Here is a 136515-nt window from a genome sequence, read left to right as displayed (position 1 = left end):
TAGTATCGGAAGCACCACAATGGTTTAAAAAAAAACAATTGAAAAAAATGGTGATATTAATAAAAAAAAATAAGCATTATAAATCAATAAAACATGGAAAAGGAATGAAAAAACAAATATTAAAGGAGAAAAATATATGGTGGTTGGTTTATTTTGGTTAACAGCGTAGTTATGGCACTGTACCATTGCTGTTTATTTGTTTGTTCATAATTGCTGCTTCCCTTGGGAAACAAGTTTGGGTGTTCTTAGCCAGTGCACAGACCCTCAACACTGTGGCCTGTGCTATAACTGTTGGGCCCTCCTGTGAGTGAACACAATTGCGTACAGCTGATATGCAAACATTTGGGATTAGCTTATATCTTAGCCTGCACTTGGTCAAAGTCCCTCTAAGGACTGTGACTTGGTGTAGCCTGAAACCAGACTACTGTGGATCAGCGATGTTTTGTAATGGATTACCTCCCTGATGAGTACATTTAAATAACAATGGAAACTAGCATATCACTGGCAACACATACAAGGATTTTGGCAAATTTTCACTGTTTTTTATAAAGCTATTTTCACAACAACATTAATGTTTCACAATAAATTATACCAAACATATGTATAATTTAGTAGCAGTAAAACTTTTTAAGTTTTTTTTTAATTAAGAATGCACCAATCACACTAGGAATCTATTCAAATCTAACCCTTAGTGTGCTATTAATAATGGCTCATCAAAGGTATTGAATTACTGAACTGAAACACACATCTTTGTATAGTTTCAAAACTAAAATATTATTTCATGCTCTGCCCCCTCTCATGTAACAGTTTGTTAAGAATACGTAGATTATTTAAAATCATTTTAAAAATGCGACTGGAATGTCCAGGCCCAAACTTCTGCTGCTGCAACATCCGTCTATTCCTGCATGTACATGCAATTGTTTCTCTGAGATTCTGCATGCAGCCAGTTTATTTTTTGAGCTGAATAACACATTTCTAGAAGTTTACTTTTACATTTCCAGATAACACTATATATAATTTAACAATTTCAGGAATAGATTAGATTGCTTGCTATTCCATTAGAACCTCTTACTTCCAAGTGTGATTTTTAACAAGCATTTATGTTTAGCTAACCAAAGGGAAACAAAAGCATAGTGACAGGAAGTCACCACAGCCGAAAGTATGACAAAGGCTTACGCTTCAAAAAATGACTGGAAAGTAAATAATTTATAACCAAAGACCGTCTATGCATAAACAACTAAAGATCTGGGAGGTACAGCTTTGCAAAGTAAAAAAGTCATATGGGGGAGGGAGGGGGTTAAAACATTGCTTCAAAACATCATCTTAATTATTCAGCTCAGTGTACAAACACATGAAGTACAGAAATTGAATAATTAATGAAAACATTAAACAAAACAAGTATATGTAAGCAATACTAAAAGTATGCCATGTTTTATTTTTGATGTAGTGCACAGCCATAGAGACTGTTTTAGTGGATAATAGTATTTTAGGTTTGCAATGTCATACTCCTTCAGATATTTATCAAGTTTTATTGAGAGGCGATTAGCTTAAGGAGGGGGCTGTGCAAAATGGTTTTTCTCCTCTTTGTTTTTGTGCTATTCTTTTTCTAGTGTAAAATATTTTTTTACCAAGATGTAGGAATGTCAATTTTTTTCCGATTATTGATCTCTGCAGGATTTTTTCAATATTATGGAAAGCAATGTACAGTGACTGTACACACTTGGAACTTTCAAAATCTGTGTGCAAGCATAAAACTGATAAACATGTAAATGCTAAACCATTGCATCCATCAATACTGGTTAAACTTTTTTCTTCCCTTAACGTCCATAAATCCTGGTTCTTCAACTTCATATGTCCCATATATATAGTTTTTTCCTTTTTATAAATTGTCATTATCTGCAAAAAATAATTCAGTTTGCTATTAGCTTACAATGACCAGTTTTTAATTAATACACTTTGTAACCAATTTTGGAAACAAATGTTTGTGGTGTCTGTGTATGCTGGCATATTTCTGTCCTCACAAATAGCAATGTCGATAAAATGACATCTTGTGATATGTTAATTTCTCCCCTATGCAACTCAGATATACTTCCAAAAAATGATACCCGGTACCTTCTGATTGAAAAAATATAAATATCAAAAAATGCATCTAGACAACAGAATAAAATAAAATCAAATTGTTTCCTAACCGAATATATTAAGGGGTTGTGCCATATATACACACAGTTTGTCTTTTGAGAGACTAGAACAGTACATTGCTGTACTTGGGAACCTAATTTCTGAGAACAATGGGGGGGATTTAACTTCCTACAAGACGAGAGACAAAAGAATGTTATGTAACAATGCAGCTGCATGACTTTGTCTCTCAAAATAGGAAGCTGTGTACATACAAAATTATTGAGTCCCTCCACAATGGGAATGCCACCATGAATGTACAACTTCATCGATCCCCTGGTACTTTCACAAAATAAATAATTGTATTATAATTATGATCCAATACAATACCATATTAGCTCTAAAATTACACTTGTGGATACTAAATCATGAAAATATTACTTATTTCGACCATTGAAGATCCCTGTAATTTACCTAAGCGCATGTGCTGCTAATAGAGTAATTATAGTAAGTGTAATATTGTTTCTATATTTTTTTTAAAAATCAAAATGATATTAAAAATATAAAAAACAGTTTAATTTGAAAAATGATATAATGGTATTCAGATGGTTATGATTTAAGCATAGACCTTAGAAAACAGGGACATACAACTTCTGTCTGATACAAAAGAAAATCCAAGTTTCCTATGTACAATGTGGGTTATAACCTCCCTAGAAGATTTATACATCTTAAACAGTTTTTACTATTATTCCCATTGGTCAGTGTATAATGAGTGCACTATGCTATATATCTGTTCTAAATATGATGAAAAATCCACTTGTTATAATGACACAAATTTTCACAGGTCATTGTTTACTTTTAGCATGGAACTATAAACCACAGGAAGAACAACGAAACTAAGAGGATTAAAAAAACCTTTGTCTTAGTTTATCTTACAGTGCTTTCGCTTTTGTTTCCACGACATTAGTCATACTCCATGTTAGTTGCCGCCGATACGCCCGTATCAATCGCTTTGCTGGAAACGGAAAACTTGAAAAAAATATTTCATATCTGCGCAGTAAAATATTTCGTTAACTACGCATGCGCAAACAAGTCGGTCTGCAGGGTGACCTTCAGTGTACCGGAAATCATGCAACGGGTCGGAGTTTTAGCGAGATTTCATAATTTTCAATGTCGTTTTTAGATTATTTCATGTTTTTTTTCAACCCTCGAAAAAATAAGGTTGCGAAAGTTTGCGAAACATGGGGTTTGGTATGCTGTTTGTTGTCGAGATATCCCGACTTATTCCGTGTTTCCCTTCGATCGCCAGAAGTGGCAATGTGTTTTTTTTCCCGTTGAATGTCGCTCATTTATCAGTGTTTTTGTCTTGGCGTCATTGTTTTTTTATGCTATAACCGGAACAACTCGATTACGTGATCCCCGAAGTCGCCTGATTGACTCCGAAAATGACCGATAGTCGGAGATAAACGTTCATTTGCGTAAATCGGCTTATTTTTTAATGCGACGAAATAAACAGTCAAAATAAACATTCGTCATCGCGGCAACTATCATAGTTCAAAGGAAACGAAGTGGTTGTTCTTCCTGGGGTTTATAGTTCCATGCTTTTAGCCAGTTTTGTTTCCTTGCAGAGAAACTTACCATTTTTGTTTTCCTTTCCTGATTTCATAGTGGAATAAAAACTTAATTTTTAATTTCACTCGCATCAATAGAATGGACTTGGCTATTTTGATCAAATTTAATTTTTCTGATTATATTCCAACCACAAAATTGTCTCATTTTTGTGTAGCTACACCCTGGCAGCCATGTTTGGCTTATGAAACAGGAGAGGATGTAACAGTGGTGTTGACATAGATTTATTATCAGTTTCTTTAAGGTGTTAATTTGGTAGAGGATTATAACTAAGGTTACTTGAAAGGGATACCCATGGTAGCATGCCCCTGTTCCCGTTATATAGACTAAATATTTTTTTGTCCAAGTTGAGCCAGAGTACCCATGATCAATTTGGCTGACCCAGAAACGCCCAGGACTTTTACTGACTGCATATTACACCTTCATTATAATTTGTTTAATTTTCACCCATTTGCCCCCTGGATCTTCAATAGTAGTGTTCATGCTACACAATGTACGGGCTAAGATTTAAGCTAATCTCGTATGTTTGAGTTCATGCACAGAAGGAAACGATGGTTAGCACGGGGTAAGGAACGCCCAAACTTATTAAGAATAGGCAAAAGCTGCAGGAATTTTAACTATGAGTGCTCAGTAAGAGTAACTAGGAAGGTTAGTTCTACAGTTATAAAACAATACCAAAGCAAATTCAGAAAGTGCAAATTGCAGAATAACAGGAAGTAGCACAGAGTCTCATCATCAGTTCATTTTTTTCTTGAGTAAATTTCTCTATAAGTGTTAATGTTGATTGTCATGCAGGAAATGGCACACCGAAATAAAAAGTTATGAATATAGTAGTAAATCTCTTAAATGAACATTGAATACAATGGTTTTTTTAGCCGAGCTAAGCGCTCATGCATGTTTTGTTTTGTCTGTGCTAAGGCTCTGGACTGACCAGATTTCTTAGCCTGTGTTCATGCAATTTTTTTCTAGCACAGGCTAAGATATTGGACCTCTTAGCCTTTGCTGAAGAGCTCTGTGTGAATACTACTAATAAGTGTCTTCTGTTTATTCCTTCCTTAGGCGCATACATTTAGGTTCACTTCCCTTTTATATTGATCTCTACAACTCATTCAAATCAAATTAGGCTCAAAGATGGGCAAAATATATTAGATTTAATTGAAATTTAGTTTAAATCCATGCTAAATTAAAAGTTATTTTGAGTATGGGAGTTTTTTTTGTGCGCAAAGAAAATGAACTGTTGCACACTGTGGGCATATATCATCTTATACTAGTTTACAGGAAAAAGGGATTCTGTATGGTATTTGACGTTATGGGCATAATATATATAGTTCATACATGGTTACTAAATTAGATTTCTCAATGTACAGTACACTATTGTTGGTATTGTCTGAAGAGAAAAAAAACAACAATACATAATCTTTGAAAATTAAAAAAAAAAAACATTTTGCAGTCAGTTAAATTATATTAATAATTTGAAAACATTGCCATGAATGGAAACAAATTTACGTTGATGTTTTTTTGCAGATTTCAGGAGTTGGAAATAACCTTTGTTTATACTTTTCTTGTATTAACAAACATAGGAGCTAATCCTCATTAACACCTAGGTACTTGAGCTTGTTGTTTGACAATTATGAATGATAATGAAACAGTACTTACACAGTGAGCCATGACTGAACAAAAAATTGCGCATTTATTTTTTTCCAAAAAATAGGTATGATAGTACATAAAGCAAATGCCACAGTGTTTTTTAATTTATATAATTTTTGAAAAACAAAAACTAAAGCCCCAAAACACTATCCTGCTACATAAACAGCAACAAAAGTATCTAATATTGTATTGAAGTCATTGTAAAATAATTACAAATTCATACCTTAATGTGCCAGTTGCAGTACTGCAATCGTCCTATGATTCAACACCATCTAAATACTCTGCAGGTTATGTAGTCCACCAGCAGTGACTGGCATCAGCGTTACTATAACATTTCACTGGGGATCGAGGTATTATTCGCGAAATTTCATTTAAGTGTACTTGCAAGCGCCAGTAAAACTTGGGAAAAATAAATTCCCACACGTATATCGACTCACACGAGGTAGAAGGTTTTTTTCTGGGCCATTATATTAGTGACATGAACAAAAATACTGGTCATGTTATGTATGTAATGAAAAATAAAATGACCATTATACTGCCCATCAAAAAAAAAATGTCATCAACTCCATCATTTAAAAAGCAATTGTAATTATTCTGACCAGTATAAAAAACATGGGTCATTAAAACCACCATTTTAAAAACACTGGTAAATATTTTGGCCACTTAAAAAAATCTGGTCAATATTCTGGCCATTAAGATAATAGTGGCCATTATAATGGCCAGAAGTGACTTTTTAAAGGGGTCTGAGGGGTGTAAAAAACAGAGTTAAAGTGAAATGAAAAATTATTATAACCTCCTCACTAACCTAAAAGCACAAATAAATATTCAAAAGTTTTGAAAATTAAAACTTTCCGAAACGCGACGGAATTTCCGAAAGTAATCCGGACGCTGTTTTATTTAAAATAATCCAAATGGGATACAACAATTCTACAAAGAAAGTTGAAGCTTTTAAATAAAATAAGATCCTAGTTTGGGCTTTTTTTTTTTTTTTTTTTTTGGTAAGCCCACTTTCGCGATTACCAAAACTTAAAAAAATACCAGCAAACAAATTTAAAAAAAAAATAATAGAATATATGAAAAAAATATGAATGATATTATTTTCACCAAAAAAAAAAAAGCCCAAACCAGGATCTTATTTTAATCAGATTGCCATTACAGCACCAGGAAATAGTTTCGAACAGATCTTGAATTCAGAGGGAACGATGCAGATACATGAATTGTTCGTTGGTTCATCAAAATGTTATCATATGGTATGATTACAGTTTATTTCACTGACAGATTGACACTTATTTTATGGAACTTTATATGGTTACAGTGTAGACTTCAGTGGCGCTGTTTCTGAAATTGTACATCAAAGAAAGTGTACCTGCATTGTGTTTGTACAATTGGTGTCTTTAGAAAAATTCTAAAAGAAGGGTAAGAACATTTAGAATCTCAAAACATCAGCAAGTTTATCAATTAAATATTGCACATTATTCTGTACAAGTGATTTATAAAGTATTTCAAGGAAGACAGACCTGAATCTTTTCCATACAGCTATAAATGCGTGTACAAAAAGAAGATTTGCATTATTCCTTAGTATTAAATTAAGCCACACAGTTTTAAACTATTGTTCATTTAGGCCAGACTTTTATTGACTCCCATGTGCGAAGCACAAAAAGGGAGTCTTTGCAGTTAGTGTGTGTGTGTGTGTGTGTCTGTCTGTCTGTCTGTCTGTCTGTCTGTCTGTCTGTCTGTCTGTCTGTCTGTCTGTTCCACTGATATCTCAAGAACCATACATTGATTTTTGATGAAACTTAGTGCATAGATGCTCTTGGCCAATGAGCAGATTTGATTAGGTTTTGGTAAAAATCCATGCATATTAATTACCTAATTTGCATGATAATTAGCTGATTTTTAGCTGTTCCATGACTGTTCCACTGATATCTGAAAAATCACTCATTGGATGTTGATAAAACTTTGCACATAGATGCTCCAGACTAATGCACAGATTTGATTAGTTTTGGGTAAAAATTTGTGCAATATTAATTACCTACTTTGCATAATGATTAATAAATTTTCGGCTTTTCCACTGATATCTCAAGTACTAATCACCACATTTCAATGAAATTTGGTACATAGATGTCATAGGACACTGCAGATACCTGATAGTTTTTAGGGTACATATTAATTACCTAATTTGCATAATTAATTTTCAGCTTTTGATATTTCAAATAGTAATCATCACATTTCAATGACACTTGGTACATAGTTACTTAAGGACTGTGCAGACCCCTGATTAGTTTTTGGGTAAATATTTGTGCATATTAATTACCTTATTAGCATAATTAGTTAATTTTCAGCTTTTTGCCTGATATCTCAAGTACTAATCATCATATTTCAATGAGACTTGCTACATAGATCTTCTAGGACTATGCAGAGACCTGATTAGTTTTAATTGAATATTAATTACCTAATTTGCATAATGTTCCACTGATGTATAATGAACCACGAATTGGATTTTAATGAAACTTTTAAAGTGAACTATGCAGAGAGCCAATTAGTTTTTTGGTATATATTTATGCTTATTAATCATCTAATTAACATAATTAATTAACACTGATATCTCAATTACTGATCATCACATTTTAATAAAGTTTGGTACATAAATGCTCTAGGACAATAGACAGGCCTGATTAATTTTTGGTTAAAATTTGTTCATATTAATTCTCTAATTAGCATAATATTTCATAATTTTTTGGTTCTGTTCTGTTCATAATAGTTACCTGATTTACATAATTAGTTTTCAGCTTTTCCATCAACATCTCATGTACAAGTAATTTTGAATTAATTTTTAATGTGTCTTCAATACTCTCAGCACACAGGAGTTCTTTCTTTGATTATCCCTTGTTTGGTGAACCCACCGAATGAACAGGAGCCGAAAAGGAAATAAAAATAACATTTTATTTCAGCGTAATTTCTCGCGACCGCTGACTTGTAAGTGCAAACAATTGCTAAAAAAAAACTTATTTTTATCTTCATTTTGTTTTCTGCTTGCTGCATACAAACCCAAGTTGCATTTGCGTGGGAGTATCATGATCAAAGTATCGATGTCTCGCGCAGATGAGAAACAAGGTTCTACATGGAATAAAATTTTATTTCATTTCTTCGCTCCGATCAATGATCTCACTTACAATTCTTTGAGAATCACACAAATCTAATGGAAAAAAAGAAATAATTTTATTTTTTTTCCCGCCCTCAAAAAAATTGCCTTATAAAAACTTGAGAAACAAGGAATAAAAAAAGTCTGGCCTTAATGTCACTGGCTAGACATCTCTGCAGTGCTGTATACAAAATGAATGATGTTTACTAGAGCAAGTAATTACTTATTATGATATAGCCATGGATGTAGTGCATTAGAAGAATATGGATGTGCAGGCATGAGTCTCAGAAAACAACTTACTGTAACTCATTGTAACCCAAATACCAATTTTAAATATGTCACACGCTTTCTGTTTCTGCTGTTATGAAAGGCAAAAAAACAAGTTGTGAAAGTTAACAAACAGAAGTATGAGGTTGTCAGTTTGTGATGACAGAAAACACATCGAGATGGTGGTAAAATTGAGAAAGTTGTGCAAGGGAAGAGGGTGTAGTTTCATGTGATATTTATTTTGTTTCCCAGTCTCAATTACTGATATCGTACGCTAGATCTACAATAACGCACTAATATCAGTGGTGTCATGTATAATCTGGCAGTCAAATGGTAAGATTGTGGGCAAAAAAATGTTCTTGCAACATGGCAAAATTATTGGATAAACATGGCAATTGCAAAAAAAAGGCAAATTTCATATCAATTTGTTCAGTGCTTTTGGGCAAGAAAATATTCAAGTTAGTTTTTGCATACATAGCCCTAGTTGTCAGTCTCCAATGTGCTCAAGAAGTTTAAGTTTGCTCAGTGAATTGTAAAAGCATGAAAATTGGCTTACTTTTCAAACCTATGTACACCTCAAATCATTTTGATATACATTATAATATTACTTAGATGTGTGGAAAAGGTTTGAAATCACTTTTTGTGATGTTAAATGTTGCACACACAGAACATCATGTAGAGAAATCAGTGATGGAAGTGCATAAGCTTATTGACTTAACTTTGCTATTATTGTGCTCATCATTTCTCTGACTTAACGTGTATTTATTCATAAATTACCATCTATAGCCAATGTTTTTTTTAAGCTATTTTGGATGTTTGAAATTATAATGGAAATCAAACATGTAGACATATCCTTCAAATAAGTCAAAATATAGGTGGCCTTGTACTTGAATTGAAGAAGCCAATTATTAGTCCCCGTCGGACTTGGTCCCAAACAGAGACTTGTGTTTTGGATGACGTGTGTCATCATTTTTCAGCCGCCTGGACAGATTTTCTTCAAATCTAGTACAAAGACACAAGTCATAATGGGAGACGTGTGCAGATCGACTTATTTTTGATTTAGTTGATCTCTGACTGACTGGCAGCTGTTTTGGTCCCAAAAAACACCAAAAATCAACATTTGAACATGTAATCAACCGTTTCTCGGACATGTCTTGACTGATTTCATTCAAACTTGGCATTGACACCAGTCATGATGGGTTACTGATGCACATCATTTTTTTTTTGTGATTTGATTCTAAATGGCGGACTGGTGGCAATTCAGAGATGATTGTATAGATTTTAGTTGAATTTTGTCAGGATATAATGGATTAAATGTTGTGTTCAGTTATTTTTTGTTTTCATTAAAATTTAGCCGAATGGCGGCCATTTTCGTCAAAAACAAATAAAATCGCATAGTTGATCTTTGACTGACTGGCGGCCGTTTTGCTCCCAAAAGACACCAAAAATCAACATTTGGACATGTCATCAACCGTTTCTTGGACATGCCATGACCATTTTTATTTAATCTTGGCATTGACATTGGCTTATAGATGTCCGTCATTGTTTACAGCGAAGGTTGTCAGTATACTCAGAGTAGTGTACTTCATTACCTATAGACTCGTCCTCACAAAGACCAAAAGCTAAATCAATAGGAAGGTTAACACTGTCGAACACGAGCACCTGCGGACCTTAACCAAGTTTCCCCAAAGTCGCATTAGTTAGTGAATGAATCTCAGCCAGTGGAATTGGCCTTCCCATTGAGTCTGTGGGACACTCACCCAGGGTAGGGACTACCCTTTTTGGTGTTGAGCCCGGGATTCGAGGATTTGAACTTCTGTTTCAGCAAGTTTAGTCTCCCTGTGCTTGTGCAATCTCTCACATCAACTGGGTCTTCTGTTTTCTTGCTTGTATGCAAGCACTCTTTCAATGACAGGATCTTGTCTTTGAAGTAGGCTCAATTCTTCAGTGGACTTGCCTGGCAATGACTGACTACCACTCTCAGGGTTGACACCGATGTCAGGCAGAGGATTTGGCTCTGAGCAATTGTTCACTCTTCGCTGAATTACTGTGCTAACTGCTCTCAGGGTCTCTTCAAAGTCTTCTCTTGGCATTCTTGATAAACCATTAGCATTGCTTTTGTCCGAGTCGTATACAATATCAAAGTCAAAGTCAAACTTAGATATCCATCGCTGGCCAGTACCATCTAATCTAGCTGTGGTCTTTGCATATACCAAAGGATTGTTGTCAGTCTGAACTGTGAATCTGTTCCCATAGAGATAATCTATTAGTTTATTGGTCACCGCCCACTTCAAACACAAGAACTCAAGCTTATGAACTGGACACCCTGTCTCCAAGGGGGTTGATTTGTGGCTTGCATAAGCTGTAACTCATTTTGTTCCATATTGTACCAAAACTGCACCAAGACCATCTATAGAGGCAGCCGTGAGCAGTATAAATGAAAGGGAGAAGTCAGGATAACCAAGAACTGGCGCAGTTGTTAGCTTTTTTTCAGTAACAGGAAAGCTGACTTGCATTCGCATGTTCACTCAAACAGAGGCTGACTTTTGCTTGGTCCCATCTTACCTTTTTTCTTGCGTGCATCTCCAGATGTCAATCTATTCAACAGTGCTACTAACTTGGAGTAACCTTTCACATACTTCCTATAATAGCTTGTGAATCATAAGAACTAGACTAATTCTTTCATATTAGGTCTTTTTTAGTTTCTCACTTTCTCTATGCAGAATCTGTGTGAACATCGTCAACTGATACTATGTGACTAAGTTATGATGCCTCCTGACGCAGAAAATTACATTTCTTTGGCTTCAACTTCAAGCCATACCTTGACCGTTCAAAAACTGTAGCCTAGTTAAATGTTCATCAAAAATTTCTGAGAAAACAATTATGTCATCATGATATATGAGAATTTAAAGTTATGATCACCCAAACAACACATCATTAGATGGGAAAAGTCCAAATGGCTTATGATTTGCCCTTAACCAGGCCCATTTGAGTAGTGAATGCAGTCTTATGCCAATCCTTCTCTGCTACTTTAACCTACCAATAACCAGGCATCAGATCCAGTGATGAAAAAAAAACTTGGATTTGCCCAATGCCTCCAGTGCTTCCTCCATCCTGGGTAGGGGGTAGTCAATGCATATACATAAGCTGCCATCCTTCTTGCAGACGATATCAATGGGAGACGCATACAGTGTGTTACTAGGTTAAATGGCACCAGCTGCTTCCATGTCCTGGATGTTTTTCCCGAACATAATCATATATTGAAGAGTCTCTCTTCCACCAAAGGTATCTCGTGCTGCACTGTTGATGTACATCCCAAATCAAAAGAATGTTGAGAAAACACATCAAAGTTGTTATCATTCAATTCTTTTAGTTTTCAGCAGCTTCACTCAAATCTAACCCTGGCACACCCTGTTGTAATGTACTATGGAATGATACAGGTCTGTGGGTTCCTGGGGCCTCTTGCAATGCCACTTGTGAGTACCATGATTTGTACTGTTGCGCTGCTTGTACCTGCTCCTCCCGTGTACCAAATTAGACACTGGAATCTTAGTAGGTTCAACTAGGTCTTCTACCTGATCATGTTTCACATGTACACCAATCTACGAATCAGCCAGAGTTGTGTTGCGATGAATCTTCACAGGCTTTGTGGACAAATTACACACCTGAACCATGACTTAAGCATCCTTAACTGTGCTCATGCTTCGTCCAGTAACTAAATCATTTAAATGGCTGATGGCCACCTTTTCATGAAAAAGAATATGTGCTAAAGATCCAGGTTGAATAATATAGGGGTGACGCCCAATATACTTGGCAGGCCCAATTCGACCATCTCTACCACCAAGTTCAGCAGATCCTGCCTCTTTATATGCACTATACCAGACTCCTTCCCTTTAGTCAAGTAACACCTACCCAAACAATTTCTGAAATGTGTGCAACTTGACCTAATTACGTTTGTACCTACTAGCAGAGGAACATTTTTCCTGTAATCAGTGTCCAGTGTCCTTTAAAACAAAAGCAGGCACCCTACTGAAAGACTGACCAAGAAATTCAAGACTGAAAGAAATAAGTATAGGACTACCTCAGCTGACGCTCCTTCAATAACAACACTACTGGGTTTCAATGTTTGATGACAAAGTTTTGGATGCTGACAGACGAAGGACTCGGCTATTGCAGTGATTGGGACCCAGTGTCTATCAGGGTACAACAAGAAACACCATCAACCACAACAATGGTGGCCCAATTAACTGTGAGTCAGCTTTCTTCGAAAATCAGTCGCAGATGACTCGCTTTCCGGTTCATGCTGCAAGTTAGACTGGTGCACACAGGAATTCACTGCAGTTTTCTTAGCAGGGCTACCTTTAATATGGCCACCCGTGACATGCCCTCCAGCCACAGGTTCTCGCTGTTTAAAGGATTTTGTCGTTCAGCACCATCTTCTATGTCAGCAAAGCACCCAGTAATGATGTGGCATTTTTCCCATATTTGAAACAAACAAATGGACGATTATTTTGACGACGTTGGCGGTTACCATAAAAATGTTGATGGTTATTACCAGGACGTGGTTCAGCCTGGATGTCATTGCATCAATTCTCTGCTCCATACTTTGCATCTTGTTGGCTTGCTTGACCACTTGCAATCTGCTTCACTAACTCAGCAATTTCAGATTTTGAACCATCTTTCTTACTCTAGTCAGTTTTCACAGTAGTATAACCAGTGCTGGGAATAACTGCTTGATGACTTTGTGATTTGCCTTGTTTAGGTTGAACAACTGTTATTTTCTCATGGGCTAGGCATATTTGCTGCTCTTGCACATCCATGCAACTCATACACCATGATTGCATTGGGTATAACTTGTTATATCTCTTATCATCATGCAAACCTCTCATTAGCTGGTGGGTAAGACGGTAGTCACGGTCATGCATTGGATGGCCACCATTCTGTCTCTCCTTGTTTGAACGCAGCACTGCTTCTAAAGCTATGGCATGTTTCCTTGCCCTTGCCTTCCTTCAAGTAAATTAGTGGTAATAGTTATGATCATCTCCCCAAAACTGTGTGAAAGCATCTACTGCTTCTGAATTAGGACACCAATACTGTGATTTCAAACGCTCACATTTGACATAAGAATTCACAAATCTATCAACCGAATATGGTCCAATCCAAAGTGCATGTTAAGATAGTGATAAATCTCTTGGCTAATTCCCCAATCATCAGTATCAACAATTTTACTTATTAATAATCAGCTTTCTTATCTCCTGAAAGAAATTGCGTTATGTACACATAAGCTAGAAATTGTCAGTGTTATTTCCAGATGATGTGCCTTCCTACTGCCTTTAGAAATGACACTCCACATTTTGATTGTCAGAGAACTATTTTACTGTATTTCCTTGCAGAGCATCTGAATAAATTACTCTAGTTACCTTGTCGGTGAACCACGTAGATACACCATTTAATTCTACTATATTTTGATGCCAGAACTGTAACTCCTGCATTGCAGCTGGACCAAGCAGCACCTCACTTCCCCGGAAAACATGCATGTTCAATGCAAAGTATAAATGCCTGGTCATCAGAAAAACCATGTTACGAATACCAATCGATAACGTTAGCTAGTTTACGTTCACTTACGAAAGAAAAAGCACGAAAAAACGTACCTCATTTCCCCCATTGCATTTCCTAGAAAAGCCCAGAAAGCCCTACGTTACTCCGGGAAAACTTCAACGTGATGGTAACCCGATTTTAGATCAAATTTAAACATAAAATCCCCTGGCCTTAGCATCTTTTTGGCCACACCCAAATCTTCGCAATGAAAACGTTGTTTAAAAAGATGTAAATTTACTTTACGAAGGTCTAATATTAACCCCTTTTCCCTTGTGATTAATTGCAACAGAAATTGCAAAATTGCTGCACGATTATTGCACGCGGAGGGGGGGGGGACAAAAATAGTGGTATTTTGTAACCAAATCTAATGACATCAAGAATGGATCTTAGCGCTCCAATTTTTGACTCCCGTGTGCGAAGCACAAAAAGGGAGTCTTTGCAGTTAGTATGTCTGTCTGTCTGTCTGTTCCATTCGGATTTCAATGAAACTTGGTATATAGCTTGTCTGGGGCATTGTGCAGATTTGATTAGTTATTGGTTGACAGCCATGCATATTAATGAGCTCATCTGCATAATAATGTGTGAATTTTAAGCTATTTCAGTTATATCTCAAGAAGCATTAAAACGATTTTTATGTAACTTGGTAAGAATGTTACTAATGATTGGCTGCTGCAATTCATTGTTGTATTTTACATTTTAATTAAAATTTAGCATTTTTTATGTATTTTTTTATTATTTTTTTTAAAATTTGTGTTTGCCCAATTGCATGAATACTACTAATAGGAATCGGTGAGTGGACTGATATGCATAATGATACGCATGCGTATTCTATTTTTTATAACCAACAATTTATGATGGTGTCAGCCATTTTGTTATTTCCAGTGTGTTGTACAAAAACGAAGCAAGCGCTCGGGAGATGAAATGTATCAGTTTACATTATGAAAAAATCTAAGAAATTACATGTATGATTTTTTATTATCGTATAAGTAAATAAATAAGTAATTGAACAAATGTATAACCTAAATGACTGTGAAACGAATTACTGTGCAAGCTAGTTTACATTCACGTGTGGTGTACAATTCAAGCCATTGAACCCTGTGTGAGAAAATAGTTGGTAGGTTCGATTTCATGGTAAAATGTTGTGTAAATTCGTTGTACTTGTGAATCCTGATTTATCACCGTATTATTGAACGCGAGAACAAATATGGTGACCTCCAGCATCAATGTAGTTGTATCAAGTTGCTGCCATAAGGAGATATTTCCTTTGTATCGCTTACCAACTTTGTATTGTACTTCTTTCCTTTATTTTCCTTTACACATTTGAAAACTTGCATGGTGCACTTTCACCTCCACCTTCCCCAAATTACAAAGCTATCAAGTCGATTAGTAGGTATAGGATGTCTGTGTGTTGATGACTACTGCGTTGTGTAAGGGCTTCTCGTATGTAAAATGGGGCACATTCCCAGTAAAAATATCTATTTACACAGAGCTGACGAAATTCGCCTACATGTGTAAATATATGTTGGGATTTGGAGAAAAAAAACTTGTAAAACATACCGAATTCACCGTGACAATTTTGGTGCCGATTGTTGGTGGGCTGATCAACATGTCGGATTATTTCTGAGAACGTTCTTCTTGTGGGAAATCACAAAATCATTAGCACTAAGTAAGCTGGTTTACCTTAGTTTTGTGTCAGAGTACCCTGTACAAATGACATGAATCGAAATGCGATGATTACCAAAACAATTTGACAATCGGTGTCTCATTAGTTCACAGCCCCCTCAACACTGTGGTTTGTTATGACGATGATTTGCTATGAGGGGTATTTTTTCCCGGCCCTTTTCGTCGGAAATTACGAATTCATTGGCTCTAATATATCCTAGTTTACTTTAGTTGTTTCATCCGATTATTCTGTACATTGATTTTACCTAGCAAAGGAAACAATTGGTGTCTGGCTTTGTTATATTTACTCTATTGCAACATCTTATGTGATAAGCATGTGCACTGGTCGTTACAAAAACATTCACTACTCTTGTGTATTTGTGGTTTTGATTTTTTAATTTTAAATTAACTAATATCTCAGCTGTATTTCGGATAAATGTTATTCTCTAATAAATCGTAGTTCAGTTTGGTCTATAGTATGAAGCTGTGTTCGTGCAAATTGTATCTTTAAGGTTACCGATTCGTGCGAGCAGAATTCATTTCACTGCATTTCACCAACTCAATTTCCTGTTGTATTTTTCGAAATTTAATTTGTATCATTATTTCTTCAATATAATAAACAAGGCATATGTATGAGCAGACGATAGTACACAATTTCACCAACAGTCTTTCAAAGCTCTAATATTCTCGTACATCACAAAATAACAGTAGACACGTATTCCCAATTTGTCGACACGATGGTAACATTATCAACTTCCTTTGACCTGGGCCAATTTGAAGCTGATTGTCTGGCAAAACAAATCAAATAAACAAATCAATTATGCAGTTGTTAAAGTTTTAGTCATTCACAATACAGGCACCTTAGGCTTCGGACGAGCCCCCAATTTTGGCCCCAACCGGCCTTTAACACTGCGCTATGTACACAGGTACGCTATGGCAAATGATGGTCACCACACTTGTTATCATTCACAAAAACTTACTAACACAAAATTACATTAATATGTACACCAAAATAACCCTAAATAAAGAAGCTCTGATGTTCAGAGAGCATACAATTTAGTTAATTTAGTCATGCATACTGACATACTCAGGCCGAAATTAACAGACTAGACTATGTTGTGGTGACACCGGACATTCAGAGAAAAGCACCTAGGACAAATATTAGCTTTGGATATAGAAGTGACCATTCTCTGGTGTTATTGACTGTGTGCTTTTTAATAGAGATAGAGGTTTTTAACAACTAAATACATCTTTTATTGAGGAGGATTATTATGTAGACATAATTAATAAATGTATTTTCAGCATTGTAAAGCAGTATGCTAATCTAGATCATATATTGTTTGACAGAGATATACATATCGAGGACTTAGATTTTGGTAAATTTACCTTCCAAATTGAGTAGGATGTATTAAGTGATTAAGATGGCGACCCGTTCTAAATTTATTTCGTATGCAGCTTTTAAAAAGAGGGAAAGGGGTTGCAGGGAGAGGGCTGGGGTAGAAATAAACACATTATCCAATCATATGAATACATTTTTTTATTTTGTAGTGCAGCAACAAAGGATCTCTACTCCTGTTTTCTGGACACCTCTGCAGGTCAAGTTCATCACTTCCATGTTGTCTACCATCCGACGATAGCTAGTTTTGGGTAGCCCACTCGTTTTCCATTTGGTGTCCAGTGTATGGGTACTATTGGGATGCTGTTTGGTCCCTCGTCACACGCCCAATCCAGTTCCAGCGCCGCCTCGCTATGATGTTGTCCATGCTTTCTTGCTGGTATTTATTAGTAGGTCATGGATATTGTGTTGGGCCAAAAATATGTTCCATGTGCTGTCTCAATGGAGGCTGTCAAATGCCTTCTCAAAATCAACAAAGTTGATGTAGATCTCTCTCTGCCATTCTGGTCGATGCATTCCTCCCTCTACGGAATCCTGCCTGTTCATTTCTAATTTGTTCATCTGACACATCTGAGATTCGTTGAACGATAAGCTTTGCCATGATCTTACTTGGTACTGATAGGAGAGTGATCCCACGCCAGTTGTTACAATCTTTTAGGTTGTCCTTGGTATCCTAATGATGACTCTTTCGAACCAGTCATCAGGTATTTCCTTCTTCTAACAGATGGCTGTGAATAGTGGCCAAAGAACATTAGCATAGAGTTCCGGGTCTGCCTTGAGCAACTCTGCATTTAGAATATCTTGGCCAGAGGCTTTACCATTTTTGAGAGACTTAATAGTTGTAATGATTTCCTCTTTAATTGGTGGTTCAATGCTAATGTCCATATTATTGTTTGCATGTTGAATATTAGCTTCTGTTGTGGGAAGTGGTCTATTCAATACTTCTTTGAAGTGTTCCCTCCAGCAAACTTATTGTTCTGGTATTAGTCGACCCTGTTTGGATACAATATCTGGTTTTTATCTCTTCCATTTGGAGAGTACCAGGTCAGCCTGTGGATGGTTTGTGTTGAAAGAGGGTTCCCCAATCACTAGGTCATAAGCTATGCAAAGTTCTTCCAGCCTCTCTCCATTCTCATTCATAGTACACAGCCCTCTTTACTCATTGACCAGTGTTGTCATTTCCATCCGTGGAATTCAGGTCCCCCATCACAATATCCATGTCCTGTCTAGATGTAACTTCCAATGTTGCCTGCAGTTGTTCATATAATTTGTCCTTAACAGTATCATCATTATCATTCGCTGGAGCATAACACAGGATTGTAGTTGCGTTGATTTGTTTCCCTCTCAGTCTGATCTTCTGTAGCACTTTCTTAATAATGATGGCTACTCCTTTCCTGTGGTGTTCGTTACCCCTCCCCGAGTACATTACCGTTTCCCCCCTGCAAGTCACATACCTCCCTGATCCTGTCCATCTGCTTTGACTTACTCAAAGTACATCTAGGTTGTATAGTCTCATCTCTGCTGATACTTGTGATAGCTTCCTTTATCATACATTGTTTTTACATTCAACAATCCTATCCTGGTCTTACATTCGGCATTCAGAACTCCCACCTTCCTTGCCATTGTTTTTCTTTGGCTTTCACCATTGGCATTCATCAAAAAATCTGTCGATAGCTCTGGAAATCCATCACACTCAGTAGTATTGATTCCTTATTGATTCATTGATTATTGATTATTTACTAGTAATGAAATAAATGCAGAGAGGGATATTTTAGTGGGGGGGGGGTGGAGAATATTAGAGCACATAAAATTAATTGGACTTTATATTGTAGCTTAGATGGTTCCAGTTTAGATCGTTATTTTGCGTGGTTATTCCGGAAATGGCATTTTTTTCCTACCAGTACGACCATTAACTACCATTGTTCAATCGAACACCGGTACCAAGCTAATAATGATTAATAATTGCTCCTGACAACTGAATAACATGTGCACTAGTTTGGTGCCTAGACTATATCTAGTATTTGCACTCATCACCATCAGTAAATTAGGCAATATTACTACTATTGCCATGATAAATGTTGTTTTAATTATTCTATAATTAACATGTCAAGTATGAATGTAGAATTACATTCAATAAGTATGCCAATAAAACAGTCAATAGTTTTACGGTAGAATAATTATTTTAAGTAAATAAAATACTCATTACAAAAAACACTAAATATGGAATAAACAATATGTTTATTTTATTATTGTACCATAATTCATCCATCATGGTAATCGTTATGATTTTACAACTCACTCATCCATTTTAATATGTTTCGTCCTGTATGAATTACGTTTATTTACACTGCTCAGCTGTTCTAGATCTGTTTTCATGAGAATCGTAAAAGTGTTGCCGACCACAGATAGAAAATATAAAATAACACCAATGACTGATATTTTTATTTGGCAGACTGCATTAACCTATCTTTAGTATTTTCACTTCTATAACAATACAAAAAAACGGATAACACATTTACATGTATAATAAATTATATTCACTTGGAATGTACATCTTCAAAATGGCTGCCATACACACTAGTCAGGTATTCGCAGCTATCACACACGTATATAAACTCAACTCACAGAGGTCAATAACCATACACGGATAATGTATTGCATGAATATAAACTATTACTATTTTTGTTCGAATCCTATATCGACTATTAACAGCTTCCTCGAACTGAAAAATACATGCTACTGTTTTAGCATCAATCCTATATTGAATAATTACAGCACCCTCGAAATAAAAACACATTCTAATATTTTTGTATCAATCCAATGTCGAATATTAACAGCTGGCCGATCTAAATGATATATGCTACCATTTTGGTAAAAAAATAATATACTGATTATTAATAGTTCACGAACTAAATAATACATGATACTAATTTGGTATCAATTCTATATTGAATAATAACAGCTCTGTCAAACTAAATAATACATGCTACTATTTTGGTACCAAGCTAATAATGATTAATAATTGCTCCCGACAAGTGAATTACATGTGCACTATTTTGGTGCCTAGACTATATCGAGTATTTGCACTCATCACCATCAGTAAATTAAGCAATACTAGTATTACTACTATTCTCTTGATAAATGCTGTTATAATTATTATATAATTAACATGTCAATTATGATTATGTAATTACATTCAATAATTATGCCAAAAAAACAGTCAATAGTTTGTGTCTAATTTTACGGTAGAATAATTATTTTAAGTAAATATAATACTCATTACAAAAAACACTAAATATGGAATAAACAATATGTTTATTTTATTATTGTACCATCATTCATCCATCATGGTAATCGTTATGATTTTACAACTCACTCATCCATTTTAATATGTTTCGTCCTGTATGAATTACGTTTATTTACACTGCTCAGCTGTTCTAGATCTGTTTTCATGAGAATCGTAAAAGTAGTGCCGGTCACAGTGTGAAAATACAAAATAACACCAATCTTGTGACTGTTATTTTCATTTGACTGCAATAACCTATCTATAGTATTTTCACTTTTATAACAATACAAAATAACGGATAACACATTTACATGTATAATAAATTATATTCACTTGGAATTTATATCTTCAAGATGGTTGTACTCGCACAGAAGGCAATACATGTAACGATATACGAAAAATGTATTGCATGAATATAAACTAATAATATTTTGGTGAATAATAACAGCTCCCTCAAACTGAATAATACATGCAACTATTTTGGTACCAATCCAATATCGAATATAAACAGCTCCCTTGGACTGAATAACACGTGCTACTATTTTGGTACCGAATATTAACAGTTCCCGACACTCAGTACTCATGTACAGATACTCCAGATAAGCCCGGTACATATAAATCCCAGTCTGCCTGCAGGCCAGGTGAAAAGAGACTCTAGTTTAATGGGCCATTTGTTGAAACGTCAACAAGTCCCGGTAGTTTGCAGGTGGTAGAGTGGTTGATCTTGTTGGTAGTCGGGGAGATGTGCTCACTGGTAGTTTCGTAATTGACTGGAATGCCCTATCTGACAATCCCTAACAACAGTGTCCATTTTGACAGATGCATCAGGGGATGGGGGACGCATCGCCAGAACCACTGTTCAGCTTGACTTATCAACTGGAAGGATTTGAATTTGGTTCAGTTAGACCTCTCTACCTTTCTACCCCCACATCAAAGGCAGACTGTTATTAGTGAGGTACAACAATATTTCAACAAGATACAGGCCATTGAACAGTTTGATAGTGGTCATTCTCGACTAGAGTAAAATCACATCACTTGGGTTGACAATACCATAATCAATGCACTCTCTCATCAGTGAACTGTTCAATCTTTGGCAGGAACCATCCAACAATCATTTTGCCACACTATTGGACAACCAAAGACCGATGTTTGTGACATGTACCTCTTGCCATGAAATTGGGAAAATATTGATACATACACATTCTCCTATTTCTCCTGATATTAGTGATACTCGGGAGATTATCAAACAACACACAAATGACACGTCACATATAGTACTTTCGAGTCAAGAGAAACCCCTCCTATTGTCACAACTAATATATCAGCCAAGGAGACTATCCAAAGCCTTGCAGTCAAACATGTCAGTGTAGCCGTGGCTGTTACACAATTATCTTCATGATCAGATCATCACGAGCTAAGATAGCTCTATCTGATTACACAAGAACCACAGGCAGTTCTCTAATGATCTTGGTTTTAACAACAACAGATATATTCTTTATATTCCTCTTTCCGTCAGCTGGTAGACTTTCTTTGCCATAGTCAAAGGAAAATAAGAAGGACATGGTTGGAAAGGTAATTCAGGCACGAAATGCAGTGAGTTTTAAGCTCTGTCATTCACTGATAATTCTGTGGTAATTCAGGCTGACTCGGTCACCTTGTGGATTATTCACATTTATTACTGATTTACCTCTACAGTTTTTTTTTGTAAGGATGTTCAGTTTTAAAATGCTCAAATTGGAGGGAAAAATCGAAAATTTGTATTACGGCGGCCATTGTCAATTCTTTATAAACACGTCCGTGTTGTCTTACGAGACAACCTACACTAGACTTATAATGTATCCACACAGCTACGCAGAACACCTCGTTACACATAAAACTGATACTATCCAATAGGGTAGTTGTCAAACGCTACGAAAACTTGTATTCTTAATTGAAGTGATACATGAAATGCGATATTACGTCTAGGGAGTCAGCGTGGTTCAACTCGCAGTGGCGGATCTAAGGGGGTTCTTGGTGTCCGGACCCTCCCCCCGTTGACAAATTTATTCAATTTGTTTTTGTATAATACGTATAAAATCATTAATTTAGTCTGTCGATTTTAAAGTTTGGACCCCCCCCCCCCATATAAAAATCCTGTATTCGCCCCTGACTCGGGCCAGCATATTGACTCATTATTTTTTTTTGCTACTAGAGTGTAAGCGTATTCGTACAATGCGACTTCTGTTCGACACGATGGTACCATATTACCAACTTCCTTTGACCTGGGCCAATTTGAATCTGATCGTCTGGCAAAACAAATCAAATCAAATAAACAAATCAATTATGCAGTTGTTAAAGTTTTAGTCATTGACAATACAGGCACCTTAGTCTTCGGTCGGCTTGTTTGTTTCCAAGAGACTGCAATGAGGCGACCAGTAATCAGAACATACAGACAGTCTGTGATCGAGAAATTTCAGAATTTTAATTTTTTGTGCTGCCACTTTTGACGTTGGTATCTTCCTCTTTGATCTACCCCGTTTGCTTGGGAATGCGCCAGGAATTGTAAACAGCGATGCTTCACTTTCAAATACGGAAGTGCAACTGAAGGTCACACCCAAAATTTCGTTACCTTTTCATATAGAGTGGTTTGCTCATGCGCCAACCCAAACGCAGCTCATTGCTTGGCGTAATAAGTTGTAATCCGCGAACCGCCAAGTTGAATCGCAAAAAATACAACCAAGTCGTTAGTTCCTGCGACATATCATGTCATATTCATTCTATAACTATTATTTTGATAATTTGATATAGATTCAGAAAAACAACTAAAATTAGCCACGAACTTGAGTCATTACCCTAAACAATAGTGCTAGTAATTGGAGTGACGCCATAAACTAGAGGGACTGCTTCAGCTAGCATCCGTGATTATTATAAGTAACTTCAATTTACTTACATTGTCTCATACATTGGTGCAAGAGCTGCTGTGCTTCGGCGCGGAAAAGTAGAGTGAAACTAGACAATCTACGAGTAGTAGCCATATCCCCAAATGTGCTGTGTACCATTATTTGTAATGCCATGGGTCAACTTGGGTCAACCCAATATCTAACTTAAATACTACTGTAAGTAATGGAGTGACTAACATGCAAGGACAACTGGAACAGCATACAAAATGTTTTTTTTTCCAATATTTATACTACTCAAGATTTATTGCACCTTTTATAAAGCTGTGTCTCCGAATCATCTCGGTATAGGTTGTTAAACACATTACATGTTTGAGGGGGTGTACATCGTTGTTTTATTATGTCGAAATAAAAATCGAACAATACGTGGACTCAAAAGCACATAGATAAGATCGGTTATAACAGTCTAATCATGTTTTACACGTTGAATGGTAACACATATTGTGTAAAACAAACTTCAATTCGTTATTAAGGGTTGAATTCGGCAAAATAGTGCACTGTGTCATAAAGCTATGACAATTTTTAACTTTATAAATAACCTCAAGTATGATGTCTATATTAACGTCAATGCACCAAAACATATTGCTACGTAAATACATGTTAATTCAACTTCTGGGCATTGGTAATCAAGTACTAGTATTTAAATGTTAAAATATTTCGTTTCAGACGTTTCGAGTTTTGGTTATGAAAGTACACATTAGATCGATTAATATCGCATGTGTCATGCCACATCGCCAATTCTTCTTTTCCGACTACCTTGTTGTCATCTATCACAAATAATGTTGGTATGAAACTTACAGCCGTGGGGATAAACAGATGATGGTTTAGTTGTCACACTCGGTCCATACCATAGATAAACTCACTGTTGTGGCTGTGTATAGAAAATACAATTATTTCATAATTTTGGCAGCTGACTGAATGTTAACTATAGTACAATTGAAGAAAGATCATGTCATTTTTTTCAATTTATTTCACGTTTTATGGTAAAATAACGTTCAACACGTTCTCATCGGTTAAATGGTGCTTTGTATCATCTAATCACATCATTATTGGTGTTTATAACTAACTTCTACGCATTATCCGTCTTATTTGATGTCCATATCAACATTACATATGTTCGTATCAAATGGACTTCTGGCAAGCAGTGTATTTGATAAATCAAACGTCATTGTATGAATATTACAGCACATCAAGTATATTGCGATGTTTAACAGAAACGAATGTTGGTAATTATATATTTTTAATTTTTTCTGATATTTTGGTTATCAGATCGTCGAATATAACATACGTCATGCCACGTCGGCCTGTCATTCGTTCCTATCCGAGCACCTTGTTATCATCTGTAAGAATTACTATTGGTGTAAAACTCACAGCTGTAGAGACTGGGAATGATAAGGAAACGGGAGGATGGGCCGACTGTCGCATGAACAATATAAAATACGTTTTGAAAATCCAGAGTGTCACATCGGCAATTTCAACTGAAGATTCAACAACTCCGAGTATCTCTATATCTACAAGGACGCAACGTATCGAGTAAGGTAGGCTCATTATATTGTATGTCACTTAAGATTCATTCCAGTTTGCACTTGTCATATTTTTCAGATGATTGTTTAAACAACTGAAATGTAGTGTAAATTCACTTATGGCATGACAACGTGATGTGGTCGGACGTAATGTACTAGTATATGGACACAAAATTATAAAGTTTTATTTCAACAAATCCCGTCTCCATAGTGCCTGTCATTCATTCTACTGATTTATCAAAATCAATCCTTCGCTCGTTGATCACCTCCAGCATTTTGTTTTGAAATTTTAACAATTCTTTATTTAACAACGAGGTTTAAAAACACAACTATTTTATTTTTAATAACTTGGGTCATACGGGATTCATCTGCACAGGAGAATTTATCACCGTCAACGACGATGTCGGTTTTTGCGAATACGTCTCCCCTTTTCCGCAAATCGAACCGCTTACGCATATTCAGACACCAATCAAGTGCCCTGGCCAAAATCCGACAGTAAAATGCTATTAAAACGGATGGACACCGCGTAGAGCATCATATAACGCAGTGCTTTACAATAAACTAACTTGACTGGCAAGCCTTTCTTTTTCCGTGTAACTTAACGGATGTTACAGCTTACTTCACATTTAATTTAAATGTACATGCCCTATGCTTACTGGCCACACAAAATTGTGACATGTGTATTTCTGACGTGATAGTCACACGTGTGAGAAACTTTTGCCTCGACTCTGGAATTGCACAAGACTCGTTTTCCGTACGTCAGTCTAGACTCGTTGTTGAAAGCCAGTAAGTTTGTATTTTCCCGTCACAATGAAACTTGAATGACATTCGACCGAAGTGCAATCTGACGTTCACTACAACAGTGACTACCACGTTGTTCGGCATCAACTACATAGGTGCTACTTCAGTTCAAAATGTACTCCAAGCTTACTTGATCAAGTAAAGAGTGGTGAATTTGATAAAACCAATTTGCACATAGCAAAGTATTATTTTCGACTACACTGTTTATTAAAATTGTTAAAAATATTAATTGTGTCATTTTTTGGCATTTAAAAGAGAAAGTAAAAACGAGGTATGAACACATTCTGATATTCACTAATTTTGGGATATGGAAAACGAGGTATAACATGTTATGGAGTCTCCGATAAAATATAGGAGCAGTTGTAATAAGAATGGAGGGATTTGTGTCAAGAATTACTCGACGTGTTTCTAAGGGAGGTAAATGAATGCTACAACAAATGGAATAAAAATGTGCTTATATAATTTATTTTGTTGAACATGGTTTGGATCACCATTAAACAAACATGTAAGAATATTGTATTTTTAATTCCAGGATGAAGTTTTTTTTGCTGTACTGTGTAACAGTGTGTCTATGTATTTACCATGTACTGGGGGCAAAACTTGGCGATACGGTAAATTGTTATTCTCTCTATTCGCATGTAAATGTAGATGATCGACATTAAATCTATACGTTACAATACATTTGTATATTATCGTTATTGTCCTCTATGTATATAGATAGGCAAACTATTCTCAGAATCGTCACAAATATGAATATCGTGTTCAATGCAAACTTATATGACTTTGTGTAATTAGTATGGAACGTACAACATTTCAGTATTTTGGAAAGTGGCATATTCTTTTTATAAATAGAAACTGACAAACCATTTTTTTTTTACAGAAGTCATTATCAAAACGTGCAGGTAAGTAGGTATTTCACTGTATGATTATTCATGTTTTAAGACCATTCTTATAAGTATTGATTGTTTTGTATTTTTCGGGATATCTATAGAAACATTTATATTGTAAACTATGAATATCTTGCGAATTTCGAGTGAATATGAATATTTGTACAATGATTTAATTGGAATTGCATAGTCAATGAAAACTAGAGTAAACGAACATGTACAGCCATGACCCCTACAATTTATAATATTATATTCCACACGTTCGGACAACACATCTAGATTCCGCCCACACAATCAGTGACGACATACACTACCAAACACCAACACATGCATTGTATTCATCAATGCTTGGTAGACAAATTCTCTATATTGAGATGAACATACCTGTCGAGTACCACCTGCAAAGAAAGCATCTGTGTGGTTATTTACAACTTTACTTGGAGTGTTATATCACTAGTTGAAAAGCAACACTCCGGTGGCTCATATTTTAGCTGGATGGCCATTAAATTACATTTATTTCAATAAATTCTTATTAAATTAAACACAGTAAATCGAAAGTAAAAAAAAACGCGTGACCGACTTTGAAACCGGCCCACGTTCAACTCTCCCTTCATATATATTCGTTTAAACGAAGCAGTTTATCCTAAAACCATGTTACGCAAGAGTGATTGTGTATATGCATATTTTAACAAATCCCTGTGATGTCACATTGGACTTGTTAGTCCCCGTGCTTGTGTGCATTATCATCTTTTTACAGTACTAATGTGATAATTTGAACCCTAATCAATTGTGCTTAATTTCCAGGACTGACCAGACTAATATATTATAACGACACAGATTCTAATGTAAGAATTACTACACCTGTGCCACAACTAACTGAAGTCACTTTCTGCCTATGGATGAGGTCAACTAGCACCAATGATGATACCATGGTTTCCTATGCAGTACCCGATAACTACAACGAGATGATTTTATTCGGTTCTAAGAATATAGGATTTCTCATCAATGCTGTTCATATAACGACAAATGTCGATGCTGTCAATGATGGTGTGTGCCATTACATCTGCTTCACATGGACATCGGTGACAGGTCGGTGGCAGATATTCGTGGATGGAGTGCTAGTTGATTCTGGTACAGTTTCAAAAGGAACACCGATTCAAGGTGGCGGTGTTCTAGTACTGGGCCAAGAACAAGACTTTGTTGGTGGAGGTTTCGACCCTTTTCAAGCGTTTGTTGGCAAAATGACGAATTTCAACCTGTGGAATCGTGTGCTCACGAACCAAGAAATTATTGAAAAACTTGACAATGGCAATATTTATTCATGGGACATTTCAAACCTGTTGATGCAAGGAACTGAGACAATCAGAAATGAGGATATATGTAGTGAGTATTGTATTATCGAACAAACATAATAGTATATAACTATAAATAAATACGTTTTTATGCTGCACGCTACCCTACATAAGTTACATGTTAATAATTCTCACGCTGGCGAATTTAATGTTGGGATGCTTTTTCTATTCAACAGCTGGCGCTGTTACTTGTGATCCCCATTTCACCACATTAGATGGTCGTCATTACAGTCATCAAGGCGTCTGCTGGTACACCTTGGTAAAAGACAGCTCCAATTCTAAACCAGAATTCGAAATCACTGCTAAGTTTGAACCAAGAAAAGATCATCCAAATGGAGAAATAAGAACCCGAGTGGTAGCTCTGAATATAACTGTAGGCGATGACCATGCTGAAGTGGACCGACTTGACGTAGTTTCTGGAAGTAACCTGGAACAATTCAAACTTTGCTAATTTTGTAACTAACAAATTGGTATGATTAATTAATATATAATCAAACATTGTTGCTACATTAATTACACCAGTGTCTACTTTATTATAGAAACATGCAAAGCACTGTCCAAGATACATATCATTCAATCTGATGAAAATGTCTTACTAAGTTTCACACTCAAAGATACCACTTTCAAGATTGATTGGACATTACGAAGACACATATTCAGCATTGATATATCTGGTCTTGATTATCAAGATAAGCTTTGTGGATTATTGGGTAATTACAATGGTGATAGCCATGATGACTTTCAGAAACCTGACGGTACTATGGCTAATGACGCTGTTGAATTCGGTGAGAGTTGGAAAGTGCCAGGAATCGAGTGAGTATAACACGCTATGGGGGTAATGGTTGAAACAGATATGTTAAGCAATATTCATTAATCTTTTGTATGGTTGGTATACCTTGCTCAAATAAGTTATGTTAGCAGTGACGACACTGTTGTTTATCGTTCATCGTTTTGGAGCCATTTATCCGACATATATTTATCAAATTCCTTTCAAACTTGATTCCAATCGTCATTTTTGTATTTTATTCAATTAAAAATGGCCGACTGGCGGCTAATTAGAATATCAAATTGACATACATCCTACTATTTACAATCCCATTCGTTAACATGAAAATGCGATACCAACTACGATCCATGTCAAGGTAAACTGGGCTAAATTATTTTACTTATTCCATATTCATAATCTAATTTGCTATTGAAAATCCAATCGATAATCATTATATATCAATGATATATTCACTTATATGTGAAATTGAGCATATTCATATTTCGATTCGAAAGCACTTTAGATTTGAATCTCGTGCTTTGTTTTTGTTAATATTCCTTGTCAAAATATAATATTTAGGACAATACAATATGTTGATGAAACTCGAAACTTTCAAATACTAATCTGCATATAAAATAATATTATTAAATAAATTATAATTATTCATTTAAACATTCCAATTGATTACCCAGATTCATTTCCAATATTTACATAACACACAACTATGTTGATGTTTTTAAGCCACATAGCCACAAACTACATCCATAACTTGAATTGTATAATGATCAGTTGTTGTTGCCTTTGTTCAAATAATATAGCCATCCACACTAACTACTATTACTTATCAGTTTATTTTATTTTCTGCATTATTCATTGTATTACAGATGTGAGTAAGCGTATTCTGGAAATTGGGGACAATTTTAATCGTATAAGAACTCGTTTCAATTAATAGCATAGTATTGGCGTGCAGCTTATTTACTGAAAATGTGTAGCCTTATCTCTTATCCCACAATTATTCTATATCACTACTGGGTATGTTAGTGTCAAAAATGTGTAATATTGTAATGGGGTTGAATTATGACACTTGATACTGCTAGTTTCATAGTTATTCGTCAAATATAACTCACAGTGATGGGTTTCTTTCTTTATGTGCTGATAATAATTAAACTCAATAGTAGTATTTAGGTTATATGAAATAAATGGACAAATTGGGAATATGTGTAATATTATTTTGTGATGTATGAGAATATTAGAGCTTTGAGAGACTGTTGGTGAAATTGTGTACTATCGACTGCTCATACATATGCCTTGTTTATTATATTGAAGAAATAATGATATAAATTAAATTTCGAAAAATACAACAGGAAATTGAGTTGGTGAAATGCAGTGAAATGAATTCTGCTCGCACGAATCGGTAACCTTAAAGATACAATTTGCACGAAAACAGCTCCATACTGTAGACCAAACTGAACTACGATTTATTAGAGAATAACATTTATCAGAAACACAGCTGAGATATTAGTTAAATTAAAAAATCAAAACCACAAATACACAAGAGCAGTGAATGTTTTTGTAACGACCAGTGCACATGCTTATCAGAGAAATTCCCTAATTCATCGAACGAATACTCAGGTGTGTTCCACAAAACAGCTGCAGTCAGTAATAACAAACATTACTACAAGTCGGTAGGCTGGTTGGCGATCCGCTTCGCTCAAAAACAAGCAACATGTGTTCGGCTGTTGTCGTGGTAGGATATGAACGTGCAGATAACGTCGGTTTCAGTCTGATTAAAATCTGATGTAGTGTACGGGCTTTAATTATTTTGGCTATAAACTTATTTTAATTTTATTTTTATTACTTTTGTAAGTAATGCCCTTTTATTATTATACTTTAATTTTGATTTTGCGATTTTGTTAATTCCGCCCTACATACATCTGATCAGACGCCTATGTAAGTCCCGTTCAAATCTCGCGTAAGTAACAGCCAATCACAGCCACCCTTTTATACAGGCTGTCGGTTGCTTACTTTTCAGTGTAGCAATACTCTACGGGCAATAGCAATACTCTACTCTTTCTGTACATTATATTTTGCCCGTTTGAATAAATAATTAATAGAAAATTGCTAGTATAATTTTAATTACAAAAGAAATTTCACAGCATTTTACAATTTTTGTCATTACATTGAATATTTCCTGATCAATTGCGATGTGTTCCAAATAAAGAATATTTTATTCCAGTCCAGATCAGCTCAATTACTTTAATAAAGAGTTATTGTATAATGTATAAAATGTTGATACATTTTGATGAATATTTACAGCTACGGCTTCAATACCATAGACGATTTTGGCTCCATCGCCAACAAAACATCAACCGTCTCCAGGGCAAGCGACTGGAAAAGGACACTGGTGTTCGGTCGAACCGGTGAAACAAAGTCGTCACTCCCAGAATAACTACGCAAAATAACGATCTAAACTCGAACCATTCGAGCCACAATATAAACATAAAAAAATTACTTTCGTTGCATTTGACAATGATAAACTTACCGAAAAGCCGTGTTTTTCTCGCTATAGAAGGAGGTCTGTGATTCGTTGACTAAAATCGTCGATAGTGGATCTCGTTGAAATCTCGTTACATAGGCATCGGGTCAGATGTATGTAGGGCGGAATTAAAAAAAATCAAAGTAAAATAATAAAATGAAAAGGCATTAATAACAAGAGTAATAAAAAATAAAATTAAAAGTAAGTTTATAGCCAAAATAATTAAACTCCGTACACTACATCAGATTTTAATCAGATTGCGTCGGTTTATAACTGAAACCGAATCACGTATACGAAGTTCGCAAAAAAAGATTAAGTCTTTAGAAGTTACTTTATTTATTGTTAGGACGTATTCTGTTGTTAAATTTATTATTTCCAACCGTTATGCGATAGTATTTTCTATATTGAAGGCAGAATTTACAGTTCATTCAAAGTTGTGTTAGGATTACGTTGATACAATGTAACAATGTCGGCGCCAGTGATCTCTTACCAGTGCGCAACGTAGCCAAAATAAAAAGCATGATCATTTGAACACTGCTATATTTACAAGACTGGTAGGAGGTAATAAATTTGGGGCGAAAGTATTCAAAAATCAGTTTTTGGTTGTTGCCATGGCAGCGGTGGGCCAGGTTTTTTTTTATTAGTGATGGTACGTATGGACAAAATCAGCCAAGCCAGAAAAAAATCACAGAGCAGTTAGAAGCCGTTACTTTGGGGTCAACAATTCAAATAGTAACTTTGCGACAACACTCAAGCTGAGTAGAATGAGCTATGTCTGAGGTGTTTTATCCCAAATTTGTAGGAGGAGATACATTTGGCGCGAAGCTATCCAAAAACAGTTTTGGGCTGTTGCTATAGCAAGGTGGACCACATTTTTTCACATTTTCCCTAATAACCAGGGTGAAGATGTGACCTACCTGCCAAGTTTGGGCGAAATCGTCTAAGCCAAAACAATCACAGAAGAAATAATACGTGAAAACACTGGAAATCACACAGACACACACACACACAAACCCACAAGAGTGATTATAAGGGCAATCCTAGCGGAGCGGATCGCCAAAAAACAAACACCAGGGTTTGACCGGACTCCACACAAAGAAGTTCGCTGATTCTGTTCTAAACTGTTTGGATTTCGGCATTCCCATGATGCATCCTTGGAAGGATGTATAATAATAATGTTATTACGAATACACCTCAAAGTACCTCATAATATTAAACATTTCATGTTCTCGTCCATTTTGCATTTCTAAGTTACTACATACAGTGCATAACACGTGGCTAGGGCGCATGCGCTCTACGTTACGCTATAATTTACTGTGCCTTCATTCGCTAATGCAATTCATGTCCAACTGATAGCATAACCATATATACCAATGCAGTCACGTGACAACATCCCCTGCCCCATCGCAACTTGTATATTATTAATAGATGTTTACCCAAAGCACCTACATATCAAACACAAAATAGATACTCGTATTGGTCAAGATGAAATCAGCGAAAATATAATTTGTAACACAAATGACAATAATATTTGTTGACAATAACAAAAATGAATGAAATGAACAAATCTGAGAGAGGTTCACTAAAGGTAAATGCAAATCAATATCAAAGCAACCAGGATTGAGCATCAAAGCAATCAATATTGAGTATTCAAGCAATCAGGCTTAAATTGTTTATTAAATATGATAAAATATATTCGGAAAATAGTTAATTGTAAATATCTCCTAAATATTCACAAACCAAACCAAAGTGGCCGTACGAAATATCGGGCTGGTAGTTTTCAACAGTTGGCGTGGCATGAATCAAGTCGCATAATTTTTATTGATATGTGATAAATACGTACGTTACGCGCGGGCATTTGTTTGATCTACATTCTATATTCTTCATTAAACTAAAGTATTCGTTTACCGTTATTTTTAGAGATCGTCTTTAATTAAATTGAATTGTCCGACGCCTGAAACGGACGATTATCATGATGTTTGATGTTGCCTGCTCGCGATTATGTGGAAGTTGCGTTCGATGGCTGATATCAATGTCATGTTAGGAAACATGCACTCCCACGGCTTCTGCTGCTTGGACGACTGTGTCGTCAGTGATTTAAATATGATAAAATATATTCGGAAAATAGTTAATTGTAAATATCTCCTAAATATTCACAAACCAAACCAAAGTGGCCGTACGAAATATCGGGCTGGTAGTTTTCAACAGTTGGCGTGGCATGAATCAAGTCGCATAATTTTTATTGATATGTGATAAATACGTATGTTACGCGCGGGCATTTGTTTGATCTACATTCTATATTCTTCATTAAACTAAAGTATTCGTTTACCGTTATTTTTAGAGATCGTCTTTAATTAAATTGAATTGTCCGACGCCTGAAACGGACGATTATCATGATGTTTGATGTTGCCTGCTCGCGATTATGTGGAAGTTGCGTTCGATGGCTGATATCAATGTCATGTTAGGAAACATGCACTCCCACGGCTTCTGCTGCTTGGACGACTGTGTCGTCAGTGATTTCATCTTCTTTTTCTGGTATTCCCTGAATTATTAGATTGTTACGTCTGGATGTAGTAATTTAATTTCATTCTGAGCTCCGTATATGTACAAAACAGATACCTTGCTAAAAAATCAACTATAGTGGAGCTGTAATTGACAAATGATTGCTGATAACGACGCCCCCCCCCCCCCCATTATTGGCGGGAAATATATCGACACTGGAAGAGACATCGCGTCACTGGAATTGAGAATTTATTATGTGAATACCCTGAAACTAAGATTTACTTTTGTGAGATTGTTGCACGTCAACACTGGGAGCAGCAACAGATCAACGGAATGAATTCAATAACCAGATTTATCCGAAAAAAAAGGAGCCGGGAACAGCCACTGGTGGCGCTTGTATACTATCGACTCGGAAACTTATTTAGTCTTGCCAACACTCACGCCGGCATCAGAATGACAAGCAGAAACACTTGTTAAATTTGGTGACCAGTTTAGTATAATAGAAAGCATGTACAGCCTTCAAATAACCACAATAGACAGAGCGGGGGTCAATAAATAATAATGTCTGCATTATATTTTGTACGCAGTGCGCATGCTTCGGGCCCTTTTCCCGTATTCCACAAAACATGCATCATCACAGTCAATTGCAAGTTACGTTTCATGCAAGATAACGTTCAGCACCGTCAGTGAGGCGTGTCAATCAAACCTCATTAATGGTGCTGAACTTGTGTTCGTATTTGATGCCCACACATACGCGACGCTACCAGATATATAGCCAAGCTAACAAGTCACATCAACCCCGGGGGGTCACTCTATATGCTGTTACTACCCCATGTGCGTTCCAAATTTAGCGGGAAAGCGGGGTGTTTTTCACCTTCTAAAGCGGGCCCACACGGGAAGCAAGTAGGCCCCCTTTAAAATGCTAATGTCTGCAATAGGCCCCAAGAAATAAACTCATAGGGCTGCTGCGCCCGCTGTAAGCCCCCTCTTACAACAACCACTTTCATACACCGCCACAGGCCTCGAATTGGCGGACCATAGCCCGACCAGGCCAAACGTCCACCTGAACTTTCCCACCGGGACATTCCCGCCACTTCCAACACGAGCATACGGAGGCTTATTGTAATCAATGAAACGAAACAAAACGGAACGAAACGAAATGGGATAACACACATAATATAAATTGTATTCAGTAAAAATGGGTTTTATACGCACAATATTTACAAAATTTAGCTGAAAATAATTGTTAAGCAATAAACCACTGCCGTGGCCGGAGACGAAACTTGACCAGTATTTTTATTTATTTATTTGTAAATCACAGCTGCAGCATGGCACTCCCAAATCAGACAATGCAATGTCACATTTGTTGCAGTACAACTGTTTTGCAAAGTCACAGAAAGACACACAGATTCACAGACATTCCAAGGACCGGGAGACACCTTTTGGTGTCTATGTTGACATGTCCGTGTTTGCTAAGACGAGAAAGAGGCAACTCATAGAGATACTTCATGAAAATGGGGTCAGTATATCTTATGATAGGGTTCTCGAAATATCAGCCCAGTTGGGAGAGACAGTTGTGGCCCAGTATGTGGAAGACGGAGTGGTCTGCCCACCTGTCTTGAGGAGACATGTGTTCACAACTGCAGCTGTGGACAACATTGATCTCAACCCAACTGCAACTACAGCTAAATCTTCGTTCCATGGTACCAGCATGTTCCGCTTTCAACACCCAACCTCTGAACACCATGGTGAGGAACGTAACGCACTAAAAATCAGTGCCAATGTTAGGGTAAAGAAGGTTCCAGAGCTTCCTGATGCATTCACCAATGTCGGCCAGCATTTATTCCCAAAAATCCCAATTCTCCTGCAGTGAGTAGCCTTTCATATCCAGCACTTGAATCAATCCGCTCAGACCTGCGAGAGAATATGTTTGGTTGGAAGAGGTATCCCTCACTGATAGTGTTGGTGGTGTGGTCAATATCACTTGGGCAGCCCACCATGCAGCACAGAAGTGGAGCAAGTCATTTGAAGTGAGCATCACCTCACTGCTGACTTTGATCCGTGACCAGACTCACTCTGTCGCAACCATCAAAACATGCCCTGGAGAAGATTCAAGAAACAGTGGCTTTCATTAACCCAGGACAGATCCCTGTCATCGCTGCTGATCATCCACTGTTTGCTTTGGCTAAGCAAATACAATGGCAGTGGTCTGAATATGGAGAAGACAAGTTCGTCATGTTTGGCGGGCTTCACATAGAGATGGCTGTATTCAGGTCACTTGGAACATTGTTAGAAGACAGTGGATGGGCTAGTGTCATTGCTGAAGCGGGAGTTGCATCATCTGGAGTCATTTCTGGTTGTGTCAAGTGTCACAAGAACAAGACTAGGCCACCAGATCACAGCATGCAGTCTGTATGCACTGATGAAGCAGGCATACCAAGACTACCTTTCAGAGTCTGAGCAGTTGGGCAATTCAACTCTGACCTTTCAAGACTGGCATGATCAGTGGAGACTTGAGAGTCCACAGTTCCAGTTCTGGAGTCTGGTGTTGGATATGGAACTTGCCATATTCATACTAATCCGCTCATTCGGAGAAGGAAACTTTGAACTGTACCAAGAAGCACTGACACAGCTGATCCCCTACTTTTTTGCAAATAACAACGTGAATTATGCGAGGTGGCTTCCAATTCATCTCAGGGACATGATGTCCCTGGAGCAACAGGACCCAGAAGTGGCCAGAGAGTTTAACAGAGGAAACTTTGTTGTACACAAGACAAAAAGAGAGTTCTCTTCCTTGGCCTTTGACCAAGCCCATGAGCAAAACAATGCAGTCATTAAAAGTGATGGAGGAGCAATTGGACTGACTGAGGACCCAGGGGCACTTTGTAGGTGGATGGTGGCTGGCCCAGAGGTGAGTCGCCTGGTTGCTGGCTATGAGGCCATCTCCAGTGTGAAAGATGCAGCTTTCACCACCAAACATCATGAGCAGACTTCAAGCACCCAAAAATGTTTTCTTGAGAAGGTGAAAGCACTGCAAACAGCACTGCAGGAGATGTCTAGCCCCTTCCAAGAAATGTCAGCAGATTTAATAGTGCTAGACACAAAGAACATTGCAGATCCAACCCTTGCTGAATTGGTTCACACACATCACGCCAGAGGAAAACAACAGTTCCAGTTTGGAGGTTTGGAGAAAGAGGGAGAATGTTCATTCTACCACCCAATTAAGAGGAACAAGGTTTCTTTCTTCAAACATGAACAAGCTGCTAGCAGTTCCAAGGAGAAAGTGTTGAAAGATAACTGCCAGCTATTCTCAAGACTATTCATCTCCTGCCAAGTCAGACAGTGTGACTTACAAGATTTTTTCAAGCATGAGAACAAGTCAGCTCCAGCCTCTCTCAGTGACAGTGGCAAACTTCATATGTGCCAGAAGTCACAGCTTGTTGACATACTTCAATCAAAAGTTACCCTACCAGACACAGAACCAGATGGAGATACTATCATCATTGATGGCTCAGCCCTTGTCAACGCCACACCCCTGAGGAGCTCAAAGATGTTTGGTGAATATGCCAGAGAAGATATTGTTCCCAAGCTCAAATCGTATGGCGCCAAATACAAGCAAGTGAACATAGTATTTGATGTATACAAGACATCAAGTCTGAAGTCAGAGACCAGGTCGAAAAGAGAGCAAGGTATTAGGCGAAGAGTGACAGAAACAACCAAGACCCCAACAAACTGGAGAAATTTTCTGCGGGATGTTAGCAACAAGACAGAGCTGTTTAATTATCTTGCAGAGAAAATGTGTGAGACTGACACAGAAAGCACTGTTATCGTGACAAAAGGAGTTGATGCCATCAGCAACAGAAGGGAGTCCTTGGATGGTGTGGCCCCATGTTCTCATGAAGAAGCTGATACTAGAATGTGCATGCCAGGAACGCAACCCTTTAAGGCAGCACGTCTCTTATCATAAAAGCCAATGACACTGATGTGATCGTAATAGCAGTGTCATTACTGCCATCCTTGTAGGAGCTTGGTCTTGAAAGCATGTGGATTGCTTTTGGTCAAGGCCCAATGCTAGGTGGATTCCAGTCCATGATGTTGTTTCTGCAATAGGGCCCAAGAAATCCAGTGGGATGGTATACTTTCATGCTTTCACTGGGTGTGATGTTGTCTCTGCTTTCCGTGGTAGAGGAAAGAAATCAGCATGGCTGACATGGGATGTCTGCAGGGAAGTGTCTGACACCTTCATGAAACTTAGTCACTGCCCGGGTGAAGTGTCTGATTGTGACCTTCAGAAGCTAGAGAACTTTGTTGTTCTTATGTATGACAGATCCAGTGCTGCTGCCGGTGTGAACGAGGCAAGGTTGGATCTCTTTGCCCGCAAACAGAGGTCATATGACTCAATTCCGCCAACCAGGGCTGCCCTCATGGAACATGCAAAGCGTGCTGCCTACCAGGGTAGAACCATATGGGGTCGAGCAACAATTCAAAACCCTCAAATCAACAGCCCTGATGCCTGGGGATGGACATGGACAGGAGATATGGCAAGTCTGTTGGTCAACTCCTCCACCAGTCGCAAAAGTCTGTCAGGAACTGACCAAATGCTCTTGCAAGAAAGGCTGCAACCCGAGATGCAAATGCTTTCGCTCAGGACTCTGCTGCACTGCTCTCTGTAGTTGCATGTGTGAGCAGTGAGGAATAGGACAAAATTCTTCATTATTTAAAGTTTGTATAATGCCATTACATGTAAAGACGCTAGTTTTAAGGTGTTTTACTATTTGAATTGTTGTATTTTGTTATTATTATTGTTACTGGTATTATTGTTACTGTTGTAAAACTAGGGAAAAGGGAATTGAGCATGCTATAAACCATAGCCATTGACACAATGTTCACTTAATTGAAATGTTATTGGCACACTTTAACATAATTTTACATAAATAATATGTAATATGGTCAGTAATTGTTTTTTCTTTTTGGTGTCATTATTTCAGTCGACTGATCTTTTAAAAGTTTACTATGTTATAAAGTAACAAACCTTAAAAATAAAAAAATAAATTGAATATGTGTATTCTGTTATTAATTTGTCATTTTCTGGTACAACTGGTACTCTGAAGATTGTAAAGCTAGAACAATTGAATTCAGCATACCAAAAACCATATATATTGACACCAAGATCACTCCAATTGACCAAGTACATCCCTGTAAGTGCGAAAAACCCTTATCTGGAGTCCCATCTTGAAAAATGGCCGCCATCTTGGAATTTTGAGTGGCCAATCGGGTGGATTTTTTAAGTATCCCCTTACAAGTCACTATGCCAAATTTGGTGCTTTTATCACCATTTGCACGATTTTTCTCTTATCTGCCCCACTATGTATACATTGAAAACATGGCTTTGTCAGCTGATCTTGATTGACAGGAGATCGTCAAAAGAACACACATGATTTGTTAATCTAATGCACCATTTTATTCGGGTAGCGATTGTTCTTCCAATTTGAATCAATGATTTCTAGCCACGAAGTGAACTGTACCGCGTAAACAAAATAAAATTGAATAAATTGTTGTAAATTGTTGCCATGGTTTTGAAAAACATATTAGAAATTTTCTGAGTGGTTGAAATAAAGCATTTGTATCTATCTTATCTATAGCAAAACAATGTTAACTCCATATTGAATTTTGCAAAAGATTGTGAGATAGAAAATGAACCACAGGGAGTTGGACAAATTTATGTATTTTAATAAATTATATATTATATAGTAAAATAATTGAGTGTGTCTACATCGCGCGTTAAAATTTACATATAACATTAGCGCGTAACAAAGTTGTGATAAAGGAAAGAGTGGTATAAAAAAGAGGGGGGTAAAAGACCAGGAGGGGGTGGTAAAATAAAAGTAATATAACATTTTATTATTTAATAATTTATTAAAATACATAAATTTTTTCAACTCCCTCTGAATGAACTATAGATGCCGCACTTAGCAGAGCAGCCGCTTCGCTGCGATCTATTGAAAGTAAGCCTCAAAGACCCGTTGGATTTGCAGCTCCGATCAGCACCACTCCAGTCACATTTTTGACGTGGAAAATAGTCTTTCTACTGGCCCTCGCCTCAGGTAGGAGTCGGCCAGAGCTGGGGACCTCAAAGAAACAAGTGGATGTCACTAAACAATATATTATTGATAATGATAGACCATAGATGATGTCACAATTTGCGACGCAAATTCCTGCCGACCTGCGATTTGGCAGTTCAAATATCCTTGTTTTTCGACAATGATAATGTTCACTTCGTTTTTACCTGCTTAACACGAAAAGCTAATGTCCGTTAAATGCACGTAACGTGTACGTAAAAGTACGTTTAACGTGCGAAACCTGCCCGATTTTGTGCACTATTCCGCTGACAACGTCGGCTTTGAATAAAAGCGCCGACCACGCGCGTTGGAAATAAATACCGTCATCGCCTTATTGTTTCGAACACCAAAACAGCAACATTGCCAGCTAAGTTGCTGACTGCTTTGGTGTACGCGTCTAAAGATTGTCTTACTTGACCTCCTAGGATCAACTCATTTTTAAGAGGGGCGCTTCTCGACTCAATGTGGACTCTAGTTAGCACACCGCTATTTCTCTCAGTGTGCTTGTTTTGTTTATTATTAAGTAGCTTATGCAATGTTCATTAATATTGATTAATAAAAATAAATTGAACCAATAACTTGATTGTGCCCCCACAATTTATCCATATGACTGACAATGGTTGTGTCGCCAGGAAGCTAACTGAAAATCGAAAGATTGGACTTGCGTGTGTGCTCTGAATCGTATATCGATTGCCACATCTTTCTTACCCAAGCCAAATGTACCAAATTCAGCACAAGCCTGTGCGCCAAGCCTGTATATTTTGTTGCATCAACATATTGAACAAGACACGGCAGTCAATCAACACAAACAGAGCTCGCAGGTATTAAATTCTGGGCTATATGGAGGCTGAAACAAGAGTGACCTGTCTGGCATCGAGCATCTCACGGAGAACGGGTTCGGTGAAATTACCGCGATGAAAACCACAATTGTCCATCACAACAGTGTCGCCTTCTCCAACTTACGGCTGACCATCTACTGCTAAACAGCTCCAATCCATTTGAAGGACCGCAGAGAATATTGAAATGGGTCACACCAACTTGATGCGGGCTATGCAATAATTCACGGTAAAATTTATGTTGGTTGTGTAGTATCGTTGCACTTCCACTGCCGGCTGACATACTGGAACATGTCCACAGACACGATTGCTCGCCGTATCAAAAAAAAAAAAAAGAACACGGAAAAGGGTCAAGTTGAGAAATCATGTCGATATAATTCATGATTCTGTCCATGTTATGTTCCGTCAGCTGTTCTTTCGGAATAGACGTAATTTTTTATATGAGTAGTCTAAATCTCGCTTGAATGTGTGGTATATGTTTTTTGTGGATGGCAGTGTGTTGGGTGTACAAATACCCTCATCCAACAGCTTTCCTTTCCTTTCACTTCGCTAGCTGACTTAGATGCTTTGTTGGCCTTCAAAAACTCAATAAATTCCACTACTTCGGTGATTCCATTGTACGTGAGCGACTGGTCGACTTAGAGGCGCGAGTTGATCCCGTTTCCCTGAGTTTTTCCGAGTCGACTATGCCGTGTCTATAGTACTGATCGATCTCCCAGTCTCATTGGCTAAATATCGCAGCGAAAATCCATTCAGCCACTGACGTACTATATATGACCGGGTTGTATGATGAAAGAACCTAGATTTTTGCATTGTGAAATTATTAAAATAGTCGTGAAAAGAAAATTACGAAATTGTTTTCCCCCGATTGGACAACGCGATGTAATAATAAACTTGTGCGCAAAACTTCAACAGAAAGAACGTTCCATTATAATTTGGGGGTTGCCGCTTTTAGTGCGGCACTGTACATACAGAGTGTCTCATTCACTGTAATATTTGGCAACGTACACGGAATATTTAAATACATTGAAATTGGGGGTATAATCCTTGAATCGATTGCCAGAACACTTGACTTGTGTGTGTTCCTCGCAATGAGTGCGACGTCTCCTTTTGGTGTTAGTTTGATCCAAGGGGAGTCAAGTAAGATAACCGTCTTTAGACGCGTACACCAAAGCAGTCAGCAACTTAGCTGGCAATGTTGCTGTTTTGGTGTTCGGAACAATATGGCGATGACAGTAAAACATGTTGTGAGACAGTTTCGCCAGCCTCTATCACTCACGCACACACGAGTGCTATTTCCGTACATTGAATATTGAACCGGAAAGAACAAGTTTAAAGCGGGAGGGTCGTCACCTGCGCACGCGCGGGAATTGAGTCCCAAGCGACGATAACAACACACACTAACAACGCAAAGGCTCATGGGCAGACGCTTGTTTGTTAACAATGACACGCTATGACCATCTGACGCATGCACAGGTGACGAATCCCCCGCTTTAAATCATATTTGTATTATTACAAGTCTCAGAAATGTATCACTGGCAGCGTTTGTTTTGTCACACAACTGAAAGTCTAATATTACTTTGTTTTGACTGTAAACGAAATACCCCTTTTAGCGGAATTGAAATACAAAAGTAAATAATGCAAGATCCAAACTGCAACTTGAATGCAGTCCAGATGGAAATGAATTACATCCTTGATTGCGCCCATATAGTCGAGAAGGGGCTATTTTTGTTGTTTTACAAATAAATTCATAGATTTTCCCCACTTGATAGTTTCTTATGTCATATAACAACAAGGACATCTATAAATTTATTTACCTTTGAATGTCAAAAATAATAGCATAGAAATTATTTATACTTTTCACGAAAGGTGATTTTGCACGCAAATAAATTCCAAGCGAACATTTAATTATATGTCATGAATAATAATTAGTTTCACATAAAGTGTAATGAATGAAAGAGTAGATAATAAAGTAGACGCAAAACAAACTACAGAATATCCATAGTTTATAGCATTTCTGTAATGCCCTCCACACCTCGTGATGTCTGCTAGCCTAGTGCAGACCGATAGCACAGAAACATGTACTAGTGTTTGGGAGAAGATTATGGAGCGTGGATGAATACATGTCTTGCATCATTTTGAGATAGGATAAGACCCGTATCGTGACATATTTTTACTGGCCATGTATTGAGCAACTAACCACACTAATGGAATGACCATTTATTCAGACAAAACAGAAGGGGGGGTCAGCGTATTTTCCAACTGAAAGCCACAAGGGTGATATTGAGGCACGTGCCGAGATCTCTGATGTGAACGACACTATTGTTTTTACTTTACGCCCTTTTTATTGAACACAAAATAAATAAACTGAATACATTTAAATATAATAAAATAAAAATAAACATGAAATCTCAGTACATGCAAATCCCTTGTGTTTAAAAATGTGTAAATATAATTAAAATAAGTATCCATTATTGCAAAACAGGTCTTATCAAAGCTGAAATCCATCTTCACTGCCACATAAACCACTGGCAACAAAACATCACCAGGAGCAACATCCTCATTGCCACCATTGCCTTGGGTGCATAACCTTGTTCAGTGAAGAGACTGTTCTAATTTATAACATGGACTTTATTGAGGCAAGTGAGTAAAACTGTATAGTAGAATATAAATTTCAAAATATTATATGTCAATTTGTGTATTTCAATTCACAGAAATGAAATCTGCCGAAAAAGCATAGTGGATTGCTTGTAGTAGTAGTAGTAGTAGTGTTTATTTATCAAAATGCTTTTTCGAGGCGACAGTTTTTCTCTACTCAGGCTGTTTATAGTAAAACATTTTATCTGATAAAGATATATCCACAAATTAGACAGACTAAAGTTCTTCATGTAAAAGATCAATAAAAACACATGAAAATATATATATAGAGGGGGGTTTACACATTTTTCACTTTTTCTAAAGGGGGTGCCCTCTTTTACAAAATGAGTAAGGGGGGTCCATTGATTTTGATTGAGTATTGCCCGACCCTCCCTCAGGAATAATAAATGGTCATTCCCTAATTGGCCAAACATTTGAAATCATGGGAGTGATAACCGGTGCATTTTTTTACGTTGTGTTATCTGTATATTTGCATTATTCTTGAATGTACCCTGTGGCACTTTGAATGCATTTTTCTCTGTGAATCTAGCTTGCAAATTTAACTTCCGGCCAACCCCCTGATTCCATGTGATCGTTGGGCCCATGTGCCCCGAACCTGCGAGTGCGTCTCGCGCGTCGTCATATATTTTCCCAAATATTATGTTTTGGCCAGGAGGAGTGTGACAATGGCTGTCACGGCATAGTTAATTTCCTCGACAAAGTTAACATTCCAGGCACGAAGCCCGAATTTATTTTTCAGAACATGTCGGTCTGTTAAATTTCTCTCCTCCAATAATTCACAAACATGTACGGTATATATTTTCTCCAATGACGCAATATCGTCATAGAAACATTCAGGAAGACCCAGACACTTCACTCCCTAGAGATTGTCTACCAATGCTCCACTTAGAAAAAAGTTCGCAAAATTTGAGTCAATTAGCCACCTTGTTGACGCATATTCGAAACTACAATTTAAAAAAACTTCTATGCGATTAAACAGAATCCCGTTATAATGATTACTTTAATGTAAAACTCTGGCAACATTTAACGTTGTCGCGCGTAACAATACTGCGATGTTGTTTGGCTCACGGTGCAGTAGTTCAAGATGGCGGCGTACTGACATTTTGTTTTGATATCAAAATAGTACAGTTTCACAAGCCAATTCCTCTTCGGACCGTTTTATATTTACAATAATTCCAGTGCATTATTAACATCGGCGAGTATTTTTGTTGCTGTGTCCACTATTTTGATCATAAGTCCTGTCGAGTGATGAGTATCAACAATTTTTTTAGCATGATCTGCAGCTAGTTGATCTTCGCATCGGAGGACACGGTCGAACCAGCAACCACTGCAGTCTGCAGAGTCGACACGTACAAAACCATCTCACCTGTGAATTGTGTGATTAAATCCCCTGTGAATCTATCGGTGATCTATGTCCATGATGGCGGTCGCCCGACCAGTTAACCAAGGCAAAAACGGGATTAGAACAAATGGCATCGTTGTGCCAGAAACCTTGGTGGCCCCGAAGAAAAAACAATCTGTCCCGAATCACCTCCTCGAAACAAGTAAGCTTCAATAGCGTGTGTAAATGTTGATAATTAATCGCTGTGATGTATTTAATTGAGTAAATTTTCTTTTAAATCGCTTACGTTTTTAATTCATGTCATCTGTGTCAAAGTACAATAAAACAAAGATATCAACACAGTTGACGTGTTGTTATTAATTGTAGCATTGACGTCCATGGTTGTAGTAACTAGCAATTAAAAGTATCAGTGCAAGCAATTCTAAAATTAATTACATGTATGTTTCATTTACTTGACCTCATAAATGGGTCAACTAACAATTGACTATGAACCATGGAATCGATGTTAACTTATTATGTAACTATTCATCTGCAGTAACAGCATGAAACCATAGACTGATGAGGAAGCATACTAATTCATTATTTTGACATGTCCAAAAATATAATTTACTGAATATTTCAAAAACTTGTTGTGTGTACATCTTTTTTAATGTGTTAATTAATATTTTTCACTCATAGAAATCTTCCACAAAGTGAATCAGAACAGTCTTGTACAAGCCAGACCTGGAGTTGTTCATTTTGGTGGATATGATTTGGCTAATCTGCATAAACAGACATTGGTAAGTAGATTTTTTTTTATGATATGATTTGTAGTGCTCACACTAAGTCAAGTAGAGGATAAGATTTAAGCTAATCTCATATTGTGATCATGCACAGAAGCACAGTCCTTCTATCCCCAGTCTGGAAATGCTTGGCAGTGTAGTGTCCCAGGGCTGGTTGTGGGTAAATAAACTGTTCACAGCATGGACAAGTAGCCACAAAGCTGAGCGATCACAAACCAAAGCATTGCAATTACAAACTGCAAACAGAACAGAACAGAATATGTTACCGTGATCATGGGATGAACCACGTACCAATTTCCTTTGATCTATCTGTTTTGCCGATGATTATTTTGAAGTAATAAATAAACATTGATGTTTATTTTTAATAACGCTTAAGATCGTAACCGCGTAGCAGGGTGATCCCTAAATCTGTCTACATAGTGCGTTTGACAGTTCTCAAAGTCGTTCAGCACATTTTGGTCATCATATGGTCATGTGACATTTTCCCCTAAACAAAGGTCACTGCTGCTGAAAGTGAAAACGGAGTAACAAAAAAGAAGCAAGTTGACGGCTTGTTTTAAACCTGCTATCTTGTACTATCACTAATGTTGACCACGGTAAAAAACAGGAATAATAAAAATTCGGATCTGATATTAAACTTGTTTGTCGCAAATCAAGGTAAAGTTGAAATATTATATGATACACATGTAACAAATTAAAGCAAAAATTTCAAAAACCACCAAGAAAGTACTGTAACTTCCCGATCGTCAACAAACTTTTGTCGATTTGATTTATTTCCCGTGTTTGAAAGGTCACCTGTCACGTGGGGCGAACTGCGATGTACACACCCCTTTTAATGACGGCAAGACTCATCCAATTACTTTGATCTTGTTTTATCATGTTTTATCAAAATGTTCATTGGTAAGACAAAGGATTGAAGAGGATTTTAACACATTATAACACCAAAAGTAAACTTTCTTGAGTGCCTTTTTAATCCACTTACATGTAACACAGTGGTTCACCCTTTGTCAGTATTTCCATGCCATGATTTATCAAAATACGAACATCCTAGAGAAAAACTAACCACAGTCATCACCAAAAAGTATCTATTCAAATGAAAAAAAAATATCATGGTTGAATGCTGTTTTCTTACTATAAAAGGGGCCAACACGCTGACAACGCGCCAAGGAAGTTCAGTAAATCAAAAACAAAATGGTGCCCCTAAATTCTCATCGGGGCAAAATATTCCTGGCAGTGCTAAAGATTGATACTGCAGGTCACCAGCAAAATTGTAAACTACATTCCAAATATATGCTTGAAAACAAAAATAATAACACGAACATTTAAAATGCAATGAATCGGTGATAAGCCATCTTTATTTTAAACGGAAAAGTTGAATGCCTAAATAAGATATTTTTACATTGATCTTTCTAAAACACATGACAAATAGAGCCAATCAAGGTTGATCAAAATATTTAGTTTTCTGCGATTGTAAAAACTAGAATATGCAGAGAACAATGAATCAATCATCCAATAGAATGCTGTGTGTGCTATCAAGAGACTATGCTTCGCGGAAAGGCATACCCTGGGCGGTCCAAACACTGGGGGTACTTCACACCTTAGACAATAGTCATTTCCAGACCAGGGATGAAGGGACTGTGACAGAAGAAGGCTATACAACGCCCAAACTTGTTGAAAATATACAAAAATCTTTACCGGTAGTCATTTTAACTATGATTACTCAATATAGTAAAAAAAGATACACATGTTAGTTTTATGGTTATACATTTAAAACATTATCACAGCAAGTTCAAGTGCAGATTGCAGAAAAAGTAGCACAGAGTCTCATTGCTATTTTTTTTTTCAAGAACAATCTGTATTGTTGTTCGCGTTGATCGTCATGTCGGAAATGGCATGCCGAAATGAATAGTTATGAATATAATAGTAAATTGTCCAAATGAACATTGAATACAATGGCATATTTAGTGCTTAGCTTGAGCTAATCGTTCATTCACATTTTGTTAGCCTGTACTAAGGGTCTGGAAAACATGCTAAGGGTATTAAAAAACAGGCCAAAATTTATCTTTACATTTCTTAGCTCATGCTAAGTGTTCACACAAGTTTGCTCAGCACGAGCTAAGGTATTTAGCCCGTGCTAAGTAGCTGTGCGTGAACGCTTCTATTATCAATAGCAAAATACCAGTGGTATCTCTCTGATTACTTTTTTAATGCATTGTCATGTTGATTGCAGTCTTTTCTCTATATTTGTATTTTTTCACACACTAAGTATTACGATGCAAATTGCTCTAAAAGATGCTTGTACATGTACTTTTGTTGGAGGCAAAGTTTTAAGGGATTTTATAGGTCATGGAAAATTATTTTGTGTGTTTAGTTCGAAAGCTCAGTGTAAATGTCTCTGGTATTGACAGGCAGAGTTGCAGTGAAAATGTCCCTGTTACAGGTAGTGTCATGGTGAAAATGTCCCTGTTACAGGTAGTGTCATGGTGAAAATGCCTCTGCGATTGTCAACAGCCAGTGTCATTGTTAATATATAAATGATCCTGTAATTGTTAACAGGCAGTCACAGTGAAAATTTTCCTACGGTTCTTAAAAGTTTTATTGGCAAAATATTGTATGAATAGCCCGACTGAGCAGATCAATCTGGTAGTTTTCAGATTTTAGGTTACCATCAAGTCACTGAATTACATTCTATGGGCTATATTATGTATAAAATAAATATTCAATGTGAAGTCTGAGATGTACATCAGACTCTCTGAGTTGTTTCCTGCATAGCCATTTTGAATTTTTTTAGCACTGCGTCAAATAAACTTTGAAAATCTAATATTACATTTCCTAGGTTAGTAGTGTTTAGTGCATATCCGAAGCTGAATTGGAACAGCAACGCATGACAATATTTGTAGTCGAGACAATAATTCAGTTGATAAATGGCACAATGATAGTTGATAGTATACTATAATTTGGAAACTTGTATACAGTTCATGCTATATATACTCTAAATACCTTAAATAGTAATTTGGTTCTAAAATAGGCATCACACACTGTTTGAAAGTGTACAGTCAAACAAACAAAAAGTTTGGGTTTCCACATGTTATATGCATAGGTTTTAATTTTGTTGGTAACGAAAAGTATAGTCTAAAAGAAGTTTCAAATAAAAATATACATTAATGCATTGCTTAGTAGCAAATGATCACAGTAGCGTAATCTGGTCATTCTGTGTTTTCATAGGCAAATATCTTACTTGTTTTCAAGGTGTTGCAAACCATGATTATTACTCAGTCGTAACATTAATAAAATCAATACACTCTACCGGTATGTGATTCTGTATCTGCCATTTGTTTTTCCAGACATTGTCCCAACCACCATAGCTCATTTATGTTAATATGGGTTCAGCAACCTCAAATGAATGTCTATCACAACATGGAAGGGATTTACCAAAGTTGCAGTACCATCTATTGGCATAGTTTTTATTTGGAATATTTAGTGGGAATTTTTTTAAATAAGAAAATTAGTAATTTTTGAAAGATAAACTGAGCATTGAAGAAATATGTAACACTTTTTACGGCAATAACAGCTCATTGTCGAAACCAAGTTTATCCATGCTAGTAATCATTGCACTCTGAATAGGCATATGTTCAAATTTCATGCAAAAATATATTTTACACACGTTGTATACGTTGCTATGGGTCCCATATCCTACACAACTCGGCCCTCGGCATGTATTATTAATTGAGGAACACATTGGCTAGTATAATTTATGCCAAATTTTGCCTAGATGTACTATTACTATATACTATTAATTTTTAGGAGTTTTTCTGATGCTGTTCTCATGCTAAGAAAAAATCGTGCATTGCCAGTTTTTATTCATCCAACCATTTTTATTTGCTCCGCTGTCATCAAAGATGACCAAGCGGAGCTCATGGGTTGACCACACCTGTCGTCGTATGTCATACATAAACTTCAAAATGCCAGGTTTCAAATCATAAGTTTTGTACTTGCAATCACAGTATTAATTTTAGTAACCTTAGTAAGTTGTGGTATCATCACTAGTTGCAATAAATTTAGTTGGATAACCACTGATTTCTGGCATTAATTCTTGTTCAGGAAAAATATTTTCCGTCAACTGGCTTATTATAAAAGCCAAAGTTATCAATATTATGCATATACATGTATGCCTGTATAATTTCTTGTACTGAAAAAACCAAGATCAATCAACATATACCATCACATGTATTATCAAAATGCAAGTAGGTATGTACATTTTTCTGGTTAACAAACTATGATTAAAAAAGCAAAAAAAACACACACAACTACCGGTATGTTTATCTTGTTAGACTTGTGTTCACACTAGTGACTTCTGATAATTTAAAGTTAATACCGTGCTGATGTGCATCATAGCGAGGCAAGCATGTTGGAAGTTTTGAGCTAAGTTTTGAGTATGTGTATGTTCTTGAGCACTTAACTAAGCCATATGCATCAACTAACTACTTTGGATGTATTTATCAGTATGATAACCTTTCTTTTCCATCAATGTTTAGTCTGTAGCCATACTATAAACACTTCATGTCGAGTTTAGATTATGCTAATTAGGAAATTGATTTATCATGGCAATACAGTATGTTTAATTAATGCAAGGCTAGAGTTCACTAACACAGAGTTGGCATGGACATAAAATAATGTGTTATTTAAGCCTGTTTTGAGCTGTACTGTAGCGAAACTATCACTACTCTGCCATCTGTGTTAATTGTTGTATTCCTTGAAGTTGGTATCATGTGAAGATATAAATAAATTATCCTTATCTACATGTATATATTCTGGCAATGTTTCTGATGTAAGTTTGGGAATGTTTGGATATGCGTGATTAAAATCTGTATGTTTTGTTTTCACAGCGAATTGCCAACATCTCTGGTGAATGTCTACAGATGCATATAATACCGCCTACGTCGGCTTACTTCCGAGTGAAGTACAAGAAGCAAGAACGTCTCGTGCCGGGGTTAACAATGGATATTATAGTAGAGTTTGTACCAGATGAATGGAGGTATTACTATGATTGTATCCGAATTCATTGCAAGGTAATTAATTCATTTCAGTTAAAGACCTATTTGCCTGGTAGATGAGTTAGTATATTAAAAGCCCATGTCATTCCCCCAATTATATTTGAAGAGGAAAAACGAGAAAATAAAGCATTTTTCAAAAAATTATGAAACCGTATTTTTTTTTTTTTTTTATCATTGATCCAAATTTACTGTGAGCGATGCATTTGGTGAGTAAACACGTTCTCCATACATTTACATATGTTTAGTGACAGACTGGAGACAATTGATTTAATTTGCATACTAATTTGTTAACCATCCAGCTTTATTATATCCATTACGCGATCAAAATCCAAGCACTTAACATTTACGCTGTATTTATTAGATTATAAGCTTTTCAGCCAGTGTAAAAACTGGTGATTCACAATTTTCGAAAGGTAAACTAAATGTGGAGGAAGTATTTAAACACCTTTCACGATCACCAACAGGTCACGTCGAAAAATAGTTTAATCGTTCTCACCCTATTGATGATAGTATCAATGGACACGATTATTCAGAACAATGTTCAAAATTTAATGGCCAGGTTTCATGACTTGACGGACACATTTTTGGCATTTTGAAAGCTATCACTCAAAGATATATGGATTATTTCAGTATTGCAACATCGGGGGTTCATCCTGAGTGAATAACAGAATAGAAAAAGTGTGAACCATGTTGCGTAAGTTCGCCATGCAGTCTAAAATTAATGCAAGTTTTCTAATAAAAGGCATGAATCAAACTACCATATCAATCATGATTGTTATGTAATGAAACACACTTTTTACACATATATTTTAATGAATTTCGTCGACGTCCAGTAAAAACACCCTGGGTCTATAATTGGGGATACCGTCAACATACAAACAAATGTACTGCTGACATGCTTTGACAGATTCAAATTTTATATATTCATTCTTGATACAGATATACAGATATAATATCTGATTCAAAATGGCCAAGTGGCGGCATTGCATTGCATCTGCATTGTGGAACCGATTCTTGGTCGTTTACGGATGGATTTTGTTCAAACTTGTTACATACATTATGGGTCCCTGATGAACGTCATTTTATTTTTCAAATCTGATTCAAAATGGCTGACTGGTGTCCATTTTGTTTTGATGAATGTGGCTGTATGAGCCGTATCTTTGACATGATTTGACTTAAAATTTTATATATTCATTCTACATCATGTTATAGATATGCAGATGTATTCAAAATGGGTGACTATTTTGTTTTAATTACTGTCATTGCCATATTGTTTCGAACACCAAAACAGCAACATTGCCAGCTAAGTTTCTGACTGCTTTGGTGTACGCGTCTAAAGATCGTTATCTTATCTGACCCCCTTGGATCAAACTAACACCAAAAGGAGATGTCACACTCCTTGCGAGGGACACACACAAGTCAAGTGTTCTGGAAATCGATTCAAGGATTACACCCCCAATTTCAATGTATTTAAATATTCCGTGTACAATGCCATATATTACAGTGAATGAGATATCAAAATATAAGACACTGTATGTACAGTGTCGCACTAAAAGCGTCAACCCCCAAATTATAATGGAACGTTCTTTCTGTTGAAGTTTTGCGCACAAGTTTATTATTACATTGCGTTGTCCAATCGGGGAAATTTTTTTTCACGACTATTTTAATAATTTCACAATGCAAAAATCTAGGTTCTTTCATCATACAACCCGGTCATATATAGTACGTCAGTGGCTGAATGGATTTTCGCTGCGATATTTAGCCAATGAGACTGGGAGATCGATCAGTACTTAATAGACACGGCATTGTCGACTCGGAAAAACTCAGGGAAACGGGATCAACTCGCGCCTCTAAATCGACCGGTCGCTCACGTACAAAGGGAATCACCGAAGTAGTGGAATTTATTGAGTTTTTGAAAGCCAACAAAGCATCTAAGTCAGCTAGCGAAGTGAAAGGAAAGGAAAGCTGTTGGATGAGAGTATTTGTACATACATGTACATTCAAGCGAGATTTAGATAACAAAAATTAAGTCTATTCCGAAAGAACAGCTGACGGAACATAACATGGGCAGAATCATGAATTACATCGACATGATTTCTCAACTTGACTCTTTTCCGTGTTCATTTTTTTTATACGGCGAGCAATCGTGTCTGTGGACATGTTCCAGTCGGTCAGCCGGCAGTGAAAGTGCAACGATACTACACAACCAACATAAATTTTACCGTGAATTATTGCATAGCCCGCATCAAGTTGGTGTGACCCATTTCAATATTCTCCGCAGCCCTTCAAATGGAATGGGGCTGTATAGTAGTAGATGGTCGGCCGTAAGTTGGAGAAGGCGACACTGTTGTGATGGGCAATTGTGGTTTTCATCGCGGTAATTTCACCGAACCCGTTCTCCGTGAGATGCTCGATGCCAGACAGGTCACTTTTGTTTCAGCCTCCACAAAGCCCCGAATTTAATACCTGCAAGCTTTGTTTGTGTTGATTGACTGCCGTGTCTTGTTCAATATGTTGATGCAACAAAATATACAGGCTTGGCGCACAGGCCTGTGCTGAATTTGGTACATTTGGCTTGGGTAAGAAGGATGTGGCAATCGATATACGATTCAGAGCACACACGCAAGTCCAATCTTTCGATTTTCAGTTAGCTTCCTGGCGACACAACCATTGTCAGTCATATGGATAAATTGTGGGGGCACATTCAAGTTATTGGTTCAATTTATTTTTATTAATCATTATTAATGAACATTGCATAAGCTACTTAATAATAAACAAAACAAGCACACTGAGAGGAATAGTGGTGTGTTAACTTGAGTCCACATTGAGTCGAGAAGCGCCCCTCTTAAAAATGAGTTGATTTGAGGAAGTCAAGTAAAATAACGATTTTTAGACGCGTACACCAAAGCAGTCAGCAACTTAGCTGGCAACTTAGCTGTTTTGGTGTTCGGAACAATAAGGCGATGACGGTAATGCTGTTCCACAGCAATATTTCTCAATATGGATAAGTATTCCTTTGACGATCAGATACAAGATGACTGAATGTCAACCATTTCAGTGTTAACCAATCACCATAAATCAAGCATCAGCTTCTGGATCCATATCTCTGACATGATTATGTTTGTACTATATTACTATAAACAAAATTATATATCTTAAGTTTGATAACTAACAGGGACAGTGTCATGCATGGCTTGTATTTTTCAGATCGGATTCTAAATGGCTGACTTGTGGCCATTTTGTTTTAATGAATGCTTTTCTAGAGCCATATCTCTGGCATGCTTTGACTGATTATGTTCAAATTTTATATATTCATTATATAAATGTACATCAATTTTATCATGTTATACATGTAGATCCAGAAATTGATTTGCAATTGTACATGCTACATATACAGTGTACATGATATATTGTCAACAGCTGACTGGTGATTTTGTGTCTCACACACTTCAAAGTAATTTACAGGCAGTGACAATCAATTATAAAACCTGACAAGACTCTGTAATAAAACTATTTAGGCATGCCTGTATAAAAAATTCATACATGTATTTGTGATGAGAGACATTTGTATTATATCTATGAATAAGCCATGCATTGCTCAGTTTACATTTAACAAATTCAAGATAATATATAGTTTTGTTTATAGTAATACATGTATACATGTAGTTGGAACATAAACATGTCAGAGATATGGATCCAGAAGCTGATGCTTGATTATGATGATGATCGTCAAACGACTACTTGTCTATATTGAGAGATTTTGTTCGGGAAGAACATTCATTAATACAAAATGGCCGCCAGTCAGTCATTTTGAATCTGATCTGAAAAACAAAATGACGTGCCTCAAGAACAAATAATGTCTAATGTATGTACCAAGTCGTAACAAAATCCATGCATAACTGAGATCAGGTTCCAGAATGTCGGAAATGCTTGATTTTTGATGATTTTTTAGCAGAAAAATGGCCACCATTCCGTCATTTTGAATCAAATGGTCAAACCATAGACCTATTTAAAGTCTATGGTCAAACCAATACATATACATGTATAAATGTAATAACTATAGGCTGCAATCGTGATGCTGTTATATTTTACCAGATGCTGTTACGTTTTTGCAAAGCTTACATTATCTGTCTAAATTTTCTAAATCACTATGCCCCACAAGTTGTAATAATATTTAACAGAAATCAATACAATTATTCAAATCACATAAGGGATCACAGTTCAAGTTCTCAAACAATCCCATGTATAGCAATATGTTGAACAGTATTTGGAAGCAACTTTATCTAGTGTCCCAGAAATACATGTACTGACAGAATAAAACACTCCAAACCATTAAAACAAAACTTTAAGCATTGCAAGTGATGGTGTAGCAATGCTGACACGACATTGTAGCGAAGCCGAGTGTTTGTTGATACAAACCTGAAGCAAAGCTGCAGCTAAATAAGCCGAATCCAATGCAACAGCCATACTGTCAAAACTTAAAAAAAAGTTGGTGAAATACTGCATAAGCATAAGTTTAAATGACATTTTTTATTCGGTTTTACATATAAAAGTTTGTATGTGCTTTCGCAGTGAAACACACACAGTTATGGTTTTATATACAAGAGTTTCTGTTTGCTTTTTAAGAACACACTGTTTTGGTTTTACATACAAGAGTTTGTGTGTTTTTCCAGACGTTTCTGCACTTTTGCTTGAGGCATTCAAATACACATTCTGTATGATCACTGTGTTATTTCCCATGTTCTACTTTTTTAACAAGATTTGGTTTCATTTGTTGGCAGGATGATGAGAACCTATTAATTCCAATCCATGCCTACCCTGTAATGAACACGGCTGATTTTCCAGAGATTGTTCATTTTCCTCCAGTACCCCTATCTCACAGGTGAGTACTAAATTTTGAGTTGCCGTTACTTCTGTCTTGGTTTGTTCAATAAATAAAATATGTTAAACTTCAAAACAAATCACAGACAGATATAGTTAGTTTTATCATTAAAAAGAAACATCAAGGTGAATTGAAAGTCAGATAGTTGGATTGCTAAAGGAAAATGGCTGGTCATGTGGTCCAACTAATACCGTCCACTTTCGCCTTGGCGTCCAAGGTATTCAACTCAAAATATGTTTTTTAAGAAATATAGTTTTTTAAGTATCATTTATTGAAATTATTCATTTGATGTGAATGAACAGTTGATTTTTGTATTGTATAATTTGATTAATAATGCAGAGCTTTTTTGGGCACTAATGTATGAAGTCTACATTACATTTGACTTACATAGTTATAAGTTCTGGCCCAATTAGGTTTGACTGTATTATACATGTAATTCATCAGGTATGATTTATCGCAACAGTCAGCTGAATGAACATGTATGTGTATCACTGCCCAGTCAGTGGAATACATAAAATGGGCCATGACTGGGTATTTTTCATATGTTCACTGTACTTGTAGGGGAAATATAATCTGATAATTTGATCATATCTTGTACATGCTTGATATAACCATGGTATGCAATTGCATATATGAAATATGTATGCATATAATGACACAACTGTTATGATTTAGAATGAAGAGATTCAGATGTATGACTGTATTAAAATTTGGAGTATGTCAATATGAACAATATTTTGTCCCTTAATATGCATTACCGTAGTCAGCATGCTACTGTTCTCAAAGTGTCAATGAAGTTAATTAAGTGCAACTTTAATTAGGAGTGCAAATTTTATGGTTAGTTGTAGTCTGTTTGATTTAAAAATGATACGTTGATAAAATATTTAAATGTTCATCCAGAGTTGTGTCTTAGCTGGTTACTAAGGTTTATGTTTTATGCTTCATTTTACTGATAATTAGCATTGTTTGTCATTTATATTTTTTTCCCCAGTTTATCAAAAATCATCCCACTCCGTTGCAATGCACCTATAGATTTTGAGTACCAGTTGACTTACCTGGAGTCTCATCCTGCGTTTAGTGTGTCACCACTATCTGGAATAGTGCCAGCTAACGGAGAAGTCAGCATTGCTGTAACATTCACCCCAACAGACTTCATCACCGCACACATGAAACTGCAGCTAAATATATCACAGTTTAACTCTAAACCCCTAGTGTGTACATTCACTGGTGTCTCAGAGCCAGGCTTAGCTAGGTGAGTTGCTCATTTTGACATTTCCTCTTTAGCAACACAACATTGAGTGCTTCGCAACTTAACTTTTCTGTTCTTGTTATATTCCATGCTACATGTATGTTGATTAATATTGTTGCTTATAATTAAATTTGTAGTGTTATTGTAATTATTATATATGTATATTGAATTTGTAGTTTGCTTGTCAAATATAACTGAATGCTGTCATTTACTAGGGATTATTTCAATTTTCAAAAATCTATCACTGTCTAGTTCAATACAGCTTAGTTTATGTAAAAAAAATTACAATGCTACCGGTAAGTAAAATACTTAATCCAACCAAATTAACATTTTAACTTTTTCACCTCTGTTGGAGATATGTACATAAACCCAAGAATGAGTGAAATATACATGTAGGTCAGCCAGAAATTAATTAATTACCCAATTTTTAGTTTTTGCTTGTTCAGAGTTAACCCTAGATAGACCTAAATGTCAAGTCATCATCAGATTATCCTTAAACCCCTATGTCTATGATGTGTATCAATTCAAATATACACATGTACAAATAAACCATCTGTATGCTGCAATGAGATGTCTAACTAATTTTACATTTCGCAGGGCTGAAGTCGAGGAAAGAATGAGAGAGGACACATTTGATGAAGACAGTCCTTTGCTTGATCCACATTCGATATCGCCGGTGAATATGGCAAGGAGGAAGAGAAAGAGTAAAAGTAAGAGCCGGACGGTGCAGCAGCCTCCATTGCAAGAAATTGATTATGCTGGGTTTCGATTTCCAACAAATTTGAATAGTACGCATGCAGTCAGTTATGTATTGAACCAAGAACAAGGAAAGATGAGAGCTAAGGACTTAAGAGATGGTGAGTATGAGTGGTACATATGTTCACACTCCTACTTTTTACCTTGCCCGTACCATCAAAGATGGAAGGGACAGGTACAGTACAGTTCTCGCGGAAGCTTTGGCTTCACTTCAGCTTCACCTTCGCTTCAGCATCGCATCATTATGGCATTGTTATGGCTTCAGCATCGCTTCAATGTCGCGACATTAAAAAGTTAGGCGATTATCGCTTCGCTTCATTGTGGCCTCATTATGGCGACAATGTGGCATCAGCATCGCTTCATCAAACAAAGAAGTACTGTACTCATTTCCCCCAAACCTCTTGACCGCTTCCGCTTTTGACCGGTCAATTTCCGTTTTATTTTCGACCGTGCAACAATTCGGACCACTAAAAATTTTCTGGTTTTCATAGATCACGGTTACTAGTTTAGTAACCGTGCATAGATGTTGAACAACCGTCGAAAGTTCAAATACTTTTTGTTTTAACTATCTATAATTATATGCACGCAATCTGACCCTTTGACCTAGATTTGGCTGGGATTGAATATTTTATTTTAGACAATATTCCGACGTGACTCACTGCTACAAAATGTATTCAACAGAAGTACAACATGGTTGTCTGGGTTTCTTTTCCTGATTGTGTTGAGTTTACGATTTGTATAATTATTGTTGTTCCCCCCCCAAGCAGAAGACAAGCCGAAGGACCATGAAGCTAAATAGAATTCCCACGCATGGACGTGGACTGAGTGAAAGAAAATATTTCTAAGGCTAAAATAAAAATGACCTACTATTACACATCTTTGTGTATTTGTCAATTTTGTATATATTTGGTATGATCGAATGATCGTAAATACCTAGAAAAATCTCGTCTTTCGTTAATAATTTCATTTGTTTGAAATGTCTCCGACCGTAATTTGTTTCCCCAAACGGTCCCGACGTCCGTCATTCAACACAATCAGCATTTATTTATCGCAATTCATGGGGATCATGTCCCGTAATTTGCGGGCTGTAAAACCAAATAATTAAACAAGTACTATTTATTGTATTTTTGTTTTACAAAACAAAACTACAACAGAGCGTAGAGTTGTCGCGGTTAAATAGTCGCCTTGAAATCGATGGAACTTCAACTACTAGTATCCATTTCTCACCTTGAAATAAAAAAATCGAAGAGCATCGGGGGATATATTATTAACCAGTCTTACGAATCGCTAGCTTTATTTTATTCGAATTTATACAATTCACGAGTTTTCGACATTTGTTGGCAACTTCCGCGCTAAAATGGTTGAAAATGTGGGTGTGGTTTTCTCGCAAAGTCCTGTTGATAATACGGACTAATATGGTTCTGTGACCCAGGTCATGCTCCGATCAGGTGACTCTCAGCCAATCAATGATGTTGTAACAAAACATATTTAACGCAAATTGAAGGGTCGTCGTACCATCCAATCTCCATCGTCGATTCACAAAGTTTTTTTGTGTGCTGTGACAGGCTTTGCAATTATTCACTGGAAAACATTGGTATATTTTGACAAACGGATGGGATTTTACCTCAGTTCAAAAAAAAGAAAAAAACAAAACAAACAGGACTGAGATACAAATCAGTTTTGCAAGTTGGGAAATAAGGTAAACCAGACTGGGGTCGATGATTTTCAGTATCGAAGGACTTCCGTGTGAATCATGATTTTCAAATTGTTCATCGGCTGGTGACCAAATATTTACGGCCACACTAAATGGACACGTTTTTTTTTCTGAAGCCCAATAAATTATTCCTGCATGTCAAGCGCTATTCGATTTTTTACAGGGCATGGCTCGTTTTCATTCGAAAATATGTTTGTGAGAATACTTTTAAAGTACGTATAGATCGAGCTCAGATCACTGATCGTGACTTAATTTTGAGAATTGGTTGTCAAATTTTACCAGACCGACGCCACCACAACCATATGTTGGAAATGTACGCACCTGTTTTGGAACTTTGTATCAAGATGACTGGCGACGACGCCGACGCACCCGGCGGCGTACGTGTGTGTTGCATGTTTTAGTAGTCCGGGCATGGGGTCGGACTCGGCTAAAACTAAACGAAACACAGGAAAATACCACCGAAATGAGGAATCTGAATCTGCTCTTCTAGCAGCAAATAAAATGAGCGAAAAAAGGTAAATTTTATAACAAGAACAGTTTCACTTCGTATACAGCAAATTGTGTTGTATCAGAACGACGATTGCATCGTGTGATTTGAATTTATCACGATTTTCCTTCCAGTCAATATGAAACTCGTCACCTTGCCGATTGTAATGTACTTCGCAAAGTTTTTGGTGCCCAATACTCGCAACACTAAAATAATTAAACAAGATATCTTTTTAAAATGTCATTTTACTCTTGATCATATTATTTTATTCGCCTTGAATTTCAAATCGATTACATATCGAACTTCTGTACATGTTTTTGTCTACTGCCCTTCTGCGTGCAAATAATGAGGTCATACTCATGTCACAATACTTTGAAGCTGATGCCATGTTGATGCCATGAGACTGCGAAGCTGAGGCCACGATGATGCCACAAAATAGCGAGGCGAACACAGCTTCAATTTTCAATGACGCGAAGCTGATGCCACAATGATGCGATGCTGAGGCGACAATGAAGCCATGCGTAGGCGACAATGATGCCACAAAAGCCAAAGCTTCCGCGAGAACTGTACTGTATATTAAGGGAAAAATTTTGTCCGGCGTTGTCATTGTTGTTGTCGTCGTCGTCGTCGTCGTCATCGTTAATAATTGTTATTGTGTGCATAATAACTTTTACTAATTCTATTCCAAACTTTATCAAACTTGGTCACCTTATTCATCAGTATAAAGGCTTCCCTGAGTTTGACCAACAGATGTCCTGTATGAAAATATCATGCAAAAATTGAGAAACTCTGATAAAATATTTTGACTGTTTCTACTTGACTGATCACTGGTGATACACATCAAAGGTCACTGATCTCAGTGGAAATATGCATTGTTGTATGTGTTCAATGAAGCAAATGATTTATCTTGTAATAATATCCTTGGTAATGTATCTCAGAATCCCATACTGGGTTTCAAAACCAACTCATGGAGAGATTGCACAGTCTGATACACATTTGCAAACCTACCAATAAAATCTTTACAGAAAACAAGATGTCAGAAAATCAATATAAGCACTCCTATGAACTGGGTGCCTAACTTTGATCAAGATCTGAAGCTAATAGAAAATCTGTTTAGTTTGAAGTTATCAAATCAAAAACAATACATAAAAAATACATTAAAAGCAAAACATTTCATCCACTTTTTAAAAAGAAAATTATTCTAAAATATATGTATTCTGTATTTGACAAACAGTTCATTCAACAAATGAAATCTCACAGGAATATGTTTCAGCTATTAGAACAGAATGATAGAGTTTTTATAATACTAGTTTAAAAAACACACTTCAAAGATTGCAGTGTTTGAAGATGTTGATTCTCAGGAGGTAACAGTACTGTTGACTTCTCCCTCCACTGAACACCAACTAACTATTTAAGTTGATTTGCATACAAAGCAGAGCTTGCAACATGATAGCTATTCATAAAGGGTGTTTTTTTTACTTTTCATATAATACAGTAGTCACACAATGAGGCAGTTCATATTTGTCTCAGTAAATCATTAATTTTTGACAGACACCTGTACAAAATACTTGGACTAAAGCCAGCTAAAATTTTCTGTTATCTTGCATGTTTTATGAATCTATTCACATCTAAATGCAGCACTTTTTTTTTTTGCAATGAGACATTTGTTTTTATACTAAAATATCTGAACTACTTTGAATAAAGCTGGAAATTATGTCCCTTAAAATAATTAAACAAATAAGGCACCAATGTTTTTGTAAGATATTTACATCTTTTAAGGACATTCGGTAGACTGATTCCCCACTGTTGGTTCAACCCCAAAACTTGTTTGTATTCAAAATTAATTATGACAATGCATATTAATATTGAATCAAACTATGATACAGGGAATTATATTATATAACAAAGGGCAAGGTCACCAGAGTTCAACTATGTTTTATCTGAAAGTCACAATCTGACTTTTTCCTCATCTTTGTTTACATCGTGTTTATTAGAATAATTATTGACTAGTCCCCTCCACTCAGATTGACTGTGTGTGGCCAATAAGGGTTAGCTGACATGTGTGGTCTAGTTGAATGACTGTGTGTGACCAAAGAAGGGTTAGCTGACATGTGTGGTCTAGTTGAATGACTGTGTGTGACCAAGAAGGGTTAGCTGACATGTGTAGTCTAGTTGAATGACTGTGTGTGACCAATAAGGGTTAGCTGACATGTGTGGTCTAGTTGAATGACTGTGTGTGACCAAGAAGGGTTAGCTGACATGTGTGGTCTAGTTGAATGACTGTGTGACGAAAGAAGGGTTAGCTGACATGTGTGATCTAGTTGAATGACTGTGTGTGACCAAAGAAGGGTTAGCTGACATGTGTGGTCTAGTTGAATGACTGTGTGTGACTAAAGAAGGGTAAGCTGACATGTGTGTGACTAAAGAAGGGTAAGCTGACATGTGTGGTCTAGTTGAATGACTGTGTGTGACAAATAAGGTTTAGCTCACATGTGTGGTCTAGTTGAATGACTGTGTGTGATCAATAAGGGGTTAGCTGACATGTGTGGTCTAGTTGAATGACTATGTGTGACTAAAGAAGGGTTAGCTGACATGTGTGGTCTAGTTGAATGACTGTGTGTGACCAATAAGGGTTAGCTGACATGTGTGGTCTAGTTGAATGACTGTGTGACCAATAAGGGGTTAGCTGACATGTGTGGTCTAGTTGAATGACTCTGTGTGACCAATAAGGGTTAGCTGACATGTGTGGTCTAGTTGAATGACTGTGTGTGACCAAAGAAGGGTTAGCTGACATGTGTGGTCTAGTTGAATGACTGTGTGTGACCAAAGAAGGGTTAGCTGACATGTGTGGTCTAGTTGAATGACTGTGTGTGACCAGTAAGGGGTTAGCTGACATGTGTGGTCAAGTTGAATGACTGTGTGTGACCAAAGAAGGGTTAGCTGACATGTGTGGTCTAGTTGAATGACTGTGTGTGACCAGTAAGGGGTTAGCTGACATGTGTGGTCAAGTTGAATGACTGTGTGTGGCAAATAAGGGTTAGCTGACATGTGTGGTCTAGTTGAATGACTGTGTGTGACCAAAGCTGACATGTGTGGTCTAGTTGAATGACTGTGTGTGACCAAAGAAGGGTTAGCTGACATGTGTGGTCTAGTTGAATGACTGTGTGTGACCAGTAAGGGGTTAGCTGACATGTGTGGTCAAGTTGAATGACTGTGTGTGGCAAATAAGGATTAGCTGACATGTGTGGTCTAGTTGAATGACTGTGTGTGACCAAAGAAGGGTTAGCTAACATGTGTGGTCTAGTTGAATGACTGTGTGTGACAAATAAGGGTTAGCTGACATGTGTGGTCTAGTTGAATGACTGTGTGTGACAAATAAGGGTTAGCTGACATGTGTGGTCTAGTTGAATGACTGTGTGTGACCAATAAGGGTTAGCTGACATGTGTGGTCTAGTTGAATGACTGTGTGTGACCAAAGAAAGGTTAGCTGACATGTGTGGTCAAGTTGAATGACTGTGTGTGGCAAATAAGGGTTAGCTGACATGTGTGGTCTAGTTGAATGACTGTGTGTGACCAAAGCTGACATGTGTGGTCTAGTTGAATGACTGTGTGTGACCAAAGAAGGGTTAGCTGACATGTGTGGTCTAGTTGAATGACTGTGTGTGACCAGTAAGGGGTTAGCTGACATGTGTGGTCAAGTTGAATGACTGTGTGTGGCAAATAAGGATTAGCTGACATGTGTGGTCTAGTTGAATGACTGTGTGTGACCAAAGAAGGGTTAGCTAACATGTGTGGTCTAGTTGAATGACTGTGTGTGACAAATAAGGGTTAGCTGACATGTGTGGTCTAGTTGAATGACTGTGTGTGACAAATAAGGGTTAGCTGACATGTGTGGTCTAGTTGAATGACTGTGTGTGACCAATAAGGGTTAGCTGACATGTGTGGTCTAGTTGAATGACTGTGTGTGACCAAAGAAAGGTTAGCTGACATGTGTGGTCTAGTTGAATGACTGTGTGTGACCAAAGAAGGGTTAGCTGACATGTGTGGTCTAGTTGAATGACTGTGTGACCAAAGAAGGGTTAGCTGACATGTGTGGTCTAGTTGAATGACTGTGTGTGACCAAAGAAGGGTTAGCTGACATGTGTGGTCTAGTTGAATGACTGTGTGTGACAAATAAGGGTTAGCTCACATGTGTGGTCTAGTTGAATGACTGTGTGTGGCAAATAAGGGTTAGCTGACATGTGTGGTCTAGTTGAATGACTGTGTGTGACCAATAAGGGTTAGCTGACATGTGTGGTCTAGTTGAATGACTGTGTGTGACCAAAGAAGGGTTAGCTGACATGTGTGGTCTAGTTGAATGACTGTGTGACCAAAGAAGGGTTAGCTGACATGTGTGGTCTAGTTGAATGACTGTGTGTGACCAATAAGGGTTAGCTGACATGTGTGGTCTAGTTGAATGACTGTGTGTGACCAAAGAAGGGTTAGCTGACATGTGTGATCTAGTTGAATGACTGTGTGTGACCAATAAGGGTTAGCTGACATGTGTGGTCTAGTTGAATGACTGTGTGTGACAAATAAGGGTTAGCTGACATTTGTGGTCTAGTTGAATGACTGTGTGTGACAAATAAGGGTTAGCTGACATGTGTGGTCTAGTTGAATGACTGTGTGTGACCAAGAAGGGTTAGCTGACATGTGTGGTCTAGTTGAATGACTGTGTGTGACCAAGGAAGGGTTAGCTGACATGTGTGGTCTAGTTGAATGACTGTGTGTGACCAAAGAAGGGTTAGCTGTCATGTGTGGTCTAGTTGAATGACTGTGTGTGACCAATAAGGGTTAGCTGACATGTGTAGTCTAGTTGAATGACTGTGTGTGACCAATAAGGGTTAGCTGACATGTGTGGTCTAGTTGAATGACTGTGTGTGACCAAAGAAGGGTTAGCTGACATGTGTGGTCTAGTTGAATGACTGTGTGTGACCAATAAGGGTTAGCTGACATGTGTGGTCTAGTTGAATGACTGTGTGTGACCAAAGAAGGGTTAGCTGACATGTGTGATCTAGTTGAATGACTGTGTGTGACCAATAAGGGTTAGCTGACATGTGTGGTCTAGTTGAATGACTGTGTGTGACCAAAGAAGGGTTAGCTGACATGTGTGGTTTAGTTGAATGACTGTGTGTGACCAAAGAAGGGTTAGCTGACATGTGTGGTCTAGTTGAATGACTGTGTGTGACCAAAGAAAGGTTAGCTGACATGTGTGGTCTAGTTGAATGACTGTGTGTGACCAATAAGGGTTAGCTGACATGTGTGGTCTAGTTGAATGACTGTGTGTGACCAAAGAAGGGTTAGCTGACATGTGTGGTCTAGTTGAATGACTGTGTGTGACCAAAGAAAGGTTAGCTGACATGTGTGGTCTAGTTGAATGACTGTGTGTGACCAATAAGGGTTAGCTGACATGTGTGGTCTAGTTGAATGACTGTGTGTGACCAATAAGGGTCAGCTGACATGTGTGGTCTAGTTGAATGACTGTGTGTGACCAATAAGCGTTAGCTGACATGTGTGGTCAAGTTGAATGACTGTGTGTGACCAATAAGGGTTAGCTGACATGTGTGGTCTAGTTGAATGACTGTGTGACCAAAGAAGGGTTAGCTGACATGTGTGATCAAGTTGAATGACTGTGTGTGACCAAAGAAGGGTTAGCTGACATGTGTGATCTAGTTGAATGACTGTGTGTGACCAATAAGGGTTAGCTGACATGTGTGGTCTAGTTGAATGACTGTGTGTGACAAATAAGGGTTAGCTGACATGTGTGGTCTAGTTGAATGACTGTGTGTGACAAATAAGGGTTAGCTGACATGTGTGGTCTAGTTGAATGACTGTGTGTGACCAAAGAAGGGTTAGCTGACATGTGTGATCTAGTTGAATGACTGTGTGTGACCAATAAGGGTTAGCTGACATGTGTGGTCTAGTTGAATGACTGTGTGTGACAAATAAGGGTTAGCTGACATGTGTGGTCTAGTTGAATGACTGTGTGTGACAAATAAGGGTTAGCTGACATGTGTAGTCTAGTTGAATGACTGTGTGTGACCAAGAAGGGTTAGCTGACATGTGTGGTCTAGTTGAATGACTGTGTGTGACCAAGGAAGGGTTAGCTGACATGTGTGGTCTAGTTGAATGACTGTGTGTGACCAAAGAAGGGTTAGCTGTCATGTGTGGTCTAGTTGAATGACTGTGTGTGACCAATAAGGGTTAGCTGACATGTGTAGTCTAGTTGAATGACTGTGTGTGACCAAGAAGGGTTAGCTGACATGTGTGGTCTAGTTGAATGACTGTGTGTGACTAAAGAAGGGTTAGCTGACATGTGTGGTCTAGTTGAATGACTGTGTGTGACCAATAAGGGTTAGCTGACATGTGTGGTCTAGTTGAATGACTGTGTGTGACCAAAGAAGGGTTAGCTGACATGTGTGATCTAGTTGAATGACTGTGTGTGACCAATAAGGGTTAGCTGACATGTGTGGTCAAGTTGAATGAGTGTGTGTGACCAAAGAAGGGTTAGCTGACATGTGTGGTCTAGTTGAATGACTGTGTGTGACCAATAAGCGTTAGCTGACATGTGTGGTCTAGTTGAATGACTGTGTGTGACCAAAGAAGGGTTAGCTGACATGTGTGATCTAGTTGAATGACTGTGTGTGACCAATAAGGGTTAGCTGACATGTGTGGTCTAGTTGAATGACTGTGTGTGACCAAAGAAGGGTTAGCTGACATGTGTGGTTTAGTTGAATGACTGTGTGTGACCAAAGAAGGGTTAGCTGACATGTGTGGTCTAGTTGAATGACTGTGTGTGACCAAAGAAAGGTTAGCTGACATGTGTGGTCTAGTTGAATGACTGTGTGTGACCAAAGAAAGGTTAGCTGACATGTGTGGTCTAGTTGAATGACTGTGTGTGACCAATAAGGGTTAGCTGACATGTGTGGTCTAGTTGAATGACTGTGTGTGACCAATAAGGGTCAGCTGACATGTGTGGTCTAGTTGAATGACTGTGTGTGACCAATAAGCGTTAGCTGACATGTGTGGTCTAGTTGAATGACTGTGTGTGACCAAAGAAGGGTTAGCTGACATGTGTGGTCTAGTTGAATGACTGTGTGTGACCAAAGAAGGGTTAGCTGACATGTGTGGTCTAGTTGAATGACTGTGTGTGACCAATAAGGGTCAGCTGACATGTGTGGTCTAGTTGAATGACTGTGTGTGACCAATAAGGGTTAGCTGACATGTGTGGTCTAGTTGAATGACTGTGTGTGACCAAAGAAGGGTTAGCTGACATGTGTGGTCTAGTTGAATGACTGTGTGTGACCAAAGAAGGGTTAGCTGACATGTGTGGTCTAGTTGAATGACTGTGTGTGACCAATAAGGGTTAGCTGACATGTGTGGTCTAGTTGAATGACTGTGTGTGACCAATAAGCGTTAGCTGACATGTGTGGTCTAGTTGAATGACTGTGTGTGACCAAAGAAGGGTTAGCTGACATGTGTGGTCTAGTTGAATGACTGTGTGTGACCAATAAGCGTTAGCTGACATGTGTGGTCTAGTTGAATGACTGTGTGTGACCAAAGAAGGGTTAGCTGACATGTGTGGTCTAGTTGAATGACTGTGTGTGACCAATAAGGGTCAGCTGACATGTGTGGTCTAGTTGAATGACTGTGTGTGACCAATAAGCGTTAGCTGACATGTGTGGTCTAGTTGAATGACTGTGTGTGACCAAAGAAGGGTTAGCTGACATGTGTGGTCTAGTTGAATGACTGTGTGTGACCAAAGAAGGGTTAGCTGACATGTGTGGTCCAGTTGAATGACTGTGTGTGACCAATAAGGGTTAGCTGACATGTGTGGTCAAGTTGAATGACTGTGTGTGACCAATAAGTGTTAGCTGACATGTGTGGTCTAGTTGAATGACTGTGTGTGACCAAAGAAGGGTTAGCTGACATGTGTGATCAAGTTGAATGACTGTGTGTGACCAATAAGGGTTAGCTGACATGTGTGGTCTAGTTGAATGACTGTGTGTGACCAATAAGGGTTAGCTGTCATGTGTGGTCTAGTTGAATGACTGTGTGTGACAAATAAGGGTTAGCTGACATGTGTGGTCTAGTTGAATGACTGTGTGTGACCAAAGAAGGGTTAGCTGACATGTGTGGTCTAGTTGAATGACTGTGTGTGACCAATAAGGGTTAGCTGACATGTGTGGTCTAGTTGAATGACTGTGTGTGACCAATAAGGGTTAGCTGACATGTGTGGTCTAGTTGAATGACTGTGTGTGGCAAATAAGGGTTAGCTGACATGTGTGGTCTAGTTGAATGACTGTGTGTGACCAAAGAAGGGTTAGCTGACATGTGTAGTCTAGTTGAATGACTGTGTGTGACCAATAAGGGTTAGCTGACATGTGTGGTCTAGTTGAATGACTGTGTGTGACCAAAGAAGGGTTAGCTGACATGTGTGGTCTAGTTGAATGACTGTGTGTGACCAAAGAAGGGTTAGCTGACATGTGTGGTCTAGTTGAATGACTGTGTGTGACCAATAAGGGTTAGCTGACATGTGTAGTCTAGTTGAATGACTGTGTGTGACCAAAGAAGGGTTAGCTGACATGTGTGGTCTAGTTGAATGACTGTGTGTGACCAAAGAAGGGTTAGCTGACATGTGTGGTCTAGTTGAATGACTGTGTGTGACCAAAGAAGGGTTAGCTGACATGTGTGGTCTAGTTGAATGACTGTGTGTGACCAATAAGGGTTAGCTGACATGTGTGGTCTAGTTGAATGACTGTGTGTGACCAATAAGGGTTAGCTGACATGTGTGGTCTAGTTGAATGACTGTGTGTGGCAAATAAGGGTTAGCTGACATGTGTGGTCTAGTTGAATGACTGTGTGTGACCAAAGAAGGGTTAGCTGACATGTGTGGTCTAGTTGAATGACTGTGTGTGACCAATAAGGGTTAGCTGACATGTGTGGTCTAGTTGAATGACTGTGTGTGGCAAATAAGGGTTAGCTGACATGTGTGGTCTAGTTGAATGACTGTGTGTGGCAAATAAGGGTTAGCTGACATGTGTGGTCTAGTTGAATGACTGTGTGTGACAAAAAAGGGTTAGCTCACATGTGTGGTCTAGTTGAATGACTGTGTGTGACCAATAAGGGGTTAGCTGACATGTGTGGTCTAGTTGAATGACTGTGTGTGACCAATAAGGGGTTAGCTGACATGTGTGGTCTAGTTGAATGACTGTGTATGACCAATAAGGGTTAGCTCACATGTGTGGTCTAGGTGAATGACTGTGTGTGACAAATAAGGGTTAGCTGACATGTGTGGTCTAGTTGAATGACTGTGTGTGGCAAATAAGGGTTAGCTGACATGTGTGGTCTAGTTGAATGACTGTGTGTGACAAATAAGGGTTAGCTCACATGTGTGGTCTAGTTGAATGACTGTGTGTGACCAATAAGGGGTTAGCTGACATGTGTGGTCTAGTTGAATGACTGTGTGTGACCAATAAGGGTTAGCTGACATGTGTGGTCTAGTTGAATGACTGTGTGTGACCAAAGAAGGGTTAGCTGACATGTGTGGTCTAGTTGAATGACTGTGTGTGACCAATAAGCGTTAGCTGACATGTGTGGTCTAGTTGAATGACTGTGTGTGACCAAAGAAGGGTTAGCTGACATGTGTGGTCTAGTTGAATGACTGTGTGTGACCAATAAGCGTTAGCTGACATGTGTGGTCTAGTTGAATGACTGTGTGTGACCAAAGAAGGGTTAGCTGACATGTGTGGTCTAGTTGAATGACTGTGTGTGACCAATAAGGGTCAGCTGACATGTGTGGTCTAGTTGAATGACTGTGTGTGACCAATAAGCGTTAGCTGACATGTGTGGTCTAGTTGAATGACTGTGTGTGACCAAAGAAGGGTTAGCTGACATGTGTGGTCTAGTTGAATGACTGTGTGTGACCAAAGAAGGGTTAGCTGACATGTGTGGTCTAGTTGAATGACTGTGTGTGACCAAAGAAGGGTTAGCTGACATGTGTGGTCTAGTTGAATGACTGTGTGTGACCAGTAAGGGGTTAGCTGACATGTGTGGTCAAGTTGAATGACTGTGTGTGACCAAAGAAGGGTTAGCTGACATGTGTGGTCTAGTTGAATGACTGTGTGTGACCAGTAAGGGGTTAGCTGACATGTGTGGTCAAGTTGAATGACTGTGTGTGGCAAATAAGGGTTAGCTGACATGTGTGGTCTAGTTGAATGACTGTGTGTGACCAAAGCTGACATGTGTGGTCTAGTTGAATGACTGTGTGTGACCAAAGAAGGGTTAGCTGACATGTGTGGTCTAGTTGAATGACTGTGTGTGACCAGTAAGGGGTTAGCTGACATGTGTGGTCAAGTTGAATGACTGTGTGTGGCAAATAAGGATTAGCTGACATGTGTGGTCTAGTTGAATGACTGTGTGTGACCAATAAGCGTTAGCTGACATGTGTGGTCTAGTTGAATGACTGTGTGTGACCAAAGAAGGGTTAGCTGACATGTGTGATCTAGTTGAATGACTGTGTGTGACCAATAAGGGTTAGCTGACATGTGTGGTCTAGTTGAATGACTGTGTGTGACCAAAGAAGGGTTAGCTGACATGTGTGGTTTAGTTGAATGACTGTGTGTGACCAAAGAAGGGTTAGCTGACATGTGTGGTCTAGTTGAATGACTGTGTGTGACCAAAGAAAGGTTAGCTGACATGTGTGGTCTAGTTGAATGACTGTGTGTGACCAAAGAAAGGTTAGCTGACATGTGTGGTCTAGTTGAATGACTGTGTGTGACCAATAAGGGTTAGCTGACATGTGTGGTCTAGTTGAATGACTGTGTGTGACCAATAAGGGTCAGCTGACATGTGTGGTCTAGTTGAATGACTGTGTGTGACCAATAAGCGTTAGCTGACATGTGTGGTCTAGTTGAATGACTGTGTGTGACCAAAGAAGGGTTAGCTGACATGTGTGGTCTAGTTGAATGACTGTGTGTGACCAAAGAAGGGTTAGCTGACATGTGTGGTCTAGTTGAATGACTGTGTGTGACCAATAAGGGTCAGCTGACATGTGTGGTCTAGTTGAATGACTGTGTGTGACCAATAAGGGTTAGCTGACATGTGTGGTCTAGTTGAATGACTGTGTGTGACCAAAGAAGGGTTAGCTGACATGTGTGGTCTAGTTGAATGACTGTGTGTGACCAAAGAAGGGTTAGCTGACATGTGTGGTCTAGTTGAATGACTGTGTGTGACCAATAAGGGTTAGCTGACATGTGTGGTCTAGTTGAATGACTGTGTGTGACCAATAAGCGTTAGCTGACATGTGTGGTCTAGTTGAATGACTGTGTGTGACCAAAGAAGGGTTAGCTGACATGTGTGGTCTAGTTGAATGACTGTGTGTGACCAATAAGCGTTAGCTGACATGTGTGGTCTAGTTGAATGACTGTGTGTGACCAAAGAAGGGTTAGCTGACATGTGTGGTCTAGTTGAATGACTGTGTGTGACCAATAAGGGTCAGCTGACATGTGTGGTCTAGTTGAATGACTGTGTGTGACCAATAAGCGTTAGCTGACATGTGTGGTCTAGTTGAATGACTGTGTGTGACCAAAGAAGGGTTAGCTGACATGTGTGGTCTAGTTGAATGACTGTGTGTGACCAAAGAAGGGTTAGCTGACATGTGTGGTCCAGTTGAATGACTGTGTGTGACCAATAAGGGTTAGCTGACATGTGTGGTCAAGTTGAATGACTGTGTGTGACCAATAAGTGTTAGCTGACATGTGTGGTCTAGTTGAATGACTGTGTGTGACCAAAGAAGGGTTAGCTGACATGTGTGATCAAGTTGAATGACTGTGTGTGACCAATAAGGGTTAGCTGACATGTGTGGTCTAGTTGAATGACTGTGTGTGACCAATAAGGGTTAGCTGACATGTGTGGTCTAGTTGAATGACTGTGTGTGACAAATAAGGGTTAGCTGACATGTGTGGTCTAGTTGAATGACTGTGTGTGACCAAAGAAGGGTTAGCTGACATGTGTGGTCTAGTTGAATGACTGTGTGTGACCAATAAGGGTTAGCTGACATGTGTGGTCTAGTTGAATGACTGTGTGTGACCAATAAGGGTTAGCTGACATGTGTGGTCTAGTTGAATGACTGTGTGTGGCAAATAAGGGTTAGCTGACATGTGTGGTCTAGTTGAATGACTGTGTGTGACCAAAGAAGGGTTAGCTGACATGTGTAGTCTAGTTGAATGACTGTGTGTGACCAATAAGGGTTAGCTGACATGTGTGGTCTAGTTGAATGACTGTGTGTGACCAAAGAAGGGTTAGCTGACATGTGTGGTCTAGTTGAATGACTGTGTGTGACCAAAGAAGGGTTAGCTGACATGTGTGGTCTAGTTGAATGACTGTGTGTGACCAATAAGGGTTAGCTGACATGTGTAGTCTAGTTGAATGACTGTGTGTGACCAAAGAAGGGTTAGCTGACATGTGTGGTCTAGTTGAATGACTGTGTGTGACCAAAGAAGGGTTAGCTGACATGTGTGGTCTAGTTGAATGACTGTGTGTGACCAAAGAAGGGTTAGCTGACATGTGTGGTCTAGTTGAATGACTGTGTGTGACCAATAAGGGTTAGCTGACATGTGTGGTCTAGTTGAATGACTGTGTGTGACCAATAAGGGTTAGCTGACATGTGTGGTCTAGTTGAATGACTGTGTGTGGCAAATAAGGGTTAGCTGACATGTGTGGTCTAGTTGAATGACTGTGTGTGACCAAAGAAGGGTTAGCTGACATGTGTGGTCTAGTTGAATGACTGTGTGTGACCAATAAGGGTTAGCTGACATGTGTGGTCTAGTTGAATGACTGTGTGTGGCAAATAAGGGTTAGCTGACATGTGTGGTCTAGTTGAATGACTGTGTGTGGCAAATAAGGGTTAGCTGTCATGTGTGGTCTAGTTGAATGACTGTGTGTGACAAAAAAGGGTTAGCTCACATGTGTGGTCTAGTTGAATGACTGTGTGTGACCAATAAGGGGTTAGCTGACATGTGTGGTCTAGTTGAATGACTGTGTGTGACCAATAAGGGGTTAGCTGACATGTGTGGTCTAGTTGAATGACTGTGTATGACCAATAAGGGTTAGCTCACATGTGTGGTCTAGGTGAATGACTGTGTGTGACAAATAAGGGTTAGCTGACATGTGTGGTCTAGTTGAATGACTGTGTGTGGCAAATAAGGGTTAGCTGACATGTGTGGTCTAGTTGAATGACTGTGTGTGACAAATAAGGGTTAGCTCACATGTGTGGTCTAGTTGAATGACTGTGTGTGACCAATAAGGGGTTAGCTGACATGTGTGGTCTAGTTGAATGACTGTGTGTGACCAATAAGGGTTAGCTGACATGTGTGGTCTAGTTGAATGACTGTGTGTGACCAAAGAAGGGTTAGCTGACATGTGTGGTCTAGTTGAATGACTGTGTGTGACCAATAAGCGTTAGCTGACATGTGTGGTCTAGTTGAATGACTGTGTGTGACCAAAGAAGGGTTAGCTGACATGTGTGGTCTAGTTGAATGACTGTGTGTGACCAATAAGCGTTAGCTGACATGTGTGGTCTAGTTGAATGACTGTGTGTGACCAAAGAAGGGTTAGCTGACATGTGTGGTCTAGTTGAATGACTGTGTGTGACCAATAAGGGTCAGCTGACATGTGTGGTCTAGTTGAATGACTGTGTGTGACCAATAAGCGTTAGCTGACATGTGTGGTCTAGTTGAATGACTGTGTGTGACCAAAGAAGGGTTAGCTGACATGTGTGGTCTAGTTGAATGACTGTGTGTGACCAAAGAAGGGTTAGCTGACATGTGTGGTCTAGTTGAATGACTGTGTGTGACCAAAGAAGGGTTAGCTGACATGTGTGGTCTAGTTGAATGACTGTGTGTGACCAGTAAGGGGTTAGCTGACATGTGTGGTCAAGTTGAATGACTGTGTGTGACCAAAGAAGGGTTAGCTGACATGTGTGGTCTAGTTGAATGACTGTGTGTGACCAGTAAGGGGTTAGCTGACATGTGTGGTCAAGTTGAATGACTGTGTGTGGCAAATAAGGGTTAGCTGACATGTGTGGTCTAGTTGAATGACTGTGTGTGACCAAAGCTGACATGTGTGGTCTAGTTGAATGACTGTGTGTGACCAAAGAAGGGTTAGCTGACATGTGTGGTCTAGTTGAATGACTGTGTGTGACCAGTAAGGGGTTAGCTGACATGTGTGGTCAAGTTGAATGACTGTGTGTGGCAAATAAGGATTAGCTGACATGTGTGGTCTAGTTGAATGACTGTGTGTGACCAAAGAAGGGTTAGCTGACATGTGTGGTCTAGTTGAATGACTGTGTGTGGCCAATAAGGGTTAGCTAACATGTGTGGTCTAGTTGAATGACTGTGTGTGACAAATAAGGGTTAGCTGACATGTGTGGTCTAGTTGAATGACTGTGTGTGACAAATAAGGGTTAGCTGACATGTGTGGTCTAGTTGAATGACTGTGTGTGACCAATAAGGGTTAGCTGACATGTGTGGTCTAGTTGAATGACTGTGTGTGACCAAAGAAAGGTTAGCTGACATGTGTGGTCAAGTTGAATGACTGTGTGTGGCAAATAAGGGTTAGCTGACATGTGTGGTCTAGTTGAATGACTGTGTGTGACCAAAGCTGACATGTGTGGTCTAGTTGAATGACTGTGTGTGACCAAAGAAGGGTTAGCTGACATGTGTGGTCTAGTTGAATGACTGTGTGTGACCAGTAAGGGGTTAGCTGACATGTGTGGTCAAGTTGAATGACTGTGTGTGGCAAATAAGGATTAGCTGACATGTGTGGTCTAGTTGAATGACTGTGTGTGACAAATAAGGGTTAGCTGACATGTGTGGTCTAGTTGAATGACTGTGTGTGACAAATAAGGGTTAGCTGACATGTGTGGTCTAGTTGAATGACTGTGTGTGACCAATAAGGGTTAGCTGACATGTGTGGTCTAGTTGAATGACTGTGTGTGACCAAAGAAAGGTTAGCTGACATGTGTGGTCTAGTTGAATGACTGTGTGTGACCAAAGAAGGGTTAGCTGACATGTGTGGTCTAGTTGAATGACTGTGTGACCAAAGAAGGGTTAGCTGACATGTGTGGTCTAGTTGAATGACTGTGTGTGACCAAAGAAGGGTTAGCTGACATGTGTGGTCTAGTTGAATGACTGTGTGTGACAAATAAGGGTTAGCTCACATGTGTGGTCTAGTTGAATGACTGTGTGTGGCAAATAAGGGTTAGCTGACATGTGTGGTCTAGTTGAATGACTGTGTGTGACCAATAAGGGTTAGCTGACATGTGTGGTCTAGTTGAATGACTGTGTGTGACCAAAGAAGGGTTAGCTGACATGTGTGGTCTAGTTGAATGACTGTGTGACCAAAGAAGGGTTAGCTGACATGTGTGGTCTAGTTGAATGACTGTGTGTGACCAATAAGGGTTAGCTGACATGTGTGGTCTAGTTGAATGACTGTGTGTGACCAAAGAAGGGTTAGCTGACATGTGTGATCTAGTTGAATGACTGTGTGTGACCAATAAGGGTTAGCTGACATGTGTGGTCTAGTTGAATGACTGTGTGTGACAAATAAGGGTTAGCTGACATTTGTGGTCTAGTTGAATGACTGTGTGTGACAAATAAGGGTTAGCTGACATGTGTGGTCTAGTTGAATGACTGTGTGTGACCAAGAAGGGTTAGCTGACATGTGTGGTCTAGTTGAATGACTGTGTGTGACCAAGGAAGGGTTAGCTGACATGTGTGGTCTAGTTGAATGACTGTGTGTGACCAAAGAAGGGTTAGCTGTCATGTGTGGTCTAGTTGAATGACTGTGTGTGACCAATAAGGGTTAGCTGACATGTGTAGTCTAGTTGAATGACTGTGTGTGACCAATAAGGGTTAGCTGACATGTGTGGTCTAGTTGAATGACTGTGTGTGACCAAAGAAGGGTTAGCTGACATGTGTGGTCTAGTTGAATGACTGTGTGTGACCAATAAGGGTTAGCTGACATGTGTGGTCTAGTTGAATGACTGTGTGTGACCAAAGAAGGGTTAGCTGACATGTGTGATCTAGTTGAATGACTGTGTGTGACCAATAAGGGTTAGCTGACATGTGTGGTCTAGTTGAATGACTGTGTGTGACCAAAGAAGGGTTAGCTGACATGTGTGGTTTAGTTGAATGACTGTGTGTGACCAAAGAAGGGTTAGCTGACATGTGTGGTCTAGTTGAATGACTGTGTGTGACCAAAGAAAGGTTAGCTGACATGTGTGGTCTAGTTGAATGACTGTGTGTGACCAATAAGGGTTAGCTGACATGTGTGGTCTAGTTGAATGACTGTGTGTGACCAAAGAAGGGTTAGCTGACATGTGTGGTCTAGTTGAATGACTGTGTGTGACCAAAGAAAGGTTAGCTGACATGTGTGGTCTAGTTGAATGACTGTGTGTGACCAATAAGGGTTAGCTGACATGTGTGGTCTAGTTGAATGACTGTGTGTGACCAATAAGGGTCAGCTGACATGTGTGGTCTAGTTGAATGACTGTGTGTGACCAATAAGCGTTAGCTGACATGTGTGGTCAAGTTGAATGACTGTGTGTGACCAATAAGGGTTAGCTGACATGTGTGGTCTAGTTGAATGACTGTGTGACCAAAGAAGGGTTAGCTGACATGTGTGATCAAGTTGAATGACTGTGTGTGACCAAAGAAGGGTTAGCTGACATGTGTGATCTAGTTGAATGACTGTGTGTGACCAATAAGGGTTAGCTGACATGTGTGGTCTAGTTGAATGACTGTGTGTGACAAATAAGGGTTAGCTGACATGTGTGGTCTAGTTGAATGACTGTGTGTGACAAATAAGGGTTAGCTGACATGTGTGGTCTAGTTGAATGACTGTGTGTGACCAAAGAAGGGTTAGCTGACATGTGTGATCTAGTTGAATGACTGTGTGTGACCAATAAGGGTTAGCTGACATGTGTGGTCTAGTTGAATGACTGTGTGTGACAAATAAGGGTTAGCTGACATGTGTGGTCTAGTTGAATGACTGTGTGTGACAAATAAGGGTTAGCTGACATGTGTAGTCTAGTTGAATGACTGTGTGTGACCAAGAAGGGTTAGCTGACATGTGTGGTCTAGTTGAATGACTGTGTGTGACCAAGGAAGGGTTAGCTGACATGTGTGGTCTAGTTGAATGACTGTGTGTGACCAAAGAAGGGTTAGCTGTCATGTGTGGTCTAGTTGAATGACTGTGTGTGACCAATAAGGGTTAGCTGACATGTGTAGTCTAGTTGAATGACTGTGTGTGACCAAGAAGGGTTAGCTGACATGTGTGGTCTAGTTGAATGACTGTGTGTGACTAAAGAAGGGTTAGCTGACATGTGTGGTCTAGTTGAATGACTGTGTGTGACCAATAAGGGTTAGCTGACATGTGTGGTCTAGTTGAATGACTGTGTGTGACCAAAGAAGGGTTAGCTGACATGTGTGATCTAGTTGAATGACTGTGTGTGACCAATAAGGGTTAGCTGACATGTGTGGTCAAGTTGAATGAGTGTGTGTGACCAAAGAAGGGTTAGCTGACATGTGTGGTCTAGTTGAATGACTGTGTGTGACCAATAAGCGTTAGCTGACATGTGTGGTCTAGTTGAATGACTGTGTGTGACCAAAGAAGGGTTAGCTGACATGTGTGATCTAGTTGAATGACTGTGTGTGACCAATAAGGGTTAGCTGACATGTGTGGTCTAGTTGAATGACTGTGTGTGACCAAAGAAGGGTTAGCTGACATGTGTGGTTTAGTTGAATGACTGTGTGTGACCAAAGAAGGGTTAGCTGACATGTGTGGTCTAGTTGAATGACTGTGTGTGACCAAAGAAAGGTTAGCTGACATGTGTGGTCTAGTTGAATGACTGTGTGTGACCAAAGAAAGGTTAGCTGACATGTGTGGTCTAGTTGAATGACTGTGTGTGACCAATAAGGGTTAGCTGACATGTGTGGTCTAGTTGAATGACTGTGTGTGACCAATAAGGGTCAGCTGACATGTGTGGTCTAGTTGAATGACTGTGTGTGACCAATAAGCGTTAGCTGACATGTGTGGTCTAGTTGAATGACTGTGTGTGACCAAAGAAGGGTAGGCTGACATGTGTGGTCTAGTTGAATGACTGTGTGTGACCAAAGAAGGGTTAGCTGACATGTGTGGTCTAGTTGAATGACTGTGTGTGACCAATAAGGGTTAGCTGACATGTGTGGTCTAGTTGAATGACTGTGTGTGACCAATAAGCGTTAGCTGACATGTGTGGTCTAGTTGAATGACTGTGTGTGACCAAAGAAGGGTTAGCTGACATGTGTGGTCTAGTTGAATGACTGTGTGTGACCAATAAGCGTTAGCTGACATGTGTGGTCTAGTTGAATGACTGTGTGTGACCAAAGAAGGGTTAGCTGACATGTGTGGTCTAGTTGAATGACTGTGTGTGACCAATAAGGGTCAGCTGACATGTGTGGTCTAGTTGAATGACTGTGTGTGACCAATAAGCGTTAGCTGACATGTGTGGTCTAGTTGAATGACTGTGTGTGACCAAAGAAGGGTTAGCTGACATGTGTGGTCTAGTTGAATGACTGTGTGTGACCAAAGAAGGGTTAGCTGACATGTGTGGTCCAGTTGAATGACTGTGTGTGACCAATAAGGGTTAGCTGACATGTGTGGTCAAGTTGAATGACTGTGTGTGACCAATAAGTGTTAGCTGACATGTGTGGTCTAGTTGAATGACTGTGTGTGACCAAAGAAGGGTTAGCTGACATGTGTGATCAAGTTGAATGACTGTGTGTGACCAATAAGGGTTAGCTGACATGTGTGGTCTAGTTGAATGACTGTGTGTGACCAATAAGGGTTAGCTGACATGTGTGGTCTAGTTGAATGACTGTGTGTGACAAATAAGGGTTAGCTGACATGTGTGGTCTAGTTGAATGACTGTGTGTGACCAAAGAAGGGTTAGCTGACATGTGTGGTCTAGTTGAATGACTGTGTGTGACCAATAAGGGTTAGCTGACATGTGTGGTCTAGTTGAATGACTGTGTGTGACCAATAAGGGTTAGCTGACATGTGTGGTCTAGTTGAATGACTGTGTGTGGCAAATAAGGGTTAGCTGACATGTGTGGTCTAGTTGAATGACTGTGTGTGACCAAAGAAGGGTTAGCTGACATGTGTAGTCTAGTTGAATGACTGTGTGTGACCAATAAGGGTTAGCTGACATGTGTGGTCTAGTTGAATGACTGTGTGTGACCAAAGAAGGGTTAGCTGACATGTGTGGTCTAGTTGAATGACTGTGTGTGACCAAAGAAGGGTTAGCTGACATGTGTGGTCTAGTTGAATGACTGTGTGTGACCAATAAGGGTTAGCTGACATGTGTAGTCTAGTTGAATGACTGTGTGTGACCAAAGAAGGGTTAGCTGACATGTGTGGTCTAGTTGAATGACTGTGTGTGACCAAAGAAGGGTTAGCTGACATGTGTGGTCTAGTTGAATGACTGTGTGTGACCAAAGAAGGGTTAGCTGACATGTGTGGTCTAGTTGAATGACTGTGTGTGACCAATAAGGGTTAGCTGACATGTGTGGTCTAGTTGAATGACTGTGTGTGACCAATAAGGGTTAGCTGACATGTGTGGTCTAGTTGAATGACTGTGTGTGGCAAATAAGGGTTAGCTGACATGTGTGGTCTAGTTGAATGACTGTGTGTGACCAAAGAAGGGTTAGCTGACATGTGTGGTCTAGTTGAATGACTGTGTGTGACCAATAAGGGTTAGCTGACATGTGTGGTCTAGTTGAATGACTGTGTGTGGCAAATAAGGGTTAGCTGACATGTGTGGTCTAGTTGAATGACTGTGTGTGGCAAATAAGGGTTAGCTGACATGTGTGGTCTAGTTGAATGACTGTGTGTGACAAAAAAGGGTTAGCTCACATGTGTGGTCTAGTTGAATGACTGTGTGTGACCAATAAGGGGTTAGCTGACATGTGTGGTCTAGTTGAATGACTGTGTGTGACCAATAAGGGGTTAGCTGACATGTGTGGTCTAGTTGAATGACTGTGTATGACCAATAAGGGTTAGCTCACATGTGTGGTCTAGGTGAATGACTGTGTGTGACAAATAAGGGTTAGCTGACATGTGTGGTCTAGTTGAATGACTGTGTGTGGCAAATAAGGGTTAGCTGACATGTGTGGTCTAGTTGAATGACTGTGTGTGACAAATAAGGGTTAGCTCACATGTGTGGTCTAGTTGAATGACTGTGTGTGACCAATAAGGGGTTAGCTGACATGTGTGGTCTAGTTGAATGACTGTGTGTGACCAATAAGGGTTAGCTGACATGTGTGGTCTAGTTGAATGACTGTGTGTGACCAAAGAAGGGTTAGCTGACATGTGTGGTCTAGTTGAATGACTGTGTGTGACCAATAAGCGTTAGCTGACATGTGTGGTCTAGTTGAATGACTGTGTGTGACCAAAGAAGGGTTAGCTGACATGTGTGGTCTAGTTGAATGACTGTGTGTGACCAATAAGCGTTAGCTGACATGTGTGGTCTAGTTGAATGACTGTGTGTGACCAAAGAAGGGTTAGCTGACATGTGTGGTCTAGTTGAATGACTGTGTGTGACCAATAAGGGTCAGCTGACATGTGTGGTCTAGTTGAATGACTGTGTGTGACCAATAAGCGTTAGCTGACATGTGTGGTCTAGTTGAATGACTGTGTGTGACCAAAGAAGGGTTAGCTGACATGTGTGGTCTAGTTGAATGACTGTGTGTGACCAAAGAAGGGTTAGCTGACATGTGTGGTCTAGTTGAATGACTGTGTGTGACCAATAAGGGTTAGCTGACATGTGTGGTCAAGTTGAATGACTGTGTGTGACCAATAAGTGTTAGCTGACATGTGTGGTCTAGTTGAATGACTGTGTGTGACCAAAGAAGGGTTAGCTGACATGTGTGATCAAGTTGAATGACTGTGTGTGACCAATAAGGGTTAGCTGACATGTGTGGTCTAGTTGAATGACTGTGTGTGACCAATAAGGGTTAGCTGACATGTGTGGTCTAGTTGAATGACTGTGTGTGACAAATAAGGGTTAGCTGACATGTGTGGTCTAGTTGAATGACTGTGTGTGACCAAAGAAGGGTTAGCTGACATGTGTGGTCTAGTTGAATGACTGTGTGTGACCAATAAGGGTTAGCTGACATGTGTGGTCTAGTTGAATGACTGTGTGTGACCAATAAGGGTTAGCTGACATGTGTGGTCTAGTTGAATGACTGTGTGTGACCAAAGAAGGGTTAGCTGACATGTGTGGTCTAGTTGAATGACTGTGTGTGACCAATAAGCGTTAGCTGACATGTGTGGTCTAGTTGAATGACTGTGTGTGACCAAAGAAGGGTTAGCTGACATGTGTGGTCTAGTTGAATGACTGTGTGTGACCAATAAGCGTTAGCTGACATGTGTGGTCTAGTTGAATGACTGTGTGTGACCAAAGAAGGGTTAGCTGACATGTGTGGTCTAGTTGAATGACTGTGTGTGACCAATAAGGGTCAGCTGACATGTGTGGTCTAGTTGAATGACTGTGTGTGACCAATAAGCGTTAGCTGACATGTGTGGTCTAGTTGAATGACTGTGTGTGACCAAAGAAGGGTTAGCTGACATGTGTGGTCTAGTTGAATGACTGTGTGTGACCAAAGAAGGGTTAGCTGACATGTGTGGTCTAGTTGAATGACTGTGTGTGACCAATAAGGGTTAGCTGACATGTGTGGTCAAGTTGAATGACTGTGTGTGACCAATAAGTGTTAGCTGACATGTGTGGTCTAGTTGAATGACTGTGTGTGACCAAAGAAGGGTTAGCTGACATGTGTGATCAAGTTGAATGACTGTGTGTGACCAATAAGGGTTAGCTGACATGTGTGGTCTAGTTGAATGACTGTGTGTGACCAATAAGGGTTAGCTGACATGTGTGGTCTAGTTGAATGACTGTGTGTGACAAATAAGGGTTAGCTGACATGTGTGGTCTAGTTGAATGACTGTGTGTGACCAAAGAAGGGTTAGCTGACATGTGTGGTCTAGTTGAATGACTGTGTGTGACCAATAAGGGTTAGCTGACATGTGTGGTCTAGTTGAATGACTGTGTGTGACCAATAAGGGTTAGCTGACATGTGTGGTCTAGTTGAATGACTGTGTGTGGCAAATAAGGGTTAGCTGACATGTGTGGTCTAGTTGAATGACTGTGTGTGACCAAAGAAGGGTTAGCTGACATGTGTAGTCTAGTTGAATGACTGTGTGTGACCAATAAGGGTTAGCTGACATGTGTGGTCTAGTTGAATGACTGTGTGTGACCAAAGAAGGGTTAGCTGACATGTGTGGTCTAGTTGAATGACTGTGTGTGACCAAAGAAGGGTTAGCTGACATGTGTGGTCTAGTTGAATGACTGTGTGTGACCAATAAGGGTTAGCTGACATGTGTAGTCTAGTTGAATGACTGTGTGTGACCAAAGAAGGGTTAGCTGACATGTGTGGTCTAGTTGAATGACTGTGTGTGACCAAAGAAGGGTTAGCTGACATGTGTGGTCTAGTTGAATGACTGTGTGTGACCAAAGAAGGGTTAGCTGACATGTGTGGTCTAGTTGAATGACTGTGTGTGACCAATAAGGGTTAGCTGACATGTGTGGTCTAGTTGAATGACTGTGTGTGACCAATAAGGGTTAGCTGACATGTGTGGTCTAGTTGAATGACTGTGTGTGGCAAATAAGGGTTAGCTGACATGTGTGGTCTAGTTGAATGACTGTGTGTGACCAAAGAAGGGTTAGCTGACATGTGTGGTCTAGTTGAATGACTGTGTGTGACCAATAAGGGTTAGCTGACATGTGTGGTCTAGTTGAATGACTGTGTGTGGCAAATAAGGGTTAGCTGACATGTGTGGTCTAGTTGAATGACTGTGTGTGGCAAATAAGGGTTAGCTGACATGTGTGGTCTAGTTGAATGACTGTGTGTGACAAATAAGGGTTAGCTCACATGTGTGGTCTAGTTGAATGACTGTGTGTGACCAATAAGGGGTTAGCTGACATGTGTGGTCTAGTTGAATGACTGTGTGTGACCAATAAGGGGTTAGCTGACATGTGTGGTCTAGTTGAATGACTGTGTATGACCAATAAGGGTTAGCTCACATGTGTGGTCTAGGTGAATGACTGTGTGTGACAAATAAGGGTTAGCTGACATGTGTGGTCTAGTTGAATGACTGTGTGTGGCAAATAAGGGTTAGCTGACATGTGTGGTCTAGTTGAATGACTGTGTGTGACAAATAAGGGTTAGCTCACATGTGTGGTCTAGTTGAATGACTGTGTGTGACCAATAAGGGGTTAGCTGACATGTGTGGTCTAGTTGAATGACTGTGTGTGACCAATAAGGGTTAGCTGACATGTGTGGTCTAGTTGAATGACTGTGTGTGACCAAAGAAGGGTTAGCTGACATGTGTGGTCTAGTTGAATGACTGTGTGTGACCAATAAGGGTTAGCTGACATGTGTGGTCTAGTTGAATGACTGTGTGTGACCAAAGAAGGGTTAGCTGACATGTGTGGTCTAGTTGAATGACTCTGTGTGACCAATAAGTGTTAGCTGACATGTGTTGTCAAGTTGAATGAGTTGAGTGTTTAGAGATTACTTTGAAAAAATGACTAACATGAACTGTGTCATTATCAATGGCTTGTTTTTTGTTTTCATGTTAATTTATTTTCTCCATGCAGCTGTGTTGGCAAAGAAGGAATCTGGTCCAGGCACACGGCAGATGAAAGAGGCATTATTTGAACATGAAGTGAAACAAGATGTTTTATCAGAGAGGAGAAACCAACTTAGATGGTAAGATCATACAGATGCTTATCAATGACTGAGTAGTGGGAATGTAATTTATCATGTATTCTTCTGCCCCAGTATGTAACTGTGACTAAACAAGGAGGTGGCATGAATGGACATTGGAGAGAGTCTCTTGTAGAGAAAAGTAATATTTTTTGACCAGTACATGTATTTTCTATTTTTTCCCATAAAAAGGTTAAGAAAAATAAGTGTAAACTCATGGACATGTAATGGTTTCGGCATATGAGCCATGAACACAAATCCAGTCATGTTATGGTGTAATGTGTGTGACCAACAAGAGACTGTGGTTTAACAAATTTGTACCATGGCTGTCAGGAAGTTCAAAACTTTTACCAATTAAATTGTGGCTGTGAATATGTGTAGCTTAATTTGTCCCCAGCATAATTGTTGTTGGTTCTTTGATCTGCCATTTAACCAGGTTACAGCATATACATGTAACCACATAAATTCTAGAATGCCATTGGCCAACTCAAAACGATTCTATATGGTTTCCTCAATAGTGGCACATTGTACTATTTTTATGTACTATATCAATCTGATTAAAATCTGATGTAGTGTACTGGCTTTAATTATTTTGGCTATGAACTTATTTTAATTTTATTTGTTATTACTTTTGTTATTAATGCTTTTTTAGTCCCTGTTCGGACGCAGTCCGAAAACGGGGACTTATGTTTTGACCTCCGTGTGTGTGTGCGTCTGTGCGTGCGTCCGGACCTGTATCTTAGAAATGCCTGGACCAATCACAATCAAACTTCACACACACATCATACATGATAGTATACATATGCACGTCAATTTGTTTCACGATGTGATTCAAGATGGCCGAATAGCGGCCATTTTTGTGCTGAAAATCATCAAAAACAAGCATTTCTCAGCCATTAACAAAATAATGGATTTTGTTCAAACTTGGTATATACATTAGACATTATAGGTCCTTGATGCACATCATTTTGTTTTACGATCTGATTCAAGATGGCCGAATGGTGGCCATTTTTGTGCTAAAAAATCATCAAAATTAAGCATTTCTCGGCTGTTTACAGATGGATTTTGTTCAAACTTGGTATATACATTAGACATTATGGGACCTTGATGCAAATAATTTTGTTTTTCAGATAAGATTCAAAATGGCCGACTTGCGGCCATTTTGTTTTAATGAATGTGGTTCTCGTGCCATATCTCTGACTTGCTTTCACTGATTATATTCAAATTTTAAATTTTCATTATACATCATGTCATAGATAGACAGATATATTGGTTTGACGATCCTATTCAAAATGGCCAAATGGTGGCCATTTTTGTGCTAAAAAATCATCAAATATAAAGCATTTATGGATGGATTTCGTTCAAACTTGGTACATATGTTAGACATTACAGGTTCCTGATGCACATCATTTATTTTTCAGATCAGATTCAAAATGGCTGTCTGGCAGCCATTTTGTTTTAATGATTGGGCTTCTAGAGCCATATCTCTTACATGCTTTGACTGATTATATTCAAATTTTATATATTCGTTATACATCATGTTATATATATATATACATGTATTCAAAATGGCTGATTTTGAATGCTGTTCCAGAGCAATATCTCTCAATTTTCAATCATTTTAAAAAGTCATATTCCTGACATGGTTATATTCCAGCTATATTACTATAAACAAAACTATATATCTTAAATTTGATAACTAACGGGGACTGTGCCATGCATGGCTTGTTATTTTATTATTTTACTTTGATTTTGTGATTTTTTTTAATTTCGCCCTACATACATTTGACCCTATGCCAAAATAATTAAAGCCTGTACACTACATCAGATTGGTACTATATATGATATGACTGGAAATGTTGAATTCCCTTCACATTTTGCACAATCCTTTGTCATTAGGCAAGTGCATTTAGGACGGGAGCAAATAACTTCATTTGCTAGAATGGACATTATTGATGCCAGAGTTGAAGCTGAACGTGAATATCATGTAAGTTTTCTGAAAATTAGCAACTGTGCTTGTAGTTTTATTATTATTTTATTTCATTAACATTCAACAGTAGTCTATACTATACTGGTGAGGGCTTTTGACAATAGCATAGTGTAACACATACTGTACTTGTGGGGTGGTGGGGGGTGTTGTACATGTACTTTATGTGGTTATTTATTTTGATCAGTTTCAGAGAGGAGATCCATTGGCTGACATTGAATTTAACAGAGCTTGCACAGCATGTACTCAGAAGCGAACACGCCGAAGGCTTGGCTATGTACCTGACATTGAAGCCAAGTTTGATACTTATACCAATGATCCATGGGTTCTGAGACACAGAGCAATAGGAAGGTTTCAGCAAGCTGCATGGAAAGTCATTGTGCGGTTACGTGTTAATAAGCGCATCAGGCTTGTTAAACAACTTGTTGTTGATTATCGTGCTGGAAGGGCTGGAAGGGAGCCTTCAGGTGAGTTCTAGTAATATGTCAATTCTTTGGAAGTACAAATTCAGATGATGTATGAACAATGTCTTGGCTGCTGTGAAATTTATTCAAATTTTTGACAGTTTGTAGCTGTAAAGCTGTATTGCCACCAATATTTTATTAGAAGTCTTTTTGCAATTTTTCGAAAATGTATCTACACTTTAGATGAAATGAATAATGTCAACAACATTGACCACATTCCAGGTTATTGATGTCACATTCAAAGAAGGTGCTACTGCCTTCATGTATACTTTGTCATATTCTGCAGTATTGTGGTAAATTTAAATACAGTATTCCGGTATTTGCAATATATCTGGGTCAGATAACTGAACATACCTGATTTTTTCGTGTCAATTCCACTGAACTTCAAATCATCAAATTTCAAATATTTCCAAACGATATATAGTCATGTGCATGTAAATTATTTTTGAATTGTTTATCAAGAGAAATCTTTTTTTTACCTTGCCCATATCATCAAAGATGGAAGGGAAAGGTATATTAGTAAATTTAGGGAAACATTTCTGTCCGTCGTTGTCATCGTCATCATTAATACCATACTTCCCCGAGCATAAGCCCCTCCCTGAGTATAAGCCCACCCTCTGTTTTTAGACATTTAACAGGTTGAGGGCATCCCCGAGTATAGGCCCAGAGTGTTTTTACCGGGTGTCAATGATATTTATCACAAATATGCATGTAAAAAGTGTATTTCATTGAATAATAATTGTTCCTGCTTTTACGAGAAAACTCGCATTAATTTCTGAGTGCATGGCCGGCAAACGTACGGAACATGGTTCGGATCTTTTCTATTCTGTTATTTACTCAGGATGAACCCCGATGTTGCAATACTGAAGCAATCCATATTTCTTCTGAGTAGTAGTTTTAGAAATGCCAAAAATGTGAATGTCAAGTTGTGAAACCTGATCATTGAATATCGTTTTACTTTTCCCAATAATCGTGTCCATTGAGACTATCATGAATGGGGTGTGAACGAGCAAACTATTCTTTGACATGACTTGTTGGAGACCGTGAAAAGTTTAAATACTTCTTCCACCCTCAGTTTATCTTTCTAAAATTGAGAATCAACAGCTTTAGGGAAAAAATCACCATTTTTTTTTGTCCAAATCAGATCGCATTTTAACATTCACTTCCGCATTGCGTTGACAAAATCAGGAAAACTTTGTCTGTATGACACAGCATTTTGATTGGTAAAGGAAAGACGTGACCTGTTAGGTCAAAGGAAGTTGTTCAGATCAAATCATGATGAAAAACACCATGGCAGAAATTGCATTTCACAATGAAGATATTAATGATAAAAAAAAGTTTTGCCTTCGACTGTTTTCCCACAGACCCTACCCATTTTTGCACCGCAATTTCAGACGGTATGTAAACCGTATTGTAATAAACGTGTGTATTTTTATGAACATGTTTGTTTCTTCGTTTTAAAAAGTGTTGTGGAAATCAAAAAGACGTAAAATTTCTCAGAGACCAACGCTGTCAACAAAAAATGTAATTTGGATAATTTTTCATGGTTGGGAAGATGGTTACAATTTTAAACCCCCCAAGAAATTATCTTTTCTGAGGTGGTCCTCGAGTATAAGCCCACCCCCTAATTTTCCTGATTTTACATGTTCAGGCCCCTGGGCTTATACTCGGAGAAGTATGGTAATTGTTATTGTGTGCACTTTACTAATTCTGTTCCAAACTTATAAAACTTAGTCAGTATAAAGTCTTCCCTTAGTATGAACGACAAATGTCCTGTATGAAAAAATTGCTTTTTTTAAAACAATTTTAAGAAACACAATGTTTAAAAAAAAACACTTTTTAAAACCTTGATTCATGAAATAATTTAGGATTAGTCACGATATATCATTTGTTCACCCTATGTTACATTTGTACCAGCCAAGAATTTGAAATTTGGCCTAATATCTCAACCCCTAGAAACCAATGGTAAAAACGTTATAATACTGACAAAATTGCCGCTATTCTGACAACATCACCATTATTTTTGGTTTACCTTGTAATGAAGTGAAGGGAAAGTCCTATTTTTAGCTTAATGTGCTTTTTTCTCCAAATTATTATTTTTTGCCTATTTTCAGCATTTTCTTTGATTTTTTCATTATGTTAAACTTTATCAAAGGCCCTTTAACTTTTTGCTCAATAACTTCTTATGTTTAACATTTTTAATGAAACAAATATCTACTAAGATTATAACTGCCAGCTGTTCATGGTCAGTGGTGGTGTCAATTAGGGCTAAACCATAAAGCAAAATAGGGAGAGATGTGCAGTCATGATTTCTTACAATTTAACTTTTCTAATTATGTTGATCGGTAAATTTTGTTGGTTTTGTGAATGCGAACACTGGTGTTCTTATTGGCTCTACAACAGTGTATTTCTAATCCGTATCAAATTGGTTTCAGCCAGTTACTGATACATTGTCTTCCATAGATGACAGTCATTGTTTTGGTGTTATGTAGTGGTGCTTGCCTTTATAAAACAACAATCTCAGTCACTATAACTAGCAGTCAAACATAGGGGTTATATCAATCCAGATTATAGAGATTACGTATTCTGGTTTGGGTTCTAGCTGGGGTTCTAGTTTGAAAGATTTGCGATAGTTTTCACATGACTGAAAGTTAGAATGCTCTCATGTCTTTTGTATGTTGTGACAGTCAGGCACAGAAATATCAATTTGTTTTGTGAACCCTTTGAATAAATAGTGGAAATAAAATTAATAACCAAGATTAATGAAACAATTCCATTCATTTTTACTGATACAACCTTTAATGGGTGGATATGGTTTTTGCATTCCTCTGTCGTATGGCTAACAAGCTCACACACACTTGGGCACTTCCGCTGTATGATTTCAGGCTCCAAAAAACATATAAAGTTTAATAGACTATTGCAAAATGAATGAATTAGGGTTTCATTTATGAGTTCTACTGTAATGAAATGTTCTAGTGGGATGGTATCCATGCTCATGCTTTTTCAGAATCTTACGATATAATTTTTTTTATAGCGACCTATGGTGACAATAAAGATGTGAATATTAAAGATTTACCATTGCATATAACAAGAGAAAATGTTTTACCATACGCCTTCCCTACTTACACAGCACCAAATGTTAAAGATGACATGGTAAGTTACATGAGCATTCAATTGTAGAGGAGCAAACAAGTGTTGTACTTATCTACTATGACAAATACTTCTTTTCAGAAAAGATACTTAGCCTCATATTCAAATGAAAACTTCATAGTTGGTTTGACAGGTTCATTTGAAACATAATGGGGCAGTTTCTTAGAATTCATTATTCTGTTTTCTATTTCACAGGCTCCAGATGCACTTGGTTCAGTCCCATATAAACCAACAGAAGTGTTTGTGAAGAGAAAAGTTCCATATTCCAGTCTAAAGGTGTGAATTACTTCCTTATTTCTAAGCTTGGGGTCTCAACATTTAAAATGGGGGAGAGTTAGAGGTGGGCTTTTCCCGAGGACCAACTTAAAAAAGATTTTTTGTTTAACCTTGTAACCATAACACTGCCCACAAAAAATTAATCAAATAACAATTTTTGATGACCATGTGTAAGATTAGAAGGAAAAAATAAATCTTCATCATTATTGTAGTTTTCAAATTTTTTGGATCCTACCCAAACTCGACATGATATTTTTGGTGATTCACAATTTTTTAAAGGTAAACTGAGTGTGGCAGAAGTATTTAACACCTTTTTGGGTTGTCAAACAGATCATTTTGAAGAATAGTTTTTCCATCCTCCTCCCATTCATGATAGTCACTATAGACTGTATTTATTTAGACAACTAAATCGGTGTCCAACGACAAGGTTTCAATTTTGTAGCTTCAGAAGCTATCTAGTTCAATCACTCTAAGAGATGTAGCTTACTTCTGTATTGCAACATTGTCACAAACCCAAGGTTTGGCCACAAATGTGGGAGTACACAATATATATACAGGAGTCTGTAACTTCTATCTATTGTCCATTTATGTGAAGGACAAGAAGTCAATACATAAAATGGAGAGTTAGGCCATACATGGCCTTCAGGTTAGGGAAATAAGGCAAAGTAATGATGGTGATAAAGTTTGTAGTATCAATATCCTATTGTTGTCCTACAGTTCTGTCATGCTCTTCAAATTATGGCATTGACGATACTTAGTCTCAGTTTTCTACACATTTGTTGACTGACTGTTATGTTTTATTATCAGGTTCCTCAACAATACAAATGCATGGGTTACAAATTACATAACACTCATAATTCATCGAGCGGGTATGTACCTCCTAAACTAGTCAAACCATTAAGGACAGGTGCTGAGGTAAATATAACTTCCATATCTTTTGTGAATGTACAGCTACCATAATCAAGTAATGGCCAACAGTAGTTCAAGCCACATTCTACCTGTGATCATGCGTGCTATTTTCTGAAATTAGTTTTCATTCACTGCATTCCCAAAAATTTTAATTTTGTATCATCTCGATGATCATCTCTACTTAGTGTCTCTATATTGTCATGCTTTCATCATTGGTGCCGAACGTTTTGAATCTGTTTTATACTTATAATCCCCTATTTCTTTAAGGCATATCAATTCTCTTCTATTCCTAAACTGTATAAATATATCATGTACATGTAACTTGCAAATTTAAATCAATATTTGTGTCACTTGTTTGAAGTTAATAATACTGTTTACTATTTGTTGTAGGATGAAATTATCTCACTGCCAGCACCACCACCTCCAGGAGCAGCATGGGTTCATGAACCCACAGAGAGTCTCATTGGTGAAGTTATAGAGAGATCACATAACGAGGAACAAGCCATGGCATTAGTTCCACCTCCTGCACTCTTCAATCCTATTGAATATCCCTCTTTACATATTTTTGTAAGTAAACATGATGCTTCACGATGGGCGTCTTTCATGATTAGTAATGTTTACAGAAATATTTGTTCACAATTTTATAGACTGGCTTGGCATTTCTCAATACAATTAGATAATAGCATTAAAAATATGTTTTTTTTTTTTTTTTACAAATCCATAATAACTATTTTGTTCACTTGCATTTGAAGTTTTGATAATTTTAATGGGTGTGCATATTTTAATACATACATGCACACTCACAAAAATATCCATAAAATAATGCTAAGAGAATTTATTATATAACGTTAATTTGTCCTTGTCATAATGATGCATTTTTCCGATCTGTGTAACTTCATGTGGAAATCCTAATAAATGAGATTTAAAGTTCACAACTGGCGGTTTGGCAATATTAGGGAGTTGTCAACTTGTTTGATTTTGATGAAACTTGGTACATAGATGCTGTGGAATAATCCACAGACCTGATTATTTTGGGTTAAAAATCCCATGCATATTACTATTCAGTTTTGGGCTTTTTCACTTATATCTCAAGTACTAATCATCTCATTTCAATGGCGATAATAGCCAAGGGGGTGAGGCACTAAATTTCAAAAATTTATTTTATATATCATTATGACAGCATATCGATATATCTCACATAATATTAACATTCTGTTAAAACTTGCATGCCTGAAAACGTGATTTGATTTGTGAAGTAGTAGTATTTTAGTAGTGATTGAGTTAGACACAACTGTTCAAAACAATATAACAGCACGATACATAGTAAAAACTGCTACAAAAAAGAGCACAGTGTTATTAACAAGACTTCATTCTACCTAATTGTATACAAGAAAATAATGGTCTAACATGCATATACTTGCTTGTCTTTTTCAGAATCCATCACCTGGTTTACAGGTATTTTTACCACCTTTGCCATATGCAGAAGTAGATCCTGATTTCCATCTTTGTCCATTGCCAAGGTATACTCATAAAGATCCTAATAGTAAACATGCTGCTACACTCAAGAAATTTCTAGACAGAGAGGTAAGACCAACCCCTCCCCATTGCCTTATAGTGCCTCTTACTACGAACTACTGTGAAACCCTCTGTTGACAGTTGACCCAAAGTGCTGTTGAAATGAGTATGGAGTATAGAGAATCGAGATGAACATTTGAATTGGTGATTGTAATCCCTTGAAAAGCTAATTTTCTCAGTGCAACTTTACAACATACCTTTAAACTGTTATCTTTCTCAATAGGATGTGATACGTGGAGTTATGCAATGGAAGAAGTTCCCATCACAAGGCCTGGTTTCACTATCAAATACACCAACGCTAACCAATGTTTGGGTTCCCAGATGGTAAGTTTGGTGCTGCTTTAAGCAATAGTATTGATGGTTAAAACAAATATAAAGGTGCTTACACTTTCCTAGAATGTCATTGGCAGATTCTATTCACTTTAATTGTACTTTTGCATATTTTTCAAGAACTTACAAACGTGTATTTTTGATTCTAAGTGACTGACATGTGCTCTGATTTTGAAATAATTTCGGGAAATCAAAATTTAATTTAAAATTGCATAATTTGCTTTACTGGATACAAAATATTTAGAAATTGTTGCAATCATGTACAAAAATGTATAAAATACATGTACTTTGGTTTCAGTGGTGAGATGGAATTAATTTATAACAAATTGTCTAGTTTATTTTGATGGTTGGTGAACCCCAATTAAAAGCTGAGGCTTCTTTAAGATACCAATTGTGTATTAGTTCAAACATTAGTTGTGCCACATTAAGCCAAATGTAGCTATAGTATTCCACAACTCAACAAGAACTAAGCTATTTTCTGCTTCGTGCGATATCTTGCGAGACTGTTAAATTGACCTAGCAACCGGTTGCTAGGCACGTGATGCAGGTCACGATTGACCTCAAAATGGCACTAAATCATGAATCTGCCTAGTGTCGTGTGTTAAATTTCAGAGTGATTTCTTGTATCTGTTTCACATTTTTGACCATGGTTGACTTTGATAGAATGACTGTGCCACAGCTCAAATACTTTCTCCATAAATTTGGTGGTTCATCGTCCAACTTATAAAAAGGATATTCTTCTTGCAATCGCTAAAGCTGTGCATGATTTGGAACCCAATGGAAAACCTTGATTTGTCACCATCCTAAAAATGACGTTGCTAATTTCACCGATCCCTTGAAATTATCTGGTTACTCTAGTAACTTAAGTGATGTTCCAGAATTCGGCTGTCTGATGTTTTCAACTATTCTGTGTTAGCACTCTCCATTAGCCACATTAGCATATACCATGGATCTATATCTCTGTGCATATAATAACTGAAATTTAAAATGCAAAATAATATCCACCATAAAACATAATACATATATAATGATAATATATTTTATTTCATTTATAATAAAATTCAAGTACCTATTACAATTTATATGTGGCTAATGATAACATAATATGAAATAAAAATGCTAATAGTGTTATTTAACGTGTCACCGATCCAACTATGACTGGAAGAGGCTCAGGGCCTGATCGTTCAAAGATGACAAATTATGTTGCGACAGGCATGTGGTTGACCTGCAGTACACAGCGATTTTCAAAACAAGTTCACTCGGGCATGTTTGAGGATGACCTTATCTTCTGCAATTCAATAATGCAGTATTAAACATCATAGGACCTTTTCCTTTCACAAAGTGCAGGGAACAAACGTACATGTCCTGGGTGATTGTAATTAATGTTCATTCGTTTCTCACGATATATACAAGGACTTTTTGTTTTGTGGTGTAGGACTGATCCATTCAGTCAAGATATGTTACCAGAAGATATGCCTGTATTACTAGATGGTTTACCTGTAGATGATAGGGAAGAACTTGCTTACAGCGATACATCGTAAGTTTATCATTCAAATATTAAGCCTCATACACATATCTTAACCACTCTAAATTTAATCTTCATTCTAGTTTGAAATTTGCCTGACTTCACTTGCAGGATAACATTAGTGAGAAAACATTTAACTAAACTCTATATGATAAATGGTGATCTGTTGTGATGTTTATTATTCCCCATTCGAACACAGTCTGAAAACAGGGACTTATGTTTTGACCTCTGTGTGTCCGTGCGTGCATCCATGTGTGTGTGCATGCTTGCGTGCCGACCTGTATCTTAGAAATGCCTGAGCCAATCACAATCAAACTTCACACATACATCATACATGTTATTAGCTCCGCTGTCGACTTTGTCGAGCGGAGCTTATCATATGAGTGATTGTCCGTCGTCGTCCGTGTCAATGTTTTACTTTTTCGACTTCTTCTTGAAAACTACAAGCCTGAATGCTTTGATACTTGGTGTATATGTACCTTGGGTAGACCTCTCTCAGATTTGTTCATTTCATGATGATATCTTCAATTCTCTAATTTTGGTGAATATTTTTGTCATTTTTAGTAAAAAGTGATATTTTCGACTTCTTGTTGAAAACCGCAAGTGCAATTGCTTTGATATTACATATATAGGTACTACATGTGGACCTCTCTCAGATTAGTTCATTTTGTAATGATATCTTTAATTTTCTAATTTTGGTGAATATTTTTGTCATTTTTGGTAAAAAGTGATATTTTCGACTTCTTGTTGAAAACCGCAAGTCCAATTGCTTTGATATTACATATATAGGTACTACATGTGGACCTCTCTCAGATTTGTTCATTTCATAATGATATCTTTAATTCTCTAATTTTGATGAATATTTTTGTAATTTTTGGTAAAAAGTGATATTTTCGACTTCTTGTTGAAAACCGCAAGTCCAATTGCTTTGATATATTATACATATAGGTACTACATGTGGACCTCTCTCAGATTTGTTCATTTTCTAATGATATCTTCTGTTCTTTAATTGCCATGTGCATTGCTAACAGCGGAGCTATCTCAGCCGACAGGCTGCTTGTTATACATATGCACGTCAATTTGTTTCACGATCTGATTCAATATGGCCGAATGGAGGCCATTTTTGTGCTAAAAATCATCAAAATCAAGCATTTCCCTGCTGTTTACAGATGGTTTTGTTCAAACTTAATATACATTAGACATTGTGGGACCTTGATGCAAATAATTTTTTTTTTCAGATAACATTCACAATGGCTGCCAGTCGGCCATTTTGTTTCAATGATTGGGCTTCTAGACCCATATCGCTGACTTGTTTTGACTAATTATGTTCAAATTTTAAATATTCATTATACATCATGTCATAGATAGACAGATATATTGGTTTGACGATCCTATTCAAAATGGCCAAATGGTGGTCATTTTTGTGCTAAAAAATCATCAAATATCAAGCATTTCTGGCATTTCTGGATGAATTTCGTTCAAACTTGGTACATACATTAGACATTACGGGTTCCTGATGCACATCATTTTATTTTTCAGATCAGATTCAAAATGGCTGTCTGGCGGCCATTTTGTTTTAATGAATGGGTTTCCAGACCCATATGTCTGACTTGTTTTGACTGATTATGGTCAAAATTTTAATATTCGTTATACATCATGTAATAGATATACGGATATATTGGTTTGACGTTCCTTTTCAAAGTGGCGAAATGGTGGCTATTTTTGTGCTAAAAAAATCCTCAAATATCAAGCATTTCTTGCATTTATGGATGGATTTTGTTCAAACTTATAACATACATTAGACATTACAGGTTCCTGATGCACGTCATTTTATTTTCCAGATTGGATTCAAATGGCTGACTGGTGACCATTTTGTTTTAATGATTGGGCTTCTAGAGCCATATCTCTTAAATGCTTTGACTGATTATATTCAAATTTTATATATTCGTTATACATCATGTTATATATATATATATATATATATATATATTCAAAATGGCTGATTTTGAATGCTGTTCCAGAGCAATATCTCTCAATATGGACAAGTACTTGTTTGACGATCAGATACAAATGTCAATCATTTTAATGTTAAAAAAATCATATTCCTGACATGGTTATATTCCAGCTATATTACTATAAACAAAACTATATATCCTAAATTTGATAACTAACAGGGACTGTGCCATGCATGACTTGTTTGTAAGTTGATATTAGATAAAAAAAAGTCATCTGCATTGGGACAAGTTGAACAAAAATACATGTAGTGGTTGTCCACAAAATTGTTAGTTGACAAGTGTGATAGCACACTAACACTGATTATGTGATGCTTAGATTATTTGTGTATGAATGTTCAGGAACTTCATGTATGTCAGTCTAACTTCACATATAATTTTATGCATGTTTCAGAGATGACGAGAGAGAGGAGTGTGAGGATGAATTGCCTGAGAAGTCTGACAAAATAATTCTGACACCTGAAATGGTGAATGCCCAGTTTCCTTTGATTGATCTACCACAAAGTCCCAGTCCTAGACCAGAAACAGTTCAAGCTAGGTAAGTATATTATGTTTATGTTATCTTCTTTATGTCAGTGTAACAATTATGGTCCCTGTAAGCTGCATGAAGTCTGTCATGTCGCTGTATCATGAAGTCTGTTATGTCGCTGTATCATGAAGTCTGTTATGTAGCTGTATGCTACAGGAAGTCTGTTATGTAGATGTAAGCTACATGAAGTCTGTTATGTTGCTGTAAGCATGAAGTCTGTTATGTAGCTGTAAGCTACATGAAGTCTGTTATGTTGCTGTAAGGTACATGAAGTCTGTTATGTCACTGTAAGCTTGAAGTCTGTCATGTCGCTGTAGGCTACATGAAGTCTGTTATGTCACTGTAAGCTACATGAAGTCTGTTATGTCACTGTAAGCTACATGAAGTCTGTTATGTCGCTGTAAGCTACATGAAGTCTGTTATGTAGCTGTAAGCTGCATGAAGTCTGTTATGTAGCTGTAAGCTACATGAAGTCTGTTATGTTGCTGTAAGCTACATGAAGTCTGTTATGTCGCTGTAAGCTACATGAAGTCTGTTATGTTGCTGTAAGCTACATGAAGTCTGTTATGTCACTGTAAGCTACATGAAGTCTGTTATGTCGCTGTAAGCTACATGAAGTCTGTTATGTTGCTGTAAGCTACATGAAGTCTGTTATGTAGCTGTAAGCTACATGAAGTCTGTTATGTAGCTGTAAGCTACATGAAGTCTGTTATGTAGCTGTAAGCATGAAGTCTGTTATGTCGCTGTAAGCTACATGAAGTCTGTCATGTCGCTGTAAGCATGAAGTCTGTCATGTTGCTGTAAGCTACATGAAGTCTGTCATGTTGCTGTAAGCTACAGGAAGTCTGTCATGTTGCTGTAAGCTACAGGAAGTCTGTCATGTCGCTGTAAGCTTGAAGTCTGTCATGTCGCTGTAAGCTTGAAGTCTGTTATGTCGCTGTAAGCTTGAAGTCTGTTATGTCGCTGTAAGCTACATGAAGTCTGTTATGTCGCTGTAAGCTACATGAAGTCTGTTATGTCGCTGTAAGCTACATGAAGTCTGTTATGTCGCTGTAAGCTTGAAGTCTGTCATGTCGCTGTAAGCTACATGAAGTCTGTTATGTCGCTCTATGCTTGAAGTCTGTCATGTCGCTGTAAGCTACATAAAGTCTGTTATGTTGCTGTAAGCTACATGAAGTCTGTTATGTAGATGTAAGCTTGAAGTCTGTCATGTCGCTGTAAGCTACATGAAGTCTGTTATGTCACTGTAAGCTTGAAGTCTGTCATGTCGCTGTAAGCTACATGAAGTCTGTTATGTCGCTGTAAGCTACATGAAGTCTGTTATGTCGCTGTAAGCTACATGAAGTCTGTTATGTTGCTGTAAGCTACATGAAGTCTGTTATGTCGCTGTAAGCTTGAAGTCTGTCATGTCGCTGTAGGTACATGAAGTCTTATGTCGCTGTAAGCTACATGAAGTCTGTCATGTCGCTGTAAGCTACATGAAGTCTGTTATGTCGCTCTATGCTTGAAGTCTGTCATGTCGCTGTAAGCTACATAAAGTCTGTTATGTCGCTGTAAGCTACATGAAGTCTGTTATGTAGATGTAAGCTTGAAGTCTGTCATGTCGCTGTAAGCTGCATGAAGTCTGTTATGTTGCTGTAAGCTACATGAAGTCTGTTATGTAGATGCAAGCTACATGAAGTCTGTCATGTCGCTGTAGGCTACATGAAGTCTTATGTCGCTGTAAGCTACATGAAGTCTGTCATGTCGCTGTAAGCTTGAAGTCTGTCATGTCGCTGTAAGCTACATGAAGTCTGTTATGTCGCTCTATGCTTGAAGTCTGTCATGTCGCTGTAAGCTACATAAAGTCTGTTATGTCGCTGTAAGCTACATGAAGTCTGTTATGTTGCTGTAAGCTACATGAAGTCTGTTATGTAGGTGCAAGCTACATGAAGTCTGTTATGTCGCTGTAAGCATGAAGTCTGTTATGTCACTGTAAGCTACATGAAGTCTGTCACGTCGCTGTAAGCTTGAAGTCTGTCATGTCGCTGTAAGCTACATGAAGTCTGTCATGTCGCTGTAAGCTTGAAGTCTGTCATGTTGCTGTAAGCTTGAAGTCTGTCATGTCACTGTAAGCTACATGAAGTCTGTCACGTCGCTGTAAGCTTGAAGTCTGTCATGTCGCTGTAAGCTACATGAAGTCTGTCATGTCGCTGTAAGCTTGAAGTCTGTCATGTCACTGTAAGCTACATGAAGTCTGTTATGTAGATGTAAGCTTGAAGTCTGTCATGTCACTGTAAGCTACATGAAGTCTGTCATGTCACTGTAAGCTTGAAGTCTGTCATGTCACTGTAAGCTTGAAGTCTGTCATGTTGCTATAAGCTTGAAGTCTGTCATGTCGCTGTAAGCTGCAAGAAGTCTGTCATGTCGCTGTAAGCATGAAGTCTGTCATGTAGATGTAAGCATGAAGTCTGTCATGTCACTGTAAGCTACATGAAGTCTATTATGTTGCTGTAAGCTTGAAGTCTGTCATGTCACTGTAAGCTACATGAAGTCTGTTATGTTGCTGTAAGCATGAAGTCTGTCATGTAGATGTAAGCATGAAGTCTGTCATGTCACTGTAAGCTACATGTGTACGTGAAGTAATAGTGTTATAGATAGAAGCTGTAACTATCAGAACTGACACTGAGGGCAGCAAAACAATGTGTTTCCCGAACACTTAATGATTAAAAAGCGGTAGTCGTTGCACAGCGTGTGTTTGAATTCCATGTACCGGTAAACATACAATGTGTTTTACTGGCATTGTAAATGCTAAAAAATATTCAATTACTGTAAAATTTCTATTTAGGCATCATTTTTCAAACATTTCAATCTTTTCTGATGCCTAAATTAGAGTCTTATTTAGTTTTTTTTTTGTAGTCACTGACACTAATTCAAGAGTTTGTTAAGGCTAATGTGAATGGGTTACACTTGTTTTGACATTGCTGCATCTGCCAAAAATACAATGTTTCAAAAAAATCACCGTTCAAAAATATATATCATTAATAGTATTATAAAACTATAGCTCAAGAGTATGGCTTCCTCTCATATTTGGCATTTGGTGGCACGCTTTTATTTCTGCTAGGACTGGAAAGCCGAAAACATTTAACTGTTTCAGGTCTGTCTATTTCAGTGGAACACTTATCCAAAACTGGAAATGTGTTATGAGCATTGCACAGGCACTTTAAATAACATTTTTTTTTTCATGTTTGACTGTACTCTGTACTGTTTTTCAATATTTCATGATGCCTATTTTAGAACCAAATTTAGGCCTATCGCTTTTTCCTGATGCCTAAATTAGAGATTTCATGGTGGTGTATTATTTCAAGCTAATTTTAAAACATTGAAATAATATTCAAACAAATCAACCACTTGGGAAACATATTTTCTAAATTTAACTACCAACAAAACTGAACTGAAGTGATTGTTTACGGTAGTTATCAAAAGAGCAGTAAGTCAACTTTAGTAGTAGTGGTTGCTGTAAATGCCAGTCATTGTGACACTCTCGTAATCACACAGTCTGGTATGTGCAGTTGAAGGAGCATGGCGTTTACCACCTCTGACCATAGTACTGGATGATTTGGTCATTTCAGAAAGTAGATTAATGAAATCCGATTAGAAAATGCTGCTGAAGATACTGATGATGTAGGTACTGTCGATGCTCATAAACATTAGACTCCCATAAATAGTACTTAAAGTACTACACAATCAGTCCATAGGTTGAAGAAAAAATGATTTTACCAATTTGAAAGCTTTAGTAGAGCTGTTTAGTACAGTGAGACTTACAAGAAAATAATCCCTATTGTTTAGAAGCATAATAATAGTATACTTGGGTATTTAAAAAAAGATAAACACTGTACCTGAAAATTACTGAATGCATTTGTTTCTGGATTCTTAGGTTTTTCTATTTTTTTACCAGATCTTTTCTTCTAAAATTTAAAAATAAACATAGTTGCAATTGTATATAATTTAAACCTTTTTAAATGATATTGAAAGTTGTGCCAAAAATGTTGAAGCCTTTGAATTGATGCAAGCTGCATTCATGAATTCATAATGAGAATAGTAAAATCATATATTATTCGGTAATGTTACTTTTCCTGCATTTTTTTTTTTATAAAACTGATATTCATTCATTACAGTAGAAAGTGTTGTTTGAATTCGTTTCGTTTCGAGTCGTTTTTGTCCACACTTTGTATAAAAGTAGTTTACTTTGTCTCATAAACCAAGATGTTTGGCCAAAGATGTGAACAACAGTAGCATTTATCAAGTGAATCACAAAATACTGCACGTAAAATACTCAATCTAAGTGCCCTAATTCCACTCAAAAATTTCTCTCCTGAGTGTCATTTTGAGTTAAATTGTCCAAGTAGCGAATTGCACGTTCTCATATTGTTGTTGAAAAAACGTGGCAGACATACATTTTTAGCTAAAGCATCATAATAACATGCAAGATATACCCAAATAACAGCATTTCACTGCAATATCTTGCAAGAAGTTGAAAGAATTGTGGTAATAAAATAAACTGCAGCCAAAGCAGACATGATAACAATAGAATGGGACTCATTGCAAATCTTTCGTTTTATTGTTATCTGAGAAACATTATCTTTTAAGATAAAATAGCCTCCATGTCTCTGTCAAATTATGGATTTTAAACATCCCATGATCCTTTAACAAGGTAAAACACTGAGGTGAGTGAATATCAATAATATCAATGTGTATGTTTTAAACTAATTTGTTTCTGTGTCATTTATTCAGTGAGGACTTCCCACATGGCACCAAACTTCCCATACATAACAATCCAGTATCTAGTACGGGACCTGTACAAAGGTAAGTTATTATGAGGACACATGTCGTTGTTTGAATAGTTTCACAATTTAATAAACGAATAAATATACTTTTAGGATTAAATAAAAGAGCAAATATTCTAATGAGTCGGACAACTGAATGTCATCACATGCTTCTGATAAGTATTTATAAAAATGTGCTGTCAGTTAGTTGGTAAGAAGTATGTAAAAGGAATATATACATGTATGTATATTTAATTAGTATTTATTTTATTTCTAGAGAGAAGCGGGAGAGAGAACTGGATATGTTCCTTAAGAAGCGATACAATAGACTTGGAGATAGAGTCCAGGCCAAAATAACACACATGGAAAACTTGACGACAAATCCAGAGTTAATACTAAAATAAATTTTAACCACTGTAGAACAAAATGTGTATACTATGTAAATTTACAATTTATTGTTGTGTCAGAAGGTGCTTGTATGTATCTTCCTTCAACTGTTTTTTGTTTTCTTTTTTAATAAGGAACTGTTATTTTTTTTCCGTTTGATATTTGGTTGTAAAAAATATTTGTTATACAAAATCTAATATTGTACATAATTTAGATACATTCTGTAGTGACAATTTTTGTAATGACCTGACATCTTAATTCTCCTAGTTCTTATGTTACTAACAATTAAAACCACTCAACATTTGGACTCGCAGAAAGGGGAGTACAGTTGCATTTTCTTCAGCCAGTGATTTATCAACCCTCACTTCTTCTGCTCTAAGTTTCAAACATTTCTATAACCATATATATGTAAAGAATGCAATGTGCTTTAGTAGTGAGGCAATGGAGTTGATTAACATCAATTCATTCAAATGAGAACTTACTGATTGACCTGTGTGTGTGTATGTGTGTCTATGCGTACATCCACCATTTTGTTTTAATGGTGTTAAAATGGATGTTCTGACTGATCATATTCAAACATTGTATGTACATCATCTCATACAAATGCACATACATTTGTATGACAATCCTATTTTAGATAGCTGAATAGCACCTATTTTATTGCAATAAAATCAAGCATTTCTGCCATCTCGGATATGAATTTCGGTCATACCAAAACTTTGTAATACAGTGCACATTGAACATTATGGTAGCTTGATGTACGTCATGTTGTTTTTAGATCCGATTAAAAAAAGGCCAAAAAATAGGGTCAAAAGGATGTTTTTGCCTGTTCTTGGTAATGTATTGACCAAATGCATTCATACACTGCATACAAGTAGTGCACAATACATTACATAGATGTATGTTGATAGGCACAATGTCACAATCACAGTCTACTAAAGAAGGCTATGGACATATTTTATCTTGCTTACTTGAGATTATTAACTTCTATGAAGTTTAGAAAAGTTTCTTTCAGATCTCATTTAGTAATTTCTTTCTTCTAGTCTAAGTTTTGTGTAAATACAGAGTGCATCATATAAATATGCATGATCTTTCCCACTGATGTATAGATTTCAATGACTCCTACTACTTACATGTATCAAAATCCTGTAATTGCAGCTGTACTGCATTGGTTCGCAATTTTTGTTCCTATTTTTAAACTCACCTTTGTGGTACCTAATGAACACAGATTGAGTATTCTCAGGGGCGAACATCCGGGCATTTTCACCTCCTGGCAATCATCATGGTGAAAACAAAGGCCGACAACTCACAGAAAACTACTTTTGGATAGTTGTTGAGACTCCTGAACAGTGTAACACCATATTACCTCTACATGTGCATGGTTTCTCAGAATTATTTCAAAGTTGAGTTTGTGTTGTTTCCTGTATTTTAGCTGTTCTCACCAGCTCTTGGACCGTTGTTCCACAGAAGCTCATTCAGGCCAAATATAAATACATGGTACAGTGGTGCATGTCTTAATAACATAGAATGTTATTTGATGTAGCTCTGCTCTCCAGAATAAGACCAGAATGTTCATTATGATGATGTGTATGTAACATACAGTACACAGACAGCTGGAAATCTTGTTCGGTACTGCAATAGCAATTTTGCACAGTATTATATAGATTAAAAATATGAAATGATTGCTGAAAAACACAGCTCATGTTCCTTTAATATTTTGTTGATATCACCGTATACGACTTCGTACTTTTGTACGTTCCTTTCCACAAAGATGTGTTGTTGTTGTAGCCGTGTTGGCTACTTGCAATGTGTATATCCTATGACAACCAACAACTATATAAACTCCATATCTTTGTGAAATGAACTTTATGCATCTGATTCATTAAACCAATTCACTTCTAATTATTACCACTATTGTTTAAGTTGGATATTTGTTGGACAAGTTAGACAAAGTGGGTTGTACTTCCTTTGCAACTAGCTGATATCCCCTGGTAAAATAATTAGTATTACCCACCATGTGCATCACACCCCTGGTTTCTTGGCAATATCGGTAGAATATTTAGTTTCTGACAGAACTCGATGTTGCCATAGAAGTTTGAACATTGATCATCTTGTAATGAACTATAAAAACAAAACAAAACAGGTAATGTTTCTTCTTACCCAGACTTCTTATCCAGACAGACTGGATTGGTTGCAGAACCTGTGAACACTGGCTCAGTTACACAGATCCCTTAGGGGGATCCACACTATAGCTGATTCACTTTCATAGTCTCAAGCCAGGTTTTTTAGCCATGGAATGGCAGATCTTGGGTCAGACTGTCCCAGAACTATTCAGCATCTGGCTGGAACCGTTCATTGATTTTTTCACACTGTTGAACACCCAAAGACTGGTGGTGTAACGTGCAAAATCCCTTAAATACGAACACTTAATTACACGAAGAACATAGAACACTTTTCCGGGGATATTTGAAACCGAAATTGTCATCTAACTGTGAGCCCGTCGCTGATTGGCTGCTGAGCTGGAATGACAATTTTTGGTTTCAAATACCCCAGGAAAGTGTTCTCGGTTCTTGGTGTAATTAGGTGTTCGTATGCAAGGGATTTTTCCATACAAAAACACCAAATTTGGCAGAATTTTGTTTTCGGTTGGCTTAATATAACCCCAACGAATCGCATTTTTGTGAAAGATTGGTATTTTTGTCCAGATTTGTTGGAATCTGAAAAACGCATTTCACAACTTGTCTCTTATTTAGTTTTATGCCGCATTCAAGATAAATATCGCATTTATTAGTCCCCGTTCGGACGAAGTCCGAAAACGGGGACTTATAATTCGGTGTCCATCTGTGCGTACATGCGTTCGTCCAGAGTCATATCTCAGAATCCCTTGGACCGATCCCGTTCATTCTTTGCATGTGCCTAGTACTTTATGTGGGACATCTGCACATGCAGTGGTTTAGCGATTCGATTCAAAATGGCCGACTTGTTTTTTGAAAATGTCGTATTTTGGAAAAAAAAAGTCATGCTTTGTCAGTTTTCATTCAAATTTAATACATAGATCATGTTAGAATACATGTCCCCAACCGTTCGTGAGTTCCTGAGTCTGTCCATCCGTCCGTCCGTGTGTGTGTCAGTCCATCCTTGCGTCAGTCTGTCCAGAGTCATATTTCAGAATCCTGTGGACCGATTTCGTTCATTCTTTGCATGTGCCTAGTACTTTATGTGGGACATATGCACATGCAGTGGTTTAGAGATTTGATTCAAAATAGTCGACTGGCAGCCATCTTGTTTTTTGAAAATGTTGTATTTTGGACATGCTTTATTTGGACATGCACAATTGGATCAAAGATGGCTGACTGGCAGCCATCTTGTTTTTTGAAAATGTCGTATTTTGGACATGCTTTGTCAGTTTTCATTCAAATTTAATACATAGATCATGTTAGGATACATGTCCCCAACCGTTCGTGAGTTCCTGAGTCCATCCGTCCGTCTGTGTGTCCGTCCATCTTTGCATGTGCCTAGTACAAAATGTATCTTATGTGGGACATATGCACATGCAGTGGTTTAGAGATTTGATTAAAAATAGTCGACTGGCAGCCATCTTGTTTTTTTGAAAATGTTGTATTTTGGACATGCTTTGTTGTCATTCAAACTTGGTACATAGATTATACATGTTAGGATACATGTCCATAACGATTTATTTTGCAATTGGATCAAAGATGGTCGACTGGCAGGCATCTTGTTTTTTTTTTCATTCAAATTTGGCACATACATGTACTTTATACATGTTAGGATGCATGTCCATGACAATTTGTTTCAGTCATCTGACTGACTTTTTGGCCTTACTACTATATTTCCACAATTTATGTACCATTTTCATTCGAATTTGGCACATACATCATACATATCAGTGTGTTTCATAATCAGATCAAAGATGGCCGAATAACGGCTGTTTTTATTTTTGACCATATTACTACTACACGGAACACTTGTTTTGATGTAAATAAACAATCTGTTGTATACGTCACTTGGAACTCAAGTTTCAAGGACAAGCTCGCAACAACCCCTCCGCTTTAATATGACGAGCACAAAGAGAACTTTCAAAAATCTAACGGGGACTGTGTCATTTTCACTGACTTGTTTTATTATCACATGTGCGCCAGCTGACTGTGGTTTTAGCATGGAAAAATAGAGCATCCCTATATATTCTACTTGTATTACCAAGAAACCCTAGAAGTGCTGTGCATCTGGTGGGTTTTATCATTATTTTATGGCTGGCAGCAAGCACAACCAAATTCAGACAAATATCTAACGTAAACAATAGTGTAATTAATTAGCAGTGACTAAACAAGTGTACTGGCTGGAGGCAGTTCTATTTTATAATACTCCCATAACAGTATACTGAATGCCGTTGTATAACATTGTAGCTTTGAGTACTACAGAACAGCCAGCATGAGGAGTGCTTTTATCTATGTAAACTTGTACTGAATCCTGTCCAAAAATTGTCAATTGGAAACAACCCTATATGTACAGTAAATTTGTATCATTAGGAGTTGTATAAGTAGCACTGTAACTTTCTCATAAAATTCCCCAAACCTAGTGATTGTACATTATATTCTTTGTAAATTTTAATTTGCTGATTTGAATGGTATAATTTAATTATTAACCACATTGTGTTCTATCCTACAATATATGCAATAATGTTTTGGATACCAAGTTTTTTTTGTATCATATATGCTGTAGCATAAAAATAAAAACTTTTTGTACAGTGAATCGCTGCTGCTGTCTGGGAGCGTATTTGTAACAGTTCAAGATTGTCGTCTGTATTTATTTGAAATTTCATGCATATAAAAAACAGTATTTTTGCTTTGTACCAAATTTACAGACACTGTTTGCCATGCCTGTCAGAAATGGGCGAGGAAATTTGAAAAATAAAACAAAAATGGCATTCGCTACATCTTGGGTAAATTGTATTTTATTGTTTGTTTTTGCCTACATTAAACACACACAGTGAAAATATCTGTTAGTCCATATATATATCTTGCAGTAACACATGCAACACAATGTCGCCTCATGGATGTCACTAATCTCTGCAGTGAACGTTGTGGTATCGCTTGCCACTCCTGGATCAGCCATTGAGCTAGCTGACGACGATCCACTGGTAAGAGATGATTGCCCATAACACGAAGACCAAGTTGATCCCACAAATGTTCAATTGGTTCCATGTCATGTGAATAAGCAGACCAATCCATTCTGTTGATGTTGTGCTGGCATAGAAAATCTGTGACAACGTGCACAGAGTGGTCTGGCATTACCGGTATCATCCTGTAGGACTGCCACAGCTTCTATCCTCTGTAAACAAGATGACACAATAGGTTGCAGGATCTCGTCTACGTAACGAAATCCAGTTAAGTTGCCATCAATAACATGGAGAGGGATCCTTTGGTGGTAGCTGAAGCCAACCCATACCATGATGCTGCCACCACCAATCTGGTTGTGCTGTCTGATGGTGGCATCAGTGAAGCATTCACCACGAATTTAGACATGTGTGGCAGATTAAAAACTGCCATTATGGCAATATTGGAGTTGCATGACATTGTTTAACATGGTCCAAACGTATTTGATGTAAAAACTCAGGTGTTACTTTAATAAATTGTTTTGAGAAGTATATATCTAAATCTCTAAATTTGCAATTCAATTTTCAGTCATGTTTTGCAATTGTCTTTTGTAATATAGGGTATATGTTTAAACACAAATAATTTTATGCTAAATAAAGTGTGAATATTAAAGCGGGGAGTCGTCACCTGCGCCTTCCTGTCATTGATTAAAAACAAGCATCTACCCACGAGCCTTTGCGTTTTTAGTGTGTGTTGTTATCGTTGCTTGGGACTCAATTCCCACGCAATCGCCTTAATGTACACAACGACATATTAGACAGGTTATTCCAGGGGATGTAACAAATGCATATTTGCTGGCACCATTCATTCATGATGACACTTTTCAAATGTTATCTTCGTAATATATAGCCTCAAAAATTGACTTACTGCCCTCTATAACACAGGCAAGGTAGGAAAGCGTTGACACCATGACATCGAAATTTCCCGAAAATAACACGATTTTCGAAATTATATATTTCGATCCGCTTCACACAACTCAAGCATGATATCGGTAGAAACTATCGATCGACTTAAAATCAAAATACCATAGCAAAATTACAAATCCATCTATGCGGATATTTTGAGACCCGAGCATGCGCACTTCCCAAACATGTACGCGCGTACTGCATAGTCTTAAAATTTAAATATTGTATGTTGTATCATTTATATATGTTGTATTTTTAAATTGAATTTTCCTGAAAAATAAAAATTGAGCTAATAGTTTGCAATATACAAAAAAACATCTGCATCGGTTTTTTATGACGCAGTACGCGCGTATGTGTTTGGGAAGTGTATATGCAACAGATGTTCCATGATGGCGTATGTTTGATTCAATGCTCCTGAGTGAGGTATATACCGCAGAGGTTTTAAGAAACTGTTTTTTTAAAGGCACCCGTGTTATAGGCAACAGATGCTCCCATGATGGCGTATGTTTGATTCAATGCTCCTGAGTGAGGTATATACCGCAGAGGTTTTAAGAAACTGTTTTTTTAAAGGCACCCGTGTTATAGGCAACAGATGCTCCCATGATGGCGTATGTTTGATTCAATGCTCCTGAGTGAGGTATATACCGCAGAGGTTTTAAGAAACTGTTTTTTTAAAGGCACCCGTGTTATAGGCAACAGATGCTCCCATGATGGCGTATGTTTGATTCAATGCTCCTGAGTGAGGTATATACCGCAGAGGTTTTAAGAAACTGTTTTTTTAAAGGCACCCGTGTTATAGGCAACAGATGCTCCCATGATGGCGTATGTTTGATTCAATGCTCCTGAGTGAGGTATATACCGCAGAGGTTTTAAGAAACTGTTTTTTTAAAGGCACCCGTGTTATAGGCAACAGATGCTCCCATGATGGCGTATGTTTGATTCAATGCTCCTGAGTGAGGTATATACCGCAGAGGTTTTAAGAAACTGTTTTTTTAAAGGCACCCGTGTTATAGGCAACAGATGCTCCCATGATGGCGTATGTTTGATTCAATGCTCCTGAGTGAGGTATATACCGCAGAGGTTTTAAGAAACTGTTTTTTTAAAGGCACCCGTGTTATAGGCAACAGATGCTCCCATGATGGCGTATGTTTGATTCAATGCTCCTGAGTGAGGTATATACCGCAGAGGTTTTAAGAAACTGTTTTTTTAAAGGCACCCGTGTTATAGGCAACAGATGCTCCCATGATGGCGTATGTTTGATTCAATGCTCCTGAGTGAGGTATATACCGCAGAGGTTTTAAGAAACTGTTTTTTTAAAGGCACCCGTGTTATAGGCAACAGATGTTCCCGGGAATGGTTCCAACAACAAGGGAGAAAATATCCCCCGAGTTGTACCGATAACATAGTAATACATTATTATATAATAGTTCCAAAATGTTCGTGATTTGGGTTAAATTGTGCTATTTTGATTATTATTACATTTTCTGCTGGCGAAGTGAAATATACATGGTCATAATAATTCCATGTTGCTAGAAAACACTGTTTTCAATGTCTCGAGATAATCTTTAATGGCTTTTGGCTATCTATGAAAACAAACACTATGAAGTTCATTGAGTTCTTTATATCCAAAATACGCTGTAAACGTCGAGTGTAAGTGTATGTGCTGATTCAGTTTATAAGACCCATGGCAACGAAAAGACAACGAAGGACGATCTCTATGTGTCCTCTACTATTAAACGAAGGTAATCGGTTCATTTTTTGTTTCCCTTTCATGTATCAATGAACACCCATCAATGATTCAGTATACGCCGCGATATATATGCATGTATGCACGGAAATTACTAAGTCGGCGAGGAAGTTGCTTACAAATCGCGAAGTTGCTGAGTAGAGGCGAAACTTGCTTACACGTCTGTTTATTGGACCGGTCGCACCGACAAAGTATGCGAGTGGAAGAGAGTGTGATACAAAGATTGTCGCTTGGGACTCAATTCCCGCGCGATCGCAGGTGACAACCCCTTCACCTTAATGTACACAACAGGGGGGGGGGGGATTGGCACGAGAGGGCGCCATCTGATCTGAATGGAACGTTTCGACGTCAGTCGTCCGTAGCCCATCGTCAAGCAACAACGTCCCGTTTACGAACAGATAAAATAATTTCAGCCATTTCTTTACAGAATAATCCTCAACAAAACTTAGAAACATTTCATAGACAAATACAGGCTCCAAAATTATGTCTATTTCAAAACAATTCAACCGACAACCAGTTTGACGCCACAATTTGTTGCTGGAGCCCGAGTTCTACGCGTGATTTTATTGCGTTCAAATCTGTTCCATTTCAAACTGCGCATGCACACACACACACTGTGGTTCATTGAAATGCATACCAAAATGCATAGCCAAAAATTGGAAAACGTCTCATCATACTCCTACCTTGGTGTTAAAATCAATGCTACTGGTAAACTGAACAGAGCTCAAGAAGACCTTAGTCACAGAGCAATGAAGGCACTTTTTAAACTAAAACAATTACTCTATGCAGACCCAAATATTCCAATCAAAACACATCTGAAATTGTTTGATGCTATGGTTAAACCAATTTTACTCTACTGTAGCGAAATCTGGGCAAGCGATATTATTAATATGCACTCAACAGACTTGTTTAAACAATCCTTGCCTATGGAAAAATTACATCACAAAATGTGCAAGTACCTACTACAAGTAAACTGTAAAGCCACAAACTTGGCATGTTTACTTGAACTGGGAAGATATCCACTTATCATCTCAAGCATCAAACGTATGATTAACTACTGGCTGAAAATAAAACATATGGATGAAACCACTCTGATCTCTGAGGCCTACAAACTTGGCACCAATTTGGACAAAGAAAACGTCAGTAATTGGACCACAGGCATAAAAAAATTACTGAACCTTTTGGAAATTAGTGATGTTTGCGAAAAAACCAGTATTATCCCATTAGCTACAAAAAAAACTAAAAAATATGTTTGAGAAACACTGCACAGAAACAATGCATAATGACAATAAAGGCACTAATCACAAAAATAAACTTCGTACCTACAGACAGCTGAAAACTGATTTTGTACTGGAAAAATACCTTGAAATTATTAAAAACCCCATCCACAGATCATCTATGACTAAACTGAGGATAAGTGCCCACATACTTCAGATTGAAGTTGGGCGATATCACAACATAGATGTCTTAAATAGAACATGCCCTGTCTGTGACTCCAATGAAATTGAAGATGAAGAACACTTCCCCTTCAATTGTAACCAGTACAAATTTGAAAGAGATGCTTTGTTTGAAAACGTAAACTTATCCGTTAATCTGAAAGCACTTCTCAATAACAAAAATTCTGAAACCGTCCAAGCAATTGCCAAGTTTATCAGCGACTGTTTCAATAAAAGAGAGAATTTCATGAAAAGCAATTTACCAGCTGCCTCAAAATAACACCATAAAATTATTTATATAATAATATTTTCACAGTATTACTATTTATTTCTTTTTTATTATTATTATTACTTATGTATTTTATTGTTCCTTATATCCTTATTGTATTCTAATCTAGATCCCAGAAGGGATACGATATCAATAAAGGTTGTTATTATTACTAATTAGGTAATTTGTCACTGATAAAAGTCACCAAAAAAATTTTGAGCAATTTTGAGCAATAGTACTAGAGTGAAATATAATTGTGCCTCTGCATTCTCCATGAATTTCATAACTTGCTATGGTAAAGAGAAAACCTGTGTTTACTTTCAATAGTTAGCTGGAGTCTGATCGAAAACGTGTCTCAAAAATTACCTTTACATCATTTTTCCGATTATTTTTTCAGCTCGTAACGATAGAATCAATCAATTTAGAACTAACATTTATGCTATCGGAAAGCATTTTGGCACAATTTTACTGAAAAGACGAGTTTTTCATTGCTCATGAATATTAATTTATGCAAATGAGACGAGTATTTCAACCAATCGTGTCATGCAACTCCCCCCTGGTACACAACGACATATTATACAGGTTATTCCAGGGGATGTAACAAATGCATATTTGCTCGACACCAAAATCTTTTTTATCTTCATTCATGATGAAACTTTTCAAACGTTATCTTCGTGATATATAGCCTCAAAAATTGGCTTACAGCCCTCTATAACAAGGCAAAGGTAGGAAAGCGTTGACACCATGACATCGAAATTTCCCGAAAATAACACGATTTTCGAAATTATATTTCGATCCGCTTCACACAACTCAAGCATGATATCGGTATCGATCGACTTATATTACCTTTATTCGAACTAAAACCGCCTCACAGAATGATGACTGAAGTTTCAGGTACACCACCTGGGTTTCCATAGGAGCCAATCACAATGTAGTCTTGTCAGCAGCTGTTTCACAATGACATGCAGGCACTCACGTAGGCGAGTTAGTAGATCGTAAACATCCTTTTTATGTAAATCACAAGCACACCTGGTAGATTCCAATTATCCTTCCAGAGTTGTAAACAGTTATGACCTGTCAATCACTTTTATGACAGTCACACGGCAATACACACCGTTTCTTCCCATGATTCCATGCACACTTCTATTTACAAGGTTTGAGGGAATATGAAAAAAACATTGAATAAAGATGCTGACACGTACGAATGCCCTGTGTCTGTATTACAAGATCAAGGATGGTGAAAAGATAGAGTATGTTGACTTATGCAGTATCTATCCATAGATCAAAAAGACTTTGAGATATCCAGTTGGGCACCCAACAGTCATAACTAAAGTGTGATGTTTTGCCTCCAAGAAGATTTATATAACAGTTCTACTTTTTAAGGCGAACAACAAACTATTTTCAAAGCAAAGTTAACGGGTTCACTCTCAATCACGGAAATCAACTTGAAATTAATGGTTAGCCTCCATTCATGCATTATAACTTTGACAATATCATTGACATAGGCTCTGCTAAAATGGACATATTCATATTCCAGCTTATATTGATGATGGTAAAAAATGTGATAACAAGCTAGGTCTTTTCATATCATCAGATGCAAGAATGAAATACCCATTTGCCTCTCTTGTGTGTGGAAGACCTTTCCAACATATATTAGAACAATGTGACAGCATCATAATACAACTGTCGTATATCATCTTCTATTGGTGTGACAGTAAGTTTCAGTCGGCCTATGTGGAAATGAAGGAAGTGCCTCAAACTAATTTTATCGTAGCCATATCACAATATATTGGCAGAAACATTGTGGTGATAGATAATCTGATGTTCTGCGGTTTTTCACAAAGGGATCTCACCATTGAAACCTATGAATGATACTGATTTTACGAAATCTCTTTCATTAGGGCAGGCAATCGATTGCAAGAGCCATCAGTCTCAACATGCACTACATTTTCTTGTTTAAGCAATTGTACCCCGGAAATGTTAAATTCCTTCACTAACACCACGCAAGAACCTCATGGCAATCACCCACTGGTGACGCTGTCATTGAAGGGGCTTATGGCTTAAATTTGCTGCCATAAAAGAGACAAAACGAGCAAAACATAACCAAGACGTGCATGAGGAAGTGGTTGAGTAAACAGGATGCATACACCCTGCACAAACAAACTAGATGCTCCTTTAAAGAAGGTAGGTAATTTTCCAAGTGGAAGAGCAGTGGGAGGCTGATCTATGTGATTTCTCCTTGATATTCAGACATAATGAACGATACAAGTGTATGATGTGTATTGACGTCTTTTTTAAATATGCTTTTGTCGTAAAGTAGAGCGAGTTTGGTCGAGGCATTTTGGAAAATACACACAGTTTTTCACGCAGACAGAGTAAGGGAATTGACCAACAGACTCTTCCAAAATTACACGAAGAGCGGAGACATTAAGTTATTTACTACCGGCAATGAGACTAAAGCCAGCATTGTAGGTACAAAAGAACCATCAAGGGGAAAACGTTCAGATATTTCACAATATAGTACGATATGGTACGATATCGACAACCTATCACAGAAGCATAAAAAAAACCTCATTTGTTATGTACAATAAGCAGAAAAAAGGTCAGTGACATAAACTCAGGTATTCACAGTCGCTGGACGTCTCAACACGCACATTTATTGAATTTCTGATTACAACGGAAAAATCTATGTAAAGGAAGATGATGCAATGTACATTGTGGAGAAAGTGTTTCGCAGGAGAAGCATGAAGGCCAGACAACACATTGACAAAATACTACAGAGAACATTTTCGACAGATGGCAATTAGGAAGTAGCATTGGCTCACACCCACTATCCAAATTCATGGAACAACGTCGTACATGAACAAAATAGGATCTACAAAGCCTTACCCAGTTTTGGAGATTACACAGATCTGAAATTGAATCCAACCTACTACTACTCGATCAATATAATTTTAGATGCTATTCGGAAGATTGTGATTCAAAGATTGTGACAGTTGTGGTTGAATGAGCGTGTTGTAATCTTAATTGGTGAACAGGCTAAACTGTTATTTCCCACAAATACACTGATTACGAATATAACACACATTAGTTCAACATTAGAATTTTGTATTCCCTCTACGTGTATTGCAACATAGTCAAACACCAAATGGTTGCTGCCATCTCAGTACCTCTTGAACACGTTGACGGAACCCGTGATAATAACATCAATCACACTTACAACAAGCCATACTTTATTCTGATTCAGATGTCAAATGAACAGACATCTACCTTACACTACATACTTGGGGAAACTACTGCATGAATCAGGATGTAAAAATGGTTATGGAACAGGAAGCATGTTGCCTGGACCGGCAAGATTGGCAGTGCCTCTATAAACCAAAGGCCTGGAAGCTGCTGTATAACCAGCACTCGATGCCGGTTTGGGTATTCTAGTTGATGTTGTACAAAAGAAAACTTCTAAAATGACACTTCGGGTAGAGCAAAGACTGTCGGTCATCAAATTACTACTTTGGTGTGAGAACATTTATTCAGAAGATCCTCTCAAATGGGTTGTGGAAGCGTCATAAAAAAGAAGAAGACCACTTTTTACAAGGCTAAGAAGAGGAGAAGATCTCGACTGAACATTATGGCATTTGTACTTGATCATTTCTGCAAATGCGCCAAGACGGAATCCGATATCTTTACTATCCCTTTGACACAGACAAATATTTAAAAAAAGAAGTTACGGGTAAACCCACTTACGAATATAGCTGATGGTCCCATCGTGAGACCTTCAGCTGGACTACATCAATATCGGTTATACACTTTTGTACATCAAGATTAAGTCACAAATGTCAACAGGGAAAATTGGCTGAGGATGCTGCTGTAGCGCCCGTGAACTTTGCATTCACTCTTCGATCAAATCGACTTGTACCTGAATGGAAACCAGATTTCAGATGCATCTCCCACCTATATCTCAAAAGAGCTACGATCGAAACGCTATTTAGTTATAAGACGCCAAAGCAATGGATATTTGAGAACACCACTGAAAAAATTAATGTCACAAACCTGGAGTCATATACGTGTATACACCATGCAGTAAGACAGTCGACATGATCTGGCGAATACACAGGAAGACATATTCTTTCAATCAAAATATTTTCTCAACGTATTGGAAATTAAACTGAAATTACACCAAAGTAAAAATCAGTTCTGTCTGATAAGTTCAACAGCATTCGTGCCATCAAAGTGAGCATAACCGACACTACTCCCCTAGTGGGAAAAGTAAAGTTGAGCCACATTGAAGCGTTCAAACAGGTTACTGCTGCAAAATACACTGTCGACCGATGGGTTATGTAAATCACATCTACTCCAGCTGGTATGATGTTGTTAAACAAAGATTTAATATTCCTCGGTCAGCTGTCTGAACGAATCCTCCTGTGTGCGGTTCCCAATACGTCCTGCAATGGAACAGAATCAATCCATTTATTTCAAGAATTACCATACTACCACCCCTTTGACTCATATTAAGAACTTGCAAGTCAGTGTATTTCTGAAGATCGGTAAAGCAGAAATTAGAACTTGTATTTTGCAAGCAATGAAATGCAGCTTTTTAGAATGTATTTCTTGTATACCAAAAAAGCTGAACATGGAAGTTAAATTAACACATTTTTCAATTCAAAATAAGTCTATGTTGAATTTAAAGACATGTTTTCATTGGTACATCTTATTTTACGCCTACTTTCATCCACTTTTATTGGGCTATCCTCGTTAGTGTTACCCGTCAAGATTGGAAATATAATGTACAAACATTTTTACATTTTACAGACCAGCGTAGACACTAGTTCCACATTTCTACACATGCCAACTACTGCCTGGCACCGTAACACTAATTTGGGGGGTTATTGGAACATACTTGGGAAAGGGAAGGCCCCGGGAAATATGGTTCTGTCTCGTGTACTAGACCCAGTTGTAATACTTGTCTTTTTATTACAGACTCTAATCGTATATTTGGTCCCAAGAGCGTGGTGAATAATGCATTCATTCATTACAAAGAATGTTGTTCATTGCATTTCGCGTAATAAATACGGGAAACTTTATATTGGTTCTACAATTCGTCAATTAGGGGATCGGTTTTCTGAGCATCTACGACAAACTAGACAGAAACATCGTTTATTCGGTTTCATATCATTTTGATTCTAGTATATGTCCATTTCTGGTGTACGTGTTATAGCAACGAGAATCAGTCCAGGCGTGTGGGGGAGGAAACCACATTCTGCCGTTAACAAACTGTTTAACTATTTCCTTGAGCTTACTACCTAATGCGCTTTATATGTTCTATTGTGGAAACATTTAGTAATTTCATGTTATAGTTGCTGTGTATGTTCTTACACTTACTCTTATGTTCTACCTATACATTTAAACATGGGAGTCAATGCTATCACTAAAGAGCCATTGCTCGAAACGTCTAGCTACTTTTGTTAGTTACTTAGGATAACGATTACCAAATATTATCCACTATATATCCTGTAAATTTATAGCTAGTTATACATATACAAACATATACAAAAAATATTAAAGTCTAACCCTTATTGAAAACTCAACCATCGTGAAACTCAACTTGCGTGAAAATGTTTATTTCTGTCCATCAGCAATTAATGAGAGGACATTCTAAAATAATACAATTTTCATCAGGTAAAAGTATTTAAAATAAGTAAATTCCATTCAATCCCAAACCTGAAATTAATCTATGTTCTAAAATTAAATATTTATAGCGGTTTTTATCGTAGAAATGTAACATATCTGCTTTCCAATGGGGAGCATAGTTGGTCCATCATTTTCACGAACATCATCCCCCTCGCGTAATAAAGAACATGAATATTTATATATATCATCATGACTTTATTGGATTGGAACTGCCTCATCTGAGAATATATAAATTGACCAAGTGGTTGAAGTTGAAATATGATCAAAGAGCATCATTTTGTTTCATTTTGTATTACATTTTGTTTCAATGTATTCCAAACATGGTTTCGAACAACTGCATGACGATCATCATATTAAATATTTTTATAAATAATAATCACTATTTGAAAAGTTATTTGGTTACAATGAGTAGTGGATGACTTTATATTATTACAAGAAAAAATGGGAAGCACCTAATTCAGTAATGTAGATAATTGTCTAACATAGAAGCATGCATGCATAAACCTATGAAGCCGTAATAACACAAATAACCACAACAATGGACGTATATAATACTGGCGATCGGACACGGTCTCACCTACGCACAGTTTATCTTGATGAAAACGGCACTTTGCATAATAACGGTGTATTTTCCAGTAATACTGGCGACGACGGTAATGCAGGGCTTAGTCACACCCTCACTCAGTCGATCACGCTCTTTGCATAATAACGGTGTATTTTCCAGTAACACTGGCGACGACGGTAATGTAGAACGCAGTCACACCGACACTCAGACGATCACGCTACCGATGAATTACAATGAGATGTTCTCGGGTGTTTGAAACTCGTCACCCAATTACCCATATTCCGCTCACTGCGAGATCTCGCGTCCTTTGCAACCAGTCATACAGGTCAGCTTACCCCTAGTGACGCCAGCGCCATTGTTCACTCCATTGTATTCCGTTCACACAACAATATCGACTGTACAAAAACGCTACAATGGGAGTAAAACGGTGCTCTTACTGTGAATGCAAGAGTGACTCTCGGCTCATCTAAAGAATTACACGAATGATGTGTTTTTCACGCGTTTCTCGAAACCAAAAACACAACATGAGAAATGTGATCGGTAGACCAGTGCCTGTTCTCGTGCCAATGACTTTGAAAAACACCGGATCACCCAAGACACTTACAGTACTCGACCAGTACTCAGAAAATTGTGATTTTTTAAGGGGTATGCGCATACCCGAGCACCCCTCCTGGAAAGAAGTGCATATGACAATTTTAATTCACCAGTTTCAGCCATAATGTATTCTTGCACGATTTGACCTGCAGCAACGTCCTTAGACCTGATGAGTCAAGTGTGTTAAAGGTAAATTGTATATGGCATGAAGTATTTATCGCATTTCACTTTTATTAAGAAGTCATTGTCAACATATTCATTGGTGGCCGATATCTACGCTGTATCATATAAATCAGGTGCAGCCAACGAGCAATAAATTTAAATAGTTAATTCTCTGGGAACAAATATTTTATGGTACTTTTGAAGTATGCTAATTAATATAAAGGAAAGAGGGGAAATTAAAAGCTGTTCATACGCTACCCTCCACCTAAAAAAAATTGTCTTTCCCTCCTGCTGATCAAATTCATCTTTCCCCTGCTCGCATTTTCAGTTATTGATAGCACACGGCTGCCCACATTTAGCAGATGTTGTTTCCCCAAACGTTGTTTTTATTATACCCTGCCCTAAAGGCTGTTTTGCCTTGGGACAGCTTTTCTGATGAACACCTCCATTGGCTGCACCTGATAAATACAATTACCAGTATTCACTCTATGTTCAAAACTTATCTATCGTCCAAAACAGCATTGTCTACCTATCTCCATAAAACACCAACGTGATTTAATGTTTGACATTTATGTTTCCAACTAAAACAAACGTATCTCATTGTTGATTCTAGAAAGCAACAACACTCAGTAAAGGCACGCCATGTAGCCGAAAGATGGTATCCTTAAGTTAAGCAACATCCAAGCATGTACATTAAAGCATGCGAGAAATCAGTACATGATACTAACTATTTCTACAGCAAACATTAATGTTAACATTAATGATCTAAAATTTAAATAATATTCACTCACCTTGTTCAGTTCATCTTTCTGAACAGTTTTGTATCAGTGGATAAATGGCCATGGCTAGGCATTAGTTTCGGCATGCAACAATCTCTAATTCTTTAATTAAATTGTTTCAGAAATATCTGAATCTGAAATATTCAAAAACATCAATGGGATTAATATAAAATAATGTGCATCGAGTGTAAATATATTTTTTAAATATTGGACAGTATACGAGTACTATATAACTTGTACTGCATTTCAGAAAGACGTTGTACTAAAGGGTACCGTTATTTTGATATAACGCTGCATATACCCGTCATTAATAACCTAGTAATCATACATCACTTATTATATAACCATAGTTGTTTAACAATGTTTTTCTCTCTACATTACGGATGATCATTTTCTGACGCCGTTTACTCTGCTATAAAAAAATAAACCTGTTCAGACAAAAACACTTGTTAATTGGGACCACTGGTACCTACTACATCGCACATTTTTCATTTTGGTTGGATTTAAGAAAGTATACGTTGGCAGTGCTGCGCGATTCTTGCAAACTGTGAGATCTGGGACCGAGATTTGTCAGAGCGCCTTCCCCAGTGCAATCATGGCCATAGTTCACATCTGATGATCGTCTGTCTCAACGTCGTTTAAAGGACATTCAAGATGGATATGAATCTTTATCTATTGTTTACAACATTCAGAAGAAAAGCACTCGCCGTCCTAAGTTCTTCACGAAAAAATACGGTGAATATTTTTTTTGTCTGGCATAATGATAACATTTCTCATTTTTCATCATAATAACCACAATAATATAACCGATATGGCAAAATGGCCAACAACACCCAATAACGTAAACACAGGATTATCCTCGTTTAAAAACGACTTATATCTGATCAAGTAAATGCATACAATAGATGATTATGAATACAGTCGCTAGAAGATATATTGCATTGATAACAAATCCAGATTGAACAGATGTTGTGCTATAATTATGCATAATGGCTATTGGCACGTGTCGAAGCTTTAATCATATGTCAGTCCTGTCAATCGATATACGTAAAGTGTCATATAATGACATCATCAATACATTATATATAAACCCAATATATATCTTCTAAGAATTCACCTTTGTTCAATTTTGATATGGAAAATACATCCACGGATTTATACGATTTGATAATATTAATTAACTTCAACACAGGAATAGAGAAGTGATGATAAAATAAGCTTCAATATACCTCTATTTTATAACTATCCCGAACCTCGTACAACCAATATCTTGTGTGGCTATAATATGACGTCATGGTTTTGTTCAGTTCCTCGAGACACACGTCAATCAACCATGAAATCCGGCAAGTTGAAATTCAACGACCAGGAGCTGTCAAGTTTTAGTTTAAAAACAAGCGGCCCAATATTACTAAATTATAATAATAAATATCTTTATTATAATACTAATTTGTGTCATATATTCGAAAATAAACTTTCATAAGTTTTTACATAATTAGAAATGAAACAAACAACATTGAGTCACAATAAACACTTTATAGCAGACTGGTTAAAATGCTAGGATGTACAGACTATGCACAATGCGCCTACACAGCTGAACGAACAATAATTCAGTGATTCAAATATCTATTTAAGGCTTTAACTTAAATTTCCCCTTTTCTCAACATAAAATTATACCGAGTATAAAAAATAATTAAGCACTTCTCATACCTGCAGTGACACTTCATAAATCGATAGATTTTATTCCTTTTTATGATGCAACATGAAGACGCATAAACCAATGTGCCACTAATCCACTGTATGGACTGTCTAAGTTGAGCATAATACTGTGGCTTTATGATGATGAAGCTGAAAAAAATATAACTTTAATGAACATATGTCTGCTTGATGCGGGTAATACATTTGATATTCCGTTTTATAGTGAGGTACATCTGCTTTATTATATGCAACAGAAACCCCTCAAAAGTTTAAATTATAATACTTCAATTTGTCACCCTCTTGTATGCGAGACTGACAACCCCTACTTTAAATAAATAGATTAGTATACCTGTACGCCATCTGTACGCTAACAGACACGTAAACAATTTGCAATATATGTGAATGCGTGCAACTTCAACTAGTATATATGCCAAGATTTGTTATAATTCGAAAACGAAATGAAGAAAATGTTCATCACGTTGGTGTGTGTCTGTGCATTAGTTTCGTACTATTTGTCGACGCAGAGTGAACGCTCGCTAACAACGTTTTCCCACACCATATACAAGACAAATGAGGTAAGAACACGTCACAATTGTTTACATGTAAGTAGCAGTTGTTTGGCATATAGCTTTGTCATATAGCTTTGCACTAGCATGAGACGAACGAAAAAATCGCCCGTATGGTAAATGTATGCACAAGTTCACTAATTGTACGTATTAACTTTATTTTGCGATTGTCGATTCCTTGTACATATAAAACAACAATTGATCAATATAGAAAAATTGGGCAGTATACACGTTAATATATGTACTGTAGGTCGGGGTGAGATTACACCAAAAGTTAATGTTATTTTGATATATCGCTGCGTCATTAATAACTTAGTAATCATACATAATCATCACTTATTATAACCATAGCTGTCTAACAATGTTTTACTCACCGATAGTGATTTACTGGCGCCGTTTACTTTGCCATAAACAAATAAACATGTTCAGACAAAAAAATCTTTATTTATCGGGCCCACTGATACGTACCAAATAGCATTTTGGATTTTTCATTTTTGGTTGGATTTACGCCAACAAATACGCTGGCAGCGCTGCGAGATTCTCACAAACAGTGATAGCTTGGACCGATATTTGTCAGTGCGTCTTCCCCAGTGTGATCATGGTCATAGTACACATCGGATGATCGTCTGCCTCAATGTTCTTTAAAGGACTTTCAAAACGGACATGAATCTTCACTCAACGCTTATAACTTTTGGGAGAAAAAAAATCGCTCGCCGTCCTCAAGTTATCCCAAAAAATATGGTAATATTTGTTTTGTCTGGTGTAATAATAACATTTCTCATTTATTCATAATAATAATAACCACAATAGTATAACCGATATTGCAAATGGCCAACACCTACACAAAAAATCACTCACGGAATTATCCTTGATTCAACACGACTTATATCTGATCAAGTCGCTGCAAATGAATACGAATTGAATTGACAAGAAACCCCATATTGAACGGCTGTTGTGCCATAATTATGCAAAATGCTGCTGTGTTGCATAAGCAGCTTTCATCACATATTTGTAAGTCCAGTATATAAGTCCCGTGCCATATAATGTTATCATGAATACAAGGAATAGAATTTAGAATAAGTGACCCATAGTCATCCAATATATAGAATTCAACTGTGCTCATTTTTAATATGGAAAATACATTCACGGATTTATACGATTTGATAATGTTACAAATTAACTTCAACACAGGAAAAGAGGTGCCATGACCAATATACATAATATTAGTTCACAATTTTGATTACTATTTGTTAGTACTTATTATAGATTTGTTCTATAATTACATTGTAGAATTACTCAATGGAACACGTTACAACTGTTAAGCCAACGAATGGTCAAATCATGCAAGCCCACAATGGGACCAAGAAGAAGGCGGCACCAACACTTGTTAAAGTCAGTGAATACTCGAGTAATCGTACTTTACAACCGTTGGATACTGTTAAGCCAACGAATGGTCAAATCATGCAAGCCCACACTGGGACCGAGAAGAAGGCGGCACCAACACTTGTTAAAGTCAGTGAATACTCGAGTAATCGTACTTTACAACCGTTGGATACTGTTAAGCCAACGAATGGTCAAATCATGCAAGCCCACACTGGGACCGAGAAGAAGGCGGCACCAACACTTGTTAAAGTCAGTGAATACTCGAGTAATCGTACTTTACAACCGTTGGATACAATAGCAAGGAGTAACAAAGATGATGGACAGAAAACACAATTGGAACAAACAAAGCGATATCTGTTTCCTTTAATGTATTATGCATGCGGACCTTGTGAACAGTACTCGTTTTTTGTGAGTGGTATTATAAATGCCATGTCAATGAATCGTTCATTGGTAACAATACCGTTCCATAATAACCATTTGCAAAATGTTTTTACACAACGTAACTTTAATGAAACGTTTGATTACGCAAAACTTCGTCAAATTGTGGAATTATCCACAGTCGATGAATTTATTGATACTTGTGGAACAAATTTTACTGCAGAAAATATTCTGCTCGGACCACAAGGATATCCTAATAGAACAGACTTACGCGACAAAGCGTTGATGACATATCATGGATATGTGTATAGACTGGGATTTTACATTCCAAGTCTACACTTACCTACTAAGGAGGATGTTCAAAATTATCAAGAAAGTTTGTCCCAAAATTCTCTTGAAGTATCAAAGAATGTCAAGTGTATTATCTTTGTAACTGATTTGAGAGACTATTTTAGAGTCAATGAACCAACATATCGAGATATTATAAAGCGTATCCGCAAACACTTGATAAGAGCGTCTTATATCCAAAAATTAGCTACCGATGCCATCAAGCAGATATCAGGAGGATTACCATATGCTGCCCTTCATTGGCGTAACAGATCTGCTGAATAGTGAGTAGCCTTGTATACGTATGTATATTGTGATTGAATGTTCCCTATTGGCACACCCATTGATAGTGATATTGATATTTGTCTTTCTATTTTCACGTTGAAAACTTCTCGTTATAGGCAATCGGATTATATTAATAACCTAGTTTGAGATTTATATAATTTTTTTCAAAAGTCCACACTTAAAACAAAACAATATGAAACGTATATGACTAATAGGGAAACTAGATAGCAGGAGATGCTAACCTGTGGTAGATTCCTTAAAAGTTGTTATCAACGTTAAAGCCACAGTTTAAGACTTTTACCCTTTGTAGCCCAATACTGACCAGATAGTTTCCAAAACAGTAATGCATGTCATTTTCAAATGTGTTTGTAATCAAGCGGTATATATGTATGACCTACATTCAAACTTAATGTTGAGTTACTCATGCTGTATTACTGCAATGCATGTCATATTAGTTTGTTGTTTGGATGAAATTCCTAATTTCTAATTTCATAGTCCTACATACACATCCACTGGTTTTCTTTAAATAAGCTAAATCATATAAAATTATAAGAATTTACTTCACAGTTTTTTTTTGAGTTTTTGATGAAATGTACTGGGATGGCGAGCATTTTGCCAAAAAACACTCAAATAGCAAATGTTGAAATTTCTCAGTTGTGTCTTTTTATGTTTTCACTCGTATTGTTTGCTTTCATTTTTTTTATTTCAAAAATGACAGTTACCATTTTAGAAACAATGGAAACAATAATTCCAAAAAAACATCCATATATACTTGTAATTCGTGTGATGTTAAGAATAACAGCTATAATTTGCTATTATCGTTTTTATTTGTGTTACACATTTATTGCATCTTTTTATTTAACATGTGTCCACAAAATAAATGCAGTATATAAAAAAAATCAGCCAAATGCTTTTCACAAATTTATAGGTAGGAATGTAAAGGTTTTCGCCATTATTGCTTTGGTTGCAACCATCAACAATTTTTCTAGTAAAAATACTATCCTGGTACTTATAATACTTATAAATCAGGACCTGGTTTCCAATATATATTGCGAAACTTGTGACGTCATTTGCTACGGGTAATGGAATGTGTCATGCATGTTGATGCTTAAGTTAACATTGCTGCTTGCAGCTATAGTTATGTAATGTATTTATTATCTTTTAAATTCAGTTGCAGCAATAAAATGACGGCGAATCAATTGCGATCACAGTGTGGGGATAAACTGAGGGAGGAAATTGCAATAGTTACTGCTGCGAGTGGCGAAATTGCAAATGCTGTGGCAACAAGACTTAAACAAATGAACATCACCAAGTTATATATAGCCGCACCTGACTATGAAAATGTGAGTCTACATTTATTTTTGTGTGTGTGTGTTTTGGTTGGGAACATTTATTCAATGGTGTGAATGGAAAGTGATAATTTAGTTCACCATATATTTTGTATGTATGTATGCATGTATGAATGTGTTTAATGCTCGTGCAATATCACGATTGCACATAATTGAATTGAAAAAACAAACCATGCGAAAATAGGTTTCTATTAAATCTTTGAAAGTACCGATACTGCATGATTGGTAAGACAAAAAGTGATTGTAGATACATGCTCGCGTTTTGCTAAACTTTTATGAAATGAGACAATGTGAAGGTCAAAAACATAAAAAAAACACAAATTTCTCCCTGGATGATTTGAAATTTTACATAGCCAAGTCATACACTTACTGAACCAATATTTATGTCGTGAATAAACAAAGTTGGCTAAAGTTTGTCGATGGTTTGAAATTAAGCTCCACTAGGTGCCAATAAAATATCATACCTTTATTTGTTTACAACTACAGAATCTACTGTCTTTAAAATTAATGTTAATTTGTGTATTTTACTAGCTCATATACGATATTTGATATTTGAGTATAGAATGAACGTGTAGCCAAGATATGGGTGGTTTGCCAGTAGCCTCAATCAAAAATGGTAGGTTTCAATCCCAAACGACGGGCTAATAATAATGACAGGAGTACTGAAAATAAAGTCTAGCTAGCCAATTCGGAATAGTCATGGTCATTATGACATTTGGTGTCAGTCATAATCAATGGGAATACACGTATATATTCCTAACTGTATTGCCATTGCATTCATTGCGGTTGCTTGATGGTCCATGTGAAATGTGACACATACCATTTGAGACATATTAATTTCATACACTGATTGTTCAGAGTCGTACCCTACGATACTTGCCAGTCGTTGTTTGAGTGTCCATATATCCATGACATCGCAATAGTCACACTGTTTCTGATCACCGTAAGGTGATAGTCTTCTAGCTCTATTTCCAATTCATTGAACCAGAGTCACAGCTTTTCCACCAGCTAGCTTAACATGGAGAACCTTGTCTCCATGCTCTGTGATGTATGCCACCACAGTCAAGTTGTGACTTCGGACTAGAGCATCTTTGATCCATACCTCGTCAAGGAAGTAAATAGACACCCTCATTCTGCACTCCTTGTCTTATGTTGAGTAATTCCATCCACCATCTAGAGGCGGTTAGATTTTGAACTGTGTTTCTAAGCAGCAACCCGCATTGGTGTACTAATGCTTGAACCTGGTGCATTGTGAGTGTAGCTTTGTGGGGATCAGGCCCTGCATGAATGAAGTCATTCCAACAATTCACATGAGAGTTGCACCTTTGGTCTGGAGTATAACAATGCTTACAGAAGTCTGATTTTGGTGCACAGCTCTTGCAACAGTCTTTTTTCGCCTTGTTGCATGCAATAACCCCCTCCCCCCCAAATACAAGATTATGGACAGTGATTGGGAACAACTTCTTATTACTATGGAACTTTAGAAGTGCAAAATGCTTATTTTTTGGAAGATGTTTGCTAGTAGCACTTCTTCCTACTCCTTAGTCAAGATATGAATCTACATTCATCAGTTGCTAAGCAGCCACCTGATTGTTACAACCAGTCGCATCATGAAACCACATGGTGCTATGTTCAGCCTGAGTGAGTAGACCTTGGATTGATAAGTTATCTCTTGAATCATGAAGCATAGGACATCAAGTTTTTGTGGTGAATCTGTGCTTGAAGAAATGCGTCCTTGCGTTTGAGTGATGCCAGGTACACGCCCTGGTGTTTGCATTAGCACGCAAGTCGGGGTAATCATCTTGAAATGTTCCATCAGAATGTACTGATTAGATCTATGATTGGCGCATCGTTTCATCTGTTTTGTTTACCACAACACATATTGGAGATGTCAGAGGAAAGAAATTCTGACACACCCGTGACCCGCTCTTTACCAAAAAATCTCTCATTGTATGCAGGAGCATGACTGAAAAAATTACACGAACAAACTACATATAGACATATAGATTTTTTATTCAGAAGCAGAATTTTACATGTAATGTCTCTGATGGTGATAAGTGATATTAGCTCAGCATGATAATCCTAATCTCAATTAGACAGCAAATATATCTTATTTGAGTACTAGTGGTGTTGATAAAGTTAGTTTATGAACGTGGTATTATTATGCAAACATTATATTCCACTTTTTACAATCATCAAACGATCTCAAGACAAGCAGCGAGTGCAGTGTGATGCTATTTCAATAGCAAAACTCATTGATAAATATTGTATTTTCACATACAAGCCTTCATCATTCATCCACTGGTACGCCAGTTACACTATACCGTGTATGATTTATTTCCACAAACTTGTTGTGATGAGGACAAACAAGTGTTTTTTGGAAATGTTTATTATGAAGGGGATGCACCCTGTTAGACGTTTGGATATGCTGAACCATGACAAGAGGTTAAAATTCACACAATCCTGCAGAAAACAATCCCACAGATATGCAAACCAGCAGCACATATGCTGGCACAAGTATATAACAAAATACAGACTGAAATTATGACAAGACCATTTACAAGCAATAAAATAGCAGGAAATGTTTATGGAGTTTATTACGCTGTTGAAACCAGAAATGCAGCAATAATTCCTCCAGTCCTTTTTTTATTCATCGCCCAGAACACAATGACCAGAAACGAGAAGGTTACAATGATATCAAACTACGAACAGTGATCATGTGATTGTGCCAGTGTGGTTCACATACGTCGTTTTTTCTCCACTAAATGGGGGTTTGTGCTTGAAAGAAACATGTAGTTTACTGATATGTACATGGATAAAGTGCGACTTCAAGTTACTACTTAAACTCTGTTTTGTTTATAATTTATTACTATACTTTAGTATTATTCTTTCTGGAGTTTGCTCAATATCACATATATGCTTTTAGTGGTTAAAACTTTTCAGCCATCTCCATGATTTCAAATAGTTTACCCTGACCTAAATTGTTTGTATGGGCCAGGTTCAGTACAGCACAATTAGGCAGTACTCAACTATTAAGTTTGTATCTTAGTTCCATTGAATAAGCCTTTTTACGAGTAAGAAGTAGAACATAAGAAGACTACTATGATCAAACAATTACAGGCAATCATCAATATTATCAAAAGAAGATTTCATTCTACGAAAGATGCAAGTGATATCATATTGCCAGAAAAATATAAAAGCGACAATTACGTATATTCATTGGTCGACCAGGAAATATGCCAAAGTAAGTTTTAAATTATTTTTGCCTGTATGATTAGATATATTCACGTCCCGATAAAAGTTTAAAGATCTCTGTGTGATTAGTCGTCTTTGATTCCCGTGTGCGAAGCACGCAATGACAATATTTGTGGTTAGTGTATCTATGCGTCTGTTCCACTTATATGTCAAGAACCAATTATCAGATTTTGATGAAACTTTTTACATAGATGCTCTGGGATAATGCTCAGATTCGATTAGTTTTTGGTTGAAATCCGTTCATATTAATTACATAAATTGCATCTTAATTAACAAATTTAAGCATTTGTATCTATTTTTCATGTATTGTTGAACAGATTTCAATAAAACGTGGTATATAGATGATCGGGACAATCCGCAGACCTGATTAGTTTTTAGTTGAAATTCGCAAACCAATTAACCGATTTTGAGCATTTGTTTCTCATGTACTACTAAACAGATTTCAACGAAACTTGATACATAGGATAATGCCCAGACCTGATTAGTTCTTGGTTGAAATGACATGCATAATAATTACCTAATTAGCATATTATTTAACCAAATTTAGGCATTTTTACTCGTTTTTTCATGTACTATTCAACATATTCCAATGAAATGTTGTACATAACTGCTCTGAAATAATGCGCAGACTTGATTAGTTCTTGGTTGAAATCAGTGCATAATGATACCTAATTTGCTGAATAATTAACCAAATTTAATCATTTTCATGTGTTTCTCATGTATTAAACACATTTCAATAAAACCTGGTACATAGTCCAGTCCAATTCTGTGCATGTTTATTACCTAATTTGCATATTATTTAACCAAATTTAAACATTTTTACTTGTTTCTCATGTACTATTAAACATATTTCAATGAAATGCTTTGGTATAATGTGCAGACTTGATTAGTTTTTGTTTGAAATTCGTGCTATTAATGACCAAATTTCATCTAGCAGCTATATCGTTACAAAAAGGTTAACCATTATTTTACTTACTATGTTTTTTTTAGGATCAGACTACTTCGTTAAAAGCGGGTTTTCCACGTGGTCTACATTAGTAGCTTTCTTTCGAGTGTCGACCAATAAACCAACAATAGACATGCGAGATCTGCCAGGCTATCCTGAAGCTGTAAAGAAACTTCATATCTGGATTTAATAACACAGTGAAGTTAAAGTAACATAAGCTTCTAAAATGTTTCAACAACTTGCATTTGTGACTCTCATGCAATGAACACATTGAATTTTACTAGGGAAATGGTAGTTATTTAAATTACACGTTGACAAAAACCAGGGAAATAGTTTATGTTCTTATTTTTCCTAATAACAGTGTTAATGTTTAATTGAATACTGAAATCAATATTTGTCAAATATTGTACTATTTATGTCTTGTATTTGTGCTCAACCTAATATCATGTATTCCATGCAATATTCTTGCTGAAATAAACTACTCATACACGTACAAACAAAAGTATTTGGTTTTTTTACTTTTAACATTATCTTTTCCACTAATTCTTATTTCGCTAACTCCGAGATGACAACTACTTTTCGGCAACCACCAGTTGTCGTAACGAGGGCGCTGTATATATTACGACAAAATCGGCATTGAGTGATATTATTTAATAATATTAATTCTCTTCATTATTGAGTAAATCTTATCCGTATCGAAATGACAAACACTATGTGCCACGTTACGTAATCCCCGGCATAATCAAGTGACCAGAGCAAACAGTACATGTGGCATGTTGTGAATATTCTCCTATTATGAAGTCACAATGGATACCGATCGATTGGTATTTGACTAAGTTCACTACGCCTTTATCATTGGCCATATTTAATGTTGATGGGAGGGGAGGAAATGGGATGATTGTCTCAACAAACAAAGGCCCAGGTGATCGATTTATGATTAATTAATGTGATTGAACTAATAAATAAACGTGTGTACAGTCCGCTAATTAAAAATTGTATGAATAATGTATCTGAGAATATATGTACTTAGGTATACAAGAACATTTTGAAATATGTAGCTGCATGCATAGGCGAATGTTAAAATAGTAACTGTCGGACGATATTATTAAGAATGTGACGTTAATATTATGGTTAAATAATTACAGGAATTCATCAATGTTATGAAGAAAACATTGCCTGGCACGAAAGAGGCAATCGATATCACATTACCAGAGAAATACAAAAACGATAATTATGTATATTCTTTGGTGGACCAGGAGATTGCTCAAAGTAAGTAAAAAATTATTTGTAGCGTGATTGATTCGCAAGTATACTATACCACACATTTTAATGACACTCGACATCTTGCAAATGACTACAGAGATTCGTGGAATATATTCTCCTGATAATGTCTTGATGCGACATGGCAGCGTTTATTGTTTTGCATTGGAGTGGAAGGGAGTTCCAGTCAGAAGCAGTGATTCAAGTTTAAAATAGTTTGTTAAGTTATTGTGTCTAATATTTCCTCATTTAACAAAAAATAAAAATAATTTCCACAAAGGGGTAAATATTAGACAGTTATCAAGAACTGTCTCTAGGTGGCTGTTATTGGCCAAAGCCAAAATGTAGCAGCCATTCGATTTTGGCAGACGCCAAATACAATAACTGTTTTATTATCCCGAAACAAAATAACAAGTCCGTAAACTAATTCCCAGTTTAAAAATGAACATATGGAAAGTGTCATCCATCCTTTTATCGTCTGCAACACTCAAAATGTCCCGGATGTTATGACATCAGAATCCTGTGACACACAAAATTACGCCAGGGACAAGAAATATGCTGAGTAAGAACAAATCATGTGACCGCTTTACCAATAACCTTGATTGTCTCATACTTTTAGTCCAACCTAGCATATACTGTATTTATTAGCAACGCCAAACTAGCAATACCACCAACAAATAACAGCAATAATGAAGCTTTTGTTATGTGTGTACATGAACACGTAAATGAGTATAAACTGATCGCTGTATTATTTTCGTTTATTTTTTCAGGATCAACGTACTTCATTAAAAGCAGTTCTTCGGTGTGGTCCACTTTTGTTGATTTCTTTCGAGTAGCAAACAATTCAACAATCATCTTATCACAATTACCGGGGTATCCAGAGTCTGTTAAAAAACTTGGTGTTTGGATGAAATAGTAATTCATTATATTCAGACACCAAATAGAAAGTCAGACAGAATCACAGGATAGTTTTTGTAGACAGATGTAGTATTATATGTTATTATACATCTGTCACCGTAACGCCAAAAGTTACAGCGTGCCGTAATTTTTCGGTATTTTACGGGGTATATTCATCCTACCATAAAAGGAAACTTGGCTGCCACTAGGGTTTGAACGGACTCCACACAAAGACGTTTGCTGATTCTGTTCTAAACGTTTTGGATGTCGGCATTCCCATGATGTATCCTTGGAAGGAAAAGATGTATAATAATAAGGTTATTATGGGGACAATACTCCCGCTGTAATGTCTTCGTGCATACTTTAAGGTATCCTCGTAATAACCTCATAGTATTTTATCAACCAATTGAAACAACATTTCAGGTATCATTGTTATGCTTATGATCATCATTTAATCCAATTGGTAATTTCAAATTTGAAGCATGTTCCCAATCTACTAATTTTTGAACTGCCTTACCCCAGCCAAGCAAAATAAAAAAAACGGCATTTCACTGTCCGCCAGTGACTTTTATTTCATTGTAACAGATACTTTTAATTGATTTACATCCTATATTTCTCAATGTTCGGGAAACATGCGGTTCTTTAGGAAACGCAAACACAGGATAAAACCATTTGGAGACGGCATTGGTTCTACCCGAGAAGATGGGATCGTAGCTGTAGTCCACCTTTCTTCCAATCCGGGATAGATTTACCTATTATCCAAGGGGCTCAGCTTCTGTTCTACCCGAGCAAGTTCAGATAAATGTTGGGTGGTCTCGGAACTCAAACCAATCAAGCTAAATGCTTGCGCCGGTAGGAATTACAATTTGATTGAGCAAATAAAAATTACAGGTATCTCGTTTTTCCAAATCCAAAGTTAGTACCCATGACGAAATTATCGCGTTGGTGTGTGTTTGTGTATTAGTCTATTACTATTTGTCGACTAAGAGTGGTCGCTCATCTAGGATCTTCCACACCCTGTACGAATCAAGTAAGGTAAGGATACACACAACTTCAATCAATTGTGCGTGTAGCATGTTTAGCAATTTTTTTTTTCAATGGAGCCTAACAAAATCACTCGTATTGTAAATGTATGTACAATTACATTAGTAGTAATTATACGCATTAACTTTTATTTCGTGAGTGGTAATCCCTAGTACATGTACAACATGAATGGAATTAATATGGAATAATGTGCTTTGGGTGTAAATACATTTTCTAATATTAGATTGCGTTACTACATGTACTGTATGTCGGGAAGAGCTAGCATTGAAAAGTAATGTTATCTTGGTGTGTCAATACAATATAATACAATACAACTTCCCACGTAATAAGTTTGGTTGACGTTAGTAAGGGCATACGGTCGTAAAATTCCTGCTCAAACAGATCCATATAGGTGGACAATATTTCATGTAAACATGTATATATACGTTTCAGTTTTCCTTGGCATTTGGCAGGGAGATCGTAACCTCTTGTAGTGAGAACCAGTGTGACTGGCCTGCCCACGGGATGCTAAGGTTTTCATAGTAAAAGTTATCAATCAAATCCGTTAATGTAATTTCGTAATCACTTTTTATATGGAAATTACATTTAAGGATTTATACATAGAGGAGCGATGACTGTTCCTAAAAGCGAAAGTGTCAATGTTTCTCTTTTGGAAACTATTCAGCCAGTCTACTTATTATAGCGATATTGCATCAGGAACGCCATTGGTATATCATTTGTATTTTGTGTGGCCATATGATGACGTTTTGTAATCTTACTAAGGGCATACGTCATACCAAACAATTTTGGAATCTGAATTAGGGAATTCAATGCAATGCTCACATTGACTTAGCATTTAAATGTCTAGTGAAATGAGGTTCTCTGTTTATTAAGTAGAAATATGAGACATATCATGCGCTAAGTTGAATCAACGGATAAAATAAATATAGCATCACGATATAAAGGAGATTTATCCATTCTTACAATGTTATAGCTTAAAAACAAGTGGCCCAGGAATTATACAATTCTGCCAATATAATGCTAAATTGAATTTATGTCATCTTCCAAAATAAACCTTCACAATAAAACATGGAGCACAACAAATAGACTAAATAAAGACTGGTTAAAGTGTTAAAATGTATCCATTAGAAAGCTTTATCTATAAATACCCATTTTACTCATTAAAAAAATAGTAGTCATCAGCGGCATGTATCATTATAATTTCATTATAATTTCATTAGACTATTGGGCTTTTATGTAATAGGAAATCTAAAGAGAAAAATCATAAAAATATCTTAATATCGACGTATTCTAAAACAAGACAAAATTTCAAAAGTTTTTCAATGATAAGTTAAAATAGGAGAAATGTGTACATCGATTTCTTTTATATTTCATTGATCTTTTTCGGCATCCGAACACGAAAAATTAAAACAGCTTCAACCTTCCCTCAATAGTTTTTCAAACAGAAAAATAGGCGGTCATGTGATCTTTGAATTACGCATAAATCTTGCCATCACACATATCAAGAATCAAGAAAACGAACTATAGTGTTATGGGATTGTTGTAATAGAGGGGGCTAATCTGCACTGGCTCGGAAGGTCGTAAATGATTAGCTAGTTTGAATTTGCATAACAATACTGACAATGAACGTGCATTCAACGCCACAAGTTTTTTGTTTTGTTAGCCAATCAGAATTCATCTTCCGAGCCAGTGCAGATCAGCCGAATAGAGGTGTTGACCGACCATTATACAATTTAATATATTCACAATTTTGATTGCAATTGTTTTCGAATTATGATCAACACATTTTGTTTTGTTTTATAATTATGTTGTAGAATTACTCAGCTGAAAACTTTAAAACCATTAAGCCAATGAATAATGATTTCATGCAAGTCTATACTGGGCCTGGGAACGAAAAGACACCTACACATGTTAAATTCAGTCAATACGCGAGTGACCTGAATTTACAACCGTTGAATACATTAGCGACAAGTATCAAAGATGTTGCACAGAATAAACAAATTAAACAAACAAAGCGATATCTTTTTCGCTTAATCTATTATGCATGTGGACATTGTGAGCAGTACTCGTTTTTTGTGAGTGGTATTATGAATGCCATGTTTCTGAATCGTTCATTGGTAACAATACCGTTCCATCTACAAGATGTTTTTATACAACGCAACTTTTATGAAACGCAAAACTCAAATTGTGGCATTAACCACAGTCGATGAATTATTGGATATTTTACTCCGCCAAATATTCTGCTAGGAACACAAGGGTGTCCAAATAGAATAATTGGATTTTACATCCCGGGAGTGCACTTACCAACAAGAGAGGAGGTCCAGAAACATCAAGAAAGTTTATCCCAAGATTCCTTAGGGACGACGTCAAAAGATCGATGTCGGATAAAAAACTTATTTGCTTTAGTTTGGGGGTGGGGGGTTTTGACCTCAAAAAGTTTCTATCCTACAAAATCGATTTTATTTTTTAATGAAGTCAAAAAAATCTTGCAGTAATTGTAATTCGTTTTTTTTCTCTATCCAGTCATGGACAAAACTAACAGAAAATGGAAAAAAAACATTCAAGACGAGAAAATAGTTTGGTCCGAGTGTAAAGTCTGTTTACACCCACCCGACAACCAACTGCTACGCCATACTACTGTCGGATTATCAATTTGTATTTAATGGTGAATGTAGTCTGACGCCATGGTCAATATTTATCAATTAAGTTTCAGTGGGAATAGGGGGTTTGGGAAAAAAATAAAGAAATTAAGTTTTTTTATCCTACATTGAACTTTTGATGTTGTCCCTTAGTGGTATCCAATAATGTCAAGTGTATATTTTTTATTACTAATATGAAAGAATATATTAACAAAATGAACCAAAACATCAAGATATAATACAGAATATCCACAAACAATTGATTAGAGCTCCTTATATCTGAGAATTAGCTACTGATGCCATTAAGCAGATATCGGGAAGACATTTAAAGACATTTAAAAACATTATTTTAGAAGCATGATAATACAACGACAAGATTTGGTGTCACAGTATGCTCCCAATTCATATTCATATAAAGCTTGTTCAGCATACACTTTATTTCCGATAGCATATTCAATGGCTAATTCTCATGATCTTCAACAGTAATGAATAAAAAGAAATCATTTTTATGCCATGTTTTTAGAAGACATCGCCGTATCAATTTTTCATTGGGACCATACTGATTCAAGCTGCAGGGTGTCTAAACTATGACTCAGCAACCAATCAACACATCTTTCACCCACCACAAAGTTTGTATCCATAATTGAACACCCAAGAAATCAACAAATCAGGTTGCATCCTGAAAACAAGATAGCATATTACATGTCCTTGCAAACATGAAATCCTCCACCCCTACCAATACACCCTGCAGCATTATTTGTTCCTATACTCATTTGAATGTATGTACAACACCTTAAACAACCACTCATTCTAATTACTGTTAAGTGAGGGCACGATTTCCTAAAGAAAGAAATATCTTTTAAAAGAAATAAACAAATCTAATATTACAAGCAAAGAACACCAAGTGTTCAATAATTTCAATATACTAAACCGATATCTGTACCCCACTCGGTGACCATGTGTAGATTTCAGTTACCAATATTATACAGTATTTTAATAACAATTAAACATAGTTAAACTATTGTTAAACTACCTTAGAATAATTATGCATGACAATTCCCTTACCTCTAAACTGAATGAAACAACACATATAACTTGCATCCACGGGGCATCGAGTCTAGCCGCAGCATCATTTATGCGATAAACCATTTTCCATCTAGTTAAATAATCCAGTGTTGAAATTAAAATAAAATAATAAAATTAATTCATAAATACCACAATCAGTGAACATCAAGTGCAGCCTCAAATTAATGAAACATTGCAATTCACTCACCTCAAAACACAATGTGACAGGACCTATAACTTGTACCTATGGGGCTTGTAGTCTAACCGCAGCATCATTTCTGCGATATGCCATTTTCCATTATGATAAACATGATAAACACTAAAATGGC

General features: G+C 37.4%; 3 protein-coding genes and 1 long non-coding RNA gene across 6 annotated transcripts; 3 read left to right on the top strand and 1 right to left on the bottom strand.

Moving 5' to 3' along the window:
• Positions 1-25085: 25085 nt before the first annotated feature.
• On the top strand, positions 25086-30222 carry LOC100371836 (C-reactive protein-like). The gene is made up of 7 exons (XM_085501639.1): positions 25086-25216; positions 26535-26613; positions 26883-26904; positions 27694-28272; positions 28418-28663; positions 28793-29054; positions 29892-30222. Exons 2-7 carry the CDS (start codon positions 26536-26538, stop codon positions 29899-29901), a joined length of 1197 nt encoding a protein of 398 aa, XP_085357765.1. The 5' UTR covers positions 25086-25216; position 26535; the 3' UTR covers positions 29902-30222.
• A 14496-nt stretch (positions 30223-44718) lies between these two features.
• LOC100367352 (cilia- and flagella-associated protein 221-like) lies at positions 44719-106731 on the top strand. Its single transcript, XM_002733056.3, has 19 exons — positions 44719-45202; positions 45679-45779; positions 50669-50851; positions 55618-55718; positions 56710-56970; positions 57565-57824; positions 83722-83833; positions 85730-85817; positions 86005-86284; positions 89316-89434; positions 89627-89707; positions 90515-90622; positions 91007-91183; positions 92051-92200; positions 92415-92515; positions 93957-94058; positions 96453-96596; positions 101361-101432; positions 101670-106731. Exons 1-19 carry the CDS (start codon positions 45070-45072, stop codon positions 101794-101796), a joined length of 2700 nt encoding a protein of 899 aa, XP_002733102.2. The 5' UTR covers positions 44719-45069; the 3' UTR covers positions 101797-106731.
• Positions 106732-106735: 4 nt separating this feature from the next.
• LOC144348580 (uncharacterized) lies at positions 106736-120894 on the bottom strand. Of its 2 annotated transcripts, XR_013419852.2 has the most exons (5): positions 120805-120894; positions 120327-120466; positions 119110-119231; positions 115360-115751; positions 106736-107128 (listed from the first exon to the last, which is right to left on the bottom strand). It is a non-coding gene; the product is annotated as an uncharacterized LOC144348580 (long non-coding RNA). The 2 variants fall into 2 exon arrangements; XR_013419851.2 differs by lacking the exon at positions 106736-107128 and having other exon boundaries at positions 113927-115751.
• Positions 120895-121160: 266 nt separating this feature from the next.
• On the top strand, positions 121161-132372 carry LOC102803293 (uncharacterized). Of its 2 annotated transcripts, none has more exons than XM_078007811.2 (5): positions 121161-121367; positions 122649-123730; positions 124903-125074; positions 130427-130550; positions 131312-132372. In XM_078007811.2, exons 1-5 carry the CDS (start codon positions 121251-121253, stop codon positions 131455-131457), a joined length of 1641 nt encoding a protein of 546 aa, XP_077863937.2. In that variant the 5' UTR covers positions 121161-121250; the 3' UTR covers positions 131458-132372. The 2 variants fall into 2 exon arrangements, with proteins under 2 accessions (XP_077863937.2, XP_006814418.3); XM_006814355.3 differs by lacking the exons at positions 130427-130550; positions 131312-132372 and adding exons at positions 128201-128324; positions 129326-129783.
• Positions 132373-136515: the final 4143 nt, after the last annotated feature.

The sequence above is a fragment of the Saccoglossus kowalevskii genome, chromosome 7, assembly GCF_978046115.1.
Source record: "Saccoglossus kowalevskii chromosome 7, keSacKowa6.1, whole genome shotgun sequence".
NCBI classification, from domain to species: Eukaryota; Metazoa; Hemichordata; class Enteropneusta; family Harrimaniidae; genus Saccoglossus; species Saccoglossus kowalevskii.
Note: the sequence above shows the minus strand (reverse complement) of the source record. Positions and strands in the feature narration are given on the sequence as shown.

What these genes read in the sequence shown, in the direction of transcription:
- LOC100371836 (XM_085501639.1), top strand. Translation starts at nt 26,536, where the DNA reads ATGAAGTTTTTTTTGCTGTACTGTGTAACAGTGTGTCTATGTATTTAC. An exon ending in GTCATTATCAAAACGTGCAG is followed by an intron (nt 26,905 to 27,693) that starts GTAAGTAGGTAT and finishes CTTAATTTCCAG; the next exon opens with GACTGACCAGACTAATATAT. An exon ending in CAGAAATGAGGATATATGTA is followed by an intron (nt 28,273 to 28,417) that starts GTGAGTATTGTA and finishes TCTATTCAACAG; the next exon opens with CTGGCGCTGTTACTTGTGAT.
- LOC100367352 (XM_002733056.3), top strand. Translation starts at nt 45,070, where the DNA reads ATGTCCATGATGGCGGTCGCCCGACCAGTTAACCAAGGCAAAAACGGG. An exon ending in AGGAGAAACCAACTTAGATG is followed by an intron (nt 83,834 to 85,729) that starts GTAAGATCATAC and finishes CTTTGTCATTAG; the next exon opens with GCAAGTGCATTTAGGACGGG. An exon ending in AATGTTTGGGTTCCCAGATG is followed by an intron (nt 92,516 to 93,956) that starts GTAAGTTTGGTG and finishes TTTGTGGTGTAG; the next exon opens with GACTGATCCATTCAGTCAAG.
- LOC102803293 (XM_078007811.2), top strand. Translation starts at nt 121,251, where the DNA reads ATGAAGAAAATGTTCATCACGTTGGTGTGTGTCTGTGCATTAGTTTCG. An exon ending in CCATATACAAGACAAATGAG is followed by an intron (nt 121,368 to 122,648) that starts GTAAGAACACGT and finishes ATTACATTGTAG; the next exon opens with AATTACTCAATGGAACACGT. An exon ending in CCGCACCTGACTATGAAAAT is followed by an intron (nt 125,075 to 130,426) that starts GTGAGTCTACAT and finishes AAATAATTACAG; the next exon opens with GAATTCATCAATGTTATGAA.